At 42.0% G+C, this 107761-nt stretch overlaps 1 protein-coding gene across 1 annotated transcript; it reads left to right on the forward strand.

The window, feature by feature from the left end:
* The first annotated feature begins 3885 nt into the window (after nt 1–3885).
* minar1 (membrane integral NOTCH2 associated receptor 1) lies at nt 3886–60223 on the forward strand. The gene is made up of 4 exons (XM_070910505.1): nt 3886–4716; nt 8539–10011; nt 42109–42372; nt 60026–60223. The coding sequence occupies exons 1-4, from the start codon at nt 3886–3888 to the stop codon at nt 60221–60223; spliced, it is 2766 nt and encodes a 921-aa protein (XP_070766606.1).
* The last annotated feature ends 47538 nt before the right edge of the window (nt 60224–107761 follow it).

Here is a 107761-nt window from a genome sequence, read left to right on the forward strand (position 1 = left end):
CTGCTTGTAGCTTTAATAATCATTATTGTTATAATTTTGCAGTGTGGTTGATTTACTTGATTGTTTATTTATTATGTTTATTTGTATGAAAATGATGGCATCCTTTACTCATTGGGTCACAAAAAAGAATATTTTGTGAATATTACAGAAACAACTCTTTCTCAACTCTTTATTTATTTAACAGTGTGAACCATTTTGTATATACTTGTGAAAATAATACCCTGATAGAGATCTCAATAGTTTTATGTCATTCATGTAGGCCGGCAGTCAGCCAGATAGAGCCAAATTAATTAATATTAAGCTGTATGTCCTCTTTGTAATAAATGTGTTTACATATTATTGATGTCTGATGTTCCATGTTGCAATGCTTTATACTGCTTATGTATGGTCAAAGACAAAGGCCCACTGAGGTGGACAATGAAGTTGTACTGTACTGTTTCGACTGGTGATATTAGAATGGCCTCATTCAGAAAGGTTAGTGTACATGAAGTGGCCTTACAGCAGGGGTCTCAAACTCAAATTACCTGGGGGCCACTGGAGGCAGAGTCTGGGTAAGGCTGGGCCGCAAAGCTTTGCTAAAAAAAATCCAAACTTCTCAAACTACATTACTAACAGTTATTTAACTTCAATGGGTTCTTCTGAACATGAACGTTCCTTCTTAACATGGCGTCTCTTGCCTACTCCTTGCTGCCAGAAACCTGGCAGCGCTTCCTCTCACATAGCTGAGCCGAACAGAACAGCCCGGTAGCAGTCGCCTTTCTTTTTGCGCTCGATATTCACGTCTTTCATGATGATATGAACATCATGACATTTGTAGATGGTAGAAAGTACCGGGTTAGTGAGCGCAAAAAAAAGGCGAATTCTACCGGGCTGTTCATTATCCGCCATGCTGTTGTTGTTGTAAACGTCGTCATAGAAACAAGTGAAAGCATGAAGCCGGGACAGTGGGACGCCATTATCCCATGGAAGCGTTATTTACTGGCTTTTATTTTCTATAATAACTCCATGGATGCAGCAGGAGCATAGCGGCGTTGTCTGAATCAAATATGTGGTGTGGCACAGCAGCAGGTTCGCCTGGTTCTGTTTTATTAATGTCACACACTGTGGAATCACATGCACGAGCCTCATTTGCTGTCACACAGCGCGCCAAACATGGATGTAAAGGTCTTTTAACGTCCGTTTGTACGTCTGCTCTACTCATTAGACCTCAGTGAGAATTACGCACAGGTTCTCCAACAGCTGATCAGTACGCACAGCTGCTGTGGATATTTGGGGCAACTTTACCCAAAATTCATCACGTGTTTCTGCAAACCGTCACCACTGTAAAGTGTCAGTCATCATTATTAAACATCAGAAGAACGATAAGTGATGTATTGACAGAGCTCGCGTTGAAACGGACTTTACAAAGTGCTTCACAATAATTAAACTAAGTGATCATTAACGGGGAGATGATGCTCAAATTAAAAGAATGATGCTTTATTAAGGTTTAATAATGCATCTTTGAATTTTACAGAAAGCTGTGTAGCAAAAATAACAACACAATCTACCGTGAGGTGCGCACATTCTCAGCGCACGTTGGACGAACAAAAATCGCGGGCCGCACTAACATTAAACTTTTATATCAAGGTGGGGGCCACAAAATATTGTCCTGCGGGCCGCAATTGGCCCGCGGGCCGCGAGATTGAGACCCATGCCTTACAGCTTTTACACCGTGTCTCCTGCAGCTTGCATGTTCTTTACTTACATTAATTTAAAAGAGACAACAGTAAAATCAGAGTAGTCATGTTGTATGTCTACTTTTGTTTGACAATGGAATCGTAATAAAAAGGCAGGTATTCCTCACTTTTCTGATGTCCTCTTGAATGCGGACCCTTGAGGTCTGTGAAGCGCACTTTCAGCCACTGCACTAAAAGGTGTCAGATCCTGCAGCATATTAGCTCATGCATGAATAGCGCACGTGCAGTTATGTGACAGAGTCAACATCATGTTATATAATACAGTGAGTGTAAAAGGGGCAGAGGGGGTAATTTACACCTCTAGCGTCGAGCGGTAGGTGTAGTTACGTCATTCAAAGTGGAAACAAAGAACTGCATCGATCACACAGAATCAACAACCCTGTGACCGGAAGTAAGGCGCGTTGCCTTCACAATAAAAGCGCAAATCTAAAATGAATAAAAAATGAATGAGCATTGGAAAGCACAATATAACACATTTGTTGGCTATTAATATAACCCATGAAATCATTGCGGTTGTCCATCCAACTACGTTATGGTAGTCTGAACAATATGATCAAATACAGTAGAGTTGTTTAACATTTTAATTGTTTAATGTTTATTTTTTTATATATATAAATTTAACTTATTGTTTGCACAGATTCAAATACAGGGTGGCAAGCACAGGACAAGTAACACTTGAAGACACTAGTTTAGAAGTCTCTACTGGGGCTGGAAATTAACTAAGTACATTTATTGAAGTATTTTACATATACAGGTTTGAGTTACTTGTACTGGACTGTTACTGGAATATTACCAAAGTGGTGGCATAGGTTTTGCTTGACCAAAACACTTCCAATTGTCTAGAAACTCAAGAAAAGAAGGACACAAAGAGGTGCTTGTATGGCTCTTCTTAGCTATCTGGTCTAAACAACAGAATCCAGCATTTCTCAAGAAATTGAGATACCCCAACTTTTTCTAATCTTTGCAACTAAACAGTCTCAACCTCATCACACTTCAAGTATCTTTACCATGATACAGCAGTTTTTACACACACATTTCATCAATTCATTTTCTACCACAACTTACTTATTCAATTACATTTTATTTATATAGTGAATATATATAGCATATCATAACAGAAGTTATCTCAGGGCACTTTTCATAGAGCAGATGTAGGCCGTAATATTATTAATATTATATCATTATATTATTAATATAACCGTTTCATTTTATTTGTTCTTGTGGTATTATTACATTTACTAGATATGAATATTTCTTCCACCATCTGTAGTTGAAAAAATAATCTTGATTTTCAGGAACGCCCCTCTAAGGCTCTTATTTTGAAAGCGGTAGTGTTCATTCTTTGTACTTTAACGTTGAATGGTTTTCAGCACAACATGCAGTTTCAATTCCCGGACAGCTCGCCACAGTATCACAGCTGTGATAGGCAGGAGTCCAGGAGGCAGAGGAAAACGTCGGACAATGGAGACAGTCCAGCCTGCCCACCGGGAGCGTGGATCCGTGTTTAACATCACAACTGACAGTAAATGTTATTTTATCAGCATTTATCTGTGCGCGTGCATGTGAGGATGCATTGTGCGTTTGGTTTTGTCTGATTTTGGCTGACGGAATTGGATGGGTTAAAGTTTGTCTCTGTAACCCCTTTTTTGGATGCTTATTTTCCGTTTTGTTGGTTCTCTGATGAGAGACGTACTGTGCTGCAGCGAGGTGATCGGATGATTTTCCGCATTGTTCCCAACAACTCAGGGTGAGTGACGGTATGCAAATACATCTGAAATAAGACTGAAATCTCCCTGTGTACGCGCATGTGCATGTGCAATATTTGAGGCTCTGCAGCTGCTGTGTAGGAATGCAGGATGACAGGTCCGGTTATGAGGAGTAGGATGAATTGAAAGGTTTTGCGTAGATTATAGTCCTCGTTTTTTCTATGTGAAATAAAATCAGCAAAATACATGTAAATTTGAATTTGTCTTTAGACAAAAAAGTCTTTACAGTGTGACTGCCTCATTCTGGTCATTGTAAGTGAGCATCTCTTATTTTGTGATGCTTTTTTTCTGCTGGCAGGGCAAAACACATTGCACTGAATGAACATTTAGATGTGTTGTTTCCAGGTGCCAAGCTTCTCTTGAGGCCTATAGACCAAGCAACCATGGACCCCTTCCCAGAGTACTCTCTGTTCCTGGTCCGAATCTTGGAGGAGCTGGACACCAAGCACAACACCATGTCCTACCAGGACCTGTGTAAGTCCCTGTGCACTCGCTTCGACCTGGTGCACCTGGCCAAGCTCCGCAGCCTGCTCTTCTACACGGCATGCCTGGACCCCACCTTCCCGGCCACCCTGTTCAAGGACAAGATGCGCTGTTCCATGGAGGACCCACAGTCCAAGAAACTCATGGTGGCCGCAGACATCATCACTATGTTCAATTTGATCCAGATGAATGGAGGCATAGCCAAGGATAAGCTCCCCATAGTGCACAGAGCTAGGTTCCACAAGAACCAGTCAATGGAGCTGTGCAGGTCTGACCTTGATACCTATAAGTTTCAGGACTGTGAAAAAGGGGTTGGTTATGAGCACATGGATCACCCTAGGGATGGACATCACAACCATCCTCTCCACCACCCCCAACAGCACACAGTGGCTCAGAGTGCCCCTCCCTGTCCTAAATCATCTGAGTGCCAGCAGTTTATTCCAACCTCGGACCCTAACTTCCTTATGGGTCTTAGCAAGGACTTGAAATGTAGAGCAGCCTCTCTGGACAAACTGCACCATCTGCCACAGTACTCCAGCGGCAGTCCACCCACTCAACCCTGCGAAATGCAGAGCACCTACTTTCCCATCGACATCGACAGCGAGTCCACCACCGACCAGGAGTCCCTGCAACACATTGGCCATCCAGAGCCCTTTTCTGTTCACCCCTGCATCCAGAAGAGGAACATCTTTAAGGAGGACTTCCACAACTTTGTGGCCTTCTCACCACAGGTTTGTGTTTTTAGGAAGCTGTTGAGGCCTTGTGTACATAAGTACTGGGTACTTGTGTATCTCTGATGTTGTCAGGGTTTGGAACACATAAAAAATCACTGGCATATGTTGTGTTGAAAAAAAAATTACTCATTATTTTGTATAAATAAATTCTGATTCTTACATAGTTTATAAATGTATAACTTATTAAGTACGTTTTATATAATTTATTATTCATTTAGTGTATAAAAAGCCCCCAAAGTATTGACAGATTCCCTCATGAGGCCCAACATTATTTTTTCAAATTTGGCTGACGAAATCCCCAAAAAGTATTCAATGTACAAAATAAGAAATAAACAAATTCCATCTGTAAAGGATGTTCGCAAAACTGTAACAAATAAATATTTGATATTTCTGCTTGATAAGTGACTTAACACAATTGACTAATTTAAGCACTATTTGTTTCACCAGTTACCAGAGTTGACAGGAATTTGTCATAGAAATATCTACAGTGTGCCTCTGATGCTTCATTTCAGATACTTAATTGGAGTACATAATGAAATGAAATGTTGCATGACCTGATTCTATGTCAAGCTATGCATCAATAATCATGAAAAAGTGTATCTGTTTAATATTATAATTAAAATTCTAAAAGATTCTGCTTGTGAAAGCAACCATTACTGAAAATATTAACGTCAACTTAAGTGCAACAAATACACTATATGGACAAAAGTATTGGGCCATCTACACATTACACCTACAGGAGCTTTTATGCCATCCAAATTCATAGGCATTAATATGGAGTTGGTCCCCCCTTTGCAGCTATAACAGCTTCCAGTCTTCTGGGAAGGCTTTCTACAAGATTTGGATTTGTCTGTGGGAATTTTTGCCCATTCACCCAGAAGAGCATTTGTGAGGTCAGACATTGATGTTGGACGAGAGGGCCTGGTTCGCAATCTCCGTTCTAGTTCATCCCAAAGGTGTTCAGTGGGGTTGAGGTCAGGGCTCTGTGCGGGCCAGTCAAGTTCTTCCACACCAAACTCATCCAACCATGCCTTTATAGACCTTGCTTTGTGCACTGGGGCACAGTCTTGCTGGAACAGAAAAGGGCCTTCCCCAAACTGTTTCCACAAAGTTGGAAGCATAGAATTGTCCAAAATGACTTGGTAAGATGAAGCATTAAGATTTCCCTTCACTGGAACTAAGGGGCCTAGGCCAACCCCAGAAAAACAACCCCATAGCATTATCCCTCCTCCACCAAACTTTACAGTTGGCATAATGCTGTCAGGCAGGTAACGTTCTCCTGGCATTCGCCAAACCCAGACTCGTCCGTCAGACTGCCAGATAGAGAAGCATGATTCGTCACCCCACAACACGTTTCCACTGCTCCAGAGTCCAGTAGCGGCGTGCTTTACACCACTCCATCCGACACTTGGCATTGTGCTTAGTGATGTAAGGCTTGCATGCAGCTGCTCGGCCGTGGAAACCCATGCCATGAAGCTCCCGGCGCACAGTTTTGGTGCTGATATTAATGCCAGAGCTGGTTTGGAACTCTGCAGTTATTGAGTCAGCAGAGCTTTGGCGATTTTTATGCACTATGCGCCTCGGCACTCGGCGACCCCACTGTGTAACATTACGTGGTCTGCCACTTCGTGGCTGAGTTGCTGTGGTTCCTAAACGTTTCCACTTTGCAATAATACCACTTACAGTTGATTGTGGAATATCTAGGAGAGAAGAAATTTCACGAACTGACTTGTTGCAACGGTGGCATCCTATTACAGTACCACGTTCGAATTCAGTGAATTCTTTAGAATGACCCATTCTTTCACAAATGTTTGTAAAGGCAGACTGCATGGCTAGGTGCTTGATTTTGTACACCTGTGGCAATGCGACTGAATGAAACACCTGAATTCAATGATTAAGAGGAGTGGCCCAATACTTTTGTCCATATAGTGTATAAAACACCTTGAGTTGATAGATACTGTCAATTATTTTTTAATCAATTTGTTAACTGATATATACGTTGATGCGTTATTTAGGTGGAGCAAATTGAGTACAGCTGTAATTAGTGTCTTGTATAGAAACTGCCAGGCGATTTAGATACAGTGCTGCTCGAAAGTTTGTGAATCCTACGGAGATAGGTAGTCAGAGTCAGTATTTTTGCAACAAAAAAACATTATTAAATGTTAATCTATACCCCAATTCATAATACTGACATTCCAAATAATGGACTCACAAAAGAAAATTATATATTGTCATTCTTTATTTAATAAAAATGGTTGATTTAACAAAAACTCAGATTTCATGAGTGCAAAAATATGTGAACCCCTTTCGTTAATAGGGTATTGCACCTCCTTTCGCAGCAATAACCTCAACCGAATGTTTGTAGCGACTAATCAATCTCTTACATCTGTTTTGGGAGATTTTTTGCCCACTCCTCCTTGCAGAACACAGCCAGTTGAGGGAGGTTGGATGGGCGTCGGGCATGAACTGCCCGCTTCAGGTCCCGCCACTGCATATCAATTGGATTCAGGTCCAGACTTTGACTGAGCCAATCCAGAACACAAATCTTCTTCTTCCTTAGCCATTCCTTTTATTGCTGGAAGGCTTCAGATCATTATCATGTTGCATGATCATTTTTTGGCCAAGCTTTCAGAATCAGAATCAGAAATACTTTATTGATCCCCAGGGGGAAATTTTACAACTGGTGGTTTGAGGTTATGTTCCAGGATTTTACAGTATTCCTCAGAATTCATGATTCTCTGGACTATGTGGAAGTGTCCAGGTCCCGAGGATGAAAAGCAGGCCCAGATCTTAAAGTTGACTTTTCGCCAAACGTGGAGGATTTGGTTGCAACCTAACAGTTCAATTTTGGACTCATTTGTCCACAGAAAGCTTCAGGTTTCAAGCTTCAAGTGCTCTCTGGCAAAGTTGAGATGAGTTTGAGTTTTCTTCTTATTGTGAAAGCATGCATATGTGCCCCAGGTGCAGCAAGAGACATCTGCAAATCTCTAGATGTTATGTTTGGGTTGGCTTCTACCTGAATTATCACTTTTCTTGCGGCCCGTGCAGATATTTTAGATGGTCGTCCACTTCTAGGCAGAATTGCTGTCATTTTCAGTGTTCTCCATTTGTAGATGATCTGCCTCATGGTGGACTGATGGAGCTCATCTCTGTTTTAATACGTGCTGCCCAATTTCTTCCCTAAAGATCTCTCATTTCATTGGTTCATTGGTTTAGTCACCAATTTTGATTGTATTTACCTGCTCATTTTAAGCAATGCAGCTCAGAGTTCACAAACTTTTGCACCTACAAAAGTTGACAGAAAAATATTTTTCATTTAATCTTGACTACACAATTGATTTCCTCAAAAAGTATATGGACTTGATAAACATACACTTATTTCATATAAAAATTCTGGTTCTGATTAAATAAAGAAATAATGGTAAACCTGACATAGATATCTGCATGATGGCTCTATATGCTACTGTCAGCGAACTGCGTGTTTTGGAGGGAGATATAGACTAGAAATGGCTCCTACATCCCCTAACCTGTATTTTATCTTCACATATAAATTATGCACAATCAAATATATAAATGGAAATATATTTTTCAATTTACAGTCAATTCTTTCGCACTGTTCAGTAATTTGCATTTTGTTTGTAACATATTCCCTGGAGGGTTCCACGCTTTTGTGATATTTTATCACATCATTATTAAATGCTAAATTTTTATGATTCTATAGTTACTATTAGTACACTGTCTCTGCTGTATTTGCTGTGTATTTCTGTGTTTGTGTTTTAAAGCAGACTCAGTCCTTGTCTGTCTGGGTTACTGTTGTAGGTCATCACCACTGAGCGCAAACAGGGCAGTAAGGCTGCAAACGCCTACCACAGGAGGGAACACAAGCCTGCCACCTTCTTCAACCACAGTTTTGAACTGCCCTACAGTAACCCCTACTTTGAGGCAACAATCAACTCCCCTCTTCAGGACAGAAGGAGGGTGAAGCACGAGAGCCTGGACGACTTACAGGCATCCACGTACTTTGGTCCGACCCCAGTCTCTGAGTGCGCCAGCAGCAGGAAGCACAGTGACAAAACAGGGAAGCAGCCGTCGTGGCCAGTGAAGAGCCTCAGTCTCAACACAGAAGAGGGGCCTCCGGACTTTGAGAGGTCATTTCTGAACAAAAAAACACTCAAAGAAGACCACCATTGCAATATCAGCATCATCAGCACTGACAATGAACAGTATTTTCAGAGCCCAAAGGAAAAGGTAGTAGCTTCTACATTTGGCTTTGCAAAGAACGGAATAAAAATCAAAGATGTAGCACTGATGGGTAGTGGGCCTGTGGGTTTGGACAAAAGAGAAGCAGCCACAAGGTTTAGGGATAAAAATATGAACAGTCCATCCTTTATGGGAGGGGACAGCTCCTCTAGTGTTGGGACTCAAACAGAGCGGGCTGAGCAGAAGAAGGTGAAGGAATACCCAGTTAAGTACAGTGACAGAGAAAGACACACCTTTAAACATTCTGATGAGGACTCTGAGATTGTAAGTGATGACATAAGTGACATTTTTCGTTTTCTGGATGATATGAGTGTTTGTGACTCTCTGGGCGTTGTTCAACCATCCTGCTACAACAGTAATGGGTCTCTCTCTCAGGTAACACTGAAGTCTGAAGGTGACAGCTCCCCTGAACGCAACACGGTCAAACTAGCCAAGTCCAAGCTGGACCGCCTCTTCCATTCACTGGAAAACACAGACGATGAGCTGAAATCGAGTGTGTGCAAGCTGGTCATGAGGATTGGTGAGATCGAGAAGAAGCTTGAGTCTCTGTCGGGGGTTCGCAGTGAGATCTCCCTGGTGCTCTCCAAACTCAACAAGCTGGACGAGAAGATCCAGGAGCCCGAGACCAATGGGAGACATGAGGAGACGGCGTCGGCATGTGGGTCCAATTCCACCCCCGACAAGTCGCAACCCAACCCTCATCCACATCCCGACACCACCCTCTCACCTCGTGTTTTCCAGTGCCACACCACCGGCCACAATGTCAAAATGGACAATGGCTCCTCGATGGAGTGGTGCTGCTCAGATGGGAGTAACAGCGATAGCCTCAGAGTAAAAGCTCTGAAGAAGAGCATGTTCACCAGGAGGTCGTCCCACTCACTCAATGAGGACAACATTGCCACTGAGTCAAAGGTCACCAGCATCACCAACTCTCCGCAGGACTGGAGGACAGTGTCCTACTCCTGCCACCCTGTAGAGGAGGGAAAGGACAGAGACAGAGACAGCAAGGACAGACACCGGAAAGCTAAAGAGGTACAGACACTGTTATTAAATTCACTTTCAAATGAGTAAGTAATACGTAGAACATAAAGCATGGATTCAGTAAATTGAATAATTAAACAGAACAGATGCAGTAAGTCACATAACAGAGGCATCAAATATAATATGTTATATAATAACAAGTTATATAATATAACGCAAAGACAAAGAATAATAGTGAAAAAAAAACCCACAATGGGACAGGAGAACATACTGGATGCTCTTGCACGTTGTGCTGCATATAAGGTTATAGATAATATCTAATTATCTTACAGGGAAGTCACAAAATAATTCTTTAACACAGAGTGTGTGTGAAGCAATATAATCTGTGAAAACACCAAGCTCTTTCATTATGTCTTGGAGTTATCCCTCATAGAGAAGGTATTGTCACATGTTGGGCCAGTGTTTTTTTGTTACAAGTTTCTAGGGCATTAGGTTGACCTGTAAAGATGTCGGTATTGATTTTCTTAACTTTAACTATATATTTTCTCTGCTCTTGCATTTAGGTAAGATAAGTATTTATGTTTTTATTAATGACAAACATGTTTAACACCCACTCACCTTTTGGGAGTGGTCCTACTAAATACACCCGTAATGGCTGAAATCGGACAATAACACTTTAGATGAGTAATCCAGAACAACAAAGTGTTGAAAATAGCATGATTATATTCTTGAATTTGTTAAATTAGGGGGAAATGTACATTATGCTTAATTGGCATGCACATTACATAACAGGAGCAAATGAAGAAAAAGCCTAGGGATAAAAGTCTGTATCACTATATATGTAATTTGATGTCATAATATCGATATATATTGTGACATAGTAAAATGTCAACTGACAGGAATGTCTGTTTTGGGTTGAACTGGGGATTTAAATATCTGACAAATCAATGTATTTCATCACATTGATGCCAAAATCATTTGAGAAAACATTAGTACCATTAAATAGTCATACACATTGATTTGTATCATTGGCTAAATCTCTTGACTGTTCACAAATTCATATCATCCCTCAGTGGCGTGGCGTGACTTTTCCACTAGGTGGGGCTACTAAATCTTGGTATGCTATCCGCCATACTGTCGCGTAAAAATACTATGCTGAGAGTCTCTACCGCGTTTTGGTGTCATTTACAGGCGCGCTGCTTCTGTCCTCTGTGTTGGAGTTTGACACACACACAGACAATTTACAGCCACGAAAAGCAAGCAGGCTAGCTAAAGCTCTGTTTATGCTTGCGCGAGAAGGCCGCTGGAGAGAAACCAAAATATGTGACATTTTCTGTCTGTCTGTCTGACGATCTCCTCTGCTCTGTTTCAGTACTTCTTCTTGCTACTTGGGCAGTGTTGCCAGGTTGGTTCAAAAACGTAATTATTAGCCAGAAAATAATATCAGTATTGGAAAAAATAAAAAAACATCTGCACCATGACAAATCAGGCTAAAGTTTTGTTAACCCACCCAAGCTAATTTTTACCGACATGAAACCATCCTACAGCCACCTAAATGGGCGGAAAATCGCCCAATTTGGCAACATTTATTTTCTGGTGCCATGTCAACCAATCAGGGGCCACCAGGGAAAGCCGAACATATTACACACATACCGCCGTTGGGCGGAGATAAGTGCGCCCTTTGGCACACAGACAAAGACAGTAGGCAGCACTTTTTATTAGTCATCGCACATTTCTGTTGTAATGTATGATTTATGTGAGAGTAACAACTTAAATGTATACACACACAACACAACAATAACATTAACGATTTTTCATTAAAATATGTGTTTCACAATTAGAATTGCAGGAGGAACGGTGCCCCAACACCCTTATTGGGTTAGTGGGACCACACGCCACTGGAAACTGTGATTGATATTTTTCACTATTTTTGACATTTTATTAACTTAATGACTAATCCCAAAAATAATGAACAAGCTAATCAATAATGACAGTAACCATTAGTTGCAGCCTTGCTGAAAACAAAAACACTGCCATAGTCTTCTATTTCCATATAGGTTTGAGTCATATAAGATAAGGAAATTCCAGATAAATCATATGCACTTCCATTTTCAAACTAACACAACAGCTGTGTCAAAAGGTACTAGCAGATTTCGGCATTAAATTTGAGCTGAGACGTAAAAGGAGCTCTGTTATTGCCATGTTATTGCCAAAGGAACCTCTTTGTCCCACATCTCTACCTGCAAAGAGATGTATTTACAGCCATCCAATGAGAAAAGAAATGAATCCCATAAAATTAGGAAAACTAAAAATGACCAAGTGGACAGCGTGCCTTTATACATCTCCACGCTGAACAGCCTGCTGTTCATTTCAGTAAATGGGCCAGGGGTTGCCTCCTTCCCAGCCCGCAGATTTGCAGAGATTTGGGTGATAGAGGGACAACATGCCTGGAAAGCAGAAAGACAGAAGTCCATCATCAAAGCAGAATATTTTATTAGTCTGTCAAGTAGGCATATATTGTAGCATATTTATTTTTATGTTGACAGCACGTTGTGCTATTGCATTTTGTGATTATTTTCTATTAAATATTGAAGTTTAGTTTATGTTTTGCACAAGTAATACATATATAGACAATATGATCATATCAATATATACAAAGGCAACAGTTGATGCTAATGTCCAAAACATAAATGGACACGTGAGAGCAGAAAAAAATAAAATACATAAAAAAACAAACAAAGAACAAAAACAAAACCCCCAAAACAAAAACACAACAACAAATCAATAAAAACAATAAACAAACAAACAAAAAAACGAGAGGGAGGGAGGGAAAAATAAATAAATAAAAAATAATAAATAAATGAATAAATGGAGGGCGTGATCTGTTTGGGTTTGAATGTATTTCAGGCAAGCATTGCAGGATGGGTTTGATTTAGCATTATTATTCCTTGTTTTCCCTTTTCCCGTTCCATGCTTACATGTACCTTTGTATTTGTGTTGTGGCATTGGCCTACTGGCAGCAGAATAGATCTGAGAATTGTTAAGTATGTTTTATTGAACTGTTCCAAGTTGTTTTTTTTGTAGAGCTGATTGTTGTTCCATTGATATCTGCCTTGTTAGGAAGTCCAACCATTGTGATATGTTGTTTTTTTTTCCTGCTTTTCCAATTTAATAGTATTGCTTTCTTGGCGATAGTTAGGGCCACAAGTAGGGGTATTATGATTTGTGTTGACCATGTGTTGAGTATGTCCAGGTCACCGAGTATATACATAAGGGGATAATGGGATGTTACAACCAAGGAATACCAAGGATAGTGTGGTGGTTATTTTTTCCCAGAAATGTTGTATAGGTGGACAGAGCCAGAGTGCGTGGAGGTAATCATCAGTTGTGTTGAGTGTACAATGAGTGCATATGTCTGGTTCTGTAAATCCCATTATGTCCATCTTGTGCTGTGTGATGTGTGTACTGTGAATGATCTTGTATTGTATTAGCCTTATGTTGGTGTTCCAGAACATGCTGAAGATGTTCTTACAGATTTTATTGCAAAAGTGGTCATTGGTTCTGATGTTCAGGCCTTTTCCCCATTTGTTTATTGGGAAATGAGGTGCATTGGTAGAGTTAGTGGAAGTTTGTTTGATTTTGCAATGTTATTGATACTGTCCAATAATGGTGGGTGTTCCAGGTGTGTGTTAGAGATATGAGATCTATTTTTGCCTTGATTGAATGTTTTATTGGAGACATTACAGTACAGTACAAGTATTGCTGTCTCTCAATGCCATATTTAACAATAAGCTGTTTGAATGTTAACAGGGTGTTATGGTCAAAAATGTGATGGAGGTGTGTAATTCCTTTTTCTTTCCATTTGGCGCCTATGAGGGGTTATTTATTTACAGTGAAGTCTGGATTGTGCTATATGGGTGTTTGTGTGGTCGGTGACGTAATGTTTTTATTTCATTGACTTTCCATCAAGCTGTCAGAGTTGTAGCGATTGCTATGTTTTTAAAGCAGTTATGGTGTTTGATTGTGTCAATGAGGAAAGGTAGATCTGTGACTGCTGTCTTGGCATCTGGTTTGTTCTATATCAAGCCAGCCACAAGTAGTAGTGTTGGAAATTTGGTATTTCTAGGCCTCCTTGATGTTTTTAATCGTAATGTGGTTAGTTTTATTCTAGGTGTTTTGTTGTTATTAGTGTGTCCAGTGTGTTGAACCACTTTGCTGTGGGTTAGGTTGGGATCATTGTGAATGGATAATTGATTTTTGGTAATATCATCATTTGTATTGTTGCAATATGTCCTATAATGGTTAGTCATCCATCATTTTAAGTCATCTTGTGTTGTCTTAAGTAGTGGAGTGAAGTAAAGGTGGAACAACTCTGACAGCTTGTGGGAGAATTTTATACCTAAATATGTGTTGTTTCCAGTAGTGAGTGGTAATTGCTGGATTTATGATGAAGCCTGGTTCAATTCTGGTTGCTAGTGCTTTGCTTATGATTTTGATATCTGTGTTTATTGAGGAAATGGGCCTGTAGCTTGTGTAGTAAGTTGGGTTCTTATTTGTTTTAAGCAGTACTGAAATTAGTGCTGTGTTCATATGATGCGGGATGGATATGTTCGTTTTTATCTCGTCTGCCATTCTAGTAAATAATGATGATAGTGTTGGTCAGAAGTGTTTATATAATTAAGTGGGGAATCCATCTAGTCCAGGGGCTTTATTATTTGACATTTTATTTAGTGCTTTTTCATATTCTGTGGATGTTAATTTGGTGTCTAAAATATCTGCTTGATCTTTTGCTAGTGTGGGTAATGTAATGCTATCTAAATACTTTTCTATTTCTGCTAAAAAAAAAAAATTTAGTTTGTGGATCATTGGTGATGTTCCCTGTTAAGTAATGATTATTGAGATGAGTGACTTCTCCTTATTGCGTTTGAGTTGATTTGCTAGGTATTTGCTGGATTTGTCATTGTGTTCAAAATGGTTGTATCATAGTCTTTGAATTGTGTCTTTTTATTGATGATATTGTCAAGTTTTAATTTAGCATCTCTAATTTCTTTCAGTATTTGTTCTGTGGGGTTGGCTGCATGGGAAGTGTGTAATTGTTTTATTTTTTCCTCTAATTTGTTTTCTACTTCTAGTTCTTTCTTTTTTTTAATGTGTTGAGTATGATATGATTTTTCCTCTCAGTACTGCTTTAGCTGTGTCCCATATTAGTGTTGGTGAGGTATTTCCTGTGTCATTGTTTCCAGAATGTCCATTCTGTCTTGAGGTATGAGTCAAACTCTATATCTTTAACCCTTACATACTGTTCGGGTCAAATTTGACCAGTTTTGACATTTGACAGCAGTAAAAATACCCTAAACGTCATTCTTTTAGCCTGAAATTTGATGACTTTTCCTAAAGTGACCCAAAATACACAAAAATGAAAATATTTTATAATATATATAATATAATTTTTGTACACTGAGGCTGTTTCGGGTCAAATTTGACCTGTATCTATTGAGATGGATTTTAGATCTACTAGTGTGGGTCAAATCAAGGAAAATGTTGGTTTTAGGGAATCTTGAAACTGTGAAACTGTACAGGCCATGTTTGTGTGTATTTTTTATGGGACAGTGGTGACAGAGTGTCTGTGGTGGGAACACAGACAGTTCTTGTGAACTGTCTGTGTTCCCACCACATTTGCCCAGGTTCCCGCAGAGACAGACACCTACTGGTCTTTGAAGGGGCATGAGGGAATCTCGAAACAGTTAAATAGTAAAACAGCATAGGAGTGATCATATATGGTGCACAAAGGGAACAGAAGTCATCCAGAGGTCAGAAGGTGCCTTTACACAGACACAATCAGAATCAGAATCAGAATCAGAAATACTTTATTGATCCCGGGGTGAAATTGTACAGTACCGGTGCTCCCATTCAAGAGTAAAAAGTAGCTTGATTTAGAGCTAAAAGTATGTACAAAATATAAAAATAAAAAATATACACATTTACAGTATTTAAGTGAACAATGAAGTAAAAAATATATACAATAACAATGTATATGTATGTGTGTATATATATATGTATGACTATATATGTATTGCACTTAAACATTTAAGAATAAATAGTGAGGTAGTATATGAACAGGTGAAGTAGATCCAGATTTCCAGTCTCTTCCTGAGTGTCTGACACTCAGAGGGAGGAGTTAAACAGTTTGATGGCCGCAGGCAGGAATGATTTCCTGTGTCGCTCTGTTATACATTTGGGAGGAATGAGTCTCCCACTGAAGGTGCTCTTGTGTCCGACCAGTACATCATGGAGGGGATGTGAAACATTGTCCAAGATGCCCCGCAGCTTAGACAGCATCCTCCTCTCTGACACCACCGTCCGCCACCCTCAGCCTGCTGCTCCAGCATGCAACAGCATAGAGGATAGCGCTGGCCACCACAGACTCATAAAACATCCTCAACATAGATGTTGAAGGACCTCAGCCGCCTCAGAAAATAGAGATGGCTCTGGCCCTTCTTGTAGAGGGCGTTAGTGTTCTTTACCCAGTCCAGTTTATTGTCAATGTGAATTCCCAGGTACTTGTAATCCTAAAATCTGCACCTGCAAGCACAAGCTCCTGCAATGTAATAAAATAATCTACAAAGTAACAAATTTGAATCAATTTGGGTTGGGAGGGTGGTGGTGGGGGGTTCGTAACATTATAAATGTACCTGAGCTGCCATTTCAGTGACTGACATCATGGCAGCAAGACTTGGTGTGCAACAGGTCCTTGATCTGATCTCCCAAGATGAGGAGGTTGATAGTGATTTGGAGGAGGATGTGTCAGAGCAGGAAGACAACGTGATGATGAAGATGAAGGAGAGGAGCAGGCAGCAAGGCAGGCGTTTATGTCGAAAAACAGTGCTATCTGTTGGTCCTCACTTCCACATCAAGTTGCAGGCAGGATGGCACCGAAAATGTCATTCGAATGACTCCAGGACCCACAAGCAGCAGAGCAGAGCAGCAGCAGCAGCAGCAGCAGCAGAGCAGAAATACTTTATTGATCCCCGGGGGGAAATTGTACAGTACCGGTGCTCCCATTCAAGAGTAGAAAGTAGCATAATTTAGAACTAAAAGTTTGTACAAAATATAAAAATAAGAAATACAAAATACAAAATATACACATTTACAGTATTTAAGTGAAATGAGGTGAAATGAAAAATGAAATGAAAATACAAAATATACACATTTACAGTATTTAAGTGAAAGACTGGCCATCTCCCATGCATCTGACATTTTGTCAACCTTCCAGCTCTTCCTCCCTCCAGCCATTGAAAAAATTGTCATTGCAATGACAAACATGGAGGGGATTAATCGTTATGGTCAAGAATGGAAGACCCTGGATGTCATATGGAGTGAGCTAAACCCTACCTGGAGGGCAAGTAAGAGGAACTGGAGGAGGTTCTTTTTGGAGGAGCTTGGAAAGGCCCTTGTGACTCCTTGCATGCAAAAGCGACAACACCTTCCCCACACAGCAGCTTCAGCAGCATTGCTAAGGGCAGTGCAGCGATCTGAGCCTGGCCCTGATCAAGAACTCACACAAGAAGCCAATACAAGGGGACAGAAGAGAAGGAGATGCAACTTCTGCCCTGCAAAGAAGGACTGCAAAACAGGGACAACCTGCTGCAAATGTGGAAAACACGTGCAAGTTCCACACATGTGAAGTTTCCTACCACCGTTTTGAAGCATTTTATTATTTAATGTAATATTTATAATATTTAATATCTTATGATATAGCAGTGAGGACAGCGTTTAATGGTTGCAATGGTTAAACATGGTTATATTATATAAACCTGACAACAGCAATTTATTGACATTGTTATGATTGATGATGAGTTATGATAAGCTGCGCTTTAAGTGACTTTCAGAAAAAAATAAAAGATGATATGAGATGGCTCGTCCACAGTGGCTTTACCAGTGTTCTACTGCCAACCACTTGACAAAAGCAGCAGCACGCATCCAACAGTTGCCCTCCTGCCTTATGTAACGTTATAGGCTACTCAAATAGAAATGTATAGAAAATGTATGTGGGGTATCTGTAAAGCATACAAACTTATGCCTGCCTACCTTTCCCAAAATACTGCTGCTTCTGTGGCGTTAGCATTTCATATAAAGTTATTCAAATAGAAATGTGTATAAAATGATGGGGGGTAACTATAATATACAAAGGTTTTGCCTAAATAGCAACCTTTTCTTAAAAAAAATAGTTGGTTCTGTGCCAAATCTGATGCCAGCAGTGCTCCGTAGGAGCGTCAGTTGTCGCCCGTCAAATGAGGCACATCAAATCAAACATCACTTAAAGCAGGTTAAGGTTAGCTTAAAAGAGGCTCTTGGTGCATGGGTACAGGTAAAATAATAGAAAATTCTAAATCTAAAACAATGCAGATTTTGAAGGGAAACAGTGTTGGAGCCTCTGTTACTTGGTTTTATGGCATTGTGGAAATTGAGGTGTTAAAAGGTTCATGTACTTGTAAGTGTAAAATGTATTGAAATATAATCTAAGAGTGTGATTGTTGTGAAACAAAAGCCATAACCATGTAAGGGTAGAGAGTGAGACTACTGGACTTTTCCTGTGTTTGTGTATAGCCTGGCACTGTATGACAACACCATGACAGGGTGTAAAGACTGGGTGAGGGAGTGAGCTTAAGTATCATCCACATGGACATGTGAGACAAGTACTGTGTTTAATGTTTCACAAGGTATAGATCATACAAAGCAGAGCTTGTTGCCCCACTAGACAAGTGAAATGGTTGGGGCGACGGCAGGAGGTGGTGAAACTTGACTTGTTTGTGATTTGTTTGTTTATTTATTGTGATGATTTTTTTGTTTATTTGCCAGTACATATATATGTAGTACAGTTTGTCAGGCACTTTCTCCCATATATATGGGGTCACTCTCAGGAATTCTCAAGAAGTAGAGATTAAGACATATTGTGTTCGGGCATTTTCATATTACCATCATCTCACCAACACAAGACAGCATCAGGTTTTCTGATTGCCATGACAATTGGTCTGGAATCCAGGAATGCCTTTGAAGTTTCCTGTGGGTTACAGAGTGTCAGAGTTCAAGTGGGTAGAGATCTGGTATAGGGGGAACAGGGAGAAGCAGGCTGTAACAAAATGACATGTACTGATGTCCATATAGCACAGCCCTAGTTCCAGGATGTTTTCAGACTCCAGCTCCTTACTCTGCTTACAGAAATGAGATTGATATCGTTCAAAACTCGCTCTTAAAAAAGGGCTAATAAGAATATTTCCCAAAATGTTGAACTTTTACATTAATCTTTTTTAGGTACATTTTCAGCTATATTGTTTTGCTCCTCACACAAACCCTGCTTGTTGGAGGCATTTCGAATGGAATGTTGAAATGTCAGAATGTCTCAGCAGGTGTTAAACACACTAGTCATTCTCTGTGGCCTTTCTGCAGGAAGCTAGATGGAGCAGATGCTAATTGAAATAGGTCCTTGCACTTTTGTCTCTATGCAGCCTGTAGGAGCCATTTCCAGTGTGTGTGCATATACCAAACCAGTAGGTGTCACCTGTGTGCTTTGTGTTACGGACAATATATGTAGGAAATTTCTTGCCAGACGGGGGAGCACAAATAATTTTTTGACCACTATGCCACACTATGCCACGCTACGCTAGACCGCACTAGTTGTTGGGTTGGTGAAATGTTTGAATGTATGGAGATTTATGGACAATTGTTGTGGATACTTGCATGTAACTCATTGAAGACCATTAACAATTAGCTCGAGCTACAACGAGGGTGTCAATTATCAGCCTGTCTATGCAGCCCCTCAGTGGCTTTAACTTTGGTTTAGGCTTAGCCGCTACACACCCTTTTGCTGTGTCAGCATCTCTCAAGCAGCCATATGTCATGTCACTGTCATGTAATAAAACTGACCCGAAAGTGGTATCTATCTCTTTGTTTCCCCTGCCACTGTATCCCTTTTCTCTTTGTGGATCCCTTATACATTCATTTAAAGCTGCATATAATGGGGCTCCAAGATAAATAATCTAAGTAGACTCAGCTGTGGTAGGCCTGATCAGCAATCAGGATGAGAGGGCCCAGGAGGAGGTGGAGAACCACAGTGTCAGGACAACTGTCTCTCACTGAATGTCAGCAAAACCAAGGAGCTGAAGAAGACTAACAGTGGGGCTAACAGACACCTCCTGTCCCTCTCACAGTGTGCTGTGAACCCCCTAGCCACATGGCGTTCTATCCTGTAGTAAACTGACAATTCGTCACTAATCTTTCTTTGAGGTCCTTTACAGAATCTGTTGCATGATCCAGAGGGGGATCTCGTGAACGACCAGGCTGGGCTCATTAGTTCAACCCTAAAATAAAAGAATCTTTATCTCCACCCTACAAATGACTAACTACACACACAACTAATAATTATGGACATACAAATGAATGAATGCATGCAACAATTAATGAGAAATGACTACAGCGATACACAATCAATTAATGAATGAGGACAACCGTATACCAGATAAAGCAGTTAATGATACCTTGGCAAGATGGATTTATTTCTGGGGACAAAGGAGACTACCATGTGGATGAAAATATTAACATTAACCCATGAAATTAACTAAATGTACTGTTCAGCAGCTGAGAGATTGTTGGGAACCACAAGGGAAATGCCTGAAGCCATTCAATATTTCTAACTAAACATACCATATCAATTAAAGTACATTCAATTTTACATGACAAACTCAGCTCTTTGTTCTTTGTTTCCTGTGTGAGTCCTCGATGAAATCCAGACACCATCCTGACCATGGCATATTGGCCCTTAAAGGTCAGTGCTGGGTCGTTGCCATGCACGACCTGTGAAAGCATGTTGTAAATTAATAAATTGGCTCAGGTTCATCACCAGTTGGCACCTAACATTACCTTTTAGTCATCCTTTGTAAGTCCCGCCAGGCCATTTCTTGACCCAGAGGTCAGGATGATTAGGAAAAGTTCACTCAGTTCTCTGTGAAAGGGGTAAAATTGGAATCATCACTGCTACAAGCATTTTGAATGTGAACATAGGAACTGTAATAGGTAGAGCTCCAAAGACAAAAAGAAATGTTTTAGAAAATGCTGCTGCAGGTTATGTTTTCTGGGAATCTTTCACCTTGATTTTAGTTTTACTTATAGATACAGTGGGGCAAAAAAGTATTTAGTCAGCCACCAATTGTGCAAGTTCTCCCACTTAAAAAGATGAGAGAGGCCTGTAATTTTCATCATAAGTACACTTCAACTATGAGAGACAGAATGGGGGGAAAGAATCCAGGAAATCACATTGTAGGATTTTTAATGAATTAATTGGTAAATTCCTCGGTAAAATAAGTATTTGGTCACCTACAAACAAGTAAGATTTCTGGCTCTCACAGACCTGTAACTTCTTCTTTAAGAGGCTCCTCTGTCCTCCACTCGTTACCTGTATTAATGGTACCTGTTTGAACTTTTTATCAGTATAAAAGACACCTGTCCACAACCTCAAACAGTCAGACTCCAAACTCCACTATGGACAAGACCAAAGAACTGTCAAAGGACACCAGAAACAAAATTGTAGACCTGCACCAGGCTGGGAAGACTGAATCTGCAATAGGTAAGCAGCTTGGTGTGAAGAAATCAACTATGGGAGCAGTTATTAGAAAATGGAAGACATACAAGACCACTGATAATCTCCCTCGATCTGGGGCTCCACGCAAGATCTCACCCCATGGGGTCAAAATGATCACGAGAACGGTGAGCAAAAATCCCAGAAGTAACAAAGGCTACCATCAGTAACACACTACGCCGCCAGGGACTCAAATCCTGCAGTGCCAGACGTGTCCCCCTGCTTAAGCCAGTACATGTCCAGGCCCGTCTGAAGTTTGCTAGAGAGCATTTGGATGATCCAGAAGAGGATTGGGAGAATGTCATATGGTCAGATGAAACCAAAATAGAACTTTTTGGTAAAAACTCAACTTGTCGTGTTTGGAGGAGAAAGAATGCTGAGTTGCATCCAAAGAACACCATACCTACTGTGAAGCATGGGGGTGGAAACATCATGCTTTGGGGCTGTTTTTCTGCAAAGGGACCAGGACGACTGATCCGTGTAAAGGAAAGAATGAATGGGGCCATGTATCGTGAGATTTTGAGTGAAAACCACCTTCCATCAGCAAGGGCATTGAAGATGAAACGTGGCTGGGTCTTTCAGCATGACAATGATCCCAAACACACCGCCCGGGCAACGAAGGAGTGGCTTCGTAAGAAGCATTTCAAGGTCCTGGAGTGGCCTAGCCAGTCTCCAGATCTCAACCCCATAGAAAATCTTTGGAGGGAGTTGAAAGTCCGTGTTGCCCAGCGACAGCCCCAAAACATCACTGCTCTAGAGGGGATCTGCATGGAGGAATGGGCCAAAATACCAGCAACAGTGTGTGAAAACCTTGTGAAGACTTACAGAAAACGTTTGACCTCTGTCATTGCCAACAAAGGGTATATAACAAAGTATTGAGATTAACTTTTGTTATTGACCAAATACTTATTTTCCACCATAATTTGCAAATAAATTCTTTAAAAATCAGACAATGTGATATTCTGGATTTTTGTTTCTCATTTTGTCTCTCATAGTTGAGGTATACCTATGATGAAAATTGGAGACCTCTCTTCTTTTAAGTGGGAGAACCTGCACAATTGGTGGCTGACTAAATACTTTTTTGCCCCACTGTATACTCTATACTCTATACTATATACTGGCTGTAACCTAAACCTAAAAAAGTGTTTATATTTTGGGTTTGTATCCTTAGCTTAATCAGTCATTAGTTCTCCCCCTCACTGTCTATCTTTTCCTCCTAGACCCTCCCATTTTCAGTTTTATCTTCCTCACCCATTACTGGACTGTTGGCAAGATTTAAGCCAACCAGACTCTCTTTCGTTTTTATTTTCTGTCTCCACCGTGGGAGCCATGTTGCCAGTACACACAGCCATGACACTTACCCTCTGATTATTGTGCTCATACTTTGGTACTCCTGCAGCTGGAAGTAAATAGCTGAGTTAGTTGAGAGAAGCTTTGCTGAATTCTTGTTTTTTTAACAGCTTGATAACAGTGTTACTGATAAAAACACAGCTTGTAATCATTGAAAGTATTTGTGATTTGTGAGACAACCATGTGTAAACACTCCCAAATAAGCATTTGACTGACTGTGATGTAAGGCTTTTCAGTTTCATCAGCCCACATGAGCACAACACTTTCACAGCATGATGGTATATGAAGTGATACCAAATACATACTCAGCTCCTAAATTCAACAAATGATGGAACTGGCCGCTATTAGAAACTACCCATGTGGTCTAGGAGTTTTGTTATTACATTACTATTATTATTATTTAGTAATTACAATAATCAGAAAAATAACTATTCTACAAAGTCTCATATAGAAGCCAGTATTCAAGTAATGGGTCTCAAACAATATCCGGGGGGGGGGGGCAGAATGAACAATTGGGTGGAATTACTAGGTTACTACATACAATTGCCAACTACAACAGCTCACATGGTAAATTCAGTAATGTACATTTACACAGCACTCATTCAGTACAACAGTCACGTTACACTCACCACTGTGTTGTTCTGAGTTTCTATTTTAAACAGAAATAATGCTTTCATATGCTTATTCCTGTAATTTCTTCTTTGCCGTACTTGTGATCATTACTAAGCGTTAACAAAACTCAAGGCTTCCTGATGTTTTTTCACATTAGAATCAGAATCAGAAATACCTTATTGATCCCCGGGGGGAAATTGTACAGTACCGGTGCTCCCATTCAAGAGTAGAAAGTAGCATAAATTTAGAACTACAGTATGTACAAAATATAAAAATAAGAAATAGAATAAAAATATACACATTTACAATGTTTAAGTGAAAAATAAAAGTAAAAAACATACACAATAACAATGTATATGTATGTATATATATGTAAATATTATTGGTTATTGGTGGTATTAGGTGACAAATGTTACAAGCAAATAATGAAAGTCTGATATTTCACACATTTGCGCATAAAACTACATGTCTGAAATTAGGATATTGGGTTGTTACATGGCAAAGACACACTGGCCTTTTGTTTTATGGCAGTAAAACTGGCGTCAGCAGCCGATAATTCCACAGCAGTAACAAAATCTCCCATTTGCATTGGTCCACACTGATGAGCTGGGCATGTTGATCCACTTGTAGGTGTGTTATGAATATTTAGCCTATATATTTCAGAGCATTGGCAAATCTGTACCTCATTATCTTGGAAACTTATGGTCGCCTGTATAGACAGTTCGAGACTGTTAACAGAAAATTCACATCATAAATTACTTAAGGAATATTTCAAAAATATTATTTTGATGTTTGCAATTATATAGATGAATGTGAATGTCACTAAACATGCCAGATATGTTTTTAAGTTACTATAGGGGTATTATAGGAATATTAAACTGGACCTGAAATGGTACTATACTATTTTTCACAGTCACAGTCCTGCTAAATAATATAACACGTAAATGACACTGAAAATTTTTCTCTAAATTTTAAAAAGCCAACAGGACTCAGGCAAGACCAAAGACTGTAATGCGCAAGATGGGTGGCTGAAACAGAGAGTTAGAGTCAAAACACCAATGAGATCAAGACAAAAGACTGGAGTTAAATACAATCTCCCAGTCTTTGTAGTCAGGAGTCAGATATTGTCTGTTTTTAGATTATTTATTTTATGAACATGATATGGCCTTGTCATGGACCATCAGAATCAGAATCAGAAATACTTTATTGATCCCCGTGGCGAAATTATACAATACCGGTGCTCCCATTCAAGAGTAGAAAGTAGCATAAATTTAGAAATAAGAGTATGTACAAAAATAAGATATAAAAAATAAGGAATAGAAAATGAAATTTACACACATTTACAATATTTAAGTGAAAAATAAAAGTAAAACATATATACAGTAACAATGTATATGTATGTATGTATATATATATGTATTGCACTGTTGCGTATGTACATATATATATATATATATATATATATATATATATATATATATATGCACTCGTGACATTTAAAGAATAAATAATGATGTAGTAGTTTATGACAGGTGAAATAGGTCCAGAATCAGTCTTCTGAGTGTCTGACACTCAGAGGGAGGAGTTGAACAGTTTGATGGCCACAGGCAGGAATGATTTCCTGTGGCGCTCTGCTATGCATTTGGGAGGAATGAGTCTCCCACTGAATGTGCTCTCGTGCCTGACCAGTACATTATGGAGAGGATGTGAGACATTGTCCAAGATGACTCGTGCTTGGACAGCATCCTCCTCTCTGCCACCACTGTCAGAGAGTCCAGCTCCACCCCAACAACGTCACTGGCCATATGGATCAGTTTGTTGAGTCTGTTGGAGTCTGCCATTCTCAGCCTGCTGCCCCAGCATACAACAGCATAGAGGATAGCACTGGCCACAACAGACTCATAAAACATCCTCAGTCTGGCAGATGTTGAAGGACCTCAGCCGCCTCCGAAAATATAGACGGCTCTTGCCCTTCTTGTAGAGGGCATTAGTGTTCTTCGCCCAGTCCAGTTTATTGTCAATGTGAACTCCCACTTGTAATCCTCAACAATGCCCACACTGACCCCCTGGATAGAAACAGGGGTCATCTGCGCCTTGGTCCCCCTCAGATCCACAGTCAGCTCCGTTGTCTTTGTCACGTTGAGCTGTAGATGGATCTGCTCACACCATGTGTCAAATTTGTCCACAGCAGCCCTGTACTCATCCTCATCACCCTTACTGATACATCCAACTAAAACTTGATGGCAGGTCTCTGTGCAGTAGCTGTGGTGTAGATTGTGAAGAGGAAGGGAGAGGGTGGGGGGCAACAGAGAGTTTTGAGTTTACAGATGAGTCTTTGCATCATTTACAAAACACAAGCAGGTGGCTGAAAGTGTCTTCTTTTCTGTTTCATCCAGTCAAATTATTTTGTGGCTGACACACAGGGCAACACTTCATGGAAGATTGTGGTTGGGAGGGGCAGTAAGGTTTTCACTACTGATAGAGTGTGTATACTCAGCTTTGATGCAAAATATATGAATGCAAATCTACGTGCATCTGGCCTACATTGCTCGCGCTGGCAGGAGGGGAAGACAACATGGAGGAAGAAAGGCTCAGCAGTCTTCTCCTTGCCATTTCCGCTGCAAAGTTTTTCTTCAGGACAATAGTCACTGTTTATCACAAAGTGGACGAAGGAAAATAAATACAATTACTTTGGCTAAGAATAATTGCATTACTGTAGTCTTCTTTTCAGTAGTTAAAGAAATAGTGTGAGATGAGAAGATAGATATCAATCTTATGTCTGTGTGTCAAAAATGGAACCTGGAACCAGGAGGTGATTAGCCTAGCTTAGCATAAAAACTGGAAATGTGCAACTTGGCTCTGTTAAATGTTCAAAGTACTATAACTACTGCTATTACTACTGTAATTCCTATTACTACTACTGCTGCTACTACTGGTACTACTACTACTACTACATATTTTGGGAACGGCAGGGTTGGCAGTCAGAATCCCAACAATGGAAAACATTTCCTGAAGAAAATAGTGTCAAATCTTTCAAACATTATGTGATTTATTCAACTTTTGTATGCACACATACTAACACATGTTACACTTCAGATGTACTGTAATTAGCGCTCATTCCTTCGTTCCTACTTACCAATTGTGACCATACATTTGTATTGTCACGTGTCAAATTCTCTGAGCAGTTTGATTCACACATACACACACTTCTTACACTTCGATGACACCTCAAATCCTCTAAGGGGACTCAATTACTCAATTTCTTTACTGCTACTACTACTGCTACTTCTACTGCTAATACTACTGCCACTACTACTTTTGTGTTTTCACTCCTTACAGGTTACAGGCTGTAGTTCCTTGTGAAAAAGGCCAGATTTAAATATGTTTTGCAATGGTTTTAAACCGTATTTCTGAGTGAATTTACTAAGTCACACTATAAGAGGATCCACTAAAGTGGGCGCAAGTTATAGTGTTTAGGACCTGTCTCCTTTTTAACTGTTTTCGTTGGGCTGCTCGATAACAGACTCCGATAGCTGTTTTGATGAGTGAGTTTCCCAAAGCAACTTTGGATCTTTTGGATCTTTCCCGTGCAGTTGATTAAATACCTTTAGTCATCACACAGCGGTAGGAATTATGCATGTGTTTCATCTACAGTCTCTGATATTAGAAAAAGGCTGTGCGTAATTTTACACACAGATGGAACAGCAGAGGTAACTTCATAATAATCAGTATGCAAATACACTTTGACAACTGAGGGTCCAGTGTCGTGCATGGTTGTTCCAAAACAAAGTAGTCCAACAGCCATAGCACCTTGGGCTACCACCACACAATTACCTATGCTGCATATTGTGAATAAATAAAACATGTTACTGAAAGTATTTTCAAGCAGGTTTTAACGTTTTCAGCAGTTTTTTGTCCCCTTAATAGAGTACTGGATGATTCCAGTTTTGTACCCTTCTTTCACCCGCAACTGACGCAAACTGATCTGATTCAGATATCTCTAAATCAATTCTGCACCCGATGTGGCACATCAATATAAAGCACACAAATACACTTTGACAACTGAGGGTCCAGTGTCATGCATGGTTGTTCTAAAACAAAGTAGGCCTACAGCCATAGCACCTTGGGCTACCAGCACACAATTACCTATCCTGCATATTGTGAATAAATAAAATTCAATTCAATTTCAATTCAATTTTATTTATATAGCGCCAAATCACAACAAAAGTCATCTCATGACACAGCAGGTCTAGACCGAATCTTTATAATGTTATTACAGAGACCCAACAGTTCCCACCATGAGCAAGCACTTTGGCGACAGTGGCAAGGAAAAACTTCCTTTTAAGAGGCAGAAACCTCTAGCAGAACCAAACTCTAGGTGGGCGGTCATCTGCTTTGACCGGTTGGGTTTGAGAGAGAGAGAGAGAGACATAGAGAGGGAGGGAGAAAGAGAGAGGGGGAGAGACAGACGGACAGGCAGACAGACAGACAGACAGGCAGAGATGTATGGCAGCACTAGCAGTAGAAATAGCAGCTATAATTATAATAATAATGGAAATATGACTGATAATAGTAGTTACATCTGTAATAATAGCTGAGATTAATAATAGCAATAACAGCTTTAATAGTAACAGAACTACGACTAAACATAATAACTGTAGTGATGAGAGTCAGGCAGGCCCTTGGCAGCAGCACCCAGGCGTACCAGGACCACGATCCACAGGAACCTGCGAGACGACAAAGCACAAAGAAACTCCGGGGAAGATATAAAGTTAGTAACATGCATTGGACTGTGATGAATGTGTAAAGATGAAGAGGGAGAGGAGGAAAGCTCAGTGCATCATAGGAAGTCCCCCAGCAGTCTGGGCCTATATCAGCATAACTAGGGGCCGGTCCAGGCAGGCCTGAGCCAGCCCTAACTATAAGCCTTATCAAAAAGCAAAGTTTTAAGCCTACTCTTAAAGGTAGAGAGTGTGTCTGCCTCCCGGACCCAAACTGGAAGCCGATTCCACAGGAAAGGAGTTTGATAGCTGAAGGCTCTGCCTCCTGTTCTGCTTTTGGAGACTCTAGGAACCACAAGCAACCCTGCATTCTGGGAGCGCAGTGCTCTAGTGGGGTAATAAGGTACTATGAGCTCTTTAAGATATGATGGTGCCTGACCAGTAAGAGCTTTGTAAGTCAGGAGAAGGATTTTAAACTCTATTCTAGATTTTACAGGGAGCCAGTGCAGCGAAGCTAACACAGGAGAAATATGATCTCTTTTCCTGGTTCCTGTCAGTACACGTGTCGCAGCATTCTGGATCAGCTGGAGAGTCCTCAGGGACTTATTGGGACAGCCTGATAATAAGGAATTGCAATAATCCAGCCTAGACGTGACAAATGCATGGACTAATTTTTCTGTATCTGTTTGAGACAGGATCTTCCTGATTTTTGCAATGTTACGGAGGTGAAAGAAGGCAGTCCTTGAAGTTTGTTTTATGTGGGAGTTAAAGGACATGTCCTGATCAAAGACAACTCCGAGAATCCTCATGGTGACGCTGGAGGCCAGGGCAATGCCATCTAGGGTAACAATATCCTTAGATACTGTGTTTCTGAGGTGTTCAGGGCCAAGAACAATAACTTCTGTCTTGTCCGAATTCAACATCAGATAATTACAGGTCATCCAGGTCTTTATGTCCTTAAGGCATGCTTGGAGCTTGGCTAACTGATGAGGTTCTTCTGGCTTGATCAATAAATATAGCTGGGTATCATCCGCCTAGCAATGAAAATGTATGGATGATATCTCCTAAAGGAAGCATATATAAGGTGAATAGTATTGGTCCAAGCTCAGAACCTTGTGGAACTCCATGACTGACTTTGGCGTACATGGAGGATTCATCGTTAACATGTACAAACTGAGATCGATCTGATGAATATGACTTAAACCAGCTTAGTGCGGTTCCTTTGATGCCAATTAAATGTTCCAGTCTCTGTAATAGGATATGATGGTCAATGGTGTCGAATGCAGCACTAAGGTCTAACAAAACAAGTATAGAGACAAGTCCCTTGTCTGATGCAGTTAGAAGGTCATTTGTAACTTTCACCAGTGCTGTCTCTATGCTATGATGAGCTCTGAAACCTGACTGAAAGTCCTCAAGCAACTTATTGTCATGTAGAAAATCACACAGCTGGTTGGCAACTGCTTTCTCAAGAATCTTGGCGAGAAAGGGAAGGTGAGATATAGGTCTGTAGTTGGCTAAAACCTCTGGATCAAGAGTGGGCTTTTTAAGAAGAGGTTTAATTACAGCTATTTTAAAGGACTGTGATACGTAGCCTGTTAATAAAGACAGATTGATCATGTCTAGTAAAGAAGTGCTGACTAAAGGTAAAACCTCTTTAAGCAGCCAGGTTGGGATGGGGTCTAAGAGACAAGTTGATGGCTTCGATGAAGAGATGGTTTTAGTAATTTGGTGAAGGTCAATGGGAGAAAAGCAATCTACATCAGGTTTTACAGCTATTTCTGAGATTCCTGTGTTTGAAGGTAAGGTATCACCTGAAGACAGGAGGTGATCAATTCTGTCTCTAATAGTTAGAATTTTATCATTAAAGAAGCTCATGAAATCATCATATAGGAATCATATAGGAATACATGGCTCAATAGAGCTGTGAATCTCTGTCAGCCTGGCTACAGTGCTGAAGAGAAACCTGGGGTTGTTCTTGTTCTCTTCTATTAATGATGAGTAATAAGCCGCTCTGGCATTACAGAGGGCCTTCCTATAATTTCTAAGACTATCTAGCCAAATTAAACGTGATTCCTCCAGTTGGATGGAGCGCCATTTCCTCTCAAGTTTCTGCACTGTTTGCTTTAATTTGCGGGTTTGGGTGTTATACCATGGAGCTGACTTTCTTTGCTTTATTATCTTCTTTTTAAGAGGGGCAATAGAGTCAAGTGTCAATCGCATTGAGCCTGCAGCACTGTCAACAAGATCGTCCATTTGGGAGGGACGAAGGTTAGCATAGGAGTCCTCAGTTGTATTGAGACATGGCATTGAATTAAATGCCGATGGAATCACTTCCTTAAATTAAGCTACAGCACTATCAGATAGATATCTGGTGTAGACTTTTTTGCCTAATGGCGTGTAGTCCAGTAATAGGAATTCAAAAGTTATTAAATAATGGTCCGATTACAAAGGATTCTGTGGAAAGACAATTAGATGTTCAATTTCAAGTCCATATGTCAGAACCAGGTCGAGGGTGTGATTAAAACAGTGAGTGGGTTTCTGTACCCTCTGACAGAAGCCGATCGAATCCAATGAAGAGATAAATGCAGTACCAAGGCTATCCTTATCAACGTCCACATGAATATTAAAATCACCTATGATAATGACTTTGTCTGTTTTAAGGACTAAACCTGATAAAAACTCTGAGAATTCAGATAAGAATTCAGAGTATGGACCTGGAGCACGATAGACTATAACGAATAAGACTGGCTTCAGTGTTTTCCAGGTCGGGAGTGAGAGACTCAGAACAAGGCTTTCAAATGAGTTATAATCCAGTTTAGGTCTAGAGTTCATCAACAGGCTTGAGTCAAAAATGGCTGCAACTCCACCTCCTCGACCGGTGCCTCAAGGGATGTGAGTATTAGTATGACTGGGCAGAGTGGATTCATTCAAGCTGACACATTCTTCACGACACAGCCAGGTTTCTGTCAGACACAGTAGATCAATATGAATATCTGATATTAACTCGTTTACTAATACAGCTTTAGATGACAGAGATCTGATATTTAACAGTCCACACTTAATTTTCCTATTGTTTTGGCCTATTGCAGTGGTGGTCTTAATTTTTATTAAGTTTTTATTAATGACTCCTCTCCTGTTTAATTTTGATTGAATTAATTTAAGTGGTCGGGGGGCAGACACAGTCATTATGGGGTTTTGGGTGGGTAACTGCTCTAATGGAAGCGCAGAGAAGCGTGTAGGACTGCGACTCTGCATCCTGGTCTGGACTCTGGGTTGTCACGGTTTTGGTTCACTAATAAAGTCGGTCAGATTTCTAGATATGAGAGCCGCTCCATCCAAAGTGGGATGAATGCCGTCTCTCCTGATCAGACCAGGTGTCCTCCAGAAAGTCCGCCAATTATCTACGAAGCCCACATCATTTGCTGGACACCACCTCGACAGCCAGCGGTTGAATGATGACATGCGGCTAAACATATCATCACTGGTCAAATTGGGTAGGGGCCCAGAGAAAACTATGGAGTCCGACATAGTTTTTGCAAACGTACACACCGACTCCACGTTCATTTTAGTGACCTCCGATTGGCGTAATCGGGAGTCATTACCGCCAACGTGAATAACAATCTTACTGTATTTACGCTTATCCTTAGCCAGCAGTTTTAAATTTGATTCAATGTCGCCCACTCTGGCCTCAGGAATACATTTCACTATGGTCGCTGGTGTCACTAACCTCACGTTTCTGACTATGGAGCGGCCAATTACCAGAATCTGCTTCTCACTTATATAGCGTTTTTAAACCTCCACGGTTCCCAAAGCGCTTTACAGCTAAGTCTCATTCACACATTCACACACCTTGCATGCATCGGGAATTGAACCCCCAACCCGCTCTAACCAGCTTTACATCACATGCAACAATGGTAATGGTTGTCATGCTCACAATGTCAATGCAAACATTCTATTGTATAGCAATTGAAATTCAGAGGTCCAGTATGTAGTCTACAAATGTCTAAAAAAAGTGCAATTCAATAATATTTCAACAATATTTATTGTCAGTTTTCACATTTAACTGCAGAGTGATGCGTCCGTATGTAGTGGTGGCGCTGACCATCAGCTTGCTAACAGTAGCTTAGTACAGCAGAGGCTGATGGGCATTTGATTAATTTGGTCATAAACCAAAGAAATAATTTAAATTCTGACTTGATGATGGCCATAAAAAGTTAGAGGTTCACCAACACTATTAAAATTCATCCTGAGGGGAACATGAATGTCTGGACCAAATATCCTGGCAATCCATCCAATAGACTTGAACAGTGGTGGCCAATCACTGGCCAAAAAGTCAGTACTGACTTGAAACATGAGATGGGACGCATTGACTTTCCATAACCTTAACCAAGTATTTTGAGTTCCCTCAACATAACTATAAAATCCTTAATCATGGTTTAGTCGCCAGGAGCAAATACTGTAAATAAACAGAGTACATTGACAGGGGGCGGCATGACGGTGCAGTGGTTAGCACTGTCACATGGGAGGTAGAGCAGGGTAGAGCGGATTACAAGCTGATGTGAACCACCTCTCATTCACACGTGCTTTCAGAGTACTTAAAATGAATCAATATGGCAAGTAAAGGCAAAAAGGTGAAAGAGAGCCCTTTGGTTACAGTTAAGGACCTGTCTAGATATCTAAATATCTCAAAATAAGTAAATAGTAAAAAGAAAATTACAAGACGAAAATGGTGGCCATGGAAGGGCACTATGGAGGAAAGCACGGTTCTCCCTTACAATAAATTTCATGACATTGCACATCTCAAAATGTTAAGAGAAAAAAAATACAATATTACATTGCAAAAAAACTTGTTTGGAGTGATAAAGCAAAACGAAAAAATAGCCTATCATAACAGATCACATTTTATGATTGAATTATGCAAAAAATGAGGGAAATCCAAGGGGCTCACTTACTAATTCTTTGCACTGTATGTTGACTGGCTCTTTCAAATGTTGGAGTTGTGACAGGTTAAAAACTCCTATCAAGTTTACAATTCAAACACACGTGTGTGGCACTGGTTGCCTTAATGGTGATTAAGTATAAGTCTGTTTTATTCCATATTTACAAGTATCAACCAGCACAAATGTTCATACATTATGACCAAAAATGATAAATGCATATGATTAAGAGATTTTTACTGCTATCCACTAAATCAAGATATCATCAAAGAGAAAAGATTCTGCCAAACGTGTTGATGCAGAGTTTGTGGTTTTAACTTGCTGCGGAAGTTAGTAAGGAGAGAAGACAAAAGCAAAGATATTTAAACTTTTCATCAATTCTCTAAATTAAAGTATGGTGAAGCAGTGTAGCCCCAAAGAGGGATGGGTCTAAGCTCTCTTCACGACAGCTGGTACATCTGCCTCTGGCGACGTTTTCCCTTTTGTGAATGATAATCCTGAATCCGTGATCAACATCACTTGCTTCATTGTTGCACCTGGTGCTTGTTGTTATTATCATTGTGCTGACATTATCAGGTAAGCGCAAAGTTTCTAGTTTATATACTTTACTCACTGGTGTATGAATTGACCTGTGAAACTGTGGGGGTGTTAACTCATCGTACTGGCTCATAACTTGAATGTTCTTTTTATGTTTTGATTTGGCTTTTCAGTCTCCTCTCTCAAGCTTTGTCAGGGTGGAAGAAGATGGTAAAAAAAAGGAAAACGCTTAGATAATAACGGTTGGGACTCAGCTGCCAGAGTCAGCTCCTCTGCCAATGGACTGCAGCATCAACAAGCCCGCCATCTGTAACTCCAAGATGAGCCTGCTATTTAGGGCACTTTCAAAACCACAGTCTGGCCTGTTCCCTTTTTTTCTGAATCCGAGGATTCACTACTTATTCCTGCACTTACACATTAGAATGGTTAAAATTTAGGCAAACTTGAATATAGAATATGAATATAAACCAAAACTAAATTATTTCACTCTGTGGCAGTTTTTCTTACTGTGGGAGAATGAATGGATGAATGAATACACACCGAGTTATTCTGAATCTGCATTTACCTAATCAATATATCAGCAACCAGCATCTTACGTTAACTATTGATTTTTGCAGTTGTAGACCAACATATTGCATTCTGCAGTCTGTCATTAAGCAGCTAAAAGTAAAGTCTTCCGTCACAACTGTCTTTTTTTTTTCAAACTGGCTCATAAAAGAGGTAGATCAGCCCATTGTTTTTTTTTCTTCATCAACTCTGGGCTGGCCCAATCACATCTTTAAACCCCTTCTCCTTTGGGCTCAGTGCCCTCAGTAAACAACACATGCACAGAGAATTTGTGGGCCAATAAAATGAAGAATTTAAATCACAGATGTTTGCTGCATGGGCTGCAGCAGTACCTTCAACATCTACAGCGACAACAGTAGATATTATGCAGCAACAGGTGGAGAGGTGGCTGACCATGACCACTGCCAGGCAGAGGAGCAGGAGGAGAGTATAGTTGAAGCGGTAAGCAGAGTATGCAGTGAAACAGGGACTCAGTGAGGGCTCAGGGAGGTAGTGAGTGTGCCATGATGACAATGATGAATGATTATTAATTCAATGACTATGATAATAAGATAACATAATTGTAACGCGATCATGAAGTGAGAACAGAGTAGGAAAATATGTAGTAGTTACTGCATAAAGTCACATTCGGAGGTGGTCTGTTTATTTGAGTATGGATATTGTGCACTCCACAGCCACCTCTGATCACCAGGGAGTCAGTCAAGAGTGAGTGTTGTTCCACTTGCACTGGTACACTTGTCCACGGCACGTACTGCTCAGCTTTGTAATGGTTTGCATAGTACAGTATACATATTTAAGGGGACTGCAAGGATGGTGTACTGGTGGGTGGTGTTCAACCGATTGTGGGGGGCTCCCGTGCCAAAAATGCCAGGGCTGATTTTTTGTCCCAGTCCAGCCCTGGTAAGGACTCAATCAAGGTGCTAGATATTTAAATTTGACTTTCCAGCTCTATACTGAGCAGAGCAGTGCAGAATCCCCTCTTGAAAATCATACCCTCACAGCCAAGTTGGGGTTATACAGTGCATCCGGAAAGTATTCACAGCGCTTCACTTTTTCCACATTTTGTTATGTTACAGCCTTATACCAAAATGGATTAAATTCATTTTTTTCCTCAAAATTCTACACACAACACCCCATAATGACAACGTGAAAAAAGGTTTTGAGATTTTTGCAAATTTATTAAAAATAAAAAACCTGAGAAATCACATGTACATAAGTATTCACAGCCTTTGCTCAATACTTTGTTGATGCACCTTTGGCAGCAATTACAGCCTCAAGTCTTTTTGAATATGATGCCACAAGCTTGGCACACCTATCTTTGGGCAGTTTCACCCATTCCTCTTTGCAGCACCTCTCAAGCTCCATCAGGTTGGATGGGAAGCGTCGGTGCACAGCCATTTTCAGATCTCTCCAGAGATGTTCAATCGGATTCAAGTCTGGGCTCTGGCTGGGCCACTCAAGGACATTCACAGAGTTGTCCTGAAGCCACTCCTTTGATATCTTGGCTGTGTGCTTAGGGTCGTTGTCCTGCTGAAAGATAAACCGTCGCCCCAGTCTGAGGTCAAGAGCGCTCTGGAGCAGGTTTTCATCCAGGATGTCTCTGTACTTTGCTGCATTCATCTTTCCCTCTATCCTGACTAGTCTCCCAGTTCCTGCCGCTGAAAAACATCCCCACAGCATGATGCTGCCACCACCATGCTTCACTGTAGGGATGGTATTGGCCTGGTGATGCGCGGTGCCTGGTTTCCTCCAAACGTGACGCCTGGCATTCACACCAAAGAGTTCAATCTTTGTCTCATCAGACCAGAGAATTTTGTTTCTCATGGTCTGAGAGTCCTTCAGGTGCCTTTTGGCAAACTCCAGGCGGGCTGCTATGTGCCTTTTACTAAGGAGTGGCTTCCGTCTGGCCACTCTACCATACAGGCCTGATTGGTGGATTGCTGCAGAGATGGTTGTCCTTCTGGAAGGTTCTCCTCTCTCCACAGAGGAACTCTGGAGCTCTGACAGAGTGACCATCGGGTTCTTGGTCACCTCCCTGACTAAGGCCCTTCTCCCCCGATTATTCAGTTTAGATGGCCGGCCAGCTCTAGGAAGAGTCCTGGTGGTTCCGAACTTCTTCCACTTACGGATGATGGAGGCCACTGTGCTCATTGGGACCTTCAAAGCAGCAGAAATTTTTCTGTAACCTTCCCCAGATTTGTGCCTCGAGACAATCCTGTCTCGGAGGTCTACAGACAATTCCTTTGACTTCATGCTTGGTTTGTGCTCTGACATGCACTGTCAACTGTGGGACCTTATATAGACAGGTGTGTGCCTTTCCAAATCATGTCCAATCAACTGAATTTACCACAGGTGGACTCCAATTAAGCTGCAGAAACATCTCAAGGATGATCAGTGGAAACAGGATGCACCTGAGCTCAATTTTGAGCTTCATGGCAAAGGCTGTGAATACTTATGTACATGTGATTTCTTAGTTTTTTATTTTTAATAAATTTGCAAAAATTTCAAAAAAACTTTTTTCACATTGTCATTATGGGGTGTTGTGTGTAGAATTTTGAGGGAAAAAATTAATTTAATCCATTTTGGAATAAGGGTGTAACATAACAAAATGTGGAAAAAGTGAAGCGCCGTGAATACTTTCCGGATGCACTGTACTAGGCTTATAGGTCGTTCCCGGCTGCATGTAAAAGTGGGTGCAACAACATTCCAAAACAGCTATTTATTGTAAAAACATTCTTAAGACACATCAGAAAGCCAGACCAATGCCATTTTGTAGCTTGAATAATATGGAGGATATTGTTCAAACCCAACCGGTCAAAGCAGATGACCGCCCACCTAGAGTCTGGTTCTGCTCGAGGTTTCTGCCTCTTAAAAGGAAGTTTTTTCTTGCCACTGTCGCCAAGTGCTTGCTCATGGTGGGAACTGTTGGGTCTCTGTAATAACATTATAAAGAGTCGGTCTAGACCTGCTCTATTTGTAAAGTGTCATGAGATGACTTTTGTTGTGATTTGGCGCTAAAATTGAATTGAATTGAATAGTTGGTCATATTTCAAATTAAAAGTCCAAATAGAAAAGTAAGAGAGATATTCTTTTATTACACCACTAAACTTAAAAAGAAAAATTTAAGCAAATTTAAAATGTAAAATGATCATTTGAAAATGTAAAGTGACAATGAAAAAAGTGAAATTTAAAATACAAAAGCTGATATGGAAATGTTCAAACGGAAAGCTTAAATTGTAAAGATTGATTGAAAATGGCAATGGAAATAAGAAAAGGGAAACATCAAATATGAAATTCAAAATGGGAAATGGAAAGTAAAAGCTTAAATAGAAAAAGTAATTGTTTTTTTGCATTTTCCCTTTACCATTTGGCATTTTAAACTTTATCTTTTCCATTTTCCATTCTGTAATTGGCAAGCTGTATGTAAATGAGGAGGGGTGGCCCAAAGGCTGGACGGAGGGTTTGAAACGGCTGGCACCTTATGGACAACAGAGGGAGATGGCTGCTAAAGGGCACACTGCAATGGAAATGGATAAAACAGCAAATACAGTGAGTAAGGTCAGAGGGAGGACTACTATTTAAGGCAATGGCTTCAACTTGTCCATGTGGCCTCACACACGAAGTCACCAGTGAAAGGAGCATTAACAACTCCACCACAGTTTTTTATCGGTCAGACTGTGAAAAAGCAGCAGACAGTGCAGCAGGTAACAGAACACATTTGTTGTGCGGTATTTGCTTCTACCTTGGAAGAACTATATGTAAATTTGATAGTGGGAGTCTGGGAATTGAATCCCAGTTTCAGTTTGCAGTAACTTGCTGAAGAACATTTCACCACTTTTCTATCCTTAAATTAGAAGTGTAACGAAAAAACAAGATTGTTACACCTATTTCTACTTTTATTCGAATACACATAATTTCGCTCTCAACAAATTAACAGATTCTTCTAAAGACAGCAGAACAAATTACTAGCTCTACATAATCATAACTAAATTATAGAGTAATTTTTAGAGTAAAACCTGTGGCTGTGAGTTGGCAGCCAAATGAGCCATCATATCTTTTTAATTTCAGCAGCGGTCTGCCAAGGTAGAAGCAAATAACTTAAAGCACAACAAATGTGTACTGTTACTGTGCAGTCAAGTAAGGTCTGTTTGTCTTTACTGGTTAATATAAGATTGCACTATATTGATCCCCGAGGGGAAATTCAATGTGTCTGAGTGAGAGAAAAAGTCCTCTAGTCTAGTGGTGTCCAATGATCCAGTTGTTACAGAATCAGCTGTGTATCTAATGTCCAGCTTGTGCTGTGACCCAGTGAGCACATCTGGAAACACTGCGGCAGACTGCTGATCCAAAGCTGTGACACCAAGTGGTCCTTTACTGTGATGTTCAGGTGAAACATATCTGTCTGCAAGGAGGAGGACAAGTCAGTGCAACAGAAAAACAGTGGCCTATTACATTTTTAGACTTGAGTGTATTGGGTTGTGTCTGAGTCTAATAAAGATAGTCTGTTGTGGTGCAGAAAACCAAGATTTTCACTCACCTTTATACTTGTGTATACAGTGAAGTGACCAATAAACGTGATTTGATACATGACCATGTTTCCCTGTTGCTGTGTACTCGGGTCTAATTCAATACTTGATCATGATGATGCTCGGATGACAACAAAATGTGCAAGTTTTTCTAAATCAGGAGAAGGGTTATATATTGTATTATGATACAGAAATATGGCATAGTGAAACAGTTAAACAGTCCCCTCTGTGGTTCCTTCCTTTTGTTTGACTTCAGGGAGTAGCAACACAACACTGTAATTGTTTCTTCTTTCCACAGAGGACAGATTATGTTAGATTAGTGATCCAATGCTGTAGACCACATGGAACTAGCAGATCAGCTGACAGCTGCCAAGTCATCAGGGTAGGTGATGCAAGCATCAAACGAAATATATTAGTGGTCAGTTCACTGAAGTAGAAAGCTCCTTTATACATGAGGGACAACTACACAAATAGTCTGGCTAAAGAATAACCTGCCGTAGTCTAGCTATAAATCTTGTAATCGGGCTCGATTCTGCTGATATGCTTATTAAGGCAATTGGACCCATGGTCTAGTCAAGTAAAGCAGGAGTTCGAGAGGTTGATTCTCCATGAAATTAACTGTCGCCGCTGACAACAGAGTGCTGGGTGTGAAACGTTTCACCTCCCTGAGTGAGAGAGAGGGAGTGAGTGAATGAGCGTGTGATAAAAAAAAAAAGCGGGGGGGGCAGAGAGAGAGGGAGGGATTTTATTCTGAGCTGGCCCCTCTCCCTGAGTTGTTTTTTAATGCACGGACCACTTTGTCCTCGATTCTGAGTGGACGGCAGCTCTGGAGCATATTTACCCTTTCAGTTAAACAAAGAATACCACAACAACATAAAATAGACGTCTTTAAGTACACTTGCAATAATATTACACAAAATTAGCAATCAATGAATTGCCCTAAAAAATATACACAACTTAAGTGACTTGTATCAAAGTGTTTCTTACCCCTCTTTTAGTTTATAGCAGACTCATATAACTTTATTCTTAACCAGACTCTAGCAGACAGTGGGCCCACACGCATTCACACACACACACACACACTCACAAAATAATAAAGTTGCAGGCCTGTTCAGCAATTAGCAGCAATTGCATCCTCTGGTCTAGCGACTCACCAACACTTAGCTTAGCAGCAATGGCATCCTCTGGTCTAGCAACTCACTGACATTTAGTTTAGCACAGACAAACTTTGCCCTAATCACAGAGATTAAGCTATAAATGTGCGTTGTAGGCTACAGATACTGTTTGTTCTGCTTACTTAAACATTCACCAACAATCTACTCTTGTTTCTCCCTTTTTTTTCTTTGTGTCATTCCTCGTTCTCCTCTGGGGGGTTTTTCTTCCCACCCTCTACCGTTCTTTTCCTTACTACAACCAATTACCACAGGTGGTACTGACAGGCCTTCATCAACCAATCACACGGAATAGCTGGAACTAAAGGCCCAATCTTTTTATTTTCTAATCCAGTGTAATCCATTGTTTGCCTTCAATACTGTTAAGAACTCTTTATTTTAACTACTTATTGAATGTGCTGTAACATTAGTTAACGTTAATCCATCTTGGCATATGAGTAACATTAAATTAGATGTCTGTCTGCTTAAACCTGCTAAATTACGTTAGCATCTCCTCGCAGACCCATATCACAACAGTGCAGGAAGACGATTTATTTTTCGCAGAGGATATTGCATGCATACTCCCTAAGTGACTCGACACTGTTTATTGTTTGCAATTGGCCGTGGTATCAACGTAACGTTAGTCATGTATGCCAGCAAATAACAGCTAGTCGCTAATGTTAGCCTCTCACCTGCTGCACTGTCTACAGCTTTCTCACTGTCAGACCGATAGAGAACTGCGGTGGAGTTGTTAACACTCCTTTCACTGGTGATTTGGTTTGTGAGGCCATGTGGACATCCCATTTTGATCTTCAAATTTCAAAGTTTCCTTTTTCTTATTTCCATTGCCAATTTCAATTTCAACTTTGCAATTAAAGCTTTCAGTGTGAGCATTTCCATTTAAGTTTTTTCGTTTTAAATTTCACTTTTTTCATTGTCATTTCATTACATTTTCAAATGATCATTTTACATTTTAAATTTGCCAGCAATGTTTATGTGAAACATAAGGAGCCTAGTCATTTATCCCTCAATGACAGTGAGCCGAGAATGGTTTTCATGGTAAAGTGATGACATGAGTCATAAATGTTCTGCTTTGTCAAAGTACTTTATCACACTACAGTTTTTTTAAAGACTCCACTGCACAGCCATCCAATTGACACAGGCTGCTGACTGCAACCTGACAGCCATTTTAGCTTTCCTGCTTAATAAAGATAAAATAAAGACACACATTTATATCACCTTCAATGACCCTGGAGACGGATGTTTCTCACTGTGGTTTGTATTGATGGCAGCTGCTGTGCTGTGGGATCAATGCAATCAATACTCAGTCTTCAGGAATGCAATATTCTTTAGTTTGTGTTTGCTGCTCAGACGAGTGTGCTCGTAAGAAAAACTGTTCCCTGGAAATGAATTAAATCTGTTTTGGATGAGCAATGTTAGTATACTGAATTGTGTTTCTGCGGTAGACTTTTCTATGAGAATTCATGCTGTAAATTGAATAATTATAATTAATAAGAACAAATTGCCTGAGTTTTATTATATACATAACCAACCCATATCCAACTCAAAGACAGCACAAATGTATATATATATATATATATATATATATATGTATATACACACACACTACACTTACACATATACAGAACTTTTGGTTTTGTGAAAGTCAAAATGAATACAGGATGGTCAAATGTTGTAAAATTTTCCCTTTTAGATTATAATAAGCCTTAGCCCTAAGCCTCTGATTGACCGATTTCACATCAAACACTTTTTCTCAGGGTCATAACCCCCCACCCCCCAAATTTAATTTCAGTTGGACTTCAAGTCATAACCTGATGTATCTTCAAATGCGTAAATATATACTTTCCAGGCATTTACAGTACATCATCGGTCTAAAGATATTAAAACATTTACAATAAACCTCTGCTCTGTAATACATCTTGTGCTTCTTGCCCTACAGATTACCTGTTATACTGACCGAGATGTGAAGTTTAAAACGTCTCTAAATGCTCAGAGAAAGGCCCTCTAAAGCAGGAGCTCACAACTTTGAAGAGGTGCACTGGTGGAAATCTCCCTGATGACCTTTCTGTTCTCTAATCTTCTCTCCATTTCCAGACAGAGCGAGAGCGTCAATGCAAGCTTCCCCAGGCCCACCGCCCCCCTAAACCACCAAAGGAGTCCTACCTGATCGAACAGGTTTTCTCACCACATCCCTTCACCCCTCCCGTTAAGGCCCATGTGAAAGGTAGCCCCCTGTACACCGACCTGAGGCTCACCAGCTTGTCAGATGGCAAGCACAGTCAGCCGTCCTGGACCATCCAGGAATATAAACGCAACTCAGGAGAGAAGGGAAAGCAGCTCACAGCTCTGGACCTGCAGGTAAATGGTAAATGGTAAATGATCTCACTTATATAGCGCTTTTCAACCTTCACGGTTCCCAAAGCGCTTTACAGCTAAGTCTCATTCACACATTCACACACCGATGGCGACCGAGCTGCCATGCAAGGTGCTGGTCTCCATCAGGAGCAACTTAGGGTTCAGTGTCTTGCTCAAGGACACTTCGACATGACAGGGATCGAACCCGTGTGACAGTGCTAACCACTGCGCCACCATGCCGCTACTGGACTCCGACTCCCAGCACAATCACAGGAGGGATGTAGAGAAGTGAACTACACATAGCTAGCTGCCCTGTAACTTTGTAGGTATTTTAAACACCATTTACCTGTGACTGTTATGGTGCTTTCTTATTGCCTTCTGTTCTCTTAATGGGGCCAATTATTAGAGGCATCTGTGAGCCTTCATGAGAACCCTGATGAGGTCTCATCAAAGATGTAATGAAACTTACCTGCATTCAACAGAGATGCTCTCATGCTCTGATCAGACTCTTTAAAGGTGATACCTGAGCGGGGCTGTGGTCATGACCACTTAAAGGATAGGTTCACAGAGTCTGTCTTAAAACAATAGGTAGGTGTCCATAAAAACATTCAAACAGGTTTCGCTCTAATCATTCCTTTCATACTAGCCATTAAAAGATCCCTTCTTAATGTGCTTTCAATGTAAGTGACTAAATCTGCAGTCCTCGTTTTGTGAAAAAATGTATTATATATATATATATATATGAAGCTCATATGACTCTTCAGTAGTCTTAATAAGTCAAATCAAGTGGGTATCTTCCAAAGTTAGTCTTTTTAGTGCAAAATTATGTCTTTGTGTTTCCCTGGCCAGTGTTTTCTTATTGAGCCGCAGTGGAAGGATAGTAAAAAAAAATAGAGATCTTTTAATGTCCAATATGAACAGGAGGAATGGTTACAACAAGCAAAACCTGTTCTTTTGGGTAGTGAACCTAACCTGAGATGAGATGTCCAAAAAAGGTGTAAATGCAAATGCCTATGAGATGTCATTGTCCAGATAATATCCACATATAGATCACAGGTTAATACCAGATGAAGACTTGAGACTTGGAGTCAAGTCAGACTAAAAGGATATGTTCACATCAAGTTTGTCTTGAAACAGTACTCACCTGCCCATATGAACATTAAAAGATTTTGCTTCCTGTAATCATTCATCATGTTCACACTGGCCATTAAAAGATCCATGCTTCCAATGGAAGTGATGGGGGACAATATCCCCCTACCTCATTCTGTGTAAAAATGAATTCCTAGTTTAAGTAAAGTCAGATGCCAACAACAACTGGGCATGCCCTTATAGTCTTAAGGACTCAAATCTTTGTGTCTCTGAAAAGTGATCAAACAACAACATGGCCAGCTGCCTTTGACTCATTGTACTGCTAGTGGCCGAGGTGGTTAAAGAGCAAGACTAATGTTAGGACACAAGAGATCAAACCAAGAGAGCAGAACAAGAAAAAAAATACAAAAAACATATAAACCTACAGTATATACAGCTATCACTGTTACAGGGTGAACATTGTCAATCCTTTATCCCACTCCTTCATCCTCTCTCAGACCCCTTAAATGTCTCAACATTGGTCCCCATACCTTATCGAATACTCTCCTCCTTCCTGTAAACTTGATTCTAAGTTTCTCCAAATGGAGGCTCTCGCCCAGCTCTCGCAGCCACATCTCAATTGAACGCACAGCATCAGACTTCCATAATTGCAAAATAAGTTTTTTAGCCAACACAGTACCCAGATGCATCAGCCATTTGTCACTGCCAGAGTTCAAAGCAGTGCCACATGTAGACCCCAGAAGGGGGTCGGGTTCCCATTGCTTGTCAAATGCTTTGAGTAGAAATCAAATATAGTCCAGAATAAGTAGAGGCCGGGGCATGACCAGAATTGGTGTGTAAGGGTGCCAGCTTGATTCTTACATTTGTTACACAATGCTGACACGCTGGGATACATCTTGTTTACTTTCATTACTTTAAATTGTATCAGATTATGTCTAGCATTTACTGAGCATTGGTGAATATTCACAAGACAGGTTTCCCAGAATTCCTTGCTGAGGGGTACCCCCAATTCTGTCTCCCGCTCAGTTCTAGCCCTTTCTGTGCAGACAACTTCCTGGCTAATACGTGTCTTGTATAAGATTGACACCACTCTTCTACATCCTGGTCTAACATTAATTATCATTTCAAGTGGAGGATGATGTGGTATGTCTGCAAATGTAAATATGTGAGACTTTATAAAGTTCCTGATTTGTAGATATCAGTGGCGTAGCATGACCTTTCCACTAGATGGGGCTACTAAATCTTGGCATGCTATCCGCCATACTGTCACGTAAAAAAAACTATGCTGAGAGTCTCCACGAGCGTTTTGGTGTAATTTACTGTCCTCTGTTGTCTGTGTCGGAGACAATTTTCAATCACAAAAAGCAAGCAGGCTAGCTAAGGCTTTGTTTATGCTTGCGCGAGCAGGCCGCCGTAGAGAAACCAAACTACGCGACGTGTTCTGTCTGTCTGTCGATCTCCTCTGCTCCGTTTCAGTACTTCTTCTTGCTACTTGGGCAGTGTTGCGAGGTTGGTTCAAAAACGTAATTATTAGCCAGAAAATAATATCAGTATTGAAAAAATAAGAAAAACATCTGCACCATGACAAATCAGGCTAAATTTTTGTCAACCCACCAAAGCTAATTAACTTTTATTGACATGAAACCATCCTACAGCTACCTAAATGGGCGGAAAATCGCCCAATTTGGCAACATTTCTTGGCCGGAAAATGTTCCACCCCAGATCCAGTTACTTTCTGCAGCCATGTCAACCAATCAGGGGCCACCAGGGAAAGCCGAACATATTACACACATACCACAGTCGGGCTGAGATAAGTGCGCCCTTCGACACACAAACACAGACTGTAGGCAGCACTTTTTTATTAGTCATCGCACATTTCTGTTATAATGTATGATTTATGTGAGTAACAACTTAAATGTATATACACACACACACAACACAACAATAACATTAAAAGTTTTTATTAAAATATGTATTTCACAATTGGAATTGCAGGACGCCCTTAATGGACCACATGCCACTGGTAGATATCAGAAAAAGTGTGAGGTCGAGACATCATATTTTTTCCTTAATTGCTCAAAAGACATCTCCAAACATAAAGACGTCTTCCAAACACACCACCCCTTTTTCTTTCCAGCGAGCAAACACAGAATCCACACTGGATGGTTTAAAAGTGTCTCAGATTGGGCTGTCTGTGAACATATCAGAATCAGAATCGGAAATACTTTATTGATCCCTGGGGGGAAATTGTACAGTACCGGTGCTCCCATTCAAGAGTAAAGTAGCATAATTTAGAACTAAAAGTATGTACAAATATAAAAATAAGAGATAGAAAATAAAAAAAATAAAAAATATACACATTTACAGTATTTAAGTGAACAATGAGGTAAAACAAAAAATATACAATAACAATGTATATGTATGTATGTGTTGCACTGAAGTGTATGACTATATATCTATTGCACTTAAACATTTAAGAATAAATAGTGAGGTAGTATATGAACAGGTGAAGTAGATACAGATTTCCAGTCTGACACTCAGAGGGAGGAGTTGAACAGTTTGATGGCCACAGGCAGGAATGATTTCCTGTGGCGCTCTGTTGTACATTTGGGAGGAATGAGTCTCCCACTGAAGGTGCTCTTGTGTCCGACCAGTACGTCATGGAGAGGATGTGAAACATTGTCCAAGATGCCCCGCAGCTTAGACAGCATCCTCCTCTCTGACACCACCGTCAGAGAGTCCGACTCCACCCCCACAACGTCACTGGCCTTGCGGATCAGTTTGTTTAGTCTGTTGGAGTCCGCCACCCTCAGCCTGCTGCCCCAGCATGCAACAGCATAGAGGATAGCACTGGCCACCACAGACTCATAAAACATCCTCAGCATAGTCCGGCAGATGTTGAAGGACCTCAGCCGCCTCAGAAAATAGAGACGGCTCTGGCCCTTCTTGTAGAGGGCATTAGTGTTCTTTACCCAGTCCAGTTTATTGTCTATGTGAACTCCCAGGTACTTGTAATCCTCTATAATGTCCACACTGACCCCCTGGATGGAAACAGGGGTCATCGGCGCCTTGGTCCTCCTCAGATCCACAGTCAGTTCCTTTGTCTTTGTCACGTTGAGCTGCAGGTGGTTCTGCTCGCACCATGCGACAAAGTTGTCCACAGCAGCCCTTTACTCCTCCTCATCACCTTTGCTGATACATCCAACTATTGCTGAGTTGTCAGAAAACTTCTGAAGATGGCAGGTCTCTGTGCAGTAGCTGAAGTCCGTGGTGTAGACGGTGAAGAGGAAGGGAGAGAGGACAGTCCCCTGCGGGGCCCCGGTGTGGCTGACCACTCTGTCTGATGTAAGCGCACATACTGTGGTCTGCCAGTCAGGTAGTTGACAATCCAGGACACGAGGGGGGCATCCACCTGCATCTCCGTCAGCTTCTCACCCAGTAGAGCCGGACGGATGGTGTTGAACGCACTGGAGAAGTCAAAGAACATGACTCTCACAGCGCTCGCCGGCTTATCCAGGTGGGCGTAGACGCGGTTGAGCAGGTAGATGATGGCATCCTCCACTCCAAGTCGGGGCTGGTAGGCGAACTGAAGGGGGTCCAAGTGTGGCTTGACCAAGGGCCGGAGCTGCCCCAGGACGAGTCTCTCCAGGGTCTTCATGATGTGGGAGGTCAGTGCTACGGGTCTGTAGTCCTTGGAGCCACTGGGTCTTCGGCACAGGAACGAGGCAGGATGTCTTCCACAGCACGGGGACCCTCTGAAGACTCAGGCTCATGTTGAAGACTTGGTGAAGTACTCCACATAGCTGGGGGGCACAGGCTTTAAGCACCCTGGGGCTGACACCATCAGGGCCTGCAGCCTTCTGATTGGAGTCTCATCAGCTGTCTTCTAACATGGTCGGCAGTGAAGCACACTGTAGAGATGACCGGTGGGGGAGGGGTGGTGTCGTCAGGTTGAAGAGTGCCGTCAGCCTGGGGACTGGTGAACGAGGTGTAAGGAAAGCTCTCACAGGGGGGTGGGGGGCTGTGAGGAGCAGGAGGGGGAGGGGGGAGTGGAATAGGTGAAGGTTGGAGGCAGACAGCAGAAGAGTCATGGGGGGGTTGAGCAGGGCCCACAGAGTCAAATCTGTTGAAAAACATTCATTCATTCAGTTCGTTGGCCCGGTCCACACTGCCTTCAGCTCCTCTGTTGTTGGTCGGCCTGTAACCCGTGATGGTCCTCATTCCACTCCAGACCTCTCTGGTGTTGTTCTACTGGAGCTTGTTGTTAGAATAACAATGGACAGTCCTTGCTGGGACAGTGGAGTCCACACAGAAGTTGATGTAATCCGTGATGCACTCTGTGAGCCCATCAATGTCCTCTCCATGCGGCTCACAGAGCGCCTGCCAGTCAGTCACCTCAAAACATCCCTGAAGTGTCTCATAAGCCTCCTCTGACCATCTCCTCACTGTCCTCGTGGTTGCAGGCTGGCTCTTGACTAGAGGCACATAACAGGGGTTGAGGTGCACTAGGTTGTGGTCTGACCTACCCAGAGGGGGGAGGGGAGAGGAGCTGTATGCATCCTTAACGTTAGCATACAGCAAGTCCAGGGTCCTCTCCTCTCTAGTGGGACAGCTCACATACTGTGTGAAGGTGGGAAGTGTCCTAGCCATGGTGACGTGGTTGAAGTCACCCAAAATAGCAATGAGTGCATTCTGGTGTTGAGTCTGTAAACGGGCTATGGCGGAGTGAATGACGTCACACGCCGACTTCGGGTTGGCAGAGGGGGGGATGTAAACAGTCACAACAATGGCATGTGAGAACTCCCTGGGCAAATAATACGGCCTGAGTCCAACAGCCAACAGTTCAATGTCCGGGCAACAGACACGATCCTTGATGATGATGTGGGAAGGATTGCACCACCGGTTGTTAACGAGAACGGCAAGCCCCCCTCCTTTGCGCTTACCACTCCCGGTGCAATCCCTGTAGGCCCGGACGGTCTGAAAGCCGCTGATGGAAACGTTTTCGTCGGGAATGTCCTGGTGCAGCCTTGTCTCCATAAAGCACATTAAACCACACTCCCGGTACTCCCTCTGACTCCTGGCCAGCGCCGTCAGCTCGTCCATCTTGTTTGCCAGTGATCTCACTTTGCCCATGACGAGAGAGGGGAGACACGGCTTATATCTCCTTTTCTCCATAAGCCTCTGTTGCCTCGACCCAACTCTCTTCCCTCGTCGCTTCGTTCCCCCTCTGCATCCTCTGCATGTTTTTCTCCAGATTTCAGCGGGGATCTCCGATGATCTGGTCTCCAAGCCGGCCGGCTTCAGAGCGATCAGCTGATCTCCGGAGTAAACAAAGCGGCCCAGAAGTTGCTGCGCGACTGTCCGATGTTTGAATGAAAGTAATTCCAGAGTGAAAAAAAGTACCAGAACTCTCTCCACCAGCATGTTTGAGGGCACAACTTCAAAAGTCAGTAGTTAAAAAAGTTCTGAGTTAAGTAAAGAAATAAAGGAGAAAAAGTAAGAAAAAGAAGAAAACAAACAGGAGCAACTGTAACAGGCTGCATGCACGTCGACGCATGCGTGCTAAATCTGGGGGCTTTCAAGTATGTTTTAACCTAGTTCCATATTTTCAAGGAGCTGTGTACCAGAAAGTTCCCTCCATATTAAGATTTGTTAGTCTTAATGGGGCTGTTCAGAAGGGCTGGGGGAGAAGTCCTGCAACTGACTGCTCGTTCTATAGAAAGCCAGGCTGGGGTGTCCTCCTTCATGCCCTCAGTGAAGTTACAATTTCTCCAGAGTTCCACAGTGTTTAAATGTGCAGCCCAGTAGTAACATCTAAAGTTTGGGAGGCCAAAGCCACCCTCCTTCTTAGTTTTACACAAATGTTTCTTGCCTATACAAACAGCTTTACCCTGCCAGATAAAGGGGATTATAATAGAGTCTTAAAATAGCTTTGTGGTATGCATAATGGGATTGACTGGAAGAGCAAATATAAAAAGCGTGGGAGAACCACCATCTTAATAGCATTTACTCTCCCAACCAGTGACAGTAGCAGAGTTTTCCAGAAATCTACATTCTGCTTCAACTGGATTATTTTTAGTTTCCAGTTCTCCTCAAGTAACAGTTCAGGTTTTCTGGTAACAGTCACCCCCAGGTAAGTAAACTTGTCCATGGTAATCTTAAAGGGCACAGAGTTCAGTGTGGAGCTATTCTGATTCAAGTATACTGGATTCTTGACTGTACGTGATCAAATGACACGTTTTTCTTAATAATAATGGCTACCCCTCTTGCTCTGGCGCCAAAGTTTGATTGATTTGGTTGGAGGGGCTTAGTGGAGTGACATGAGACAACAGAGAGAGGCAGAAAGTTTAGCCCCCCAAACGTTCATGCACATTTTGCTGGGCTTGAAGCTGAACATCGAGGATGTCAACCATTGTAACCATTGTAACTAATTAGGAAACTAACGTCTATTCTACATGGCTAATTGTGTCTGACTCAGAGGTAAGAAACAACAGTGCCAAGCGCTGTTAGCACCTCTGAGCCTAGCAGACAGGAAGCTTCTTCTACTTCTTTTGTTTTTTAATGGTGGTTGCCAAACAGCTTATAGGTGCATTACCGCAACCTTCTGGATTGGAGTTTGAATCATAACGGTTGGAAGAGAGGAAGCACGTAGAACCCCTTGTTTGTACAGAATCGATTTGATTGGCTAGTTACGTGCTACCTAACCCTGATTAGTTTAGAAGTTTGAGTTTAGTTTGAGTTTGATTCGGACTGGGTCCAGTTTTTTAAAAAACTAAATACAAAGGGGCAGGTGCTCACAGACACACAAACCTTCAATTCAATTTTGTTCGTGACTTGCAATGGTCAAAATTAGTTATTTCAACCAAAATTATAATCGAATAATATTGCCTACTGTAACTTTAACATGATCACAGTTTACAAAGACCTTTGACCTAATGTACTTACTGTAGTTGAGCACACTCTGGGAATTACTACTGAATGAAATGCTTCTTTTACAAAACAACTCCTGAAATGCATCGTGCATACAGTAACTGCTGAATGTATCTAACATTACTAGACGATCTGTGGAATTTTTGCTTGAAGAAAATGACTGCCATATGGCAAGTCCACTCAAACACTCTTAGCATATAATAAGAGATGCCAACTGACAATCAGAAGAAAGACAGAAAGAGTGAGAGACAGTAGAAACAGAGAGGAGAAAGAGGGAGAGAGAGAGGCTGGGTAGTTGGCTGAAAAGTCAAATTGCAGGATACTAAAAATAGCACTCGCACAAAACTAGGCAAGTTCTAAAGACACTATTTGCTGCTCAAATGTACTCCTCTACCTCAAAGTTCAAACAGTGAAGCAATTCACAACTCACTATGACCATTATTGTAAGCTAGTGGCTTCTCTGGTCATGAGACTAATTATGTGGAATGAGTGTTGAGTATCGTTGTAATGAGTTCCAGTTAAATCTGTCGTCTGACTGACTGTAAAATCAGACTGTGTTAAACATTTTAGTTATGTTTATCTATACCACTGACTAACAGCCATTTATAGACATTTATGGTTTCATGATGATAACCAACAGTTTTATTTACTTTTTTTCATATGTTCTGGTAATGAATGGGACAATTAAAAACTAGTTTCACTAGCAAGGACCGCGCCAGAACAGTGTGATTTTAAAGGTAATGAAATAAGGTAGTACAGGATGAGGATGGGTGAAGGCGATGAATGTGGGGAGGGAGTTTTTTGGGATTGATGTATTGGAGGCCGTCGAAATTCTGGAGTAAAGCTGTGAAAAGGGATGGGCAGAGGGAGGGAAGGGGTAGAGAGGTAAATGGATAAGGGGGAGGAAAGGGAGGGAGGGTCGAAAAAACTGAGGCAAAGTAGACAGGATGGGTTGACCAGGTATAAGTAGGCTTGACGTGATTAGAGGTGTAGTTGAGGGGTGGCACTGCTCCTGAACCGAAGTTAACTAGTTAACTTCATTTCACTAGCAAGGACCACATCATAACAGTGTCATTTTAAAGGTTTAATTAAATAAGGTAGGATGTTGAGGATGGGTGAATGGATGTGAGGAAGTGATGAACCTAGGGAGGAGCCTAGATGGAAAATGTAGATGGGGAATGAGCTGGTCAGTTTTACTTTCCCGGAGTGTGAATATGAGAGAGTCGGCAGTATGGATGGTGATGTCAGATAGACTGGAATGAAGAGAAGGGTTATACTTAGATGAAGTTGGGGCAAATTCGGAGCACTGCAGGATTGTGGTGGAGCTAATTGCTAATGTCTGCATGCTAACATGCTCACAATGATGTTATGGTAATGTCTGTGCTAACAATCTTAGTTTAGCATGTTAGCATGCTCACATTTGCTTATTAGTAGTAAACACAAAATACTGCTTAGGCTGATGGGAATGTCAGTAGTTTGCATGTGTTCAGTCACAACAAAGTATTGGACATATTAAAATTAAAATTTTAAGCTACATGAAAAGTTAAGGGATCACCAAAGTGTTTACAATTTATCCTGAGGGGGGAAATTCCAATATTGTTGAGACATTTCACTCAAAGGGTCTAACAGGATGACCCTTCACTTCCTGGTCAAATTGAACAGGTGACTCTCAGTTTGAGTTTATGCTCTGGGGATTCAGACATTCAAAAGTTAGTTCGAGTAGCTTTGATCATTATGAATGCGACAATCACTATTGCTACCTCAAATATAGTTACATGATTCCTCTAGCATGCTCAAATCATCTGTTACGCTCACGATTCTGCCCTCCCTCCCGCTGAAATCTAATTCTGCTCTTACAAATCTGTGCCAATGCGCTCTCAAAGGTTGACTTGCAGACTGAGTAGTGCTCAAATTTGTTTTGTGCTTTCTCAGATCTTTTTCCATCAATATACAAGAGAAGATGTCAAGTGAAGAATATTTAGGAGACTCTGGTTTAAGGACTTTATCAACTCAATGGTGTGTCAGTTAGGACAGATGAGCACATGCAGGAGGTTCCATTTGAATCTTTTATTGTAAGGCAGTTTGAGCTGATTTGTATTTCATATACTCAGTTCAAACAGTTCGATTGAAGGATGAAGCATCCACATGCTCCTTTGTTCTCCAGAGAAAAGGATGCCACATGTGAGCTGGCTGCTATATATAGACTCTGGGCTCCGCCCATCCAGGAAGAGGGAGGCAGGTAGGAGTGGTTGGGGATTTTCCACATCAAGCGCCTTCCAAAAGGACACAAATACAAGAGAAGACTATTCATCTGTATGCCTGGAGGATGAGGCAGTTAATAGCAGACAGCACATTAAGGTTGTTGAATTTATAATCCTTAAGATTGTCCGTATGTTAAACCCTAATTTGATTATATTTATGGCCATCAATTTTTCAGGAATATACATTGAATGTATTGCATTCTGTAACTGTCTCTATAGAGAAGTGTTACTGGTGGAGCTTGCTTTTCCTGCATGGAATTCAAAATTGCATACCCACACATAAGAGAATCACACAAAACGTCATGGTGCGATTAATCCTGTCAGCCCACGTTTTGTATTGTGGAAGGAAACTTTGAACCAAATAAAGTTTAAGTGCAGCTTTCAACCAAGAGCAGCACTTAAAAAGTGTGGTATTGTCATGAGTGACGACTCTGTGCTACCAGTGTAGTTATCTTGATGATTAATTTCTTAACTATGCCATACCATCTCCAGTTTAATGCCCATATTACAGTTAACACTTCATCAATCCCCCTATCTGTGTTATGCTCCCTCTTACCCTCACTCATGAACATGACCCTGAGAGACTCGAACTCCTTCAGAATCAGAATCAGAATCAGAAACTGTTTATTGCCAAGTAACATACATTACAAGGAATTTGCTGTGGTCTGAAGGTGCTATTGTTTTGATAACAAATAAGTAGAATATAAAAGCTAATATAAGAATAAGAATAAAAATAAAAATAAGATAAGATAAATAACAACAGTGCAGTGACCAGAATAAAGTTAAGTGTCCAGATAAAGTGTCCAGTAGGGGGGTGAGTGCGTTAATGTAACGCAGTGGGGACAGGGGTGATGTACGTTAATATAATGTATAGCTTGTGTTTGTGTTCTGGGGGGGGGGGGGTCAGTGAGAGTTTGTCAGGTTGACTGCAGAGGGGAAGAAACTGTTTTTGTGGCGGGAGGTTTTGGTCCTGAGGGGAGGGGGTCGAACAGATGGTGTCCGGGGTGGGAGGGGTCGGCAGCGATCTTCCCTGCTCTCCTCTCCTCAGGGTCCTGGAGGAGTACAGGTCCTGAAAAGATGGGAGGTTGCAGCCGATCACCCTCTCTGCAGAGCGGATGATACGCTGCAGTCTGCGTCTGTCCTTGGTGGAGGCAGCAGCGTACCAGACGGTGATGGAGGAGGTGAGGATGGACTCTATGATGGCAGTGTAGAAGTGAACCAGCATTTTTTGTGGCAGGTTAAACTTCCTCAGCTGCCTCAGGAAGTACATCCTCTGTTGGGCTTTCTTGATGAGGGAGCTGAACCGGAGGTCCTGGCTGATGATGGAGCCCAGGAAACGGAAGGACTCCACAGTGTCCACTGGAGAGTCACACAGGGTGATGGGGGCGGGTGGGGCTGCGCTCTTCCTAAAGTCAACAACCATCTCCACTGTCTTTGAAGCGTTAAGCTCCAGGTTGTTGCTGTTGCACCAGGTCACCAGGTGGTCAATCTCCCACCTGTAGGCAGACTCATCCTCTCCAGAGATGAGTCCGATGAGGGTGGTGTCGTCTGCGAACTTCAGGAGCTTGACGGACTGGTGACTGGAGGTGCAGCTGTTGGTGTACAGGGAGAAGAGTAGAGGAGAAAGAACGCAGCCTTGAGGGGAGCCGGTGCTGATCGTCCGCGAGTCTGAGACGTGTTTCCCCAGCTTCACGTGCTGCTTCCTGTCAGACAGGAAATCTGTGATCCACCTGCAGGTGGGATCAGGCACGTTCAGCTGGGAGAGCTTGTCCTGAAGAAGAGCCGGGACGATGGTGTTGAAGGCAGAGCTGAAGTCCACAAACAGGATCCTGGCATAGGATCCTGCGGAGTCCAGGTGCTGGAGGATGAAGTGTAGAGCCAGGTTGACGGCGTCGTCTACAGACCTGTTGGCTCTGTAGGCGAACTGCAGGGGGTCCAGCAGAGAGTCTGTGATGGATTTGAGGTGGGACAGGACCAGGCGTTCAAATGATTTCATGACCACAGAGGTCAGGGCGACGGGTCTGTAGTCATTTAATCCTGTGGGCCCTGGGATGAATCATCTATCTTTTGTTGTGTGCATTCCAGAAAGTTAATTCTCAACTTCAGCATTTCACATGTGATATTGCATTACATACAGTAAAAACATCCCTTAAAGCTCTATGTCTGGGGAATGATTTCACGACATGGTGGGAATCACTATTTTGAGAACAATATTATCAAAGAAGTTGCCACACCATACATCATGGGACATTTTGGTTCGGATCTTCGCTTCTTCCAGGACAATGATCCAAAGCACATTGCTGCTGCAGCTTGCATTGCATCGGAGAGAATCAACTGGACTCCACCAGAGTCACTGTATTTGAATTCCATTGAGCTTGTTTTGCACTCAATGAAAGACTTCATCAGAAAGGAGGCTAAGACAGGCACAAAACAACAGCAAATAGCAGTGTTTTGGAGGTGATACTGCACTTCCATATTTCCATAAAGGTATTTTTATTTTTATTACTTGGATATGGAAACGGCTTTGCCGAATAAGTTCTAAAGTCGCGAACATTTTGCTCACATGACTGATAGGCTGATTCTGCTGTACCATTCCGCATTCATTTGTTTTTGTCTACGCCTTGCAACGAGCCTAGTTTATTTGCTCCAAACCAGTTGATGGAAATGCCTAATTTTGCATTTCCTTTTTGCAACATTTCAAAAGTTAAAATTTGCTTGACAATTTAATGGAAACATGCTAATACAGTTCCAAAAACCTATCAGAAAACCTGTAATTTGGAAAATGGCGCCACACTGGTGGCAGCCTGTTACAGCAGCTCCGTAACTTTCGATCTGTTTTAGTCTCTTAAGTGTGTTTTTTTGTTTACTTTTTAAAATAATTTTTATATACATGGACCCCTCAGCAAGTACGCAACTATGGATGGTCATCTGGTGACATTAGTAGTTTGCCTCTTGCTGTTTTTCGGACTTTTGGACTCAGCCTCGGGAAACTCATTCATTCACGGATCCATTGTTTATACTCTGGATCAGCTGTTAGCCCTGAGCCGCACACCGCTTCTCAGCGCTGAGAGACCAGACATCCCCGCGGAGATAAACGTAAGATTGGCCCCCAACAAGCTGGACGAGCTAATGGCGCTAACCCGGCTTCAGAGGGAGTATCGTGAGTGTAGTCTCATGTGCTTCACCGAGACGTGGCTGAATGAACTTTCCGTGGACTCAAACACAACCCTGGATGGCTTTCATCGTATTCGGGCCGACAGGAAAGCTGCGGAGAGCGGTAAGAAGAAGGGGGGGGGGGTATTGCAATGTTAGTGAATGAGAGATGGTGCAACCCGGGACACATCAGCGTCAAGGAGCAGCGCTGCACCAGAGACACTGAGCTGCTAGCTGTTGGTATTCGACCAGATTAATCAAATCCTGACTCCACTCTAGAGCAATGGATTACCAGTAAACTGACCTTAATTTGGAGAATTACAAAACAAAAGGTATGTACTAAATAAACCTATTCAAGATATTAAAATAACTCCAGTGTCCTTTTTTTCTTTACATCTCTTTCAATGCTCACATTACATACTGTATATTCTTATATCCGTTACACAAGCACTCTGCAGCCCTCATGGGGAGGACATTGACAGTTGACCCACTGCATTACGGACTATATCAACTTCTGTGTGGAGAATACGGTGCCTTCCAAGAAGGTACAGTGTTTTCCCAACAACAAACCCTGGGTGACCCCTGACATGAAGGCCCTGCTGAATGAAAAGAAGAGGGCCTTTAGGTCGGGGGACAAAGAGCAGCCGCAGAGCATCCCTAGCAGCTCCAGCAACAAATAAGGAAGGGCAAGGAGAGCTACAGGAGGAAACTGGAGGAACATCTGGGGCAAAATAAAACCAGGGATGTCTGGAGAGGACTTAAGAAGATCTCTGGACATGGAAAAGGTGAGGGGAGACACCAGGACAGTGGAGACAGGGACTTGGCTAACCAACTGAACATGTTTTTCAACAGATTCGATTCTGCCCAGTCCCCCCCCCCACCTATCCTGCCCCCTCTTCACACCTCCCCGAGCTGCCCTCCACTCCACCCCCCTGCTCGTCCCCTTCCTTATCAACACCAGACTGTCACCAGTCCACAACTCCCCTGACCCCACCCCACCCCACCCCCCCTGTCACCCCCCACCCCCCTCTCCTCAACAGTTGACCAGGTGAGAAGGGAGCTGAGATCCATCAAGGTAAGAAAGGCCTCGGGGCCGGACGGAATCAGCCCCAGACTGCTCAAGGATTGTGCAGACCAGCTCTGTGGGGTGGTCATGCACATGTTCAACATGGGCCTCAGTCTGGAAAAAGTCCCGGCCCTGTGGAAGACTTCCTGCGTGGTCCCAGTACCAAAAACGGCGCACCCCAAGGAACTCAACCACTACAGGCCTGTCGCCCTGACCTCTCACCTATGAAGACCATGGAGAGGATCATCCTCAAACACCTGCGACCCCTGGTGAGCACAACGTTGGACCCCCTCCAGTTTTTCTTGACAGCGTCATCTACCCTGATTCCAGGATGACGAGGTCCTTTGGTGTGTGCAGGAAACTGCTCCGGACTTTTTATGACACTGTGGTAGCTTCGGCTATCTTCTATGCTGTGGTTTGCTGGGGGGGGCAGCACGGACAGGGATAGGAGGAGGCTCAACAGACTGATTAGGCGAGACGGCTCTGCATGTTCTGGACTGTCTGCTGGACTCCATTGAGGAGGTGGGGGATAGGAGGATGTTAGCCAAGCTGACATCCATCATGGACAACACCTCTCACCCCCTGCACAAGACTGTGGAAGCCCTGAGCAGCTCCTTCAGCAGCAGCAGACTGTTACACCCACGGTGTAAGAAGGAGTGCTACCGCAGGTCGTTCATTCCGACTTGCTATTTCATGTAGATTTGTTGGCTCAAGGGCGCCCTCTCTCAGGGGTGGTAAATGCCACTGGCACCTTAGAGGCATTGACAGTTGAGAGAGACATGCCCGCGGTAAGTTGCTGTGCACAGCACCGCAGGCAAATGTAGTGTATTAATGTCGATATGTCCGCCATATGAACATATATGCACTGTGGTTTACGGAAACATTAATTAGAAGAGTTACAAATGGGTTACTGTACTTGTGGTTAAGTGGTAAAAATGTACAATTAATGGTATAACACATTTGTTAAGTTAGCTAGCTAGCATCAATGTTAAAATAATTTGCTGATCTTTTGTAGTGTGCTGTGTGTGAGCTGCCTGAATTGAGCCAACTAAGAAACTGACCGGTACATGTTTTGTTCCCGTTCAGGTACATATTTGTGTATTATGTATTATTAAGAGGCATTGCCAGTTGTGAGAGACATGCCCACGTGTGCTGTGTGTGAGCTGCCTGAATCGAGCCAACTAAGAAACTGACCGGCACATGTTTTGTTCCCGTTCAGATCTTAAACGGCAGCCCAAAAAGAGAAACCAGCCTCCTGTTCATCATTATTTACACAACGCAGAGTCGAGGGGTTGATAGAACCGGCCAGTTACAGCGAAGTGTAGCTGAGCGTGGTTACATATATATATATATATTTTTGTTCCCCATATTTTTTCTATATGTATTTATTATTTTTATATTGTTTTTAAAAAACATACTTCTGGTTTTTTATTGACACAGTGCTTGTCTGCTGTGTGTTTCTGCACCTTTCTGCTGTGACTTGTAAATTTCCCCGCTGTAGAATAAATAAAGTCTAAGTCTAGTCTAGTCGAACCATGGACAGCTCCAGCAGGGGATAAGAGAGCGAGTGAGAAAAAGGAAACTCTTTCTGCAAAATAGCTGCAAGACTCCAAGAGTAAACACATTATTTTTTAAAAACCATCCCTCTGTTTTTTTCACAAAACAACATGTCAATGTCAATTTACAACAAGGCAGAAATAATTAAGAATTGCGTTGTTTTACAAAGTTAATAAAGTGAACAACTCACAAAACTGTCATCTAGAGTCCTCCTAATAAGTCTCCCAACCACCACACCTCTGCCCAAACAGATGCAAACACAAACCCACTGAAGAAAAATAAAATATTACACTTAATTACAGCAGAGAAAACACAGAAAAAAGTCTCACAGTTCGGCGTTAGTCCAAGAGAAACAGTTCTTGGTGAAAGTGTATTGCAAAGGTTTTTAAAGCTTCCACATCACAATCAGCCTCTTTATATAAAATGGCAGCAAATTCTCTGTATGGTAAAAGTGAGTCTGATATGGCAAAGGGACCTGGACACTTAGCTGAACAAAAGGTCTGAGAGAATATCGTCCATAACGTGGGTTTGGCCAGCAAGGGATAGTAAAAGCAAATGTATACATTATAAAATGATTCATAGATATTATTGGAATCCAGTCAGACATAAAAAGCTTGGTCTAATTCAAAGCAACAAGACCTGCTTTCCATGCTACACTAGCTATTGGAAATCATGTGACCACTCAATATTTGTATAATCCATGGATACTGGAAATTCTCAAATAAAGCCAGTATTCAAATAATGGATGCACATATAAATAAAGCCAGATTGCTAATAAAGGCTGGGATTACCTTTACACTAATGTCTCACATGTTAAATTCAGCATAATGTATATTTCCACTGCCCTAAGTCCATCAGAAAAACAAGAGTCATGTCATACTCATCAATCTGCTGCTCTCACTCTCTCTTTCTAACAGAAATTGTTTGCATTTACTAATTCTAGTTGCTTGTACTTTGCTGTGTTTTCTTGTGCTGTTAAGCAACTGTCAGTGAAACATAATACTTCATGCTGATGTTTCAAATGTAAAGCCTACCAGGAACTGGAGGGGTTATGTCCTTTGAGCTGCTGCAAGGCTTTTAATGTGAAACATTTGTAATGGAAGTGTTGAGTTTCATTGCTGGTAGCAGGGATTGAAAAACAGTGACATGGAAACGTCTGGAAATAATTTGAGAGGAAGCAGATTGAGTATGACATGACTCTGCTGTTGTACTGATGGAATTAGTGCTTTGTAAATGTACATTACAGTGAATTTATAAAGACAAGAGGTGAACATGGAGGAAGTGTTGTCTCTAATATGTTTCAAATAAAGGTAGTTCTCTCTACAGTCTCTTTACAGTAAAAAGGGGCACTATTTGAGAATTTATGTACAATGGGGAAAGGTGCCGTTCAGGTGCTCCAGAACACCTGGCTCTTATGTTTTGATCCTGGTTTCTGTGGTCAAAACGCAGGTAAAGGTCTTCAAGTGCTGAACACTATCATGAAACCAAGGAGTGTATGTGTTACTGTATTTCTTAATAGCCAGCTATCAGTTTTTATAAATTGTGCTTTTAAACTTTTCTCAGACCTGTGCATCTTCTTACTTATTGTTTATTTTATTAGATCCAGGAGTCCCTAAACCCAAACAACCTGGAGTACTGGATGGAGGACGTCTACACACCAGGCTATGACTCACTGCTCAAGAAGAAAGAGGCAGAGTTCAGGAGGGCTAAGGTGTGTAAGATGGGAGCACTGATTGCAGCTGCTACATGCACTGTGATCCTGGTCATCGTAGTTCCAATTTGCACAATGAAAACATGAGAGAACCAGGATGGAGTGGCCCTGCGTGATGAATTTTTTACTGCTGTCCTTTTCGGTTTGTGAACTCGATAAGTGTGCAGCAGATTTACCCACAATATGAACATGTTGGGACTTGACTATGTCAGTTGGAGTTATTGCAGTATTTACTTCTGGTGGTCTTTCTTTTCAATATATAAATGATTAGAACAGCTATTGTACAATAAAAAATAATTCAGCAAGTGCATAATATATACTGTATATCTACTGGTTTACCAGTTGTAGTTGATTGTATTGTTATAAACTGTGCAGGACAGTTGGAAGCTTGGTTTAATTGTCTGTCTTAAACAACTAATGCAGATGATAATTGAACTAAATTGGATTTGAAATATGTATATCTACTGGTTTACCAGTTGTAGTTTATTGTATTGTTATAAACTGTGCGGGACAGTTGGAAGCTTGGTTTAATTGTCTGTCTTAAACAACTGGTGCAGATGATAATTGAACTAAATTGGATTTGATATTGTAGCAAGCGTATTATATTTTTATTTTTTGTACAATTACTGTACAGTGTATTTTAAGCAAAGTTATTTTTTGATGAATTATCTGGTTGAATGTGAAATTTACCTTTTTTTATTATCTATCTTCAATAACAGCAAGCATTTTAAGTAATGAAATTTGTGCAACACATTTTTCTAATTAGAAATATATTGAAGTGCTTTAGTTGAAATAGAGGTATACTTGCAGACACAGTATGAATACACAACCAAACTGAATGTATTCATGTTAGCCGACTTACTTGGAAAGGATTGACTTGAGAACTAACTTGAATGTTGCTTCCCTCTCCTCCTTTTTCTGAATTATAACCAGCCAATAGCACATACCTGCTCCTGTACCTGAAACAGTGAATGTGTTATTTTCTGTGCAAGTGAATTCCCAGTGAATACTTGGGAGTTCTGCATCACTGTAGACAAGTGAGGCTCACCTGGGAGAATTGTAAAGGCTCAGCACTATTCATTGGGCCAGTTTACTGCACTAGCACAAACTAAACAGAACAACATCCCTCTCAAAGTGGGTTTGTCCATCCATTCACTGCTACTGTCTCTTTAAATACCTTAAAGTATAAACACTCCTGCAGCCCAATTAGCCCACTCATTACTAATTCCCATTTCATTGCCTGGCAACCCTTAATTTAGCCCCAGTATAGAATAGTAGTTAAGTTTAATTTACATATAATCCAGTGCACATTAGATTAAAGGATAAGGCTGGTGTCATTCTATATTTTTCTTACTGTCAACAAATCGCAACGATGTGTTTGTCCGTCTTTCATCACTCTGACTTCCCTACCCTGACTTATCCCCAAGCCCATGCTTCCTGCTTAAGACTTCTAAATCTTTAATCACAAATATATAGTTTCATTTTTTAAAAAGGCTCAGTAATCTCCTGCAACAGCTTGCCACCGTAGTTTTTAGCAAACGTTATAAAAGAGAAAAATAAAAGAGAAACAAATAATGCATTTGTTGGGGACTATTATCAGTGGTGTATTAATACACATTTGATGATCTAGTGAGTATTTGCGGCAGCATCAAGATGGTGTATGTGGTATTGGCTGAAAATGAGCCCAAAAGTGTGTGTTCATGTAATGGAGGAGCATGTCACCCAGTACAACAGTGTGGCTCACTGATGTAAAACCCTAACAGTGGAGCTCTATGGCACAGAGGAATGTCACAGCCCAGCTCTTAGGCTGCGACCAGGAAGGGAGACCAAACTGTGAGCAGGCGTGTTTATTTACAGTGTACTGACAAAATAGAAAAAAAAGGAGGAAATCAGTAGTGTAAGCATGGAAGAGAGAGCTCCGTGGGGAAGTGATGGCGTTTTTATACAGAACCACACCAGGCCCAGGTGTGGTGCATGACCACTCTCTGCCCTGACCTGGATCCTGCAAAATAAAAGAACAACAGAAGACACAAGGACACCTAGTGGAGAAGAGGAGTTGTCATCACGTCAATCAAAAATCATACGTTTATTAATAGACAAAGAAAAGTTAATGAAAACAACAAGGGGATAAAAATTAATACTTTATTATAAATGTAGCTGTCCAACATGAACTAAGCAAAACTTTGGAAGGCAAGGCCACTTGTGGAGAGGCAAACTACACTGAGGAGTCCCCAGGGGAGCTACCACTAATTCACCTCAGGTGCAACAAAGCAATCCTCACAGCAAAAATGGTGCAATCTACATATGGTAAATGGTCTTCACTTATGTAATATTTTCAACCTTAACGGTGCCCAAAGCGCTTTACAGATCAGGTCTCATTCACCCATTCACACAGACATTCACACACTGATGGCAACCGAGCTGCCATGCAAGGTGCTGGCCTCCATCAGGAGCAACTTAGGGTTCAGTGTCTTGCTCAAGTGCCGGTGTCATTAGAAACGGACGTCGGTTCACATGACGCTTCAGAGGAAACGACGTCTCTTTACTCTTAAAACACATTTCCTCGTTTCTTCTCTCTTCGCTTAGAAAAGACATAAGTGAGACTTGAGATGCACCTAGAGAGAAAATCTTCTTCTTCTTCTTTGAGTTGGCAAACCAGCTGAAAAGGTGCATCACTGTCACCTACTGGACAGGAGTGTGGAGCAGTAGATTGGCAGAAAACAAAACAAAACAAATAGAGAAAAATAAAATAATAAATTCTCTCGATTGTTCCTGTTACTCTTAAATAATTCATTAGAAGATGGCATATTTTTAATGATGTCTTTCCTAGCAGATTCTCCAGTGTAATATTGTGTTTTCCATAATTTAGTACTGATATTAATTCCCTTCTTTCTTCATTATACCTATCGCAATCTATCAGTACATCTACAGTTTCTGGTTTATTACAGTGAATGCATAGTCCAGTAGGGTGTTACCTATTCCATGGAGTGTTTCATTTAGACCTGGATGTCCTATTCTCAGACGGGTAATGACCATCTCCCCGCTTCGTATTCCCCCAATGCCTACATGTTTTTCAATGCTGTAAAGCCAGTACGCCAACATAAACTTGACCCTCCTAATTCATAGAGGCATCTCCCCCATTTCAACTTGCATTGCAGATACTGATTGCTCCCCAATCTCGCCCTGAGAGACACTGCAGTATATTGATATCCTGTTTGCACTTATTTTTCACTTTGTCAATATGTTGACACTAGCTCCAAGAAATCTAACCACCTTAACCTGTTCGAGTACTTGTCCATATAATTTCATGGGTACTGATTTATGGCATTTTGCAAAGCAAATGACTTGGGACTTTTTAATTGACAGTTTAAATCCCACTTGCCCACTTTTCCCACGCTGATCCAGAGCGCCCCGTCATCAGCATAAAGTGATTTTGTGCTCAATCTGATCAAATATGCCATTAATCATTATATTAAATAACAGTGGACCGCACACACTGCTCTGTGGGGTTCCATTTTCTACTGAATGCTCATTGGAATATTCTGTACCCACTTTTACTTCTATTGTCCTCCCAAACAAGAAATTTAACACCCAGTTGTACAGTTTACCATTTACACCCAATTTATTAAGTTTGATAAGGAGTCCCTCTTTTCATAGCATATGCTTTTTCAATATCAAAAAACATGGCCATCACTATTTCTTTAGTGGTTTGAGCTTTCCTGATTTCTGATTCCAGACATAAGACAGAGTCCATTGTCCCTCTCCCTTTATGTAATCTACTTTGAAAGTTAGAAAATAGGTCATTACTCTCTAGAAAGTGTGTTAATGTCTTTGTTACCATCCATTCCATGGTTTTCCCTAACGTTAAAGCGATGGGTCTATAGTTTGATGGATTTGATGACTCTTTACCTGGTTTTAGTATTTGTATTATAATTGACTGCTTCCATTTCGACGGGATTATGCCTGTATCCAATATCTTGTTAAACAATCTTAGTACTCCTTCAAGTGCGCTGTCTTTCATATGAGCTAACATGCTGTAACAGATACCATCTTTCCCTGGTGAGGTTTGCCGTGCATTTGAAAAGGCTCTCCTTAATTCAAATAGATTGAATGGTAAATCTAGGTCTTCTCCTGATGTAGCCCTCCTTTCTGTAATTCCTGGGTTCTGTGTAAGAACTGCTGAGCTGTGGATCTTCACAAATATCTTTGCTAGAAGTTCTGTCTACATTACTAATTGCATTTATGTTACTGGTACTGGTATATTGTTCTTTATGCCAATCATTTTCCTAATCATTCCCCATACATCTGACAGCTGTATTTCGCTTTCAATTTTATTACAGTATTGCCTCCAGTATGTATGTTTTGCTGACCTAATCGTTTACCGAAGTATTGCATGTACTCTTTTGTAGTGGACCAATGTTTCCAATATTTGGTGAGCCACTAGCTGTCTAAATGCCCTATTTCTCCTTTTATCATTCCACCATGGCACACTCCTTTTGCATTTGCCTCCTGTACTCTTTGGAGTAGATTCTTCTGCTGTCTCTATAATGGCTATAACTACCTTTTTATTAATTTCCTCCCCATCTGTTATATTCTCTTCTATTAGCTCTGCACACCTAACTTCACTTAACACTTGGAATGCCTCCCAGTCAGCTTTACCCAACTTCCATCTTGGTGTTCTCACTCCCCCGTCTTGTATCTTGTATCTCTGGTCCAATCTTGGTTACTATTGGATAGTGATCACTGCCTATTGTTGACCAGTTCAAACCCCCACAAGTACTAATACCTGCAATTACAGTGGATGTGAGTGTCAGATCAATTGCACTTACTGTATTCTGTGTAGTGTTATATCTTATACCATTTCCATCATTAATAGACACTAAACCCATTATTATTATTACTCCCCCACAAAGTACTGTGTGCATTAAAATCCCCACACCATACTATTTTCCCTTGTGTCGGCCCACTTGCAGCGTTCAATATGTCAGAGCTCGATTTATTACAAGGGTTATAGTAAATGACTATCACTAAGTTGTCCTTTTCTGTCCTTACTTTGATTACAATTTATTCTTGTTCTTTCCCTCTATCAATTAACTGATAACTCCTCCCATTCTTCACAAATGTTGCCACCCCTTCACCTTTCCCAGTTTTCCTATCATTCCTGATTGCAGTGTAACCATATATATAAAACATTGTGACTTCAACCATGTCTCTTGTATGCATATTACATGTGGCTTGTCTGATAAACTTGAAACACATTTTTTTAATTCTTGTCCTTTGGCAATAAGGCTTCTTGCATTCCACTGTAGTATAACAACTGCCATTGTTATTCTACTGCTTCACAATTTCGTCCTTTGATTCCAAGGTATTTTTCGGCTGATTTCACAATGATCTTAATCTTTTCAGTCTTCCTGTCCGTTTGTGCTGAGCAACTTTTGACCATAATTAGCATATCTTCCTTTACAGCAACCTTGTCATATCCCTCACAGGATCTGTTGTTGCTCTCTGTATCCACTGATTTAGGGGCATCTGCCTGCCTGGACACTTTCTTCGTTGCCTCAGCATATGCAGTCCCCTGGGAGACTTTAACTTGCTGCACCTCTGCTGCTTTCTTGCTGACTTTGCACCCTTGATAGGCTGAGCTATGTTCTCCTCCACAGTTGCAACACTTTAGCTTAGCTCCTTCGTCGCATTTCCCATACTCATGTTCGCCTGCACACCTACCACATCTTAGCTTGCCTTTGCAGATTGCTGCTGTGTGGCCATATTTTTGGCACTTGAAGCATCTCAGTGGTGGAGGAATATATGGCCTTACCTCATAGCTCATGTATCCTATATATACTTTGCATGGTAGTCTAGGCTCATCAAAGTTGATCATGACGAACAGGCTGTCGCATTTCTCGCCATTTCTTGTTTTTAGAAGTTTTGCTTCCAGCACCTTTGCCACATTCTCTTTAATTTGGTCTTCTGACACAACTGTAGGTATTCCCAAAATTATTCCCCGGGTCCACTTTCTAGCTTCAAACAGTAAATACTGCACTTTCTTACCGTCCTTCTTGTTCAGTCATATGGCTCTCCCTTGTTGCACACTATCGCTACAGAAAATCAATGATCCATTCCTTAATATTTTGGAATGTATAACCTCACCCAGCAACTTCATTACTGACTTTGTTCACTGAATTGGGTTCCACTCACTAAATGATGTACCATCTTGAGAAAGTTTAATGATCACTTTATATTCCTCACTTTTTTCAGTTTTTTTTGTCTATTTTCACTATCTGACCGTCCTTCTACAATATTTCAAACATAGTCCCTGCCACCACCTGCTTCAATTCCTCCCATCTCACTTCCAGACCTGTCACTTCCCTCTGCCATCTCCTGTCCATTCCCAATCCAGTCCTTGCCAAAACCCGCCTCTGGTGTCAGAGCTCCGTCAGTGGGCTCCCCTCCCCAATCCTCGGATCTGCTCACAGTGTGAACATAAGCCAACAGGTGCTTTATATAATTTGGTCCTGATTAGGGGAGGAGTCAGGCCTGGATCAATTTATTGTTGGTTTGGGTTTGCACGTGAGATTTGTTGACAATAAGAAAGATACAGCATGTCATGAGCCTTATCCTTTAAACTCCACGTCACTGAAAACCAACAATTTATCCTTCATATAGCCCAGTAAACATTAGTTTGTGCTTTACAAGTCCCACCTTTATGAATCTTATGATGAGGGGTTTATTCAACTCTGTGGTCATTTTGCAGTGCTGTTGTATTGGACTCCAAGAGTAGTCTGGTTCTAGACCACTGGATTGCCCTCCATATCTCTGATTTGTTCAGTGATTCAAGTTGGTCTGGTGTTGTTGTCATTGATGGCTATTTCAGCCTGTTGGAGAAACAATCAACCAATCGTTGATCGTTGAACCAACCGAGTAATAGAAAATTTTTCACAAATAAGCCCCCCCCTCCAACCACAAAAGATGAACACAATGTCACACTGAATAATAAAGTGAAATTAAATGCCATTTCTGTCTGATTATCAGGCTAAAAAGAGATTATAGCAATGAAACGTTTTCAGCTGAAGCCATAAATACACATAGTAGCTTGATGGGATATGATTTTATATTTGTTTATTACATTATATTTTAAAAATCATTTGAATTGATTAAATGCACAAAGCATTTTCATTTGCGCCATAGATTCACACATTTTAGTAAAATGCATTTAATTTTTTAATTTGTCCGAACACTAAATATACACATTAATTTGAGATAACACATGCTGTCTTTCTTTGCAAACACACAAACAAACATGTTTTGAATACTTATTGTAAAGTTTTGTGTCTATATATGCTATAATTAATATATAATATATATATATATATATATATATATATATAAACAGAGCTTTAGTTTAGGTCTTGATGATCCAATATGGCAATAATTCTTATGGCTCTTTTGTAGTATGAAAATTGGGTTTTTATGCATTTCTGTTTCACTACACAATAGATGATGTATGGAACAATAACTGAGTAGCAACACAGAACATAGAACACATTCATTTGACAGATCCTTATCTTTATATAGTAATGTAATTGATTCCACATTTTTATGTTATTCAGCATAATTTCCAGTATAATCAATTATGACAAATAAAACTTTAGTCTGTTTTTAATTTCTTTATAATTTGTTGTTATTTTATCATCTATATTAACCACACAAATGCATGAATGAATAAAGCAATCCAACACAACACCACCACTAAATCAGTGCAGTACTGAGGCTCTGCAGTTGACATCACACCTGCCATACTGGTGGGCAGATATCATGTTAGTGCTAGTGCTAGAATGTAAATGCATTAATATTGACTGCTAGGTGGTTAGATTTGCATGAAATCATTTCAAAATTTCCACTATGCCAGACATATGTTGAATAAAAAAATGCCCAATTACAAATTTGATGTATTCCTTTCAATAAACACCACCAAAATGTGTGGATATGAGCAATTAAAAGCATTGTGGTGTGAGAGAAATGTTATAAATGACAACTTTAATTTTGTCAGAACTGTCAACATTGAGGAATAGCATTTGGATTTGTGTAGTCTTGCTTAGCCAGACCTCCATACTTTGGCGAAAGGTCTGGCTCAACCCATTATCATTCTGGGATAAGGGAAAAAACGTTCTGGCCCGTTTGTATTTCTTTAAACCAATCATAATTGTCTTGCCCTTGCAAAGCATTAACATGCAGATAGTGGAAGGGGAGAATTCCAACTGAAATAGTTTGCAAAAGGCAGACTTATCCCAACAGCCTACATCCGATGAGCCAAACTACGTTTTTTTAAAGAAGGTGTAGTATAATGAATCCGAAAAGATAGGTGATGTTATTTACACAGTAGTGTTTGTCATAGTCTCATTAGTTAATTAAGAAATAGATGAGACTCATTGTGTCGGATTTAACCTGAACTTGTATACAGATGAGAGGTGGACAGAGGACATGTCACCAGCCAAACATTATGTTTATGATTTAATTTTGTATTACTTGTGCAATGTACGGTTGGGGGGATGATATCACAGAATTTTCAAAACACTGGCATTGGATGAAAAAAAAAAAGAATATTATACAGAATTGTCCAATGTTCTTTTCTGGCGATAAGGTTGATGTTTAGTCTTGTTAACACCTGGGCAGAGACATAATAGAGTCACATCTCTGAATTTCTTATGGTGAAAAGCAGCCCTGTTTAAAGCTATAGTACAGGACTTTTACATGTACATGAACGTCCTTTACATTAAAGCCGTTGCCAAACGACTCAGTTTTTAAAGCTGGTGTCTGTGGTGACACCAGTAGTGATGTGTTTTACGTCAACCAGCAATGATTGGTTCGCCAGAGCTGAATGGGGAGCAATTAGAATGCATAAATATAAAACATCCATGGTAACAGAGACAGAACTGTGATTTTTGGTAATTTAGAGAACAGAGTTGACGCAACTCTGTCTCTGCATGGCTCTGGGCTACGGAAAAACCTGTGGTCATACACCAGAAGGGGGAGACAAAAGTTCCATACTCCAGCTTTAATAACTGATTCACTGCCTTTGCCCTTCAGCATGGTGCCTGGCAGATGGTGATGCCACTGCAAGACCTCAATAGTGCAATACACCCCTGTATTGTTCCTGAAGAGAGGATTAATGTGCCAAGAAACGAGTTGTGGTGGCTGATGAGAAAAAAACTGTGAAATTAAATGGATACTCCTAACACCTCCCTCTGACTGACTGCCCAATGTTGGTTTACTTTCAAGGGAATAACTAGAATGTCATTGTTCAGGATATCAGTTTACGTTTTACTTTCTTAATCACTCTGTACTAAATGAAAGGTTCGAGTTTGGATTGTAAATTTAAACCATATCCATCTACTGTCTGTAATGAAGAAAGATGCTGAACCCAGCTGTAAGCAGAGAGCCACTGTTCGTGTTTGTGTTTCTCTAACTGTTAACCATCCACTGCATTGGATCTTCCTTCAGTACGGGAAATGTGAGCTGCAGCACACTGTAGGAGTCTGTAAATAGTTTCAAGATCGAGGCACATTGTGAGAGCAGGTATTAAATGGAATATTACTACAATAAAAATGTATTGTTCTGACTGTTAATGGATCTGTGTTTCTTATCTTGCCATATTGTGTTTCATCTGAGCTACATGAGAATATGAACACTGTGTACCTAGAAAGGCTACCTGGCTAGAAAGGGCAGCTATAAGATTTTTCAGTGTTTGCTAAACGTGGAAAACCATTCACAGACAGAGACAGACAGAATACATTTTTGTTTGTTGGATTGCTGAATCTTCATATCGAAGTTTAAAGACATGCGCTGATGTTCAGTGTGGCTGTGGATAAAAGTGTGGACATCAGTGACTTGCAGTTGGCTGACATCAGACCATTCAGAGGCATGTGTGCAGCTGAAAGTATCAACAGACCAGGCAACTGAGCAAAAAAAAGCAAAGACAGGGGTAGCACTGATTGGTAAGCCCAGTTTTACATTTTACAAGTAGCCTACACACAAAATGGTTTTGTATTTTTGAATGAGTAACATGAGAGGCTTTCGTATCTTTAAATAAGCTTTTAAGATAACATCTTAGGTTTTCTGGGCCAAATGCACCCACATTTGGTCAGCAGAATGCTCTTGATAGAATAAATAGTGGGACACAGACACCACACGGAGAAATACTGAGTGCTAAATGTGGGATCTGTCAAAGCTATGCTGTCTGTAGTGTAGTATATTTGCATAATAATCAGAGAAATCTGGATTATTAAGGTAAAAACCTGAAAGTAGCCCATGAATAAAGGATAAGATAGTAGAGTCAACAATATAATAGAAACCCACTTGGATAAAAGACTTCAACCAGGTCCACAGACAGTTCTAAAAAAAAATAATAGGCAACTGAAATCACATTGCCTGAACATGAAATGGATTCATTACCAAGCAACACAAGCCATTTCCAGTGATAGACAGCCCATCAATTATAAATTTCAGTTTGGCTGACAGAACTGTCCAGCTGCCCAAAAAAAGATCAGAAACCCACGTCCTCCTGAAAGGGTGTTTTCATGGCTTTGCAGTTTCGTCATGTTGCTGTTTCTCTGACAGCCCATTCTACTTTTTTATGTGATTGTGAAATGCAATCAGTGTAGCTCTTTAATGCTGTGGCTACGAACAGCAGGGGAGGGCAGACAGTCCTGCAATCTGCTGCAGAAAAGTTACACCCTCAAGACCTAGACACAATTACAGCAAGCTGGGTAGAAAGGTGAGGGCAAACTGTACCTCTGTAACTGCAAGACCTGGCGGCTACCACCATTCATATACATAAACCTATGATTATCAAGAAATAAAAGCAATTTTAGTAGGAGTGTTGAGCTATTGCTATGGTTACCAAGCAGAGTTAGAGATCAGCTGGAATAGCAGTAGAACTGCTATTCAAGCAATACCGGCACTGATAAACCAACGGCAGGCTGGATTATTTGTTATTTACACCCTAGAGGTAAGCAATAATTATTATTGAGAGGTAAGTGTTTTAATAATTTATTATTGAGAGCTGACAGTTGAAAGACATGTGACTGTCACTGTGAAAAGCCAAATGGCAGGCTGTATACAGGCTGGTATCAATGACTGTCTTCTGGACAACTGTCAAGTCAGCAGTCAGGTGTTTTGAGTTAATTAGCTGATTAGAGTGTGACATGGTGAGTCTCCAATATTGAACTTTTTCACAATATTCTAATTTTCTGAGATACTGAATTTTGGGTTTTCATTAGCTGTAAGCCATAATCATCAGAATTAAAAGAAATAAAGGCTTGAAATATTTCACTCTGTGTGTAATGAATCTATATAATATATGAGTTTCACTTTTTGAACTGACTTACTGAAATAAATAAACTTTTCCTCAATATTCTAATTCATTGAGATGCGCCTGTATACACGCCAGAGCGTTGAATAATTTTTTATTTATTTATCCCAGCAACAGACTCTTATTGCCTGGTTGAAAGCTGGAAGTCTGTCACTGTGAAATACACAAATGCGGTGTGGGGGTGGGTGTGGCTGGCATTCAGCTGCAGGGGAGAGAGGTGTGGGGATGGCTCATGAGAGCAGTGCCAGGAGTTGATTGGCGCAGCTGGTGCTCCCTAACTAATCATTCTCTCCATTTTATTACAGTAGCGTGCTGGACCTCAGGCTCTCTGCCACTCACACACCAAGGACAGACAGCCATGCTGAACTGTTGTTGTTGTTGGAGCAGCTGTACTTTGTACACCAGGGAAGACAGGCGAGGCACACAGAGAAGTTACGGTGGCTGTGTATTTATGTTGAATATGTGAGTGAGCAGCGCTTAGAATAAAGAGTATTATTGTTTAAGTGGTCTGTTGTGTCTGTGTTTGTGCTGGCAAAACTCACGGAGGCAACAGAACTTGCTACAAGTGGTAACTGTAACTTCCTGAATGATTAAGTGCTCCTGTTGTGACTGGTGTAAAGTTACTATTTTTAAATGTGCATGTTTGATTGGTGTCAAGCTAATCCCCTACGCTGAAATATGTCACAGTGCTTGTGTGTTTAGTTCTGTCATTTTGGTTTTCATGTTTCCAGTTTTTATTTTGTTAATTTACACTCCTCTTGTTTCGGTCTACTTCACTTCCTGTCTTTGTGTTTTCCCACCTGTGTGATTGTCTTCGCCTGTCCTAATTAGTTTCACCTGCCCCTGGTTATCTCCACCTGTCTTCTGTATTTAGTCTGTGTTTCCCTCTCCCCAGTGCCAGTTCATTGTATGTCATTGCTGTGTTACCTGTCTTGGCTCCTTGTTTTCCCAGTGTCTAGATTTTTTTTTTTGGACTCTGATTCTTGCCTGATCTGTTTGCCTGTTTGGACTGCTTTACTGGTTTTTGACCCCTGCCTGCCACACCACCTTGTAAGTCTTCCCCTGGTTTTTGCAATAAAACCTTATCTGAATCTGTTCTGCCCGTGTCTGCATTTGGGTCCTATTCCCCATGTTCCTTGCTGCCCTGCATTTGATCTGTTTCCAGGAACTCAAGCCCATGGTAGATCTCTATTTTCAACTCGTATTAACTTGGACAAAGTGGCAGTTCTGAGTTCTCATGGTATGGTTGGGACCACCTGCTTCGTGTTGATCACAACTGTACATCCCCATGACGACCAGAAGGCGGCATCAGTGCGAAGTGGGGGGGATATGGGGTGAAGATTAGTTCAAACCTAAAATAAAAATCTTTAACTTCTCCCCAGTCATGCCTGCTTATGTACACTGCTCAAAAAGTTCTCAATGGGGAAAAAAGATCATGCTGGATATCTATACTGATATGGACTGTGTAATGTGTTGGGAGCGAAAGGATGCCACATTGTTTGATGGAAATGAAAATGATCAACCTATAGAGGGCTGAATTCAAAGACACCCCGAAAGTCAAAGTGAAAAAGTGATTTGGCAGGCTAGTCCATATTGCAGCAACTCAAAATGGTACTCAGTACTGTGTATTGCCCCCATGTGCTTGTAAGCATGCCTAACAACGTCGGGGCTCCTAATGAGGCAACGGATGGTGTCCTGGGGTATCTCCTCCCAGATCTGGACCAGGGCATCACTGAGCTCCTGGACAGTCTGAGGTGCAACCTGGCGGCGTCGGATGGACCGAAACATAATGTCCCAGAGGTGTTCTATTGGATTCAGGTCAGGCAAGCGTGGGGGCCAGTCAATGGTATCAATTCCTCCTCCAGGAACTGCCTGCATACTCTCGCCACATGAGGCCGGGCATTGTCGTGCACCAGGGGGAACCCAGGACCCACTGCACCAGCGTAGGGTCTGACAATAGGTCCAAGGATTTCATCCCAATACCTAATGGCAGTCAGGGTGCCGTTGTCTAGCCTGTAGAGGTCTGTGCATCCCTCCATGGATATGCCTCCCCAGACCATCACTGAGCCACCACCAAACCGGTCATGCTGAACGATGTTACAGGCAGCATAACATTCTCCACAGCTTCTCCAGACCCTTTTACGTCTGTCACGTGTGCTCAGGGTGAACCTGCTCTCATCTGTGCACAGGACGCCAGTGGCAGACCTGCCAATTCTGGTGTTCTATGGCAAATGCCAATCGAGCTCCACGGTGCCGGGCAGTGAGCACAGGGCCCACTAGAGGACGTCAGGCCCTCAGGCCCTCAGGCCACCCTCATGAAGTCTGTTTCTGATTGTTTGGTCAGAGACATTCACACCAGTGGCTTGCTGGAGGTCATTTTGTAGGGCTCTGGCAGTGCTCATCCTGTTCCTCCTTGCACAAAGGAGCTGATTCCGGTCCTGCTGATGGGTTAAGGACCTTCTACGGCCCTGTCCAGCTCTCCTAGAGTAACTGCCTGTCTCCTGGAATCTCCTCCATGCTCTTGAGACTGTGCTGGGAGACACAGCAAACCTTTTGGCAATGGCACGTATTGATGTGCCATCCTGGAGGAGTTGGACTGCCTATGCAACCTCTGTAGGGTCCAGGTATCGCCTCATGCTACCAGTAGTGACACTTACCCTAGCCAAATGCAAAACTAGTGAAAAACAGTCAGAAAAGCTGAGGAGGGAAAAAATGTCAGTGGCCTCCACCTGGAAAACCATTCCTGTTTTGGGGGTCGTCTCATTGTTGCCCCTCTAGTGCACCTGTTGTTAATTTCATCAACACCAAAGCAGCTGAAACTGATTAACAACCCCCTCTGCTATCTAACTATGTTTAATTAACTTGATGCTATACTTTGATTAAAAAGTGTTCCTTTAATTTTTTTGAGCAGTGTATTACCTATTACAGGCAAAAACCGCTTTAATGTCCAACAACAGGCAACAATGCTTATTTTCAGGTATGTGGTGACTATGTATGGATTACTGTTACTATCTGTGCAGTAACTGCCTTGTTTGAGGAAGAGCACTTTGCTGTTCATTGGTGTCGAGTTCACATGCCACATTTTGACTTGGGTGAGTATACGATCCATGCAATTCTGATGATCATGTCTCTTAACTCATCTCACTGTCACTGGTCAAAGTCCATAGAGCAGAATGGGTTCCATAATTGAAGTGACTTGAGCCAAATTGGAATCTGAATGTGAATTTGTCTGTGGAGATGTGGGAAGATTTCCTCAAAATAGTTGGGAGAGTCACTGGGAGGAACATATTGTACATGGAAACAAATCTCTCTCTGTATATGTGATGGTTTTTGTTATTTTGATCCAAATGTGGGAAGGTTCAAATTTTATTGTTGTATATATTTTGACAGTTCAGATTTAAATTATAATGCCTCCTGAGTCTCTCCCTCTTAATTGCTGGGTTTTAAATTGAGAGTACAAAGATTTCTTTAACTTGGGAGGCAGTGGATGTTGGAATCAGATCTACACCAGGTCTCTTGGAGGATAAGAGTCTAGATCTTGTGTGTTTTCTTTAAATTCTCAATAATTTTCTCTAAATTTTGTTTTTCTGTTGATTCCCTGTATGTTCCACATAGAGATAGGGAATGATTTGTGGTCATTGTGGAAATACTTATACATTTTAAAATGGGATGAACTGAGAAGACATGTCGACCTGAACAAGTTAGTTGAATGAAGTATTGTTTTTCTCTGCGCATGTGGGGTCCTGGGTTAGGCTTGGTCTCTGTGGGGGGATGCTGGCCTGTCTTTCTGGTGTGGCTCTGGTTCTGGGTTGGTGGCTCGGTTGCTCTGGTCCAGTTCCAGGTGATGATGGAGGGTGGTAAGGTCCAGGTAGATAGCTGTGATACTGGTCTGGTTAGATGGTGGCTGGCTCGTCTGCTGCTCATGGGGGCTCCACCCTGGCTTCGTTCTAAGGCTACATCTTTAAGTGTCTTAGAAAAGACACTGACAACGTCCTTGTGGAGGTGAATGTGGTCATGGAGGCTGTGGATGCTGAGGGTGGGGTGATGTGCCAGGTGGACACTGGGCATGGGAGCACATCCCCGGGAGATCTCCACATTTATGCTGTGGATGGGTAGAGGGTGGAAATCTCTTCTGGGCAGGATCGTGGAGACAGTAATCTTGGAGTTTGGGAAAGAGTGGCCTTTAGGGCCACCCTCTTCACAGATTCAGCTACTCTCTCCTGCTACAGTATGTACGCAGATCATTAGTTCCTGTGTGCACAATTATGTGGCTTGGTTTTCCCAGTTTAGACGTTGTGAGCAGATCAAGGGCAATTTCTGTTCTGGGGTACCATATCTTATTTACTTTGTGACTAGGAAAGAGTTGCTCTTCATTCAAGAATTTTCCATCAGTGTCGGTCAAATAGTTGGGGTTTTGATTGTGGACGGTGACTTTATTTTGTTGTCATTGGGGCTCCTGGAACCTGATGTCCTGGGGCTGATGTCGGGCTGACAGCTGGTGGATGGCAGTGGGTCAGGCTGGGACAGTGTGCTGCTGGTGGATGGTTTCAGTTTGGGGTTTGGTATGGTGTTACTGGAGGATGGCAGAGGGGTGCTGGTGGAAGGTATTGGCTCAGTGTGTTGTGTGTTACTGGTGGCAGGCAGTGGAGCTGTGGGTTGGTGGTGCTGCTGCACTGTGGCAGCGAGCTGGTCTTTCAGGCTCAGTATGGTTTTATGTTTGAGGTGCAGCTCCTCTCTCACTGCTGTGAACTTTAAAGTCTCCCTGTCCTGCTGTAACTCAGTCACTTCTCCTCTTAGTTGTTGCAGTGAGGTTTTGAAGTCTTTCTTTTCACCTGACAGAGCTGGTCTTTAATCTGCTGTAAACAGTGGCGCTTCAGTACTTCTTGCTACTTTGGCAGTGTTGCCAGGTTGGTTCATAAACGTAATTATTAGCCAAAAAACAATATCAGTATTGGAAAAAATAAGAAACATCTGCACCATGATAAATCAGGCTAAAGTTTTGTCAACCCACCCAAGCTTACCGACATGAAACCATCCTACAGCCACCTAAATGGGCGGAAAATCGCCTAATTTTGAAGATTATCCACCCCAGATCCAGTTACTTTCTGGTGCCGTGTCAACCAATCCAGGGCCACCAGGGAAAGCCTACATATACATATTACACACATACCGCCGTCGGGTGGAGATAAGTACGCCCTTTGGCACAGAGACAAAGATGTAAGAGTAACAACTTAAATGCATACACACACACAACAATGACAATTTTTCATTAAAATATGTATTTCACAATTGGAATTGCAGGAGCGCCACTGGCAATGCCCTTAATGGACCACACGCCACTGGCTGTAAAGACTCATTGGATGGTGATTGAGAAAGCATTTCCTTCAGCTCCACCAGTTCTATCTCGTGTAGAGATAGGCTCTCTGTGAGCTGGGTTACTGTGCCCTGTAGCTGGTCTTCAGGGTGCTGCTCCCGCTCTTCTGTTTGTCCCTCCGTGCTGCTGCTGCTAGTTTTGTCTTTGCTTTGTTTCTGTCAGTGCTTTAATAGTACTGAAGTCCTCTTAGTGACCACAATGGATCCATCATGTTCCAAGGGAACCACGCCAGTCTGACCTCAGTCTGTCTTCTTCACCAATGACCACCTGTCTGCTGGAGTTCGACTGATTGTGTGTTTCTCAGTCCAGCACTGATACTTGAACATGTAGCAGATTTTTTTACACAGAAGATACTGTTATCCTCTCATTCTGAGCGAAAATGAATTAAATTCACCATAAAAGTTGAAAATCAAAAGTTGTAACAGTATGTGATGATGACTACCTAAATATGTAGCAATTTAATGAGAGTTCAAAGTAAAGGTAATTTTTCATTGAGTCTGTTTTTTCATTCATGTATTAACTGCTTGTTTTTTGCCTTTTGAAAATTGTTATTGCATTTAACATCAGAATCAGAATCAGAAACTGTTTATTGCCAAGTAACATACATTACAAGGAATTTGCTGTGGTCTGAAGGTGCTATTGTTTTGATAACAAATAAGTAGAATATAAAAGCTAAAATAAGAATAAAAATAAAAATAAGATAAGATAAATAACAATAGTGCAGTGACCAGAATAAAGTAAAGTGTCCAGGTAAAGTGTCCAGTAGGGGGTGGGTGCGTTAATGTAACGCAGGGGGGACAGGGGTGATGTACGTTAATATAACGTATAACTAGTGTTTGTGTTTGGGGGGGGGTCAATGTAAGTTCGTCAGGTTGACTGCAGAGGGGAAGAAACTGTTTTTGTGGCGGGAGGTTTTGGTCCTGATGGACCGCAGCCTCCTGCCAGAGGGGAGGGGGTCGAACAGATGGTGTCCGGGGTGGGAGGGGTCAGCAGCGATCTTCCCTGCTCTCCTCAGGGTCCTGGAGGAGTACAGGTCCTGAAGAGATGGGAGGTTGCAGCCGATCACCCTCTCTGCAGAGCGGATGATACGCTGCAGTCTGCGTCTGTCCTTGGTGGAGGCAGCAGCGTACCAAACGGTGATGGAGGAGGTGAGGATGGACTCTATGATGGCAGTGTAGAAGTGAACCAGCATTGTTTGTGGCAGTTTAAACTTCCTCAGCTGCCTCAGGAAGTACATCCTCTGTTGGGCTTTCTTGATGAGGGAGCTGATGTTCAGCTCCCACCGGAGGTCCTGGCTGATGATGGAGCCCAGGAAACAGAAGGACTCCACAGTGTCCACTGGAGAGTCACACAGGGTGATGGGGGCGGGTGGGGCTGCGCTCTTCCTGAAGTCTACAACCATCTCCACTGTCTTTGAAGCATTAAGCTCCAGGTTGTTGTTGTTGCACCAGGTCACCAGATGGTCAATCTCCCACCTGTAGGCAGACTCATCCTCTCCAGAGATGAGTCCGATGAGGGGGGTGTCGTCCGCGAACTTCAGGAGCTTGATGGACTGGTGACTGGAGGTGCAGCTGTTGGTGTACAGGGAGAAGAGTAGAGGAGAAAGAACACAGCCTTGAGGGGAGCCGGTGCTGATCGTCCACGAGTCTGAGACGTGTTTCCCCAGCTTCACGTGCTGCTTCCTGTCAGACAGGAAATCTGTGATCCACCTGCAGGTGGGGTCCGGCACGTTGAGCTGGGAGAGCTTGTCCTGAAGAAGAGCCGGGACGATTGTGTTGAAGGCAGAGCTGAAGTCCACAAACAGGATCTTGGCATAGGATCCTGCGGAGTCCAGGTGCTGGAGGATGAAGTGTAGAACCAAGTTGACGGCGTCATCTACAGACCTGTTGGCTCTGTAGGCGAACTGCAGGGGGTCAAGCAGAGGGTCTGTGATGGATTTGAGGTGGGACAGGACCAGGCGTTCAAATGATTTCATGACCACAGAGGTCAGGGCGACGGGTCTGTAGTCATTTAATCCTGTGGGCCCTGTTTTTTTGGGGACGGGGATGATGGTGGAGGCCTTGAAGCAGGCTGGCATGTGGCATGTCTCCAGTGAGGTGTTGAAGATGTCCGTGAACACCGGAGACAGCTGATCGGCGCAGCGCTTCAGGCAGGATGGGGAGATGGAGTCTGGTCCAGCAGCTTTTCGCAGGTTTTGTCTCTTGAAGAGTCTGTTCACATCTCTTTCAAGGACAGACAGAGATGTCGATGCTGGAGGAGTGGGGGGCACTGTGGGGGGCAGCTGTGGTGGTAAGAGGTGTGAGAGTTCAGCCCCAGGTGTGATGAGGGGGTTGGGGCTGTTGGGCTGGAGCTGGTGGGTGATGGTGTGGGGGATGGTGTCAGGACTGTCCCATTGTCTTTCAAAGCGACAGTTGAAGTCGTTGAGGCTGTTGGCGAGGCGTCGGTCATTAGCAGAGTTGGGGGCTCTTGGGTTGTAGTTGGTGATCTGCCTGAGCCCCCTCCACACAGAAGCAGAGTCGTTGGAGGAGAACTGGTCTTGTAGTCTCTCTGAGTACAGTCGTTTAGCTTCCCTCACAGCCTTGCTAAACTTGTACTTGGCTTCCTTAAACTCTGCTCTGTTGCCACTCTTAAACGCCTCTTCCTTTTCCAACCTCAGCTGTCGCAGTCTTGCTGTGAACCAGGGTTTGTCGTAATTGTAACTCACCCTGGTCCGAGTTTGTACACAGCAGTCCTCACAGAAGCTGATATATGAAGTCGCAGCCTCTGTGTACTCATCCAGTCTGTTGGTAGCAGTCCTGAAAACATCCCAGTCAGTACAGTCAAAACACGCCTTCAGGTCCTCCGCAGCTTCACTGGTCCACTTCTTCGAAGTTCTCACAACAGGCTTAGAAAGTTTTAATTTCTGCCTGTATGCGGGAATCAGGTGGACCATGTCGTGGTCAGAGTGTCCCAGTGCAGCGCGGGTGACGGCGTGAAAAGCGTTACTGACTGTGGTGTAACAGTGATCCAGAGTGTTCCCCTCCCCGATGGGGCATTTAATAAACTGTTTGTATTTTGGGAGTTCATGTCTGAGGTTACCTTTGTTAAAGTCACAGAGGACAATAACTAAGGAGTCCGGGTTGGTCCGCTCCGTTTCCAGTATCTGGTCGGCGAGTGCGCGCTGTGCGTCCTGCACGTTGGCCTCCGGTGGAATGTAAACACTGACCAGAATGAATGAAGCGAACTCACGGGGGGAGTAGTAGGGTTTACAGCTCATGAAAAAGGTTTCCAGGGAAGGAGAGCAATGCCGTCAGATCACTGTCACGTCGTTACACCAGCTGCTGTTGATGTAAAAACAAATACCTCCACCCTTTTTTTTTGCCGGAGAGGTGTAGCTGGAATCCGTCCAGCTGCAGCGCCGCGTCGGGAGTTCTTTCCCCCAGCCATGTCTCCGTGAAGCACAAAACAGCAGATGAATAAAAGTCCTTGTTTCTCCTCATCAGCAGCTCGAGTTCGTCCATCTTATTCCCCAGTGAGCGCACGTTAGAGAGAAATATTCCGGGTAGCGGTGTGCGTTGTCCGCGCCGGCGAAGACGCACGAGCCTACCGGCACGTTTCCCTCTACGTCGACGTAGAGCTGCAAAGGTGAGAGCACCTTTGACCAGAATGTCCCATAAAACAGTTAAAGGTGCAAGAAATTCGGGAAACAAATCCACTGGAGTTGTTCATGAGCTCTTCTCTGGTGAAAGAGCTCCGTGAACCAGAACAAAAAACACTGTTTTACAAACTAAACAAGGCAAAACAATGCACTCCAACAGACCGAGGCAGCCATCTGCAGCGCCATCTTGGATTTTACATGCATGTATCAGATAATAAGTTGGTTGTCAAACAATTAGTTGCTGTTTATAACTGGACCCAAGTGGGCAGTGTTGCGTGAGACTTTTGTTCTTTTTTTTTTTTTTTTTTTTTGTGTGGACAACCCAAGCCCCGAGAAACGGCACTGAACTGATGCGATTTTGACATAGTGGCCAGTCAGAAGTGTGGATTAAGTGACCTATACTGGCCCAAATCCACCTGTTAAAAACCAAACTGGAGGGGGTCCAGCGATGTGCTCACTAGGGGTTGCAGGTGTTTGAGGATGATCCTCTCAATGGTCTTCATAAGACTCGAAGAATCAAATCTGTTGAAAAACAGGTTTAGTTTGTTAGTCCAGTCCCTGTCTCCACTGTCCTGGTGTCTCCCCTCACCTTTTCCATGTCCAGAGAGCTCCTTAAGTCCTCTCCAGACATCCCTGGTATTATTCTGCCCCAGATGTTCCTCCAGTTTCCTCCTGTACCTCTCCTTGCCCTTCCTTATTTGTTGCCGGAGCTGTTTCTGGATGCTCCGCAGCTGCTCTTTGTCCCCTGACCTAAAGGCCCTCTTCTTCTCATTCAGCAAGGCCTTAATGTCGGGGGCCACCCAGGGTTTGTTGTTGGGAAAACACTGTACCTTCTTGGAAGGCACCGTATTCTCCACACAGAAGTTGATATAGTCCGTAATGCAGTGGGTCAAACTGTCAATGTCCTCCCCATGAGGGCTGCAGAGTGCTTCCAGTCTGTTGTTTCAAAGCGGTCCCTGAGCCTTGCACTGGCCTCCTCAGACCACACCATCACTGACCTCTCCACAGGTGGATGTTTATTCACCAGGGGGGTGTAGTCCGGAAGGAGATGAACGAGGTTGTGATCTGATCGTCCAAGCGGGGGAAGGGGGAGTGAGGTGTATGCATCCTTGGTGTTTGCATACAGTAGGTCCAGAGTTTTATTGTCCCTGGTGTGGCATTTCACATATTGGGTGAAGGTGGGGAGAGTAGCAGACAGGGGAGCGTGGTTGAAGTCACCGGAGATGAGGAGGAGGGCTTGGGGGTGCCGTTTCTGTAGCTGAGAGACGACAGTGTGGATGAGCTCGCAGGCTGCAGCAGCATCGGCCGATGGAGGGATGTACACAGTTACAGCAATAACATGTGAGAACTCCCTTGGGAGGTAGTATGGCCGAATACCAACAGCTAGCCGCTCAATGTCTCTGGTGCAGCGCTGCTCCTTGACACTGATGTGTCCCGGGTTGCACCATCTCTCGTTCACAAACATAGCAATACCCCCGCCCTTCTTCTTACCGCTCTTCGCAGCTTTCCTGTCGGCCCGAATAAGATGAAAGCCATCCAGGGTTGCGTTTGAGTTCGGGGAAAGTTCATTCAGCCACGTCTTGGTGAAGCACATGTGACTACACTCACGATACTCCCTCTGATGCCGGGTTAGCGCCGTTAGCTCGTCCATCTTGTTTGGGAGTGATCTTACGTTCCCCATGATGACAGACGGTATACGTGGTTTATACCGTCTTTTCCGCTCCCGGCGCTTTACTCCAGCTCTGCAGCCTCTCCTCCTCCTCCTTATCTCTGCGGGGATGTCCGGTCTCTCCGCGCTGAGAAGCGGTGTGCGGCTCAGGGCTAACAGCTGATCCAGAGTGTAAACAATTGATCCGTGAATGAATGAGTTTCCCGAGGCAGAGTCCAAAAGTCAGCAAGAGGCAAACTACTAATGTCACCAGATGACCATCCATAGTTGCATACTTGCTGAGGGGTCTGTGTATATAAAAATAATTTAAAAAGTACACAAAAAAACAAACTTAAGAGACTAAAACAGCTGTAACAGGCTGCCACTAGCGCGGCGCCATTTTACATTTTTTATTTATTTTTTATTTTATATTTGTGTTGCAATCATAATCCATTTGACCATAGTGAAATGTGATGTATGCGTGTGACAAATTAACTCATGTAGTTTCATTAAAATTTAGAAAACCACGTTTCCCCTTGAACAAAGGAAAGAACAATTATTGAGACCCACACAGCAATCTGGGCGCGAAAGGACACTTCTCCATCCCTAACACACACCCACATCTGAAAGTGGATATAACAATGTTTGATTCCCTTTGTCCGCGCTCTTATTCGTTTCGCAATCCATCCCTAAGGAGCTCATAACTTACTACTTCGTTTTTCTTAGTTAATTTTCTGCATAGATTTTTTTTCTTTTCTCTTCGTTTTTCACTCTCGCCTAAGTTGCATGCATTTTAACTTAGTGGAAGCACGTCCAATTTTTAACACTCTTTTGTACTTTGTTAATCTTGCACTGATAACTTTAAAATGAGTATTTATTGGCCAACAAGACTATTTTCAAGCTATTTACAAATCCATTACAAGGGAGTTTAGTAGAGCTTTTATGCGACTCCAGCTACTAGTCCACAGGTCAAGTCTCATTGTCCACAGCACCTGCCTGCTGGCCAAGAATAATTTTTACAGCAGTTCCTGCACCAAAGACTTTTGCTTCCCACGGAAGTGGGCAACCGAGGACCACCCGACTAACCCGGCACTGCTGCCTGACTAAACAGGCTATGCCACCCACCGCATTCCAGTGGACAACACCTCGCTAGGAGGCCATGAAGCAACACCCGAGCCAAAGCGGTAGTTGGGGGGCCCTCTTTGGAAGACTTCGTCGGTCACAATCTGCAAAAGTAGGCAAACTGATCCAACCTCCTCCTATGATAAAGAGTTGATGTCGGATAGGGCTCTTAACTTTAGAAGTTGAATTAGCACTCTAATTTAGCAGCCATCTGTTCCCCGTTATAACTTGGAAACCACATAAACCAACCACGATCACTAAATAGTGTAGTAATTTTAATTTGCCATTTCAATAATACATTCCTTGCATTTATTGTGTTCTAATTTCATGTGGTATCACCATTAATATCCCATTTATTCACTATTCACTTGTTAACCAACACTTAGGTATAAATGTTTCATTTATTACAGTCGTTGTCTGTGAATATTTCCCCTAAGCAGAGAATGAAGATCAATGTGTAAAGAATTTACTACTTTGGTTATGAGATTGATTTTAACAATTACAATAAATTGATTAATCTGATTAATTCAGTTAATTATTTTTTCTCTCCAAAATTGCCCCAAATTGATAGCGAGAGCATATTAATATTTCATATTAAAGTAGTACTCACACTACATATTTATACATCTGGTTAAAATATGCATATATGTATTTTAACCAGATGTATATCTACTATCTGATCCGATGCTCATATGCAGAGGTCACCAAATTATGACTTGTTTGCATTGGAGCTTAGTGAATCCATGTATTTTGCCAACTCTTCTCTTGGTGATCAGCCAAGAGTAATACCTTAAAATTAACTTGGGGAGGGGATAACTTCACTAACAAAAACAAATCGGATATATAAAGTGACAGAGTAAATTACAGAAAACCAGGGCAACGACTTTATGTTTAACACATTTATTTATTACTGACAGTGACACAACAAGGACAACAGCTAACTAGACATACAATACAGAAACAGAGGAGCGATTAAATGAATACAGATAGCGAAAAGTGACCATCACTGGAAGCAGCTGGTAAAGCGGGGATGAATTTAGATCAGTTTGGTTTGTAAGGCCAATTGTGATTTCTGAATGAATTCACCCGATTAGCAGAAAGGAAGCGGAGCATACTTGTATGTGTGCAGTGGTTTGTGGTGTCAGGAAGATAAACAGCACAGCTTTGTAGTTGCAGAGGTGCAGGGGAGACGATGGGCACTGTACCTTTTTAGTACAGAAAAATCTGCAGTAAAGAAAGTCCTCTGATATGTTCCAGTCTTTTATACCTTAAGTTTTGGATAGCGTTTGACCAATCAGTGGACATGCTCTGCCGCTGAGGTGGTACCAATGTTTGCTTTACCTTGGTTACTCCACCCCTTAGTGGTCACAGGCTGCATAACTGGACAGGACAAGACAATTTTTACAGTATATATACAATACAAGAATGTATGGATATTTGTTTTCGTAGTGTCCAAAGGATTAAAACGGTAACAAACACCACATGTTTATGACTAGCAATGGTTTCGATATGGATACATGAACTTTAACACGCATAAACCTGGTGGCATTTGGTTCTAAATCACCAACTTCTAATCTAATAACAAGTACAAACGTATAGATTTAGACACATAAGAAAATAAACAGGTAATAGCATTTTCCCTTAATTCTGGATATAAGGCTGTGTTGTGGGAGACAACCAAAAGGACAACTAAAACTGCAGGTGATAACTTCTTGAAAGTCAGGGGTGAGGTGTGAAGATGGCCAAGCTGCCCATCTCCAGCTGTGACAAAGGCCTGGGAGATGTTTGGTCAGAATCTCAAACTACTAACAGGCATATGTTAATCCCGTCTGCCCGGAGGCTTTGATGTTGGTAGACGAGGACCAGCTCTTGGTCTGGTATCAGTCTCTGTCTCTTTGACTTCTGCAGGGGCAGTGTAGGACAGACATACAACTGTCTGACCTGTGACCTGTGTTTCTGCACAGCCAATATCCTACAATTATGCATTTAAAATCCTTCTTAGCCCTCTTGTTTTCAGGCTAGGTAATGTGCAGCTCAGTCAAATTGAATATGCTACTGCTGAATCCCTGGTCCTTCCTCATGCATCTAATTAATGTTTAAATAAGTATTAGCTTGTCTGCCATAGCTGTGTGACCTTTTAAACCAATTTCTTAGACTGTGAAGGGGACATAATAGCTTCCCTAACCACAGAATATGTATGTGAGAGTGGGATGTGTGTGTGTGGACAGATTCTGTTCTGTTTCAATAGAGTTACATCAGCAAAGGAATGTTGAGCTGGGAGAGCATGGTCCCATGCTGTCAGAATATTTGGTTTCATTTACCATTGAAGCCTAGCTCCCATCACACCTACAGATCTGCCAAGTCACACTTCACCAGGACAGAGAGATTTACCCATGTTCAACATATTATTATTCCTTTGTTTGTCTGAGGGATTTTCTGAGTAGCCCTCACATGTATCATGTACTATACTCTAGAGTGACAAGGCCAGAGAAGGTCATTCTGTCTCCCCTGGTTCTGACCACAACTAGATAAAGGTTCACATCAGATGTTACAACCTAAAAACAGCTGCTTTCAGAGTTGCTGCCCTAAGTGAATAAATTAAAGTATCCTTGTATTGTTAAATTATTTGTCAGCTAAAATTCAGTGACCAGTTCAGTTTGCTGGGTCGTCTTCTTCTTCCTCCCGGTATTAAAGAGCATGCCCCAGGGTTCGATAATTGGACCATCACTATTCTACATGTATGTAAATAATATTTGTGATAATTGTACCATTTTTATGCTGATGATACTGATAACTATTGCTCATCTTCATCTGGGGGACATTTGGATGGGGAAAAAGGCCAAACATATTGTAACGTAACATGACATTTTTCTAATTTAGTAAGTAGCAAGTGACCAGATCATTGCAACATGATATTACCAAGATCATCATTACATCTTTGCTAAAGCAGCATGGTGATATTTGGATTTTCCCCTGGTACAGTGTCATCAAAGGCTGATTCAAAGCAATTGATAAACAAAGATGCTCTGTGATAAAGCTGGAAACATGTTATGACATTTTTGAAATACTCCACACATAAAAAGTTATCACTTGTCTCGTGTCCCTGTAGCTGTTCAAGCCCACTCACCTGCTACACAATGTGACAAATCACAAATTACACAATAATCCCAGCTGAACTCAAAACTGTCAGACTTTTATTTGCTTGATTTGTGTACACTGCACAGAGAAAAAGAGTGTATGTAAGCAATGTTGTACTTTTGTCTGTGTCAGGCAGGAAACATTCTGAATTCACACATGTGCATGCAGAGGAGGCTGAAGAGGTGGTGGGAAAGGTGGGGAAATTAAATTGCAGGGAAGCAGGCAGTGCTGTAGCACTGAGGATTCAGTGCTGTATGCAGATAGAATAAAGTGCCAAATTTGCTTATATGGACCACATAGTCTACAAGGTAGGTCATGGTCATGCCAGGGGTACTTAAACTTCTGTTCTACATATGAATTTTACGTAAGGCCAGAGGTCTGGAACAATGCCAGTACAAGAGATACAGAGATAGACAGAAACACAGACACTGACAGACAGATAGACGGGTAGAGATGTATAGCAACACCAGTAATAGCCATAGTAACTATATTAATAATGGAAATATGACTAATAATAATAGTTAGCAGGACAGGAGCTAGATAGCTGAAGGCTCTGGCTCCCATTCTACTTTTGGAGACTCTAGGAACCACAAGGAACTAGTGATGGGAATTCCGGTTCTTTTTAGTGAGCCGGATCATTTGGCTCAGCTCACCAAGAAGAGCTGCCTCTTTCGGCTCCCAAACGGCTCTTCATTTTACCACTTATACCTTTTATAATCCAGCCAAATTTAGCGCTGTTTTGACTTATGATTTGTATATGTACACATATATCACTTAAATTATTCAATACATCCTTTGTACTGAAGTACTCAAAAGTAAGAATTACATTTTCTAATATCAATAAATTGCTGTAGCCAATTGTTTTCTTGCATTTACAGACCCTTGTAACTCTCTGAAACCACCCAATGAATGCACTGACTTGCTTGTAGAACCACTCTGCTACACAAAGCAGCTAGAAACACCTATAAAAACTTAAGCATAGAAATTAAAAACAAAGGACAGCTATTGACATTTTCAATTTCTATTCAAACATACACACCTAACAAAACAGCAGGGCTTTATTTTAGTATTAACAAAAGAAAAAACCCCCAGCAACAGCTGACTTCATAACTTTGCTGAGCCTAAAAATAACAAGTACAATATACTGTATATGTGTGTATATATATAAAAGTAAAATAAAGTGAAGTAAAAATAAAAATAATAAAAATAAATATATTGCAATGTGCAAATTGCAAAAGGTATTGCAATGTGCAAGCAGCATCCAACAGTTTTAGGTGTCTCTATGAACTAACCACCATCAACTATCTAACTAACTTTTTATAATTTTTTTCAGGGCAGATTGGCAATGATGAAGACCGAATGCCTCATCTTAGAGGGGCTGATCTGGTTTCTTTTCTCTGTTATTATCTGCCCTGCACGTGACATTCAGTCACTGACTGCATGGAGCACCCGTGGCGCGAGAGATCATCGTATCATTCTGCCTTGTATTACTTTATTACTTTCACTTAAAAGAGCCAACTCTTTGAACCAGTTCGTTCGCAACTGACACATCACTACAAGGAACCCTGCATTCTGGGAGCGCAGTACTCTAGTGGGGTAATAGGGTACTATGAGCTCTTTAAGATATGATGGTGCATGACTAGTAAGCTTTGTAGGTGAGGAGAAGGATTTGAATTTTATCCTGGATTTCACAGGGAGACAGTGCAGAGAAGCTAATACAGGAGAAATATGATCTCTTGTCCTGGTTCCTGTCAGTACACGTGCTGCAGCATTATGGATCAACTGGAGAGCCTTAAGGGACACCCTGATAATAACAAATTGCAATAATCCAGCCTAGAAGTAACAAATGCATGGACTAGTTTTCTGCATCTGTTTTAGATGGGATGTTCGTGATTTTTGCAATGTTACGTAGGTGAAAAAAGGCAGTCCTTGAAGTTTGTTTTACGTGAGAGTTAAAGGACATGTCCTGATCAAAGACAACTCCGAGATTCCTCATGATGGGGCTGAAGGCCAGGGTAACGCCATGGAGTAACTGTGTCTTTAGATAATGGGCCAAGTACAATAACTTCAGTTTTGTCTGAGTTTAACATCAGGTAATTGCAGGTCATCCAGGTTTTTATGTCCTTAAACCATGCTTGAAGTTCAGCTAACTGATTGGTTTCATTTGGCTTGCTCGATAGATATAATTGGGTATCATCGCAATGAAAATTTGTGGAGTGTTTTCTAATAATATCGCCTAAAGGAAGCATATGTAAGATGAATAGTATTGGTCCAAGCACAGAACCCTGCGGAACTCCATGACTAACTTTAGCGTGCATGGAGGATTCATCGTTAACGTGTACAAACTGAGATCGATCTGATACATAGGACTTAAACCAGCTTAGTGCGGTTCCTTTAATGCCAATTAAATGTTCCAGTCTCTGTAATAAGATGTGATGGTCAATGGTGTCAAATGCGATCTAAGATCTACAGAGAGTCAAAGTACAAGTCCTTTGTCTGATGCAATTAGAAGATCATTTGTAACTTTCACCAGTGCTGACTCTGCGCTATGATGCGCTGAAACCTGACTGAAAGTCCTCAAATAACATATTGTTATGTAGAAAGTCACACAGCTGATTGACAACTGCTTTTTCAAGGATCTTCAAGAGAAAGGGAGGGTAAGATATAGGTCTATAGTTGGCTAAAACCTCTGGATCAAGAGTGGGCTTTTTAAGAAGAGGTTTAATTACAGCTACTTTAAAGAACTGTGGTTTATAGCCTGTTAATAAAGACAGATTGATCATATCTAGTAAAGAAGGGCTAACTAAAGTTCTTGATGAACAGAGTCTGCATCTGCCAAAGTCCTGGAAAGTAGCAGTTTTCATGTTGGTCCTGTTGTAAATTGGCAAATTGTCACTTTACTTCCATTAGTGTACAACTCTTGTCCAACTCTTGTCAAGACAGTGTTTGGGAAAAGTTAATCTTTGAGTCCAAACAGATCTTGTTTTCCTGACCCAGAGAGGCCAAGTGGATAACACTGCAGGGAAGGTTCATTCCTTCTCAATGAAAGATGTAGAATTATTATCGCTTACACCGCTTACACTTATCACGCTACACCGGCCCTCATGTACAATGACCCTGAGACCTCAATGCACTAAAACTAAAGAAAACAAATTCAAATAGACAAAACACAAGCAAATTTGGAATACCTTCGCCAATTGACAATGTGTGCAGCATATAGAAAAAATGTTGCAAAGCGAGAAAACACAAAGAGATACAGAAAAGTAAAAATACACAACCATGTGCACACCATGTATTTGCAGCGCATTTCTGTATTTGGTTGTGATTGTGATTCAAAGCTTCTCAGTCCCAAACGAACAGGCTCCCCCTGACAGATGAGGAGTGTCCCTAGAAGGGACGTGGACCCGTATTTGCGAAATGTCTGAGAGTTGAAAATCACTCAGACCAGCCACAAATTCTAGGTCTAAGAGTAAAAGCATTTTTTTTCAACTCTCTTAAATGACTCCTATCACTCCCAAAATTTAGCTCCAGTAGTGTTCTAACCTGTTAGGAATTGCCTGTCGGCCCAGCCAGAGATGCCTCCAATTACTTTTTTCCCCTTTTTTTCTCATCCTTTAGTATTTTTACTTTTTCCTCAACCCTTACACATAGAAACACATAAAATCATGACTGTCGAAAGCCCTACCACATGCTCACACACAGAACTACATTCATTTGCAGTACAAAAGGAACATATAACTATCAAACCACAACCCAGTGCCTCCTGATAAATTATGATAAATTTACATATAGCGATGCAAAACAAGTAACAATACTGATATCAGTTGAAGTTAAAGCTGTTTTTTTCCTGTGCTATGTTTCCATATCCAGTGTTATTACAGTCATTCTTTTGTGATCAATTGTCAGCTCTTGTGTGGACCTGTAATGCCCCCAAAAATCTCAAGCCAACAATGACGCTCATCTTAGCCTGTAAAATTAGTGTTTATTCTCATGTGGCCACTTCAAAATTGTACTTTCTTATGGGGGCTCATCATTTGGCCTGGTTTAATTTGGTCAGTGAGTCTGAGAAGCACTGCTAAAGAACCTTACATATATCGTCTTAGCACCTCAGGCAACATTGAGGATAGAACACCCCAGAGAGCTGCTCCAAATGTACTTCTTTAATTGAACCCAGTACGGCTGACTGTGTCACATGTCGTCCTGCAGAGACTTCTGTGGAATCTGTAGAATTTCTTTACTCTGGGGAAATAAATGATGCTCCAAAACTCCCAACGTCTCAAAGAAAATGTATCAGCTATACACTCAAGCAATTCATCACCCCAGATGGTTCAACTGTTACTTTACATATATGATAGAGCAGTGTGCGGTGTATGTCACAACTTATTTTTTTAATCCTTCTTAATCTCCTCCACAATGTCTACCCTGTATGAGGTTGTATTCAATGTAAATGCAACATGCTGTGTAATGTCTCTGCACTGCTATTTCTATTCAGGTTTTCTCAACGCTACACCAGCCAATGGATGATTGTGCTCCATCTTTATTCATGTGTCTTGCCACCAATTTGGCCCTCATACTACCACCCACCCTTTCCTCTCCCTTCTCCTCCCACTGCCTGTTATGTGTCTGAATCAAAAGGTTGTGACCTTTCCAAATCATTAATCATTGTTTTTATGGCTCATCAGAAAACAGAGATCACATTCCCTCTCACCACACTTGATAATATGGTTGTTTCCAGCTGGAGATTATTTTGCAACCAGCTCTAATGACTACTGTCAAAATGAATATTTGTCCTTGAGATGCTATAAGACCATTTCCTTCCAGAGTTAATTAATGGAGGATGTAGGTGATAAAAGTATCAGTGTTGCTTCATTAACCCGTTCAAGCTTCATTTGTGTACAGTAAATCATCATAATACCTCCACTAGAGAGGGCATTTCAGAGGTTAAGTGTAGCAAGATTCTGTCCCCCACAGAAAGCAGCCTGGTGGGAGGAGTGGGAAGGTGTTTTCCTAATTTTCCATTGTTTTCTTTCAGATATTAACCCACTGAGATAGCAGGTATCACTAGTTTCTTCTGATTCTGATACTTATATATGTTTTTGGCATCATAAGGAATCTTGTCTTTGGCTTAATGGTGCTGTAGATCAGCCATAATAATAAAAAGCCATGCAAATAAATATGCTTGTTGTATATTTTACATTACTCTACAAAACAGTGAATAAGTAAATGTCATCCCATTCACTCATGCCAAACACACTGCACAACCCATGTGGCCAAAAACACGATAGTTTTTGATGTTGAAGGGTAAGCCTGGTGATATTCTGTAGTTTTCTTATTGTCAACAATTTATGAAAAGACCCAAACTAGCACTGAATTGATGCTTCTATTGCCTGTATATACAAAGCCTGACATATATTTCTCTGTACCACGGAGCTTCATTGCTGTCCAAAAGCCAACCCTGCCTCATAGAAATCACTTGGCTGATTGACTGGTAATGGCGGCAAATTAATAATTTCTTATTTAAAACATTTGGCTGCATCCACCTCAGCAGACTTCAACCTCTTCTCCCTCAGTTTTTCAGCACCACCTTTCCTTTTTTCTCTTTTTGTTTGTCCATCTTTCTCCGTTTCACTGTTTATCCAAACGTCACCACTTAATAAAGATGGAAAGGGGCAAGGCCCAGGTAAGGTTAGATGAACTGGATCAAAAGCTTGGAGAGAGAGGCTGACATATGAAATACCCAACCACAGTTAGCTGGCAGCCCACTTGCCTGGGCCAGTCAGCCACATAGCACTTCGTTATTTTCATTTAACTGGGGCCTGGGGTTATTTAAAAATATATATATTTTGTGTTGCATTGGCCCCAATTGTCAAGCGGCATATTTGTGCCACCCTTTTCCCTCTCTGTAAAATGGAAAACCGTCTGAGACTTGGGTATGACTTGTACAGATGAAGCCATCTAGAATTGCCGGCTAGTCCGTGACAGGGCCAATTCAGATCCGTAGCAGATCCCTGCTGGGTCCCTTGGCTGTAAAGATCTCCCCTCAATGACATGTGAACGCAACTCAGCTGGACATTTTTTACTGAGCCCGTGCGACAGAAATGAGCTGTTCTTATCATATTCCCACACAGAGAATAGGCTACTTTTAGTGAAGGGCTTGTTATGCTCATATCATAAGATAATGCAAATATTATGCTGAAGCCTTTTGTAAAACACTGATACAGATTGTTGTATTTATGCATTAACTAACATAGAATATAGGTTATTGTTCAAATTAATTTAAAATTCATCACCTCCTGCCCTCAGGCAGTACCAACTTACCTTCAAACACAGGAAAACCTGATATTTATTTAGATTGTTTTTCTCCCATCGGCCTTCACCAAATAAGGATTTCTTCATCTAAGCCATCAACTTGTCTCTTAGACCCCAACTAGGCTGCTTAAAGAAGTTTTACCCTTAGTCAGCATTTCTTTACTAGATATGATTAGTCTGTCTTTACTAACAGGCTATGTACCGCAGTCCTTTAAATCAGCTGCAATTAAACCTCTTCTTAAAAAGCCCGCTCTTGATCCAGAGGTTTTAGCCAACTGTAGACCTATATCTAACCCTCCCTTTCTCTTGAAGATCCTTGAAAAAGCAGTTGTCAATCAGCTGTGTGACTTTCTACATAACAATGGACAGAAAGCTTTATAAAGTAACTGCTAACTGCTGCTAACTGTAGCTGCTGTTAGCTCAGTCCATCTGAGGAGCTGGGGACTGTTGGTGTTTACACTGCCAGGACAGGACCTTTGGACCACCGGGAGGAGGAGGTTTTCAGGCCAGGGCTCCAAGAGTCAGGTGGTTAGAGTCAGCTAAGTAAGAGCATAGATATAGATATATATCTATGGATAAGAGGGCTGCTAGATGCACAGCTAACTAGCGAATGGTAGCTACAGTTAGCAGTAGTTAAGGATTACTTTAGCAACAAGTAAAGCCATCTGTCCATCAAGAAACTAACTACTACCTACCTACTTTCCCTCACTACAGAAAAAAACACTTTGTGTTTGACATACTGAACAACCGGAGTAGTTGTAAAGAGTAGTCCTGATCAGAGCAGCCGAATAACTCAGACAGACTGAGTGGGTGGATGAGCGCATCCCTCTACTTCGTGGGTGTGCTTTTTTTTCTTTTTTATTCTTCTTCGTGGGCGTGCTGTCACTGCTATGTCCTGAGCAGATGACCATTCGTGAGGCTTATTACCTCATGAAAGTAAGACACGAAAAGCGAAGGGAGCATTCTGAGCAGTCTCAAGACTGAGCCTTTGGGTCACAGAAACATGTTTTCCTCATTATTTGGCAATTTTGGTAAAGTTTAATAGGAATATCCAACATTGTATATATTATGACAGAAAATGAGGAAAAGCATAATAGGTCCTCTTTAAGGACTTTCAGTCAGGTTTTACAGCGCATCATAGCACAGAGACAACACTGGTGAAAGTTACAAATGACCTTGATGAATGATAAAACACACTTCAAGAACGGCCTTTTTTCACCTACGTAACACAAATATCAGATGGCTGCGGCACGTGTACTGACAGGAACCAGAACAAGAGATCATATTTCTACAATATTAGCTTCTCTGCACTGGCCCTCTGCAAAATTCAGAACAGAGTTTAAGATTCATCTCCTCACAAAGAGGAATACAAAGCTCTTAATGGTCAGTACGCTATTACCCCACTAGAGCATTGTGCTCCCAGAATGCAGGGTTGCTTGTGGTTCCTAGAATCTCCAAAAGTAGAATGGGAGCCAGAGCTTTCAGCTATGAAGCTCCTCTCCTGTGGAACTAGCTCCCAGTTTGGGTCCGGGAGACACTCTGTACTTTTAAGAGTAGGCTTAAAACTTTGCTTTTTGATAAATCTGATAGTTATGGCTGGCTCAGGTGTGCCTTAAACCAGCCCCTAGTTATGCTGCTATGGGTCTAGACTGCTGGTTGCAATACGTGTGGCTACAGCCGCCATGGGCCTTCTTGACTCTCACCGCAACAATTTTCATTATTAGTCATATTTCTGTTACTGTTAAAGTTGTTAACAGTAAAGGTGAAAATAAATCTAACCAGTTATATATGCTCAAATGTGAGGGTCATTTCAGTGTTTAGGCTGTTAAAATATGTGAATAATAACTGTTTACAACTAGCAGCAAACATTATTGAAGTTCCAGCAGCTAATGATTTCTGTGAAACATACTGTCCAAACAATGGCCTAAATAAAGAAACATGATTCTGCATTGTACTGTGGCTCATCACACATAGGTTTATATGTGAATGTGTTTTTGTGAAGGAAGTGTTACAGGTCTCAGGATGAGAGCCTATAAACAGATAAGAATTCCTGTATAAACAGGAGAATTGATGAGACAGACGACTTCTCCATACAGCTTCGCATGGTAGAATTTATTTACACACATGCAAAATCGTACTAAACTAAAATACCTTAAACTGTCACACAAACAAAACAACCCAAAACTGAAATGTACTGAAGCCAAACCTGTATTATCTCTCGACCTTACGTGGGTATAAACAAAATAAAAGTTTACAGCTAGCGCCACACCGGGAGATTGTACATACATACATACATGTACAAACAATCATCAACAAAACTTTTCAGTCAGTTTAAACTGTAATAAACATGTATACATAATAACACAATCTTTTTCTTTTAAAAGTCCACCAACCTGTATAAACAGGAGAAATGATGAGACAGACGACAATAGACAACTTCTCCATACAGCTTCGCTCAGTAGAATGAGGAAGTAAACAAACCGCGCAAAGAAAGTCCGAAGGAGAAGCGAAGTGCCACACTGCCACCTGCTGGTTAAACTGGAAATCTCCTAGTCTATCAATAAGCCTAGGGGCTTATAAAACGGCAGTAATTGACTTCTTTTACTTAAGTTTTAACATTTCTGTTTTCTTTACATCACCCATGAAATGAAAAATACATTAAATAACATAAAATTGTGACCATACATTTTTGTGTGCGTCACAGTGTGTGTGTGTGGTGGTGACACCCTGCAAAATGGGTGTTTTTAAAATGGGATTTAGACACACCCTGTCAGGCAACTGGAGGAGGGGGTCTCCCAGTGACTAGAAAATGGTTTGAAACTGGATCCCAGCATCTCTAGCAGCGATTCTGAGTAGCTTGCACTGTATGGGAATGAGGCCAAATCGGTCAATTATTGCTGTACAATTCCCAAATTGAGTCCAGATAGATAGAATTTGGATAATTTGGTGTTTTTTATATAAATTTACTTCAATAGATAGGCTACATACCAGGAAAACTACAGTACTCTCTTGTGGCTTGCTTCTAGTAGGTCTTGTACACATACACAGAGAGACAGAGTGTGGGTGTGGGTGGGAAATTAGCACAAGTACCCGTGGTAGATTTCAGACACAAAGTAATGATTTACTATTGAGTGGCTGGTGAATTTGAAAATGTTTCTGTCATTGACTGGTAGATGTTCACATTTTAAAAAGTTAATTTCCCACCCTGACACTTGTCACCATCTATATCAATCGATCCAGCAGAACAATATGGCCAATGCATGGTGCAACACCACACTTTTTGGAGCACCAGAGAAAAAGGTGGTAAAAGCAGTTAAATCTGCAAAAAAACACCTACAGGACAATCCTCTCTGAACACAGTTGCTGTAAGGGTATGTCTCCTTCATTAGCATCTGTACCCCACAAACATTCCCTCTCATTACAGCCGCACCATCATAAGTCTGAGGGATCAGCTTGTCTCCCAGCTTCAGTGGTTCCAGCACACCCTTGATATTAGAGAGGCCGAGTCCAGTTTTATCTTTTACTTCAACAAACTCCAAAAACCTCTCTCTCACTGTATTGTCAGGCAACATGTATCGCAGCACAACCACCATTTGTGGTTTGTCTCGTCAGCCTATATGACGACAAGTTATGTCTCATCAACTTGCTTGGCTATCTCCTCCCTGTACACTTCATACATATACAGTGCATCCGGAAAGTATTCACGGCGCTTCACTTTTTCCACATTTTGTTATGTTACACCCTTATTCCAAAATGGATTAAATTAATTTTTTTCCTCAAAATTCTACACACAACACCCCATAATGACAATGTGAAAAAAGTTTTTTTGAAATTTTTGCAAATTTATTAAAAATAAAAAACTAAGAAATCACATGTACATAAGTATTCACAGCCTTTGCCATGAAGCTCAAAATTGAGCTCAGGTGCATCCTGTTTCCACTGATCATCCTTGAGATGTTTCTGCAGCTTAATTGGAGTCCACCTGTGGTAAATTCAGTTGATTGGACATGATTTGGAAAGGCACACACCTGTCTATATAAGGTCCCACAGTTGACAGTGCATATCAGAGCACAAACCAAGCATGAAGTCAAAGGAATTGTCTGTAGACCTCCGAGACAGGATTGTCTCGAGGCACAAATCTGGGGAAGGTTACAGAAAAATTTCTGCTGCTTTGAAGGTCCCAATGAGCACAGTGGCCTCCATCATCCGTAAGTGGAAGAAGTTCGGAACCACCAGGACTCTTCCTAGAGCTGGCCGGCCATCTAAGCTGAGTAATCGGGGGAGAAGGGCCTTAGTCAGGGAGGTGACCAAGAACCCGATGGTCACTCTGTCAGAGTTCCTCTGTGGAGAGAGGAGAACCTTCCAGAAGGACAACCATCTCTGCAGCAATCCACCAATCAGGCCTGTATGGTAGAGTGGCCAGACGGAAGCCACTCCTTAGTAAAAGGCACATAGCAGCCCGCCTGGAGTTTGCCAAAAGGCACCTGAAGGACTCTCAGACCATGAGAAACAAAATTCTCTGGTCTGATGAGACAAAGATTGAACTCTTTGGTGTGAATGCCAGGCGTCACGTTTGGAGGAAACCAGGCACCGCTCATCACCAGGCCAATACCATCCCTACAGTGAAGCATGGTGGTGGCAGCATCATGCTGTGGGGATGTTTTTCAGCGGCAGGAACTGGGAGACTAGTCAGGATAGAGGGAAAGATGAATGCAGCAAAGTACAGAGACATCCTGGATGAAAACCTGCTCCAGAGCGCTCTTGACCTCAGACTGGGGCGACGGTTTATCTTTCAGCAGGACAACGACCCTAAGCACACAGCCAAGATATCAAAGGAGTGGCTTCAGGACACCTCTGTGAATGTCCTTGAGTGGCCCAGCCAGAGCCCAGACTTGAATCCGATTGAACATCTCTGGAGAGATCTGAAAATGGCTGTGCACCGACGCTTCCCATCCAACCTGATGGAGCTTGAGAGGTGCTGCAAAGAGGAATGGGTGAAACTGCCCAAAGATAGGTGTGCCAAGCTTGTGGCATCATATTCAAAAAGACTTGAGGCTGTAATTGCTGCCAAAGGTGCATCAACAAAGTATTGAGCAAAGGCTGTGAATACTTATGTACATGTGATTTCTCAGGTTTTTTATTTTTAATAAATTTGCAAAAATCTCAAAACCTTTTTTCACGTTGTCATTATGGGGTGTTGTGTGTAGAATTTTGAGGAAAAAAATGAATTTAATCCATTTTGGTATAAGGCTGCAACATAACAAAATGTGGAAAAAGTGAAGCGCTGTGAATACTTTCCGGATGCACTGTAGTCTAACAGTTAGTTTTGTACAGTGCTGGATGTCCCTTTGAAGATGGGCTGAGCATTATAGTGCCTCTGAACCCTCAAATCGCCCTCACATCGCCCTTGAAAATGCTTCTGAATATTCCCTGATTGCTATGCTGTTCAATGGAGCGCCTGTATGTACTGTCAATTTGGGCAGTGACATTTACCCTTCCAAGTAAGCCCAATTTAACAGCATTAACCAGATGACTCCTACTGCTCTCATATTTGGCACTATCTTCACCAAGTAGCAGACATGGAAAACAGTGCCTTTATTTGTATGCTAACCGTTTTTCTTCGAAAACCACTCCACATTAAACCTGCGGTTAATTTTAGTTTGAGTGATGACAATATACCGTGGCAGGGACCCTTTAATTCCAATTTCTCCTCCAAATTATGGGTTTCAATCCTGTGCTTGAGTGTAAATCCACTTCGTTCATTTTCCCTAGTTAGCTGGCGCTATCTAAGAAAGTCTGCCCTCTTCTTGCTGACTGTAAATTCCAAGCTAGTGTTGGCGCCAGACGAGACAGATAACCAATCAGCTTTGAAATATGAAATGGCGCTGTAGTGGGGCTATGGGCTGTCAGCCCCACTTGTCATCAATTTTTTATGGTCTACATTGAATACACTAACACTCTGAGCATGTGTATTCATATTTTCCCATGTACAATACACATTGCATTGTGAGAGAGGGGCTAGCCCCACATTCACGCCACCACACAAATTGGGAGAATTTAGTCTAAGGCAGCAAGGCAGGGACCAATAACCATGAACTAAAATCCTAACACACATGATATGCAATTTAGGAAGATGCTATATTCATAGATAATACATTTTAGCAGATAATCTTTGAGAATTGTTGAGAATAATAACATAATTTGTTTGCAATAGTTACAACAGGCGACCAGTCGCCACAGCATTTAGCCAACTGGTAAAACCTGGTAAAACCAGCCACACTTCTGGTTCTAGCAAAACCAGCCAGAAACCTAGCTCTGATCCAGGAAAAACCAGCAGCAATTCTGGCCCTGCTCCTTTAATAGTCCATTAAAGTCGAGCTGAAATTAAAAATGCCTTTTTAACCCTTTTAGATCATATCCCGGGTCATTTTGTACACCTATTTATGAATATATGCAAATCCATCAAAATCCAATCATTCATTTTCTTCCTGTAAAACAAAATATGACGTGTGCTTTCATAAGCCTGAACCAACCAATTTCAATCAACAACATTGTGACATCCACCCATCAATCAACTTTTAGTGGCACAGAGAGCGCAGAGAACATTCATTAGTTAGCTAGCTAGCAACAGAATGGTACGTAGGTGTGTCTTCGGATGTTCACCACCTCAAACTCTTTTCTGTTTCCCCAAAATACCGTGGTTACGGGGCCCCTGGCAAGAGTTTAATCACTTTGAGGAAAGTGGTATCCGTGACAGCTCCAGATTATGCACAAGACATTTTACAGTGGATTGCTTCAGCAACTACATGGAGCATATGATGGGCTTTGTCTCTCTCTCCCTGATGGGTATTGCTATCCCGTCGGTGTACACCGTAAGGGCCTCATCTACTTTGAAAGTAAGTACCTTTAGGCGAACAAATAATGTTGGCTTACTAGACTTCATGCAGTATACAATGGTTTTGTTGTTGTAACGTTAGCAATAACTTAACTTTATTCACCAGCCACTGACACGATATGTAGGCTGCCAATATGCTCCATGTATGAAGACAGCTTCTATTCAATCATCTTGCCCAACTCTGAAGCAGAGAAGATAGGTAATATTACATTAGCAAGTGTTAGCTAATACTTTATTTAGCAAGCTAAGTTTGCTAAACGAAGTTGAATATATGTGAATAAGTGTGCATTTTTATTCACATACATGATTTTGCAGAATTATCACAAACAGATGTTCTCACTGCCACCATAAAGAACAGTGGAAAAGCCTGCCCTACATCGGAAACATTGTAGTGGTGCTTCTAACGTGCAGATTTACAAGGTTTTAACCTTTTTTTTTCACATGCAGGATATTTTTATTTATATTTGGTATACTCTGAACGGATTATGGGTCAGTAACATGAGATATGTCTTGATGGTGTGGCTAAGAATGTGTGTTTTGTCCCCAACAAGAGCTCTCCTCCAGCCACCCATCCTCTGGCAGAGGGCTGAGCAACAGCAGGTTATTGAGAGGGCAAAGCAGTTAGGACAGCTGCTTCACCAGGTTTGTACTTATTACTTATTATTATTTCTGAGTTGATTAACAATTGAAAAGATCTAGGCAAAACAGTAGTGTAACCTCAGGCAACACTACTGTGTGATTTTGACTCTTAGGGTAATGATATGATAGTTTGCAATGTCACAAATTTTGCTATGTTTCAAATCAATTCAGTAACATGAGCAAGATCACACAATATATATTGTGATTTAACAGACACAATCATGTTACAATATCAGTAGTAGACCAAGTTTTGGTCCTACACAATGATAAGCTTGGATCACAACAGGGTGGTGGACATCTAGCTTGTCCAGGTAAACTGGAAATGAAAGTGCTTATTCAAATTATGAATGGGATTCCTTTGAAAATGGCCATGCCCATTTTTTCCCCTCAACATTTTGCATAATTTAGCTACACAATACATTGCCCATTTTCCACTAAGATAGCATGGCTGTTCCCAAGTTTCATATGATACCTATCTTCTCTTTTAGTCTTTACATCTGAAAGACAGTAATTCCTGTCTCAGAGTTAACATATACTATATTTTTTCATTTCAGAGCAATGAGGTAGGCAATACTCCTCAGATTCCTGCGAAGCCTAGAGTTCCTGGACTCAGCAGGTATGAAGGTTGGAGCTATTGTTACCGATCGCCATCCTTCAGTAATGCCTGAGGGAGCAGCGGCTTGCTATGTAAGTATGTAGTAACTGTTGTTGGAAAAAGGTTTACTGTTTTGTATACATTTCATGTTAAGCATTAACACAAGAAATTGTATTTCACTTTTGCCTAACTACACAAGTAGTGTAGTCAGAACTTGTCACAATCAAAACATGGTCTCATGTCAAAATTTTGAGGGTTTGGTGGCTATGATTTCAAAGTTAGGAAATTCTTGGTCTTTTACCATTGTGTCGTGAAGTCAAGAGAGTGGAATTACACATGCTTGAAACATTTAATTCATTTTCTCTCCTCTGCTTATTGAATAAGGTCTCTCCAAGAACATAGATGCCCTTGGGAAGTTGCGGAACTGTGGAAAGGATTTGTGCTGGAGGAAGACAAACGTCAACCACCTCTACTGATGCGCCTCCCCCTCCAAGACAGGAGAAGAAGCTGTGGCAAAGTAGACATTCATTACCAACCATGTCCAAAATGTCCACATGAGAGTGAGCTGTTTCCTGTTTGTGCCCACGCACCCCTTGACGAACGAGCATGGTTAAACCCCGCCATGTCGAAGTATCCTTGAGCAAGACAGTGAACCCTAAGTTGCTCCCGATGGAGACCAGCACCTTGCATGGCACGATTGGTGTGTGAATATGTGAGTAAATGGATGAATGTGACCTGATTGTATATAATTTGGATGACGTCATTATATAGACTGCACTTCTCTCAGCACCCCCAACTGTGACTGACTTACAGTGTCCCTACATAACTCTCTGTGTCATCACACACTAGGTAACAAAGACACAATGCATCACAAACAACTGCATCTCAACCTACCCTCCACAGCCATGTTGCATATAAAAAATATGCTAAGGAAGTACCCTGCCAGAGATCAAGGGTGTCCTGAAGCGCTGCAGTATGTCAGTTCTTGCGCGAGCATTAGCCTGGCTGTTCACACCTGAAGCCCATCATATCTTAAGATTCAATTATGACTACCCAGTCTGTAAAGAGAGCACAAGAAGTGCTCATGCGCCAACCGTGCATGCAGCCTGTTAGAGTCGCTCCTGTTTGTTTTCTTGTTTTTTCTTACTTTTGTCCTTTATTCCTTATTTAACTCAATACTTTTAAAGTACTGACTTTTTGAAGTTGTGCCCTCTCCAAACATGCTGGTGGAGAGAGTTTTGGTACTTTTTTTCACTCTGGAATTACTTTCACTCAAACATCGGACAGTCGCACAGCAACTTCTGATCCGCATTGTTTACTCCAGAGATCAGCTGATCGCTCTGAAGCCGGCCGGCTTGGAGACCGGAACATCGGAGATCTCCGCTGAAATCTGGAGAAAAACACATAGAGGATGCAGAGGGGGAACGAAGCGACGAGGGAAGAAAGGTGGGTCGAGACAACAGAGGCTTATGGAGAAGAGGAGACATAAGCCATGTCTCCCCTCTCTCATCATGGGCAATGTGAGATCGATGGCAAACAAGATGGATGAGCTAATGCCGCTGGCCAGGAGTCAGAGGGAGTACCGGGAGTGTAGTTTAATGTGCTTTACAGAGACATGGCTGCACCAGGACATTCCCTACGACAACGTCTCCATCGACGGCTTTCAGACTGTCCGGGCCGACAGGGATTGCACCGGGAGCGGTAAGCGTAAAGGAGGGGGGCTTGCCATTCTCGTTAACAACAGGTGGTACAATCCTTCCCACATCACCATCAAGGATCGTGTCTGTTGCCCGGACATTGAACTGTTGGCGGTTGGACTCAGGTCGTATTATTTGCCTATTATAATTCTCACATGCTATTGTTGTGACTGTTACATCCCCCCCTCTGCCAACCCGGAGCCGGCGTGTGACGTCATTCACTCCGGAGAGGACATTGATGGGCTCACAGAGTGCATCACAGATTACATCAACTTCTGTGTGGACGCTACTGGCCCAGCAAGGATTATCCATTGTTATTCAAACAACAAGCCATGGGTGACAAAGGACATCAAGGCCATCCTGAATAAAAAGAAGAGGGCTTTCAGAGCTGGCAACAGGGAGAAGGTGAGAATGATCCAGGGGGAACTGAAGTTAAAGATCAGGGAGGCTAAGGAAAGGTACAGGAGGAAGCTGGAGTGGAAACTCCAGCAGAACAACATTAGAGAGGTCTGGAGTGGAATGAGGACCATCACTGGTTTCAGGCCAACCAACAACAGAGGAGTTGAAGCCCCCCCCCCGCCCCGACTCTTCTGTTGTCTGCCTCCAACCTTCACCTATTCCACTCCCCCCTCCCCCCCCTGCTCCTCACAGCCCCCCACCCCCCTGTGAGAGCTTTCCTCACACCTCGTTCCCCAGTCCCCAGGCTGAGAGCACTCTTCAACCTGACGACTCCACTCCTCCCCCACCGGTCACCTCGACAGTGTGCTTCACTGCTGACCATGTTAGAAGACAGCTGATGAGACTCCACCTTGATAGTGTCAGCCCCAGGGTTCTTAAAGCCTGTGCCCCCCAGCTATGTGGAGTACTTCACCATGTCTTCAACATGAGCCTGAGTCTTCAGAGGGTCCCCGTACTGTGGAAGACGTCCTGCCTCGCTCCTGTCCCAGTTGCTCCAAGGACTACAGACCCGTGGCACTGACGTCCCACATCATGAAGACCCTGGAGAGACTCGTCCTGGAGCAGCTCCGGCCCATGATCAAGCCACACTTGGACCCCCTTCAGCCCCGACTTGGAGTTGAGGATGCCATCATCTACCTGCTCAACCGCGTCTACGCCCACCTGCATAAGCCGGCGAGCACTGTGAGAGTCATGTTTTTTGACTTCTCCAGTGCGTTCAACACCATCCGTCCGGCTCTACTGGGTGAGAAGCTGACGGAGATTCAGGTGGATGCCCTCCTCATAGCCTGGATTGTCAACTACCTGACTGACAGACCACAGTATGTATGCTTACAACACTGTGTGTCAGACAGAGTGGTCAACAACACAGGGGACTGTCCTCTCTCCCTTCCTCTTCACACACCACTGCCTTCAGCTACTGCACAGAGACCTGCCATCTTCAGAAGTTTTCTGATGACTCAGCAATAGTTGGATGTATCAGTAAGGGTGATGAGGATGAGTACAGGGCTGCTGTGGACAACTTTGTCACATGGTGTGGAGACAAAGGAGCTGACTGTGGAACAAAGGAGGACCAAGGTGCCGATGACCCCTGTTTCCATCCAGCGGGTCAGTGTGGACATTGTGGAGGATTACAAGTACCTGGGAGTTCACATTGACAATAAACTGGACTGGGCGAAGAATACTAATGCCCTCTACAAGAAGGGCCAGAGCCATCTCTATTTTCTGAGGCGGCTGAGGTCCTTCAACATCTGCCAGACTATACTGAGGATGTTCTATGAGTCTGTGGTGGCCAGTGCTATCCTCTATGCTGTTGCATGCTGGGGCAGCAGGCTGAGGTGAGCGGACTCCAACAGACTCAATAAACTGATCCGCAAGGCCAGTGACGTTGTGGGGGTGGAGCTGGACTCTCTGACAGTGGTGGCAGAGAGGAGGATGCTGTCCAAGCTGCGGGTCATCTTGGACAATGTCTCACATCCTCTCCATCCACGTACTGGTCAGGCAAAAGAGCACCTTCAGTGGGAGACTCATTCGTCCCAAATGTACAACTGAGCGCCACATTTCCATTTGAGTGTCAGACTGGAAATCTTCTACATATACTGACAGTGCAATATATACATACATACATACATATACACTACTCACAGTAAGTTAGGGATATTGTGAGAGACTCAGTGGATGTCATACATACGGTGTTTGTTTCACTTCAGAGATTTTTGGGATAGGGAGGCAATTGTATTGGGGTGATAGACACACCTCATTTAGTGTTTTCCACGTAATGGTCTCACTGTGTACAGTGTGCCTTACATATTGGGGCCAATACCAAAAAATACCAAAAGACAACCATTTTCAATGTGGCATCAATTTCAACATTCTGTGGGTATAAAAAGCTGGTATTGTCAGTAAGTCATTCCAAGTTCATCATTCAAACAGCCATGAACACACGACGTCATTTAACGGATGAGCAGCGCCACCTGGCCATAGCGCGCCTTCGGGTCGGTGGCAGGCAGTCAGATGTTGCTCATGAACTTGGTGTGTCTCAAAGTGTCATCAGCAGACTTGCATCAAGACACAGAACTACTGGCAGAGTTCGTGACAGACCCATGAGTGGAGCCCCACGAGTGACAGACCGCAACGATGACCAGTACCTAAGGACCTATGCACTCAGACATCGTTATGCAACTGCCACACAGCTGCAGGCCCGTTTACGAGATGTGAGGGGTACTAGGGTTTCCAGACAAACCATTCGCAACCGACTCCACCGCTTTGGCTTGAATGCCAGACGACCATTGCAGGTGACTCCACTGACACCAAGACACCGCTGTGAACGTTTGCAGTGGGCACAAGACCATGTGACCTGGACAATGCAGCAGTGGTCTACCGTCCTGTTCACTGATGAGTGTCGGGTCACCTTGCACAGAAATGATGGTCGTCAGCGTTGCTGGAGAAGGCGAGGTGAGCGATACGCCGAGGTCAACATGGTCCCCAGGGTTAGCTTTGGTGGAGGAGGTGCAACAGTCTGGGCAGGCATCACCAGTCAGCGCAAAACAGATTTGGTCATTGTAGATGGCTCAGTCACTGCACGTTCTTACCTCAGAGACATCATAGAACCCATCATCATCCCCCAATTCCGCCAGCACACCCCCAACTTTCTGTTCATGGATGATGATGCTCCACCACATCGTGCCAGAATTGTCACAGCTCGACTTCAGGAAGTCGGAGTGCCTCATATGGTATGGCCAGCAATGTCCCCTGACCTGAACCCCATAGAGCACGTCTGGGACCAGCTGAAGCACAGACTGGATGATCGTACCCCACCCCCACGTGACCTGGCAGAACTGCGTGTAGCACTTGTGGAACAGTGGAACGCATTGCCTCAGAACAACATCATGAGGCTAGTGAGGAGCACGAGACGTCGCTGTCAAGCTGTCATTGCGGCAAATGGTGGAAACACCCGCTACTGACATTGTCAATTTTTGTTATTTGGGGCTATCCTTGTAATTGTCTAAATTTTTGGGGTAATAAATATCAAACTAATGAAAATGGTGTTTCTTCTCATTCATTATTAGTAATATCAAAGGGAACTTTTACTTATTTCATTAAAATTCAGACCAAATAGGACAAGCACTCATGTAAATAACAATATCCCTAACTTATTGTGAGTAGTGTATATATATATATATATATATAGACATACATATACATTGCTGTTGTATATATTTTTTACTTTTATTTTTCACTTAAATATTGTAAATGTGGATATTTTTATTTTCTATTTCTTATTTTTATATTTTGTACATACTTTTATTTCTAAATTTATGCTGCTTTCTAATCTTGAATGTGAGCACCAGTACTGTACAATTTCCCCCAGGGGATCAATAAAGTATTTCTGATTCTCATTCTGATTCTGAAGAATAGGAGGAGGAGACCAGAGCTCCAGAGCGTGACATCGAAACATCACCATGACTATAACGCTTGTGACACCATCATAGGACTTTTGGACCCCTATATGCACATGCTCACTACACAATGGCTAGTTCATGGATATGTAACTACTGAACTATCTAGTAGGCCTCTGTATGATTATGTTTCAGACAGCATGTCTATCCTTTTTAATTGTGTAAATGTTTCCAATTACAAGAAAAGGTGGCAAGTTGAACATCTTCAGTGTTTTAATCTCTAAGCCAGGGGGGTGCCACAGTAAAGCAAAATTTAGATGTTATGGTGGTGGATGGGTGTATGTCTGACCCGACTAAACTCTGATCCCTAGTTGCCTAACCCTAACCGTGAGTTACTGAGTTAAAAAAGTAAATGAGAAAGGAGCAAAAAAGAGAGATTGAGGGATTGAGGTGCAAATAGCACTGATGGCTACGGACACCCTCGGACTGTTGTGGCTGCTTTACTTTCCTTTTAATAGCCATTGAACCAAGTCTTTCTGCCTCCGTGTTACGTCCAGCTCTTCGTCTCTCTCTCCTTCCTCCTTTGCTGCACATGTGTCAGCCTTAAAAAAGTCTTATCATCTGTACCCTGCAGTGTAGGTAAGTACCTGACATGTCTAATGTACCCAAAGTTTATGCTGATCTGAAAGAAGTTTTCAGCAAGAAATGAGCAACCACACTTCCCCCTCATTGACCTTATGACTGTGCCATTGATTTCTTGCCAGTCATGTCTCTTCTACAGGGATGGTTGTTTTCCCTAACCGGGTCAGAGAAGTGATGAAGTGTCATAGAGAAATGTATGAATAGAAGATGGCCTTCAAAACCCCTAGGTGGCACATAATAATGCCTTTTGGTGTTTCCAATACACCAGCTGTCTTGGAAACCCTTATAAATGACTTGTTGAACAGTTTTTTTTACCTTGATGATATCCTCAGTTTTTCCAAGTCTCCTTGGGATCACGTCATCCATGTTCGACCGGTGCTTGCCTGACTATTGGACAATCAACTTTTTGTAAAGGCTAAAAAGTGCAAGTTCCATGTCTCCACCATTTCCTTCCTGGGTTTCACTGTATTTGGGTTGATGTGTTGGTTGCAAACTAGCCAGTTCAAAGAGCCTGAGGCACTTGGTCTTCATCATTGCCAATCTGCCCTGAAAAAAATTATAAAAAGTTAATTAGATAGTTGATGGTGGTTAGTTCATAGAGACACCTAAAACTGTTGGATGCTGCTGTTTTGCAATTTGCACATTGCAATATATTTATTTTTATTATTTATTCATGATTATGTTTACTTCACTTTACATTTATATAT

Source organism: Enoplosus armatus, chromosome 1 (assembly GCF_043641665.1).
Source record: "Enoplosus armatus isolate fEnoArm2 chromosome 1, fEnoArm2.hap1, whole genome shotgun sequence".
Lineage (NCBI taxonomy): Eukaryota > Metazoa > Chordata > Actinopteri > Centrarchiformes > Enoplosidae > Enoplosus > Enoplosus armatus.

Bases quoted from the DNA above. Each gene is read 5' to 3' on its own strand.
- minar1 (XM_070910505.1), top strand. From the start codon at position 3,886: ATGGACCCCTTCCCAGAGTACTCTCTGTTCCTGGTCCGAATCTTGGAG. The intron at 10,012-42,108 runs GTACAGACACTG...CTCCATTTCCAG, and splicing joins GACACCGGAAAGCTAAAGAG to ACAGAGCGAGAGCGTCAATG. The intron at 42,373-60,025 runs GTAAATGGTAAA...TTATTTTATTAG, and splicing joins TCACAGCTCTGGACCTGCAG to ATCCAGGAGTCCCTAAACCC.